This window comes from Simochromis diagramma, unplaced genomic scaffold (assembly GCF_900408965.1).
Source record: "Simochromis diagramma unplaced genomic scaffold, fSimDia1.1 OVJJ01000685.1, whole genome shotgun sequence".
In the NCBI taxonomy this organism is placed as follows: Eukaryota; Metazoa; Chordata; class Actinopteri; order Cichliformes; family Cichlidae; genus Simochromis; species Simochromis diagramma.
Window position 1 is genome coordinate 3478833 of NW_024387477.1, and position 117333 is coordinate 3596165.

Here is a 117333-nt window from a genome sequence, read left to right on the forward strand (position 1 = left end):
AGTGTATTAGTCTGAATCCATGTGAAAATGTAACCGACGCCTGCTGTTGTGTCACGTTGTGGCTTCACTGAAAGCTTCAGGTCATCTGCGCTGCCCTCCAGCGCCATCTCTTCAATCAGTTTAATTTCCCTCCATTTAACAGGGCTGTACTTCCCAAAGTAACACACATTCATAAGGATATTTTCACTTTATCGTCAGATAAAACCTTACATCAGCTATTCTCATGTAAACTCACGTATTCATGATCACAATTAATTAAGCTTTGCACAACAGGGCTCTCAATAATGTACGTAGCAAATAATAATAATAATACACATGTGTAATATATTCCATCCATCCATTCGCTTCCGCTTATCCTTTTCAGGGTCGCGGGGGGCGCTGGAGCCTATCCCAGCTGTCATAGGGCGAGAGGCAGGGTACACCCTGGACAGGTCGCCAGTCTGTCGCAGGGCCAACACACAAGGACAGACAACCATTCACACTCACATTCATTCGCACATTCACACCTAGTGGCAATTTGTATTATCCAATTAACCTATCCCCACAAGCTGCATGTCTTTGGACGGTGGGAGGAAGCCGGAGTATCTGGAGAGAACCCACGCAAACACGGGGAGAACATGCAAACTCCACACAGAAAGACCCCGGCCTGATGGTGGAATTGAACTCAGGACCTTCTTGCTGTGAGGCAACAGTGCTAACCACCGTGCCACCGTGTAATATATTAATTAGTAAAATAAATACTTTTGAAAACTGGTCAAAAAGTGAGCCATAATGATCTGGATTGATTGACTTGATTGATTTTGGTCCGTGTACCCAAACACTGTGAGGCACACGAGGGGAGAGTCCATAGAATGAGCACAAGACCTGTAAGTGCTTCTTGTTCTATTATTTATTCTATTATAGTTATATTTATAATTATGATTCATTTGTGGCACACATTAAGTGTAGGTTGAAGTCCTTTCTGAAGAAATTTGAATACATTTTCTGTGCTTTGGTACATTTTACACGCATCAATTTGCAACGTTTGTAAAGTTCAACACATAAATTAGGGGATAACCAGCTTATACTGGAATATAATACAGCGAAGCTCCCAGTGATTCTGTGGTGCTTTCAAATAATTATCTTCATTGTTTATCATACTGTGTTATCTTTGCTGAGTCTTTTGCACTGTCCTTTTTTCTGTTTGCTAACTTCCTCTTCTTATCTTACATTACTCTATGAGTGCAGGCTGTATTATAGAGCATCCTGACTGGGTATGCCGTTGGGATGCAGGATGTTACTGTGCGGAGTTTTGGCGTGCTCTCTCTCAGTCTTCACTCCGAAGATTAAGAAGCTTTAGACCTGCAAAGGTTTGTGGTGTCATGCCCTAGCCCTAACCATGCAACATCAACTTTTGAAAAGACATGGCTGCACAACTTTGCACGTGCCTTCGGGGTTGCCCTTTTTGAATGAAGGAGAAAAAATGTCACAATAACAGCCTGCATCTCAAAGGCACACTGTGTCAGGGTACTCTAAAACAGCCTGCTCCTCTATACTAATGTTTCTTTCAATGTAAGAAGGGGAGCGTTAGGATTCTCTACAACACAGTCTGAAGGGGAAAAATATACGTACTCCCTTCTAAATAAGAGGCCATGTTAACGCTGTAGCCTACACAACTGGAGCATGTGTTGATATGAAATGAGAAAAGGAGGTTAGAATACAGCTCGCACCCAGGAATGAGTAAATGTAAGGGCAAACACTACATACTATTACATATTAATACTAATATTTATAATCTAATGTGTGCCTAGTCCCTTTTAAAATACTCAGAAGGTGCTCTTTACTTACATTTTTATGGGATATTTGTTTCTGTTTCCCTTTGAACCTCCAGTTCTTTGCTTTTTAAAAAATCATAAATCACTGTGCAAAATATGGCACACGCTATAGTGTGCAGTCTGCCTGTACAAAGCATTCTGCGGTAGGACTGCGAGAATATTTTGCAGGTGGAGATGCAGTAGAAGCAGCTGGATTGTGCAGACCTCCGCCTCCACTGTCAAGCAATGATTAAACACAAAGGTAGGACGGAGAGAGAGGGACAGAAGAGCGAACAAACAAACAAGAACGCAGAGAGCAGGATGAGTGTGTGAGGAAGGAGCTGAATCACATCACTCACTCCATCTGAACAAAAAATAAAACAGACCAGAGAGGTACAACTGACCTCACAGTCTTGTGTAGACTGGACCTATATTTGTAGTCGGCGCGCGCGCACGAGTCCGTCTGAACTTGCTGAACCCATTTTCTGCGCGCGCTGAAAAATGTGCCAGGCTTGCAGCATCCCGCGGACGTCATGGCAACCTGTGGGGAAGCAGGCGAGCGCGGACTCGTAGTGAATGTGTGCTTGAGCTCGTGCACAGGTGTGCGTGAGCCGTCTGATGTGTTGTTGTAGTCTGTACTAGTAGTCGAGCAGGACGATCAGAGGGGAGAGCGGTGCAAGCAGCACCACCACCACCACCAGCAGCGGAGGAGGAGGAGGAAGCAGGGCGGGAGGCTGGTTTAGGATGTTGCGTCTGAGCTGTCGATTAGGCTGATCAGAGCCGGAGCTACGATGCAGTGACAGTCTACGGGAAGACACGCACACACACGCAGCGGGGGAGAAGAGGGGAGAGCACCACGCGAATGCGCACGGGAAATGATCCGCTCCTAGACTATGGCACCGTCGGGCTCGCGTAGTATCAAGCGGGGCTGTCAGAGAGTTTTGTACTGGATCCCGGTCCTGTTCATCGCTCTGATAGTGGCGTGGTCATACTACGCGTATGTTTTGCAGCTTTGCATAGGTAAGAATGAGCTGTCTCGGTAGTAAGGGGGGGTGATGTGTGTGTGTAAGAGAGAGAGTGTGTGTGAGGAAAGGGGAAATGCCCCTAATTGGGTGTGTGTGGATTTTTTGAGATTGGGTGGAAACACATTTCTCTTTCAGCAGTTTGTGAATCAGGCTTGTTATTTATTTATTTTATTTTGGCATTCACAAGAATGTCTTTATTGTTTACGCAATGTGTGTGTGTGTGTGTGTGTGTGTGTGTGTGTGTGTGTGTGTGTGGACAGTCACATGACAACAACACTTCAGCCAGTTGTCAGCATATTGTTGCAGGCAAGTGAGAAATGTGTATTTTCACAGTGCAACTGGAGGACTGTGCAGCCTGCTTTTATTATGAAGTATGTAGCACAGGGTGTGAGATTGGGATTGGACCATCTGTCTCAGATTATCTGATTCTAACACCTCTATCAGCACCATCTTAAAGTCTTACTGTAATAGCTTCAGGTTCAGTTTGCAGTAGCTTCATCGTGTGACAAACACTGCAGGCATTATCCTATAGCAATAAAAGTCTCTTATGGCTTTAGTCAGGCATCCTTCCTTCACTTCCCCTCCTGCAGCTGATCATTGGGTGGCGCGGTTACAGACGGCGAGCCTCCTCGGTGAACAGTGAGCACAAAGTTGACCTGGATAGTGAGTAATGGTTTCTAGGATGTCTCAGAGGAGTCTCGGCAGCCTACTCTTGTGCTCCATTTGGCACATTGTCAGACCACAAGGAAAGAAAATCTGCTCTGTCACAAAAAAGGGAGAGAAAAAAAGAAGGGGGGGGCACAATAATGGAGAACATCTAATGAGACCAAACAGAAGCAGTTTGATGTTCTGGCCGATTGATCCTTTATCTGATCTTCTCCAAATTTAGACAGACACCAGAGCTTAGAGTGTGCAGGAGTCATAGTGTCATGACACAGCAGCTAGATCCTGTCCCACGATGAACCTCTTCTAGAATTACAGGTCACCACGTGTCTGCCGCCACCCACAAGACTTCTTTCATTACTTCAGGGGAATAGAAAAATAGCCTTTTCTTTATAAAACTGCACTGTTTTGCTGAACAACGGGGAAACAACAGCGATGCTCTCGGGTCACATGGAATGGGCTGATGAAAACAGCAGCAGCAGGCCAGGAAAGTGGCCGCTCGGGGCCAGCGTGCTCTCCGCAACCATACACAGAGTCAGTTGTGTGAAAGCATCATCAGCTGATACAGCTCGCTCATCAGCTCATGTTAATCCCATTGTCTGGCTTACATAATTCACCCCCAAGCAATCTCAGGTTGACCCACTTTCCCGCAACCCCCCCCCCCACACACACACACACACACACTCACCCACACACACACACACTCACCCACAACATCAGCCTTTTGAACAATCGATCTTTTAAAGATTGTTAAAGAAGTGAAGTCAGATGATGTTTAGCTTCTTGTCCATTTTTGGAGACACTTTTTTTATCAGGAATGCAAACACGATTAGGGAGCGCTGATCCATGCACATGTCCTTAATCAAACACACACACCGTCAGACTCTGGAGTTTTTATGCTGGCATGGCAACACGCACACAGTTTTTGACTGTGTGCCACGATTCAGCTCCTTGGCTCACCTATTCTGAGTGTCTGTGTGTGTGTGCACGCTGCGTTACTGCCTGATTGCCAAAGATAGATGATTCCGTATGCTTAACTAATCATTGCTTTGAGGTAAATGTAAAAAACACCAACAGGAAATTTCCCAACAGGTCTTAACCTCTGCCTTTTTAATGTTTGAGTCCAGCGCTGAAGGTGTGTGTGTGTCCGTGTGTGTGTGTGCAGGTCTTTTTGGGATGCTCATCAAGGTGCTCCTGTCAGCCTCCAGCTTCACCTGGTCCCTTCTGTGGGAATTCACACACTCAGACACAGACACACTCGCTGTGCAGGATGCTCCTTTCTTTTTCACTACCTGTACTCAATGCTCAGCTATGGAGGAACAATGAGTCAAACTGTTTGACAGGGAGCGTGTTGCATATTGATTTTGTGACTGGTGTGGGACCCGACGTTGGGACGGAGGCTCTACAGAGTCAGCGTTTCTCCGTTTTGCTGATTTCAATTCAGGCGCTGACTGATGGCCGAGCATATTGACAGTCACAATGAGAACCACCCCACACGTGGGTCATCCCCAAGTTAAGGAAGAAATGTATATGTGAAAAATCTGTTTCTGGTAGTCTGACTGTGTCTTTTCACTGTTTCCCTTTCCATTCTTCAGAGTCCATTGAAGACACAGGAGAAAAGGGTAAGTGCTTTATAATGGCGTTTATCATCCTGAGCTCCATGAGGCAGCTGTTCTCTGTTAGGTGTTGAGCTGAGTGGCCTTTTAGTCTTTGCAAAGGTAAGCCCTCCAGCTGGAAATGTGCCATTGGGTTTTGTCATTAAACTGTATGTTTAAAGGTTTTTATTTAGTGTGCATTTCACAATATGGAGGTAAGTTCAAAGACACCAAATGAAGACAGGAGTGGTTTGTTTTCAGCAGTCTTTTTAAGGAGGGAAGTTGGATGGAGTTAAATATTCAGACTCTCCAAAGGATAAATCCTGATAACTAGTAGCATTTAATGTCACTGACAGGTTAGATTCCACCTATTTTTTAAAAAAGAAACATGGCTAAATAATGTTAAAATGCATGGGAATATAAATTAATTGCTTTGTCAGAAGACCTATTAAGCTGTTACGCTGTAAACTTCATTGTTATAGTTGGAAAATTCCAGTTACATGAAACTGATCTCAGTTCAGTTCAATTTTAATTATATTGCGTCTTTGTCTCTCTTCGGCCGCTCCCTTTAGGGGTCTCCATAGCAGATCATCTGCCTCCATCTTACCCCGCCTCCAGCGTCCTCCTCTGTCACACCAGCCCTCTGCATGTCCTCCTTCTCTACATCCTTCTTTGAGGTCTTCCTGTTTTCCTCCTGCCTGGCAGCTCCATCTTCAACCTCCTTTTTCCTGCTCTGCACACGTTCAAACCATCTCAGCCTTGCCTCTTTAGCTTTAGTCTCCAACCTGAGCTGTTTTTGTCCATTCTGGTCACTCCCAATGAAAAACTTTGCATCCTCAACTCTGACACCTCCAAGTCCGCCTCCTGTCTTATAGTTTATTACAATTTATAACCTCACTACCATCTTGTAAACCCTCCCTTTGTTTCTTGATGCTATCCTTCTGTCACAAACCCCCTGATGCTCATCTCCACCTGCTCCACCCTGCCCACACTCTCTTCTTCACCTCTCTTATGCATTGTCTGTTGCTTTGGATGACGCCAGGCATTTAAGCTCATCCACCTTCACTACCTCCTTGCATCTCCACTGTTATACCTCCCCTATTCACGCAGATGCATTCTGTCTTGCTTCTACTATAGATTTTCATTCTTCTTCTCTCCAGAGCATACCTCCACCTCCAGACTCTCTTTCACATGCTTCCTACCAAGTTTCATGAAATTCAGCTCAGTTGTTTTTGCTGACAAACAGCAATGGCACACTTCCACCCTGGCGCTCGCTTTAGCAGAGGAAATAATCAAAGAGACTCTCTGCAAATGGATTCTGTGCCTGCAATAAAATTCCCATCAGCACACACTTAAGGCATCTTAAAAGTAATTAAGCTGCATACTGAAGCCATGATTGGCTCAATGCTGAGTTTATACAACTTGTTCATTGAGCCTGATTTCTCCTTCACTTTGATTTACACCGTCCCAGTGTTTGGCACAACAACAAATAATAATTACCGCAGGCTGATTTTAATACTCTACCGATTTTCCAATGAAAAAGGTGAAACTGAATCACCAACATCGTTCTTGTTCAATGGAGTGTACGCGCACCGCTGAAAATTGACGATGGTATTCTTCTTTCTTGTTTTTGCTTGCAGTCGTATACTTGCTGGTGTACCATGTCGTTTTCATCATGTTTGTGTGGGCGTACTGGCAAACCATCTTCACCAAGCCCATGAACCCCCTGAAGGAGGTGAGTGTGTCCGACCGTGACGCAGCGTGCATGTCGCAGTGTGAAGGGAAGCTGTAGGTTAGCGCTTCCCCGTGTGATTGAATGCTGCATTTAGACTAATAATACTCTCCAGTGGAAGTGCCTGGATCTGCACTCTTAATGGCTCTGATCCTGGCCACAGCACTTAAGCCCCGCGGGGTGAACGCATGCATACATCTTAAGAGAAAAGCCACGGTTGCAATTTCCACAGAGGCGAACCGCAGACACGCAGGCAGCAATCATTGGAATAAAAGTCCAGACTCACATGTGCTGTGCTGTTTGTTATGGTTATTTGTTTCCAGTGTTCGGTTATAAATTGTCCCGGTGGCTGTGAGGGCTGGAGAAAGCCCCTCCCTCCAAAAAAAAAAAAAAAAAAAAAAACACCAAAAGAAAACCCAGAAACAAATGGAAGAAACTGCCCTGCTAAGTTGGCTTTCACAGTAGTAGAAATTCCCGCATTACTGATTCTCACACAGCATGGGGCTTGTCTGGCAGAATAATTCAATCGGTTTTAACAAATGCAAAGGGGCGGTGAGCAGCAGTGATGGGAGATTGGTCTGCTGATAAATCACAGGTGTTGTTTGCCTTTCCCTCCGTGCTCTGCCCTCCATAGTTTCACCTGTCCCACTCTGACAAGGAGCTGCTGGAGCGTGAAGATCGGGGAGAGTCTCAGCAGGAAATCCTGAGGAGGATAGCCAAGGATCTGCCCATCTACACCCGCACCAACTCCGGAGGTACAGTAACGGCACGCGGTGCCGCTGATGCAGAACAGCTGGAACAGTCTAGACTGACGCGCAGCTCTCAGAGCTCATTTCAGCGCCTGTCACCTTGCTAGTCTGTGGTCAGGAGTTAGGAGAGGCTGCTGCTACTGCTGCTGACGGCTGTGTGATTGAATTGGCTGTGTCTCCTCAGCAATCCGTTTCTGTGACCGCTGCCAGCTGCTGAAGCCTGATCGATGTCACCATTGTTCAGTCTGTGATAAGTACGGCTCCTCGCTCATGCACCTTTAGAGAACAGACCGCACTATTCGCCGCACGCAGGTGCACAGAGAGTTACTCACAGTTTCACTGACGTCTCACCCTGCTGTGTTACAGATGCATCCTGAAGATGGATCACCACTGCCCCTGGTATGGAGTGACTGTCTTTTATTTAACACACAGTATTGGATTATTGACACTGCATTAGTGCACCGCTGTACTCACGTGCACTTATGCTCTTTAGCGATATAAATTCCCTTTCAGTAAAGCCCCACAGCAATAGAGTTTCACTGCAATCCATCATACTGAGATTGCACCACATTGCCAGAGCATTCAAGATAACTAGCAAACAGGCCTCGTTTAGACCACACAGCCCAGCCCACTCTGTCCTTAACAGTTTCATAATGGAAGTGTTGCATATCAGGCTAGTGGAAAAAAAATATAGACTAATTTTTTGGTGGAATTTTCATTTCTGCTTCCAATAATTTCATCATCACCTCTGAGCAAATTTCGATTCGGTGTTCCAGCTTTCATTTTTATCTAAGTCAGTAAAGCCTTCTGGAAAAACAGAAAAAGTTTCCCACCCCTGACGTAGATGCACAAACAGCTTGATTTGATACTCTAAGCTACCAGCTGGTTCTGGCAGCAGAGGGAGACAAGACAAATCCGATCCTAGTGTGTCTAATTTTTGGTAAACACGATCAGCTTGTTGGCTCTCTTGTGAATAATGCACCATATCTGGTGTTCAGGGGAAAAACAGGAGAATCAGTAGGAACTGTGTATATAGTTTATACTGGGACACGAAGCAATAAAATCTGAGATTTCTAGTTATTTATTTAATTAGCTGGTTTTATTTGGGAGTGAAACCACACACACCTGTGCTGACCTCTGATTGGTTAAAAGGACTAATTGCTGGTTGATGATTTTTCCAGCTAAAAAACCCAAACAAATTCACAAACACCTGATAGAAACACTACATTTCTGTCACTTTGCTGCCTGGCAGACTGTATCTTCCCCTTTTGTTGACTGAGCTATGCGTTTTTATTATAAAAATCCCTTAAAAAAGCTGAAATAATAGACACAAATGTAACAGCTGCTTTCTGTCGGCTTAGTTTCATTATCTAACATTAAAAAAGGTCCCTCCCCCTAGCCCATCCCTGCTGCTCTGCACAGCGATGTAAAGGGTGTCCGAATTGTCTCAGGAATATTGAAGTGTGCATACAATCGTTTCCATCAGCAGCCTGCGTCCTTTCATCCATTCGTTATTTTGCAGGGTGAACAACTGTGTGGGATTCGCCAACTACAAGTTTTTCATGCTGTTTTTGTTGTACTCGCTACTCTACTGCCTTTTTATAACTGCTACGGATCTTCAGTACTTCATCAAGTTTTGGACTGTAAGTACGAAGCGATCATGGTGTAATATGTCCGTGTGTGAATGTGTTGTTGTTGTTTTTAAACAACTTGTTTAATCACAGATGAATATTTATGTTTTACCCTTTTTCACAAGGCTGGAGGTAGAGCACATTTCCGCCTAAAAGAATACCTGGTATGAACCAACCAGCTACTAAATTAGAGACTGCTTCCCTTAAAACAACTAGTTGAAGTCTCTCCAGTTAGAGAACACCCGCTGATGAGATTTAGTTTATTCTTGTGTCAGCTTTGTGCCGGTGTAGCTCTGTTAAAGTGTGTGTGTGTGTGTGTGTGTGTGTGTGTGTGTGTGTGTGTGTGTGTGTGTGTGTGTGTGTGTTTTTCCCTTCTCAGAACGGCCTCCCAGACACTCAGGCAAAGTTCCACATCCTCTTCCTCTTCTTCTCGGCCTCCATGTTTTCCGTGAGCCTGGCTTCGCTTTTCATCTATCACTGCTGGCTCGTCTGCAAGAACAGATCCACTCTCGGTAGGTGGCGTCCTCCGCGCCCGCATGCATGCCTCTGTGTGTTTTGAGTTTTGACGCAGTGTTTGCAAAGCCTCAGCTGGACACCAGCGCTCTGTTTTCTAGGAATCTGCCTCCTCTGTTTGCACAGCATCGTCTTTGCACTAATGATGAAGGATGCTGTATGCCTTTTTTCCCCCCTACTCCATCTGTCACCATTCTCATCAGCACGCTGCCTTGATGAGCCTCTTTGGGCTGCTGTCAGACAGAGGAGTTTCCCATTATGCGTGCACAGTGGCACACTTTGTCCCTGTGCGTGGAGGAGAGTGGATTATCCAGAGGAGTATGTTACAGTGTAATGCAAAGACACAAGGCTGGGAGCAGTAAGCAGCTTAGTAAGAGACACTGATACGGTGTTCAGAGGGAGAAGTCACACCTGGCGAAACAGCCTGAGATCTAGTTTTTCCTGCACAACAAAGACACTTTGATTCCGAGTTGTTTTCTCGATGCCACAGTTCAGCCTGAGCGGCTCCCGCGATGATCCGCTGTTTGATCGAGCTCCAGTTTAAAATTAGCAGATTGTGCAGAGGCTGAGGAGGGAGTGCTGTGTTTCTAATTCTTCTTCTTCTTCTCCTCATCTGCTGTTACAGAGGCGGTGCGTTCTCCTGTGTTTCGTCACGGCACGGATAAGAACGGCTTCAGTCTGGGCTTCAGCAAGAACTTCCGCCAGGTGTTTGGCGATGAAGTCAAATACTGGCCAATCCCCGTCTTCTCCAGGTGAGCTCATCGAAAGCAGCTTGAAAACCACTTCTCAAATACCAGACAAAGCATTTGAACCAGTCATAAATGATTAACACCAGCCTACAGAGGGTTATTTTACAGTTTATAAACCCCGATGACCACTAAAATTTCAATCTAGCCTGAAGAGCAATCAGGTCAGAGACTCGAGGAGCTGCTTCAGGATACAATAATGTGATCAGTAGAATTATAATCATCCCACACCTGCTGAGAGGCTAATATGTGACTGAAAAATGTCCAAGCATGATATCAGAACATTCTTTTATGTTTTTTTCCCCCTGGTATCTCAAGTAAAGTCATACAAACAGCCTATTCAGAATGTTATATTATTAGATCACAACCAGCTCTGAATAATGCCGGCATAAACATTTACACTTCGGTGAGTCATGTGGGGAATTCACATTTATCTTCTTCATAATTATGTCCTTCAGGCAATGTTGAAAAAAAACAGAAGCAGTTTAGTGAATTATTTTAGCATATTTAAACACAACGTTGTCAAAGCAGCCGTGAATGAATGAAGTCAGCAGTGAGCTCAGGGATTGCTGAGCATCGCCACTTAGTTTTAAACAAAATGGTTCAAAAGAGACAGAAAGTCCCAGAAGAGACAGCAGCAGAGCATTAGATCTCAGGAAACAGCAACATCACCGCTGTGAGTTGATGCTGATGCTCCAGTTTTGCAGCTTAAATACTATTTTGTGACTATACAGCAATTTGGCAGTGACAGCTATATGAACTGCAAAGTAACAAGAATCTGACCTGCGATAAAAATGGAACATGGACTTCCTGGATGTCACGTTACAATTAACTACACGCTAAGCTATGCTGTTATTTAAATGTAAATATCTGATGTTTTAAAGAGAAAAGCTGTAACCGTGCTTATTTGTGCTGTAAAGTTGGATTTTTTTTTAACACTGTAGTCGATGGGGTTTGACGGAATGTTGGTGGCGGGCTCAAGTGGCCACTAGAGGAACTGCAGCTTTTAGCATTTCACAGCGGTTGGTATGAATAGCAGTTTTTGGTGGCTAGTGTTACTTAACAACACTGCATTGCATAACTAACTTTGCAGAGTAGTTTTCCTGCCTTGATTATCCATACATGCTTTAATGTTTAGCTTTTTTTAATCCTATAATTTCAAGGGACTCATATTCAGTAAAAACATACACAGGTTTGCTTTAACAGAATCTGCTTAAACTTAAATATGCATCCATAACATAGAACACTTACAATCTGCAGTAACTGGATCATGACAACTGTGCTTCTTCTTGTCTGGTGGCCTTACAGTTTAGGCGATGGCTGTTCGTTCCCAACCTGCCTGGTGAATCTGGATCCGGAGCAGCCCTCCTCACCAACTGGCTCCAACCCAGCCAACAAGAGGTGAGTAAAAAATAACACCATCCAATTAATATGTGAACTCGAGTACTTTACAGAAACAGAGTCTGCACAGCTGCATATTAGCCTATAGGGGTTTTATCAATTGTGCAGATTTAATTATGCAAGAAAATAGATCACCTGTTAGCAGCTCCATTATCAGTGATGGGTCTCCAGGTTTAGATTACAGGAACATTTTGCATTGATTTTCACCCCCGGTTCTGTTTGTGGAATCTTAGTGCAGCAGAGGGCCGTCAGTTCCCCTCCAAACCACTCAGAGAAAGCCAGAGTCGTCTGCTCACCAGCACCCCCTCCTGGTCAGAGAATGAAACTGCAACGGACAAGGACAGAAAGGGTAAGATGATGCTCCTTCTGTAGGGTTCTCCGCAGCTGCTTGATGATAAAACAGCAGCACTGTACCAAGGTCTTGAGCCACTCATTTTCAGAGGAATGGTTTTTTTTTAGTAGCTATTGATCAAAGGCTGAGGTATGCCAAATCACACGAACCAGACTGAAAATCAGGCCTCATGGGGTGATGAATGCAAATTTGAAAATTTTGGCTCAAAACATTGTTAGTATGTGCGAAGGAGGTCAGGAGTACGGTGGTCCTGAGAGGCCAAACACACTGCAACTTAAGAAAACACCAGCAATAAGAAACACGTTGCAAAGCACACAAAACAAAGGGGGAAAACGAAAACAGAAATAGGAAAAAACAGATTTCCAAAAGCAAGGGAAGTGTTTTTGGGGAGACAATAACTCGACGGACCAGTTACAGGAACCAAAATATGCTAAGAATTGCTCTGGGAGACACTTAAAAGAAGTGGAGGATCTATCGGTTTTATGAGGAAAGAAAAGATGAGAGGTAAGTGTGTTAGCCTAACTATTAGCCTAAAAATTCGTCATCAGTATTATATGAATCATCAGATTAACACACACCTAGCATATTTTGGTTCCTGCAACTGGTCCGTCGAGTTATTGTCTCCCCAAAAACACTTCCCTTGCTTTTGGAAATCTGTTTTTTCCTATTTGTTTTCGTTTTTTCTATTTCTTTTTTCCTATTTCCGTTGTGTTTTGTGTGCTTTTGCAGCGTTTTTCTTATTGCTGGTGTTTTCTTAAGTTGCAGTCTGTTTTTGTCCACTCAGGGCCACCGTACAGGAGAGACGGTTGTGTCGACAGCCATCAGTAAAACACGATGGAGGCTCTGTAATGGTTTGGGCTGCATTCCCCTCGGTCGTGTTTGGGATGTTGTCATAATTTATGGAATTATTATTCTTTTTTGCATGGCAAAAATCCCAAACACGCAGTGCAGTGAAATATATGTGTGTGTGTGTCGAGCACCATCAGTCATGGATTGCTGCACCTATTTCCCATTTTCCAGTTAAAATGTAAAAAAGTGAGTGCGAGCTCAGGAGTTTTGCACCGTACTGCACTCCAAGATGTTGAGTAATGTTCCACCTGTGTGTTTGATTCAGGTGCCAGTAACCCAGGGATGACCATAGAGAACGAGGCGTAACCACGTTTGACACTACAAACCAGAAAAGTATGTTTACGCTCACGCACACCTTACCTGCAGAATGAGATTCAGGATTATATTTTTAAAATTCACGTTTCCTTGTTTTGTCTCGCAGGTCTATGCTGCCCCCTCCTCTGTGTCCGTGCCTATCAGAACGTGACGTGGTGGTGACATCATATTTGTCGTTTTCCATTAGTGCACCATGCTTATGAGAGACTGACTTCGCTAACAAACCGGAGGAAAACATAATAATCGTCATTTACTTCTCTTATTGTTCTGCTGCTGCCTGAAAGTTGGAACAAGTCGACCGTATTTGAAACTGCATTCCAATTATCCCGTTTTCTTTTTTCTATACAGACAAGCACAGAGCAGCAACAGAAGAGCGGACTTTTTGCACTTTGAACTATAAGTGAGCTGCTTTTGTACGTCCCAGTTCAAAAGTCTGCAAGTCTGTTCGTTTTCAGTCGTTCTCACAGCGTAGCGCTCGAGTAGATGCAGTTTGCCAAATGTTTGCTCTGAGTATAGATTAGTAGTGATGTTAATGTGCTATATAACTGACATTCCTTCAGACATTTTTCTTTTTCTGTTTCTTTTCTTGTCGTTTGAGGGGCTTGGGGCAGGTTTCTCCACCCGCTGTGTTGAGTATTGTGCAAGTTGATGAAATGATGCATGCTCTCATCTCAGGATGTCAACGCAAACACACCTTGTGAAGTGAACGTGTCCCCCGCCCACCACAGAAAAGAGTAGTTAGTAGTAATTAAATTCCAATAAGGGCTCTGCTAGATCTTTATAGCATATATGAGGATGTTGCCGTCACACCTAAAAGCTGGTGGTGCTCTGTGCGTATGACAGCGCCCCTCCCCCAATCCCCCCCTCCTGCCAAATATGTCCTACAGTCTGACGTCAAACTGCTGGCCAAAAAGCTTCCCGACTGTTCTGTCTATGAAGGGCCCGCCAGCAAAAACAAGCCTTTGTGCGATGCTGCTGCAGATTCTGTTGAGTGTTTTAATATCTCACATGTTGTGGATGTACTGCAGAGCAAATAAAAGAAAAAAAATCTGCTCCGGTCGCTTCGTGTGGTCCACTTTGACCTTCTGAGGCTGGAAACGATTAAAAGCATCACTGAAAATTAAAGAATGTACGCTCTTCTCAAAACAAAAAGCTTCATAGTGACAGTCAATGTTCGATCTCTATTTTTCTATTCTTCTGTGTATGACTTAAAGACTATATGGATGTGAGAGGCAATGTACTGTACAGTTGTGATGCCTTACAAGAATAAAATGAGCTCATCTTCGGTCTCACTCGATTCTTTAATGGAAGAACGCGAAGCCACTGAAAGATACGATGGTAGAAAAATTTCAAGCCTTTATTTACAAAATCATCTAAAAACATTCCTCTTTTTTATTGCATATTCTTCTTCGACTCGGTTACAGTGAGAGAAAGACGTACTGCAGAAAGAGGGAAGTGCTTCAGCTGTCGAGTTTCTGTCACCGAGGGAGGTTAATAAGCCGCGAGCCTACGCTTTAACACGCACCTATGCAAGTTCAGGATACTATTCAACAACAGCGTTTATTCTTCTTATTGTTTTTGTTTCTTTTGTACATGCGGCAGTTTTATGCGGCATGAATGAACTGGAAAAGCAACACTTGAAGGGAACCAAAAAGCACAAAAAGTCTAATTCAAAGGTCAGAACTACAAATGAACTCCCGCTTGTTAAAAAAGCACCTTCACTTCGAGTAAAACTTTCCTCTTCTTTTATTTCAACACTAAAACTATAAATTAAAACAAAAACTGACTCTCTGGTGGTTACTCAGTGGTTACCTCAGCACTTCCTACAGCTTTCATTCTGTTTTTCTTCCCAACACATTTTTGTTGGTTGGCTGAGGTGATGTGTATCCATGATGTTTACACGCACATCAGTGTGCATCCATTCTGACCAACTGATAATAAAGAAATGGCATCCACTTGCTTTATGGTCTGCACCGCTTTAAAAGGCTTATTACAGTGGACTTAGCTCTTACTCGGGTCGTTATAAACTTAACATTAACGGGACCGATTAGAAAAATCCTCAAGATTCAAGCGCATGTAAACACACCCCAACTATCAGAGAGGAAATCTGTGTGGACTTAGTGTTGAAATGGGGGCAACTAGTCCATGCCAATAAATTAAAAAGTTAAAAGATAAGAATGCAGTTATTATTAAGGCTGAGCGTGGTGAGAGTTGTGATCGTACAGCTTTACATGTTCACAATGTGAAATGGGAACATAGAGAAGGCAACAAAGAGGCCAGAGAGACACACAAACACACCGGAAACATTTTCAGCTTTCCTTATAAAATCAGGTTAGAGCTTTAAAGTGCAAAACATTTCTACAGAACACTTTAGGAAAACTAAAATCCCACCTTTTTAAGCATGTTAAATTGAACTGAACCGACCACACGCCGTCTACGCTGCCTCTTAGGAATAAAAGACTAAACTCAAACATGCAGTTGTTTGCATGTGTGAGGACAGCGGTGATTCTTTTTTTTTTTGGACCATCATATTCATTGGTCTAAAGTGAGCAGAGCCTATGAGAAACTTGAGAAACAGCTTGCTAAACGATGCACGTGTAGGTTATTTTCTTCTTCCATTATTATTGTCACTCTGGAGCTTGGCGTCAGAGCCGCACTGATTTTGGGTGTGAAGTGCAGGATGGGAAGAGTTTCGGAGCGATGTCACGACTGCTGCTTGTTAGCCTCTTCTTCATAGGCGTTTCCGGTTCCGTTCTGGACATAGGCGGAGCCTGAGCCGAGCCCGTACAAGTGACCACAGTACTTTGCATCGTCGATATGATCCTCAAAGAACATCTATGGGAAGGATTACAAAAAAACCCCACACAATAATACAATCGATTAGTGGTTAGGATAACACACAGTCAAAGTGTGAAAAAAAGATCACATCAAAGTGTACCAAGTAAATAAAGGGCCAAAATTACCGATATCAGTTATTGGTATTGGTGATATTGATATCATAGTGGTATAACTTTCCAGAATAATTATTTAAGACAATAAAACAAACCTTCCAACACACATTACTGTTTGTAATGCTTTCATTCAAGGTCAACACTATGCTTTCTCAAGCATTCAAGTCACATGACTTCAGAACAACTAAACACAGCAGAGCAGGGAGGAGGGGGCGGAGCCTGTGTGAAAGAAGCGCTGTTTGCACTGCCATGTCTACTTTCTGATGATTGGGAGTAACGCACTGAACCTAGAGAAGAAAAACAAAGTGAAGTATCAATTCTTTCATGCTGGTATCGATCCAATACAAGTACCAGCGTTAGTATCGATACTTGCGATATTTGAATCGATCTGCCCACCTCTATCAAAGTGCAAAAAACCTGTATTATTAGGTTTGGCCAGCACGGTGGGGACTTTTCTGGTTGCTATGGGAAAACCAGCCTACTGCTTACTTCAATCCAGAATTACATTCAAAGTCCGGCTGCTCACATACAACGGCTTAAATAATCAGGCCCCATCTTATCTTAATGACCTTGTAGTACCATATCACCCTATTAGAGCACTTCGCTCTCGCACTGCAGGCCTACTTGTTGTTCCTAGAGTATTTAAAAGTAGAATGGGAGGGAGAGCCTTCAGTTTTCAGGCCCCTCTTCTGTGGAACCAGATTCCAGGTTGGATTCGGGAAACAGACACTATCTCTACTTTTAAGATTAGGCTTCAAACTTTCCTTTTTGCTAAAACATATAGTTCAGGCTGGACCAGGTGACCCTGAATCCTCCCTTAGTGATGCTGTAATAGGCGGAGGGATTCCCATGATGCATTCAGTATTTCTTCTTCAGTCACCTTTCTCACTCACTATGTGTTAATAGACCTCTCTGCACTGAATCATATCTGTTATTAATCTCTGGCTCTCGTCCACAGCATGTCTTTATCCTGTTTTCCTTCACTTACTCCAACCAATCACAGCAGATGGCCCCGCCCCTCCCTGAGCCTGCTTCTGCCAGAGGTTTCTTCCTGTTAAAAGGGAGTTTTTCCTTCCCATGGTCACCAAGGTGCTTGTTCATAGGGGGTCATATGATTGTTGGGTTTTTCTCTGTATGTATTATTGAGGTGACAGTGGTTGTGATTTGGTACTGTATTAATTGAATTGACTTGAATATTATTTATGACATTAAACACTTTACTGTTGAGTTTATGGTCAGATCAGTCGTCAAACAATCAGGATGTGAGTGAAGTGCAGACTTTAAATCACAGAGTTTTACAAAAGTACTCCATTAACAGTTTAGGACTTGAAGCCATTTTTACAGTGTCCCCAACTCTATGTTCATGTTGACCCTACTCTCAGCCTTTCTCAGAGACTGAAGTTTTTAAACGGATTACATGTATTAAACACGTCTGAGTTTTGGGTTGACAACGTGTTAACCTGTATTATAAACTGGGTCCTCATTCTGATCCTCTCCACTCTCGAACACGGGGTACGTACCTCTCTCATCTTGAAGAAAGCCATGCCTGTGAGCAAAGAGTCCGAGCCAGCCTGATGTTGTGGTCCAATCCTCTCCAGCTCTAGTTGCTCAGCTACTTCCTGAAGCCCACCCTGAAAGCAACACACTTGAGATCAGTGCATGCAGTCAAAGTAAAACCTGAGGGATTGCATCAGAAATCAAGGTGATTAAATTAATAAAGCAGGAGATGCTGCGTGCATGCTGCTGGAATATTTATAGAAGCACCTTCAGGTTTTTACAGCTCTTCATGAGGTACTTGACATCGTAAATGACTGGGAAGTACAGGCGAAGAATCTCAAAGAAGTCCACCTCCTCCTCAGGAAGGTTAGCGTTGGACAGAATCTTAATCAGGTATCCAAAGTCATAGCCACTGTAAAACACACACAGCACACACTTTAACAAAGTTGCTTAGGAGCACAGCAGCTGGTGTCAAATACTATATCACTTTCAGTCTCCAAGGAAACAAAGATAACTAAGAGTTTCATATCAAAGAAACATTGAAATAAAAATACACTGTAGTTATAAATTCCATTGTGGCAACTGAGAAAACTAGACGAAAATAAAAGTGACATCAGTGACCTTCAAACCCAATCTTTGTTTTTTTTTGTCCCATTTTTTTTCTCTTTGGTATTTTTTCATACATAAAAATGAGAACAAATGATGTGTTTTTGTGAAAATCTGCTAGTAACAAAGTAGTTAAGTTAGTAGTTAAAACCAGTTCTTTGCAAAGTAGTGTGTTACATGTGGCTACAACACTGGTTCATCTCTTGAGTTAGGTGCATTTAATGCTAGGACGATTCAGAGGTCAGTGTTAAATGGCTTCACAAACAAACAGAAAAGAAAAAACATTCCTCTGAATATTTTCAGGTACAAACACTTGAAAAAAATCAGTGAAAAAGTCGTCAGTGTTCAGAGAAAAAGTTTGAAGGAGCTTTAGAAAGCCTGACAGCAAGTCTGGCTGCTTGGAAGCAACATGCAAAGAAAAGACGGCAGTCTTTTCTTTGCACACAGTGCTGTGTTTTTGGTGTTAACACGTTTGTGGCTAAATAATCTTGGTGCTCTGTAACATTTCTTATTAAAAAGACGAGACAAGACAAAACTGTTTTACAGGTTAACAAATATAATTTCAAATTGAAACTAAACAGCATGTCTGAACAGCTCAGCAGACATGTAATTTGGTTCAAACACTCATATATCAAGAGCTTTTACAAAGGTAATATATAATATTCAAACTCGGTGATAGTGTACCAAAGGTAAAACGCTGTGTTTCTAATAAGTGCTTTGTTATTAAAGAGTAAAAAATTGTGGAAATCTGCCTTTGCTGCCATGTGTGTATAAAATAGCTATAAGCCAGTTTCTGGATGTGAAGCAGCAGGTAAACACAAGTGTTACTAATGACACTGCAAAGTTTAAGTCAGAGCAGAATACCTGTGAAAAGACAGCCACTTGACTCCGTCGCAGAGCACCACACCTGATGTCATCAGCAACTCTGCAAAGTAAAGCGTCTCAATGCCTTCGTCCTCGTGCTTCTTGAACTGAATCCCTGAAGTGGTCAGGAGCTCAATGGAGTCCTGTGCATACATATCTTCTCTAAAGGGGAAGAAAGTCACAAACAACAAAAGGACAGTCAACTAGGTAACAGGTCAGTAATCAGTTTAAGTTTAGGGATTATAATGTTGCTCTTGAATGACAAATAAACTGGCCGTACGAAATTTTACAACATTAGACAATCAACTCATGTTTAATTTGGACAGCTTTTTTCTGGGGGACAAAAAAAAAAAAGTGTAATAAATTAAAATGCCAAGTCTCAGGATTCATTTGAGTAGGTTTAGATGAATATTACAAAAATGTAAGGGAGATCAAACCCTTTAACACACTGTACCTAAACTGCAAACAGTGAAGAAAAAGAAAGCCACAAAACTAAACAGAAATGTACTAGAAGAATATCCTCCGTTCAAATAAAAACTAAAACTAAAAGAAAACGTTGATTGCCAAAATCAGCTGGTTGGGTCTTTTGTGGATCCGCAGAAAAAATATATAGATGGTAGCAACAAACTATGAATGCACTTCAGGATGCAGCGTACATGTTTTTCCTTCAAGAAACGACTCCCTGTCCATGACTTCAGAGGTCTCACCACTGACAGGCTGCAGTTTGCAAAAAATGTACAAAAAGAAATAAAGTAGTGTTTTGGAACCATGTTCTGTTTGATCAAACCAAAATTTACCTCTATTAAAATGATTAAACGTCTCTAGGAAGGGAAAAGCTTGGAACATAAAATGCCACATCATCTAACATCGAAGGGCTTCTGTTAGGATTCGTGCACGTAACCCTGCCAAACACCCTGGCTCACTGGTGTTGATGATTTCACTGCTGGCAGAAGCCGTACGTTGAATGCAGAGTTGTGCTTACATTCAGCCAATTGCATCAGAACCGGTTGGATGTTTCATTATTCAGCAGGACAACAATCCTCTACATAAAACCAAAAGGCTTACAAGAGTAAAAAGAAGGAAAATTCTCGACTGGCCGAGTCAGCCCTCTGATTGAGCGCCATTCCAAAAGGTGGCGGTAGCTGCCACAAGCAGCAAAGAGCTGAAAACGTGAGCAGTTGAGGACTGGGAGATCATCAGCAGGGAGGTTACAAAGCATCTGCAACTGTCTTTAAGTCAAAAACTCAAAGCAGTTGCTTACAAAACTGCAAACACAATGATTTTGTGTGTACCTGAATAACTTTTGAGCACCAAAACTCTGGGCCCCTGTCTCACACACTTCTCTCTATAGTTTTAATGCAATACTCAAAATTAAAGCTGAGACTTGGCAGTGTAGTGTAGTATTAATTGTTTTATTTCAAACTTAGTGTCATATTGAAACAGTGCGTAGACCAAAAGCTGTCCAAATATTTACAGTCGGGCCTGCATGTAGAAATGATTCATGTCCCGTTAAAGCTGGAGTGGAGACTTTTACACAGAAAGAAACAAACTTATTTTACATCCAAGTCCTTCGTCAAATGCATTCACACAAAGCGGATCAAGCCCATCAGATAAATCTCTCAACACTTTGTATTGACAGATGGATACAGTGCCACACTACAGTAGTGAGTAAAGGCATGGCACGGTTTTCTTACTGTCAGAAGGGGCAGACAGCAACAGCATGTCCACACTGCAGAGTTAACTGCAAATCTGGACACATCTAAATTGAATATGAGAAAAATAAAGTCTGATCAGTAGAAGGATTTTGGGGGGACTTTGTATTGCTGGTTTCTAGGGAGTCAAAACCCCAGTAGTGTGTGCAGTTACAGTATTTCACAAGCAAGACAGCATCTCTGTCTTTCCAGCAGCAGTGAACGCTGTCTGTTTATTATACTTAAGAACGAGCCAGGAGTACTGTAAACAATGGAGCATCTTCGTATGTATAACATGTAGTTTAAAAAAAAAGTCAAGAAAGGATTTACTATTTGCACGCACTGATGGGCCGTTATCAGCTGATCACTCCATCTATGGGGCTCCAGCAGGAATACAACAGACAGACAGACCGGATTGCAATCTTACGTGAGGTTAAACTTAAAATTGAACTGCCACGTTGACGTCCCGGGTGGGTAGTCCCCCTGCTCGTTCATAAATGTGAGGCCCAGCTGTATTATCTTGAGCAAATCCACATTGCAGCGCAGCAATTGGTACTGATAGTCAGCGTTGCTTCTGAACTCTCCGATCGGTCTGGCTACAACACCTGGAAACTCCGTGTCCTGCAAGCAGACGAGTCACGATGAACAACGGAAATGTGGGCACGGAGAGGCTCGGCGACTGTGGCACCACTCACCATAGCAATGTAGTTGTACTTTCGAATGACATGTCGTATCCTCTTCAGCTCCTCCTCCAGGTTGTTGGCCCAAACCTCACATATTCTTTGGCTGTGATCCACAGTAGCTGCGGGCATAGTGCCACTTCACCATGCAAGGAGACAAAGAATTGTACTTGAATATAAACACAACATCTGCAACGTGATGCATAAGTGTACTGTCATAGGTCAGCATATTACATTAAAGGGGGCTGAACAAGTGCACTTTAACACCTAAACCAAAGGCACAGAAGGATTCCTGACACAGCACTTGACTGAAAACAAATGAGGCTTCTATATTGGGCACAGGAAATAACTTTAGCCTGCTTGTGGTACACTGGGGAAGCTAACTTTACTCGCAGTTAGTGTTTCTATTCTAGTATAATGTATGCTAACTGTTGTTACATAAAGGGAACCAGTGGGAGGAGCAGCTATCTCCTCATGATGAGCAGGACGGGCTTAGCCGACTGCTCTTCGCATTAGCTCGGGTTTTCGGCAGCACTTCGGCTAGCTAGGTTACCTGCAACAGTTAGCAGGCTGCAGAGCTAGCATTAGTTAACACGGGCAGGAGGAATAGGAGCTCTGTAATGAGACAAAGCAGCTCCTGCAAGTGGACAGCTAGCTCACAGATAACTGAGACTGTGTGCAGAACATGAAAGAGACTGGTGCAAGCACACACACACAGACACACACTCGGCGCCACTTTGATACAGCAAAGGTGAACGTAGCTTCGTTAACTTACCGTTCCCCAAACCGGGCGGGTGTGTGTTTTAAGCGTGTACTATCAGAAAACTGTTAGTTTGTTCCACGTTATAGTGTCGGGGGAGTTTCCGCTAACTTTTAAATACTTTATATTCAGTATCGTATTGATGTCAACCTACGGCTGCCATCATAGCTGAGCCTACAACTGGACGTCATCACGTAACACAGCAACGTCATACGCGTATATACGTGTGTAAGTATAGCTTAAGCACAGAGCCCTTGAAAACTGTACTAATTTTTTTTTTACTATATTAGATATGCACTAGTGCTCCAGTCAGTATAATGAAAATGAATACATGAATAAAAGTCATTTCAGTAAATAAAAACACAACAACAACAACAATAATAATGTTGTTGTTATTATTATTATTATTTACTTTTGTCAACAAAGTATGAACACCAAAATAAGACCAACCCAGCAGCAACGTTTATTCTAGAAAACGATTAGAAGAAAGTTCGGTTTCTACCACAAAAGAAAGTTAAAGAATCACAATCAAAACTAATTTGGTTATGATTGTGACAAATATATTGCAGCATTTTATTCTCCACATTCATACATTTAAGAATACTTTAACCTTAACCTTAACCAACTAAGTTCTAGTCTTGTGGAATACTCCCAAGTTTTTTTATTGATCCGAAACCAAGTAAATACAGGCTCCGTATTACATTAATTTGAATCTATACCAGCAGCTTATGGACGGTAGAGCAGTGTGTCATGATTTAGAAAATGAATTATCATCAGTTTGCAAATTTTGAACACATTTTAATGGTCACTAAATCGTCACAAAACAAAAAACACCATTCAGCTTTTGTTGTATTTGAAACTGCATTTTATTGTTGACCTGGAAGGTAAATATGTCTGTCTTTGAAGCACTGTAGGTCAGCTTCTGTTGTTTAAATGTGATGTAGGTGATAAATAAAACAGACATGACAGTCAACACAAAAACATTCAGGCATCTTTCATAGTGCATGTTTGATATATATATATATAAACATGTTTTTTAAATAATTGCATATATAGTATTTATATATTGCATAATATATATGCAATTCAGTGGGCTACATACTGAACTTAGGGGATAGAAACAAAGCCTCGATCCTATCATGCTAGTATTAATCTGATACCAGCACCAGCGCTGATATAGATACTATCAGTATTTGGATTGATCCGCCCACCTCTACTATTCCCTTTCCTTTTATAAACCATGTAAACAAATATGCATTACTATTCCTATTATAATTTCTTAAAACTTTCTTTGCGCAACATCTCTAAAATTAGAAATATCCTGTCTCAGAGTGACGCTGAAAAACTAGTTCATGCATTTATTACTTCCAGGCTGGACTACTGCAATTCATTATTATCAGGATGTCCAAAAAACTCACTGAAAAGCCTTCAGTTAATCCAAAATGCTGCAGCAAGAGTCCTGACAGGGACTAGAAAGAGAGAGCATATTTCTCCTGTATTGGCTTCCCTTCATTGGCTTCCTGTTAAATCCAGAATTGAATTCAAAATCCTGCTCCTCACATACAAGATCTTAAATAATCAGGCCCCATCTTATCTTAATGACCTTGTAGTACCATATCACCCTATTAGAGCACTTCGCTCTCACACTGCAGGCTTACTTGTTGTTCCTAGAGTATTTAAAAGTAGAATGGGAGGGAGAGCCTTCAGTTTTCAGGCCCCTCTTCTGTGGAACCAGCTTCCAGTTTGGATTCGGGAGACAGACACTATCTCTACTTTTAAGATTAGGCTTAAAACTTTCCTTTTTGCTAAAGCATATAGTTAGGGCTGGACCAGGTGACCCTGAATCCTCCCTTAGTGATGCTGTAATAGACGTAGGCTGCCGGGGATTCCCATGATGCATTGAGTTTTTCCTTTCCAGTCACCTTTCTCACTCACTATGTATTAGACCTCTCTGCATTGAATCATATCTGTTATTAATCTCTGTCTCTCTTCCACAGCATGTCTTTTATCCTGTCTTCCTTCTCTCACCCCAACCGGTCGCAGCAGATGGCCCCGCCCCTCCCTGAGCCTGGTTCTGCCGGGGGTTTCTTCCTGTTAAAAGTGAGTTTTTCCTTCCCACTGTCGCCAAAGTGCTTGCTCATAGGGGGTCATATGATTGTTGGGTTTTTCTCTGTATCTATGAAGCGCCTTGAGGCGACTTTTGTTGTGATTTGGCGCTATATAAATAAAATTGAAATGAATTGAATTGAATTTGTTTTGCTTTGTTTAAACATAAAAAGATAATGATAATTAGGAAAACGCCAAAACAAAACTGGAAGCTATCTAAGACTAAAAAATAGATACATAAACATATAAACAGTCCTAAGCCTGCAGTGTGAACCAAATCTGTCTCTTTTAGTAATTAAAATTACTTATGTCCTTCCTTCACTTTATATGTCAACCATTTGTCCCAGTCTTTTAAAACGTGTTCTTTTCATGTTCAGTCTGTAGTTTGAGTTTTTCCAGCAGCAGGATCTCCTCAACAACAGTCAACTGCAGTCTTTACCTCCTGTCTTCAGGAGTTGTTGTTGTTTTAAAAAAAAACAACAACTAAAAACTCATGTTTTTGGAATTGTGTTTGGTTAACTTTTTGTCTGTTTTTTTAAATGCCCCGGTATTTTTTGTGAAGCACTTTGTGATCTTTGTCTTGAAAGGTGCTATATAAATAAAATTTGACTTACTTTACTTACTTAGCCAACTGTCTGTTCAGTTTTTAGTAGAGGTTTGGTTTAATCTGTACATTTTGTAAAGACTACAATGACAAACCAAAAACTCACACCCATAATAAATAAAAACAGCTGAATTAGCCATGGAGCAGGACTGCTGGTGGTGGCAGCGCTTCGGGGTCTGGCTCCCCGCCAGCACAGCTGTGCAGATGTTCAGCAACAACAAGGACATTGAAGTCTTCATCATTCATCCCTAAAATGAGGGGCAGTCTTTGCTGCCATTTACTTTACCTGCCTGATGATGTAATGCAAATCTGTTTTATGGTGATTAAGTCCAAATATCAAATAAATTGTTGTTTTCAGATGAAGGATTTGAGCCTTACTGCTTTGTGTAAATAATGTCAGACTGTGCATTTATGAGGCAGCTGCTCGAATATCTGACTAGAGAAGCAAAATTAGATCAGGAGAACGGGTGACCTGAATACGCAAATGGCACAATAACAGCACACTTTAGCAAAGACTCTCATTTTGTGCAGTGGCTGAGTTTACTTACACTGTTCTCCATTTATGAATGTGATATTGTAATCTGACTCTATTCCCACTTAAATAAAACAAGAAAAAAGTAAGTATATGGCAGAAAACTGGCTTAAATTTACATAAGATTGCCTTTCGAGCACTTTTGCAAACTTATCGTGATCCAACTGAACAAATGAGGGCAGCATCAGAACGCTTTAAGGCTTTTTTCTGGTATTTTTTTTAATACAAGGACAGAATTTGGTATGACTCAGACATTTTAGACACTGAAAAAACAACAACAAAACAAACATTTAAAGCGAGGTCAGAGGAGACAAAAATAGGTTATAGTACAAAAATATTTTCACATGCTTTGCCCGGTAATCTTTGCACTGTTCTTTAGCAGGAGTTCACCAAAACAATAATGGGTACTGCACTACTATAGCAAGCAGCTTTACTGCCAGTTGGACAGCTGAGATAACACAAACACTAAAGGAGTCTCTGTTGGTCATCTGCTGCCCTAAGCAGCACCATGTTTGTGTGTTCACATGCTCCGGTAGTTCAGTCATGCACTGATGTCGAAACACGCTGCACAGACGTTTATTAAATCACTTTGTCTTTTCAAAAGCTTCCTTTTACGTCCCTTGGCAGTAAAACCCCGTGAAATCCTATAATATGCTGAAATATTCAGGAGTGGACCGCAAGGTGCTGAAAACAAACCACTGACCGCTGGTTATTAGAGTGTAATGACTCCCAGCCCCAGCTGAGGTCACTGTGGCCTGCAGAGTGAGTTCACCTCAGTCATAAATATAGTCCTTTGGGGTTGAAGTGCTGCTACATTTGGGCATATCAGAATCACTGCCACTCTTTCAGCATTAAATATTAACTAATACCATGTATTACTGGCCTATGTTCAGAGCACACGTCATGTCATTTTACACTGTTAAGGTGTTTACATTTTAAAGCCAAATATCTACTGAATAGAAGCACTTAAATGGCTTATCATTAGAAATACAGTAAACTGCAGAGAGTCAGTCTTGCTCCTACTTTCTGTTGAATATGGATTAAAATGTCCAAAAATGTAAGCTTTCTTTGGACTCTTTAACTGAGACAAGGTTAAATGCAGTCAGCTACAGGAAACAACTATGAACACGAAGGAATGCAGGAACATGGAAAGTCCACCATGCATGCAAACAAAAGTGTAAGCAAATCGTGCAACCCCAATAAAACCCGCACTGAAATTGGCCAATAGTCGGGTCACACGATCAACGTAATGGTAGTGTTTGTTCAGTGTCGCTCAGGTGACGTCTGGCTAGCATTGCGCCTCCCAGCCAATGCTACACGTCCTCAGGCAGCCGAGTAGGCTGCCTCATCGGAGTCCGGATCCCTGGTGCTGTCCTCGCTGAGAGGTGAACGGCAGCTCAGGTCCGCGATCCCAGACTCCTGGTCGCTGCCGTTGGAGAAGCTGGCGTCAGATATTTGGTTTGTGCTCTTTGGCAGGAGGATGCTGTCTGGTCCTTTAGGCTGACAGGGGCTGCCGGTGATGAAGCCGCCGGTGTAGTCCTGAGGAGTGTTGGCTAGACCGAGGTTGTTACCAGGAGCCCAAACCGTGGGGCTCTTATCAAAGGCGGCTGCTTTGCAGGAATCACTGCACTCCTGCTCCTGCTCCAGCTGAGAAATCTTCTATTGATAATGTAAGAAATGAAGACAACAGTCATTTTCTATAATCACAAAAACATCCAGGTGGAATTTTCTTTTTTTCCTTTGACTTGTAGTATGAATGCACGGTGATCAGCCACAATATTAAAATCACCTCCCTAATATAGTGCAGCCCCTCCTCCCGTGCTGTCAAAACAGTTGCGACCCATCCAGAGACAGGCTCCAGAACCTTTGGCATCACATTAGCATGGAATAATATTTATGTCAGAAGTTATAAAAAGGCTCCAAAACTTTTCCTAGAATATCCGATTTGAAAGATTTCTTCAGCTTTAAAGTAATCCTGTGCCAGTTTTTAGTATATCCACTGCTACACAGCAAACGATATCCTTTGAGAGTTAATTCGGCAAACTTCATTTTCCAAATTTTAAACAAAAAACTTTTAAAACAGCGCTAATTTTGCTGTAACTCAATTTAACACAGTTGTCTGCTGCAGTGCTCGCAAAGCAGACACGGTCGCACGCGTGATGGCTTCTTTGTGCACAGGTTGTTAAATTTACTCACAAGGAATTAGGTTTTTTTCAGCATGCTGCACATACTGGAGAATTTGGGAAGGTCTGGGGAATTTGCTGAGCTGCATTATCCTGCTGGAAGAGGGAATATAACTGCCCTGTTGGGGTGAATGTGACATGCAGCGAAGTTTAGGTCACTGTTTGCCAAAGTAACCAGTGACCTTTGAGCATCACACCACCTCAGCTAGTTTGTCTTCCTCCCACGGGTCACGCTGATGTTATCTCCTTCTCAGGTAAACAAAACATATGTCAGTGTAAAAGAAAAAATGTGATCAGACAAGTCCTCCTTCTTTCGTTACTTTGCACATGCATACCACAGTTTGTAGGACCACAGGAATCAACATGGGAATTCTGACTACTCTGCTGCTACATAGCAAGCTCCAAAACATTGTTTTATTATAGCCAGCATCAGGTTTTCAGCAATTTCTGTTACACCTATGGCCTTTTTTAAATGGCTTTAAGCTTGTGGCAGATCAGCATAGCCCTGTCCTACCTGTGTGTGTGAAGAAAGCTGCTCCTCCAGCTGCTGTGTCTCCTCCTGGATGGCCCGTAGATAATCCTCTACGGACTGCCGAGGATGCATCCCATGGTCAAAACGGTTGTACAGCCCTTTCCAAAATCTCCATAAAAAAAGAGAAATGCATCAGCAGAATAAAATTTCAATGAATGTCTTTACCTTTCACATAATGATTATCTTCCTGATTACAGTGCACATAGCAGGGTTCAAGTGATGCTGTGTGAGCTGGTGCGGTTGGAGAGAACTTACTTAAAACTGTAGGGGGAAGTTGATGCACGGAGGAGCCCTTGAGTCTGGCTGTGGTTTGGCCTATACAGGGGGTTGGTGTAGTCTGTACGGTTCGCCCATAGATAACTCCACAAAGAATGAGTCCTCTCATGAACTCTATGTGAAGTCCAAATGGAAGACAGGGAAATAAATATGAGAATAAGGTCAGGGGAAAGACAAAAAGACAATCTTCTCCCAACATGGTGTCTGCAGGTTTAAATGTCACCTCAGCTCTATCCTCTCCCTCTGGTTGTTTCCAATGAAGTTGCCAAACTGGCAGGAGTAGATGTGATTGTGTATAGTGATTAGAAACCTCTCGTTAAACTCAAAGGCACAGGGGAACTGCTCCATCAGCTGCCACACGCACTCCAGCAACTGATCGATGATGGGAGACACCTCTTTGGGGTCTCCAACCACGTGTTTGCATCTGGAAAAGAGATGCATGGAATGAAATCAGAAGATTTAAACCACATCCAGCAGATGCCATGAAAGTCACGTTTCAGAGGCAGACCTGTGGGAGAACTTGTGTCCAAATGAGACCCAGTCTTTTTCTATGAGAACCTAAATGCAGAAAGAAAAGTGTTAAAACACAAGCAAGATGACTTTGAGTCATGGGAAGAACGACTGAACCTCCACACCCACTTTGTGGGGTAATTTCCCCCCCGACTCCAGGGGGATTTCTCAAAAGTAGGCTTCTGTGTTTTATTTATTTTTCTGGTGTATTTCACGTTAGCCAGTAAAGATAGCTTTGGATTAAACAAACAAGCAGCGTGAGCCTAGTATGACCCCCTTTGATGTAAAGCCAGAATGCATTTGGATATATTAACATGATACCACTGAGCTGTAACCCTGCTCTGTATCTTAAATTAAAAAAGCTCCAGTATGTACCATGAATCCTCTGAGGGTCCTGTAGTAGGGGTCCAGCAGCACACAGGCCACTGAACACACCTGAGAAGTACGGTCCCACCCATCTGAACAGTGAACAAGGACGCTGACCCCCTCCTCTGCAACAGCCTACACACACACACACACACACACAGAAAGACAAATAAAACGTCCAAAATTAGATGTGATGATTTTCCACTTGTGCACTATACGTACCTCTGCTTTGCACACAGACGCTATTTTACAGCAGCTGTGAGAAGAAAACCAGCCAGTCATCAGATAAGTTTTAATCACAGGAACCCCGTACCCCATACTGACCTTTTACTAATTTTAGCTGTATTACCTCAAACCTGAGAGACGTGTTATTAAAAAAGTACAATCATGATGTTTTAATTAGAAGACCCACACAATTTCTTTAATGACACTCCTTTCTCCCTTGGATAATTTGGAACATTATTAAAAAGCCACAGCAGCGCAGACGGCATCAGTTTCGCTGTGTGTGTCTTTCTGTGTACATTCGTGATGGTATCATAACAAAATGTGGTCGAGGAGTAATCTGCTGCAGCTAAAAACACCACAAAGGTGGTTTTGAGGTGCAGACAGTATAAAACATGGAGGAAGTTGTGGATCTGAAGTGTGAAGCCAACACTGAAATGTCTTAAACCTGCATTCTTTATAATGGCCAGCAGGGGGCAACAATGTTGGCTTTCCAAAACACTCGTGGTTGTATAGGAGTCTATGGGAAAACGGTCCTCGGCTCGCTGTCTCGTTGACCCCAGTGAACATCTTCCTGTTAAATTTATAGGTTCAGTAATAAGTTTCAGGTAATATTGAATAAGACATAAAGTTAATTTTATTGACACTGATCATTCGATGGATATGCTTGGTGCCAATCACACGCTGTTAGCCAATGAGCATACAGTTTTGCTGTCGGGCCCATCTCTTAGTTAAAACATGCAAAACAAACCCACTCTGCTCTGAAGTGCTGTACTGTATGTTTGTAAGTTTTCTCCCATACAAACACAACAATGTCGATGAAACGTTTTGCACCATCAAAGACACCTGCAGTAGCACCCAGAAGGCAGAGAAAGATGCTAACCATCGCACAAAATGTTGGACTTCTGGACATGCTAAAGGAAGGTAGATGCTACGGATTATAAGGCGCATTAAGTGAAACAAAACAGTCAGATAAGTCAAACTTTCCTCAACTCATTCTTCTTGCTTCCTCCACTTCTGTACCATTGATTGAATTCTCTCACAGCTGCTCTATTCCCGTGTTCTGGACCTGAAAACAGGGTTTGATCTTTGGTTTCATTCTATGATACTGGACTTATTTTTCTACAAAGGTTTGAACTTTGAGAGTGTTTAAACTAGAGAGAAAAGTGTATAAATTGTGTAGTGAGGGGTTTTACAGCCTTAAAACATCTATAATAATTGTAAAGAATAAAGTTGGCTACTTTGTGGATTTCACCTATCGCCGGTTATTTTTAAAGTGTAACTCCCATGATAAAAGAGGGACCGCTGTACATTGTAATGAGATGATAAATATGATAACCACTTCATCTGTCAGTGGTTGTGGCTCATTCGTGTAAATCTGGGGGAAAGCCTCAAGGGCTTCTCGTATCGTCCCTGCAAAGATGGATGATGTTGGTTTCACACAGACACACAGAAGATACAAAACACAAACAAACCCACACCTAAACCAATATTGAGGGCAACAGTGAGGCAGACAGTGAGGATTAGCCTCCAGACTGACCTTGGCGATGAAGATGCCTGCATCCAAAACAGCTTTGATGTGCTTCAGCCAGCCTGAGCTCTCCAGACCCTCCAGGAAGTCAGACATGGAGGGGGAACGCAGCTCACACACTGTAACCACAACACAGCTGTCTCACTGTCAGGAAACACGGAGCATACCTGATCGCAGGACTTTATTAAAACCTCACAGAACACTGACAGCAGCAGAGACAAGTTTACAGGGAATCTGTGCACGCTGAGACAACATATGGGTCACCCGAGCATATTTTGCTTTTTTAAAGCAGATTCTGTTTATCTTCTCATGTTATTTGTTCCCACTGGCGATGGCTTTGTTCACACCAGCGACAGCCACTTGGGGATGAGCAATATAAAACCACTTCAGTTCACTTATACAACTGCCATCAATTTGCCCAGACAGTAATGGTTCCCCAGAGGATGAATCCTTTTCATTTTAATGATGCACTAACTTTTCCCTCTAGTGCCAACGGCTGCAGGCTCACTGTGTCGTTGCATTGTAAAATGTATTTAAATTATTTTCCAAACATTTTCCATCGTCAGGTTCACTCACAGGCAGCGTGACACGAACTCAATCGAACTCAGCTGATGAGACTATATTACACTAATGGTCATAAATCACCTTTAGAAAACTGTAACCCTCAGATTACTCACTGAGGTGTGGACAAAGTGGGTTTTATGTTGATACTACATCAGTTTGCTGACCTGTAAGAGCTGATAACAGAGAAGCAGGTGAACGGGTTCATTTTAGCCTCTAAGGTTTTGTAACACTTCGCACAGTGGACTTGCACTAAGAAGAGATGTTTGAGGCTTTGCTGTCAGGCGGGAGGGGGGTCTTCTTAATCTTATTGAAGTGTGCAACCGGGCAGAGAGAGGAAGGCAGAGGGCAGACGTGAAAGGGCAAGGCACTGTCTCCAGCATTTAAAGACTTCCCTTGTGCTGCTAGTGGGCAAAGAGTTATCACAACTGAGAGCAGCTATAACTTTTCAGGCTTGAAATCGCATCATTCTCACGCCCTCTGTCTCTCTTTGGGGGATAATGTTCGGGGTTTTGTCCGCTCCGGGAAACCAAAATAGCTCTGAAATAAAACCCAGATGGATTCAAAGTCTTCCTAGGAGCACCCCTGCACAATACCCAGAAATTCTCCTGTGGGCTCATTTGAGGCTTGATTCCAGCACAGTTCACTCTGCGTGACTGCATATGAAAAAACCCCACGGGGGACCCGCTCTGCTTTAGTAATGTGACGACGCGGCCAATTTAAACAGACAATGCCAGAACATTTGTGTAAAATATGATGTGGTGAAACATTTTTGACAGCCTTGACAGCAAATAAAAAACCAGCTCAAGCTGTCATTATAGCTAAATGATAATTACATAGTAAATACCTTCCAGCATTTTCTGCTGGCTGTTCCTCATGACATGGATGTTCTCGATCCCAACGAACTGGAATTTGATGTTGGAGTAGTTGTCTTCGTTTTCATACCCTTTTCCTGCAGCTCGGTTTGCGATCGCATTCAGCTAGAAAAAAAAATTCTGTCAGTTTTTTTATCCAGCTGTCATTCAAGAATCCCGACAATCTGTAATCTCAGAAAGAGGCTGGTTTTACAACTTATAGTAGCAATACTGGACTATAGTAACATAGTGTATCTAAAACTTATTTCCCTCCTCCCATTATACTATAAAGGAAGAATCAGACTATAGGATCAAGTTGATTAAACTTCTGGGATATTGATCCTGTCAGTTGGGTAGCAGAAGGTACTGTTATTCAATGAATTGACAACAGGTACACTAGAGGGGCAACAATGAGAAACCCCCCCACATCAGGAATGATTTTACAGATGGGAGCCACAGACATTTTCATTCATTATTTTTTCACAATTTATGCATTTAGTTAGATGCACTGCATCTAACACGAGGAGTCCAACTCTTCCACGATGGCACATCAATCAGATGATTTGCTGTGTCTCGCAGCCAAGTCTGAAGAGCATGGAGGAGATTCCAGAGCTGGACAGGGCCATAGAAGGTCCTTAACCCATCAGCAGGACGAGACATCAGATATCACGAGGAAGGCCAGAGGGCCCGACATCCTTTAGCGGGCTCTGTGCTCACTGTCCAGACCATGGAGCTCAATTGGCATTTGCCATAGAATACCAGAATTGGTAGATATACCACTCACGATAAGAGGATGCTGCAGGTATTAAAGGTGCTGTGCTGTAGTAGTTTGAAACACATCTATCTAATAGACTTTAATTTGTTAATTTAAATGAAGAGTCCTCCTCACACACTAAGGTCAGTTTTGGAGTTCCACAGGGTTCTGTGCTGAGACCAATTCTGTTTCCATTATACATGCTTCCCTTAGGCAGTATCATTAGAGGGCGTAGCATACATTTGCACTGCTATGCAGATGACACAGAACTTTATTTATCTATGAAGCCAGATAACACACACTAATTAGTTACCTGAAGGAATGTCTTCAAGACATAGAGACTTTGATGACCTCTAATTTTCTGCTTCTTTATTTAAGATAAAACTGAGGTTATTGTACTCGGCCCTAAAAATCTTAGAAATATGGTATCAACCAGATGCTTACTCTGAATGGCATTACCTTAGCCTCCAGTAACAATGTGAGGAACCTTGGGAGTCGTTTTTCACCACGATATGTCGCTCAAAATGCATATTAAACAAATAGAGGGCAAATGGAGAGACAATAATAGATCGAGACAAATGTAGGACTGATCCTGTAGATGCAATGTGCAGGTGAGGCTGTGCTTTTGTACATATAATCACAGTCACATTTTAAAATCCTCTGTGTTGGCATAAAGAATAAAGAGTCAATGAAAATATATTTCTTGGGGTAATAACAGATGAGAGACTTAATCGGAGAGCACACGTAAGATATTTTCATTCCAAAGTATCAAGAAGCATTGCAATACTAAACAAGGCAAAGCAGGCATTAGACTGTACATCTCCCCATATTACCATACCGTTCGCTGGTTTCCCTTTACTTAAGCTGTTGTGCAGAAGTCTGGAATCAGAGAATTATACAAACTCACTATTCTTACAGTTTGAAATACTGAAATTTGCAGATCTAATGGAATTCCAAATAGCACAATTTCTGTTCAAAGCATAAAGTAATGAACTACCAGGTGGTTTTGTGAATGTGTGTACTACCAGGAAAAGTTTTTGTGTTTCTGTGCGTGGAGTGAAACTGTGGAATGGTCTGAGTACGGAGTTGAAGCAGTGTCCAAACATAAAGCAGTTCATACTCTTCCACTTATCCTTGTCAAGGGTTGGAGCCTATCCCAGCTAACATAGGGCGAGAAGCAGGGTACACCCTGGACAGGGCGCCAGGGATAACACAGAGAGACAGTACGTGGAGAGAATCCACGCAAACATGGGGGCAAACATGCAAACTCCACACAGAAAGAGCCCGGCCAGGTGGTGGAATCAAATTCAGGACCTTCTTTTTGTGAGGCAACTGTGCTAATCACTGCGTCACTGTGCTGCCCATGGTTCAAAAAGAGTTATAGAGACGTGATCTTCATAAGATATAAAGAAAGGGAAAATGATGAATTTCAGTGGATGTCTCTGTTTAGGGAGTTGTTATTTCATGCTCATTGGCTTTGCTGTGTAGAGGCAAAGTTATGGTGATCTAGAAGCACAGCAAACTACTGAGTTCAAACACTTTCAGAGGCCAAATTACATAAAACGCATATGTTGCAGAAACATTGCCATCAATACTGATCATATAACACCTAGCAGAGATCTGGGATGTTTTCAAAGCGTTTGCTGTGAGATCTTCAGCCGGCAGCGCACAGTCTGGAAAAATAAATCCCACCTGAATATACAGTTGATGCTTTAAACACTTGCAGGCCTTTCCTTTAGATACAAAGGGCTCACCTTAGGCCTGGTATCCACCACATACATGAAGTCACTGCAGGGATTGGACCTCAAGATGGCCTCAAGCATCTGTTCATCCTCCAGGCAGCGAGCGCTGAAACCTGACAGGGGCTGGCTGCTGCGGCAGATGGCAGCCTGCGAGGAAGCAAGAGGAGCTAGGCTTCATACAGGGACTCATCCTCATCAGTTCACAACATTCAGTGCACACGCACAATAACCAGTCTAATATATGAGAATTAGGACGAGTTGAAATTCACAGTACTTTTCCTTCCCCTGCATGTTCAATTTAAATTATTCAACCACACAGTTTCTCATATCTCCACATTTAATAGCAACATGGGAAATAGCCAGAGATCACTGTGTGGCTCTCCCCTTGGGCACATGAACTAAAGTGGAGCTTTTTGTATGCGCTGAACTCCACAAGCAGGACCCTGAACCCTGGGAAGCTGACCTCACACACATAAAGCACTCCTAAACGTCGAATTATGGATTAATAAGATAAATTATGAGCACTTTGGCTTTTTCTTGTGTCAGATATACAACTTTCACAAATATGAAGCCAAGATCAGGGAGACAGTAATGATTCATGTTGTTATTTAATGACCAAATGGACGTCTGTCTTGCTTTCTTTTTTACAGCCTTGTAACACAAGGCTGTAAAAAAGAAGTTGAAGAAGAGGAACAGTATTTAGCAGGGTCATATCTTACCCCTGCTAAAAAACATTTATTAAGAATGTATTTATTAAGAAGGCAAAATACATTATCAACCATCTTGACCACATTTTGTCAGGAAGTTGCTCTCAGGTCGCCACTATTGCTTTTTTGGGATTAATTAAGATATTTGAATCTGAATACATGACCTCAGACAAATACAGAATCTGGTGCTGTTTCTTTACCGGCCAATCATCATGAAGATGCTGCTTTCACGTGGAAATGGGAAAAGATTTCCTGACAGCAGAGACTCATGTTCATCTTAAGAACAGACCAACTTTTCTCACTTTTGTGGCAAAAACGGTCCAAGTGAAGCATTCAAAACTTATTTTATATACCTGTAAATAATCTCTTACCTCAGCTCCTGCAAAATTTTTCGTTGTGCAGGACTGGAGATTTTAGCTCTGTTAGCATCACTTCATATCCCTTGTACTACTATGGGGCAGATTGGAAGTGTATGGGAAATAAAAAGAGAAATACTCTGTAATAAACTTACATGATTGTCTTTGCAGTAGTATGACAGGGCAGGAAATCTGCCCCTGCTTCTGAATTTGGAGCTCCCCACTATGACCGGTGGTGTGGCACTCTCGGGTACAAACAGGTCAGCAGGGTAAGTGTCACTCACCTTTAGAAAAAAAGACCAAACAAACCTTTAGGCATAGCTGTCCATATTAGGATGAATGTGCATCTAAGGCCAGCTCAGTGACCTTGTAGTGTTGGTTAACTGGGGAGAGTTTCCACAGAGAGCTTGGGAGTCCCATTCTGCTGTAATCAGCCTTGAGGTCCAAGAAGTCCCATTCCTGTCGTCTCTCCTTCTCATCAACATTTGGCTTATAGGAGAAGCAGTACAGCTCGTCATAACTCTCTGAAAGACAAAACAGGGACTGACAGCTAAAGGCTGATGAGCACAACCTTCAACTTGTTTCAGTCCAAAAGGCCAAAGTGTTGCAAAAGCAGAGGAGATGAAAACTAGACCAAATGAGCAGATATTTACAGGATATTTAGGATATTTACAGTGATACAGAAATGCTGGCATAAAGAAAAAAGAAGATAATCAAAGAGGAATCCAGTCCAAGCCTTTGCTGACATAATGACAGAGCTCACCTGGCTGGGAGAGCCGCTGCAGGGACAGATGAATATCGTGGCATTCCTGCTCTTTAGAAATGATAAAATGAAGAACCTGGAAGTTCTTGCAGTGAATAAGCAGAGGGCATCCTGAAGGAGTTGCAGCCAGTTTGTCCACACTGCACACCAAACTGTGAAGTACCTGAGCAAAGGTTAAAAAAAAACAAATTTACTGAAGTGTGCTTTGGAGGATTGCAAAATGTTAGTCTTGCAGCCTGCTGGTGACGCACGCTTAACATTTTTTTCTCTTCAAACAGACTGCTTATCACGGGCTGTGATCCCTACCCATGTTTCATTGCGCACTCCGGCCTCGCTCTCCACAAAGATGGTGTGTGTGGCAGTCAGGTACAGGGTGCCCACCCGCCTCCTTCTGTGGGAGATTCTGTCAAGCAGCTTGACATTCTCCACCTGGAAGGGGGAGGAGGAAGGACAGCATCAAAACAGCCTCATCCTCTGCACATCTCACGCGTGTTTGACACAGCTGCACATATGTGTGAGATGACAGAGAAACACATCCTCAAAGCAGTGACTTTACTGCCAACGTGGCGAACACAGCAGCACGCGTCCTTTGGATTGAGACAGATGTTTGTCTTATTTATTTGACTTTAGATTTGATCTTAGAGTGCGCATGACGCTTTGCTGCTGGAGCGCCAGTGGCGGTACAGTGCGGAAATGTAGCAAATCACTGCAGCCAGACCCGCGGTTACCTTTGGCAGTCGGATGTGCTCCATCGGCAGCTAAGCTTCCAGCCACGGCTAAACTACCAGCACTAGAACATGTGCACAACAGTGTTATAAAAGGCGTTAAATTGGCTCATAAGGTTGGAGCTGTCCGTCAGTAGCTCTCAGGTTAAGCAGCCATAATATTGCTATTGCCTGAGCTGACTTCAGCGCATGGTCCTAAAGCCCGCTCTGTGTCGTGCTGTTACCGTCACGGTTGTGAACATAGACAGTAGATAAAAGATGGAAACAGCTTTGTGTCTGAAAAGTGAACCCAACACAGACGAGCCCTGAACATCATTCATTTTAGAGGCCAACAGAGGGCGACAACCTCAGTGAATGCTGACCTGATGACTTTAAAAACTCAGGCGCTGGTTTCAGGACATACTGAATAGTCTAAGGAGCTTGGAAAGAAAAGCGTCTGGACTTCCTTAACTTGCTTGAAGCTTCTCATCCAAGAAGCTTCTTGGATGAGAGGTGAAACATCTTCAAGCAAGAAGAAGCAGAAGTCCAGAACATTTTCTTTCCAAGCTCTTTGCAAAGCTTGGACTGGATGACTGAGAACCTTCACAGACATAAGTCGTACTGAATAGTACAAATACATAGTTTGTGGAAAAGGCTCCAAACCCTATAAAATAAGTTCTGCTAAACTCGCCCCAAGACCACAATTTAGAATTTTTAGAATAAAAATTCTCCTAAATGGCCAACAGGGGGAACAAAAATGCAGCCAACACAGAAGTGTCACAAACTGCAGTTCCTCTAATGACCACTTGGTGTGTAGTTCAAAATGAAAGTCAATTCCCACAAACCCATGTTATAATGCCCAATTTTCATCCATTAAAAACATGCTCACATGGCCACTCTGATTGGCAGGTCTCTGCGCAGAGTCAGTTGTAGCCAGTAGCTGACTGATAGGCCTCATCTCCACTAATCAGAGTCACTAAACTCCACACCAGTTTGTGCCGTTAGGCCCTTTTGGAGCATTTTTACTGGAATTATCTGACAGATATGTATTTATGTGTGGTGAAAACCACCATTTATCACTAACTACAAAGTATACATGTCTGTGAGGTACACTGGTGCAGTTTATAGATGCTGCTTGCTAACCAAGCTTGCTAGCCTAACACGTGAATTATACATCTACGTAATCTTAACTTACGCCGTAACTGGAAATGATTTTAACTCAATGCCGCAACCTTTATGTAACATGATGTGTACCTGTCAGGAATTTAACTACACTTTGGGTCAATACATACTTTACGACTTGAATGTTGTGGAAGTTTGCGGCGTAGGGATAAACAGAGTTCATGGTTACTACATAAATTAGGACACAGATTTCCTGCAAAAGCCTAAATCAAGCTTTTGCATTTCACCTTCTGGCTTCAAAAATGCAACATGGCTGCACCCAGAATGTTAATGTTGAGGCTTCAAAGAACACAGTTCAAAACAAATAGATGATATCGCTGTAAGTGTGTCCATCTTTTATGTACAGTTCATGAAGACTCCCTAAACATCCCCTCACATGTGAAAAACTCATTTTTCTTAATGTTTCCTGAAGGTGACAGTTCTTGTAACACTTGTTAGAACTATATAGCAATTTTCTCTGAAGGATATTTAACTTTTAGAGAACCTTTAAGCAACATTCTCAGGAAATGTTTAGGAAATGTTCCCTGCAGGAACAAAAAAAAGATTTTGCAAAAATACTCCTCAGAAAATGATACTGTCATGAACTGGCTGTGTGGAGGCAGAAGAGGACCCAAACGCAAAACTCACGGAGACAAAAAGCTGAACTCAAAATCACTGCTTTATTGCAGGCTTCACAAAGAAAGAGAACTAAACTGGGAATGCTAACAGAAGACCGAGGGAACACAGAAAGACACACAGGTTCAGGGAGGAGACACTGACGACGCAACACTGAACTGAGGGAGACATGCACATAAATACACAGAGGGTTAACGAGGGAAGTGGGAGCACACGGGGAACACAGCTGACACAGATAATCATAACGAGACAGGGCAGGAGTGACCACAACATGACGCATACTGACGAGAGACTGTCAAAGTAAAACAGGAAGTACACAGAGATTCAGACAGGAGGAGAGAGAGCACAGACATAACGGGCTGGGGAAAACATTAAATGAAACACGAGGGGAAACGAGGGCTCACAGATACACAGGGGGTAATCAAATAAGGAACATTTTTAACAGAACCTAGGAACCACGGCATACGGAACAAAATACAAAAATACAAGAAAACTAAGAATGCTGGGCCAACATGGCCCAGGACCATGACAGATCCTGCATTTTTAAAGGTTTGTAACTGTCATTTTCTGGGAACTTTAAGGGAACAATAACTAAAGGTCAAGGAAATGACATTTACCAGTTTCAGTTTATTTAAAAGGAAAATGTGCACATTTTGATCGGATTGATCGTTTATGTTGTAAATTGGTCGTCATGAATTTAAGAGAGGATTTACACTCGGCCTGTCCAGTTGATCCAGTCAGTTTGCTGGTGTGGACAGACCACGCACTGCTTAAACTGGTTTGAATTTCTCTTGTTTGTCGAGTGTTTTAAGTGATTCTGGTGGATTAGACCTACTGAAGTATATGTGAAGCTCTGTTGCCACAGACACTTTGGCATGTCAAGACTGCATTCCACTGATGTGAACCAGTTCCAGTGAGCCAGCTGGTATTGTGTGTGAAATCTTTGCACGAGGTTGGAAAAATAAATGACAAAGTATTGCGATAACAAAAAGGACCAGGGCAGAGAGGAACTGAGGAGAACATGTCTAATCAGGCACAGTTGCATCCTGGGGCTTTGATATTTGTAGGTTTATTAGATACTCTAATCATTATGACTAGTCATCAATAGCTCTGATATGCAAGTTTCTTTTTTACCTTTGTTCTACATTATGAAGATGTTTTAATTACTACACAGAGACAATAGATACTTGATTTGGAAATATTGTGCACTAAATTCTGTCCTCTCTCTTTGTTCAAACATCACTGTAATTTGCTTGACACCGGCCTGAAATCAAAACAAAAGCTGATGTAATTTGTGCAAAATAAGGATGATTAGAAGACAGGATATGTTGAATATGCACAGATTGCTAGTTAATGTTAAAGCTATTATGAGTACAAATACAGATGGGCCCCACATGATTTGAAACTGGACGCTATATGAGCCTCCACTCCCATTTCACTTTATCAAGCTCTGCAGACATCTTTATAGTTTTGGCAACTCAAACCAAAACTCAAGCATTTCTGTATTTTTATCATCTGCAGCCCTGCGTACACCAGTGAGAAGCAGCGCCCATCTGTTGCCGGGCAATAACCAGAAAAGAAAATAGAATAAAAGCAGTAAAACTAACTAGGAGGGATTTGTGACTTAGTGACTCCTGATGCATTCATGCATGAGAAATTCTCCCTGAAAACAAAACAAAACAAAACTTTATTGTGAAATTAGTATAAAGAAAACAGTTCATTTTTAATGTCACACTTCAGCAGAGACGAGCCAGCACATATAATGAAAAGAATCCAACAAGTTATGTGTTTTATTATCGATGTGTGTCCAGTGGTAGTAATTGCCAAACACCCAATATGTATTTAATGTTGCGAAATTCCCTATGAAGACCATCCAGCTTTGTGGGTACACTTTTTTGGAAGTCATTTTCACTCGAGGGTCTCAAACATGATACTTGAAAAGTGCTGATCACGCTTAAAAGAATCTGCTGCGATTGCCAAATATGCTGCAAGAAATATCTGATGGCTTGAGTCCTTGTATCATGACCCACATTCAACACTTAATGCGTGGACGTTTGTGATTTTTGACATTTTCTGCAGGAGTGTGACTCACTAAAACAACCGTCTACACTGCACAGTGACCCAGATACAGACAGGAAATCACTTTCAGTAGAGCTCCGAGTGACTTTTCCTTCAGCAGTGGTCTTTGTAGCTCATAAAAACAGCATTATGTCAAACTAAGAACAGGTAATGTCTTTGGGCTCGAGTCCCCAGACTGTTCTTGAAAAGCAATATAAAGAGGCTTTACGCCATTCCATGAAATTCGGCATCTAAACCACTCTGGCCTTCTAAGCAAATGCCTAACCTGAGTTTCTCCTTTGACTTTACAGTGAGCTACACGATGATGCTGGTTCAGCTCAGTATGTCTGATCTACAGCAGCAGCAGCATTTTAACACACTGGTTTGCCACCCTGAACTTTTCTTTGCTCATTTTGCTGTTTTCTTATTTGACATAAAAAATGATGTCTTGTTTTTCATTACTTGAAGTTATCAGTGGTATCCTCCAACCCTGTAACTTTGGCATTTTCACATAAATGTGTCCTCCTGTTCCAGACATTTATGTTTAAATCTGGGCATCTCTGTCATTGCAGCCTGGCTTATCAATAATTGTTCACTCTAACATTTCCTGGTGACAGTAGTGTTAACTGGACCGTGTTAACGAGTCCTGCTATCTGCAAGACAAACACCACTCAATCTGTTGACCATATTCACGTTTTTGGAGCTGGTTCACTCAGCCATCAGGGCATCCAATTGGCTTCACACAATTAGCACATGTCAACAATGAAATACAGCGAGCTCGGTGGGTCCTTTCCATCCTTTCCATGGTTACAGTGTAAACGGTATGTGAGGAAAGCTCGTCCATTCCTAAAAGCACCAAACAGCACAGTTTAAAAAAGAAAAAAGAAAAATTGCTTTAACCCTCATTTCAGTCCATATGAATGTGAAGAGCATGAGCATTAAATGCTGTGTCTCCTGTTAGCGCACTACTAAGGAAAACTTTGCTTTCCCATCAGCATGCCGGTCAGCTAATCCGCTCCTGCAGCCAGGCTCGGTGGGCAATCGCCCATGATATTTGGCTGCTTGGCTGGATGGCCAAACTGAGAGAGAGTTTGTTGTTGTCATGCTGTCGAATCTCTGGTCTGTGGATTGGACGTGTTTCTAGGGCCCAGCTGCCACCTTCCCACTGAGGTTTTAAGCTGGTTTGAGCTGGTCCTGGCAGAAAAAATAAAACGCAGTCTCCGCTGCAAACTCGACCTTTAGTTGTAATTTGCAGGTCGTGTTTGATGGAAAAATGGGACTTTGTTTTTCCCTCCAGGAGCTGGAGCTCATAAGTGAAGCTCCTGTGGAGATGCCAGGCGTTTCTGGAGGCGTACCATGGCGAGCTGTTATTGATTTTGTAGTCATGGGTCATGGCTCAGGGTACATTGAGCAATATCTGTCTTCCATTAGGAGGATTTGCACTACTTCTACACCCTTCATTGACCAATCAGGGCTTTTAGCAGCGCTTCTGTGGGCTGCACTGGGTAAACAGTACTTGTGTTTATCAGAGAAAGTTGCCCAATCATGTTGCCCAGTGGTCAGTAAGCGCGTGGACAGCTGGGAATTTTTAGCCTGAGTATGTATTAGAAATGACAAAAATATAAAAAATCCTTTCCCCATTACTGTAAAACCTCATTTTTTCTGTGTTATCTTGTGAAGGGAGCTTATTGTGCAGTTCCTCCACAGAATCTTACTCCCACAAACCAAAAGCATGGAAGTGCCCCCCTCTCTTCCACCCATTCCCCAACCCCACTTTAATTCCCTTGGGTCCCCTCCTTTTGCGTCCCTCCTCTAGGGACGTCAGTTTAGGGGTAAGGCAGGGGCAAATCCTATGAAGAAACACTGAGCCACTGAGGGGAGGAGTGAAAACTGCTGCTCTGTATAGTTTATGTGACAGCACAGTGAATGAGCGCTCAGCACACTGGAGAGATTTGAGGCTCCAGCGCAGATCTGTAGGTGTAGTCTCACTTTTACCTGAGCTTCACTGTGCAGCTGATCTCTCAAGGTTCTCGGCAGAAGCAAGGCAGAAGAAAATAACTGAGACTTCTAGCAGCTAATTTTGGTTCTGTGTCTCAGCGTGAACCCCTCAGTTTCCTACTCATCTGTTCTAAGGTAGGTCCGCATGTCTAATGAAGTAGAAACGTGTTCAAACATTTGAACGTTTTTTGTTTTTGCAAACTAACAGTTTCGCTGTGAGGACTCTGGTGAGCCTCACTTTAAGATCCGTACCACATGTTGCATGCAGTCATGGCACAATCTAAAAACACACACGACGTCTTTCCCAGCAAACTACAACTTCTACTTCACTATACTTTAAGCAAAGCTGGACTTTTACTTGCCAAAATCTTATTTTGCTCTCTGCTATCTTCACTTTCCATCCACTGTATTTATGGAGATTCTGTGATGCAGCCCTCATTTTAATATTAATGAGCCATCACATTGAAAATTAATATCTCCTGATATTAAATAGAAACAAATACAAATCTGCATTGCAAAAGACATCAATGTAGATTTGGACGGTTGTCATTGCTATTTTATGGTCACGATGATCAAAGTTTAAGTTTGAAGAAAGAGTTCTAACGCCAAAGAGAATGAGCAGGAATTCATGATGGAGCGGGAGTATTCATGCCTATTTAACATATTGTATTCATGCAAATATTTTTAGACAGCTTCCCCATCGATCTCATAAATGGAACAAGAGACATTTGAATGAACACAAAGGAGGCTGTACAGTCTTTTAATGTTCTTTATATGCAATTAGTACAGAAGGCTGCAGGAATGTCTTTCATGAATGCAGCTCTTTGAGTAGTTAGAGCTGCACGATAATCCTGAACAATGCATTCTGATAGGAGTCTTTACTGTATGGACCTTTTGCCAGCAACAGCATTTGGCAGCATTCCTAGAATTCATAGTTTGCAGGGTTAACGTTTCTTTTGACCCCCCACCTTTTGGTTAATCTCACAGGTTGTGCAACCTGTGATTTGTCAGCAGAGAACAAGCTGTAAGTTCAAACTGCAGAGCAGGTGCAGCTAACTCAGACTGCACTTGCACACTGCCCTTTTGGTTTCGCAGTTCTGGAGCCCTGTAGGGAATTTTTAAGACGTGATTTTCTTTCTCTTGGTTGCACTGTGATTTTGACAGGTTGGTCTCAAGTATTAATATTAAAACTATTAAATCATCAACTCATGCCCCACAACATGTGAGCAGACTGGTTTATTCAACATTTTTCTTCGCTCTCTGATTTCAGGTGTCAACATGCTGAAGCAGGTTCTGTCATTCAGCCGCTCCTTGGTGCGAAGGAAAGTGGTCGACCTAAACAGCCTGGAAGACTCCAAGCTCTGCCGCTGCTTGGGAACCCTTGACCTTATTGCTCTGGGAGTGGGCAGCACTCTGGGGGCTGGTGTGTACGTACTGGCTGGAGAGGTGGCCAAGGGAGACTCCGGTCCCAGCATCGTCATCTCCTTCCTAATCGCCGCCATGGCCTCTGTCATGGCCGGCCTGTGCTATGCCGAGTTTGGCGCCCGAGTCCCTAAGACCGGCTCCGCTTACCTTTACAGCTATGTCACTGTAGGCGAGATTTGGGCCTTCATCACTGGTTGGAATCTAATCCTTTCTTATGTGATCGGTGAGTTAGGGGCAATGCTCAAATTTGTTTTTATGTAAAGAAGACACCGGCTCTCCAATGGCGTATTTTCTTTGTTTCCTCACAGGCACCTCCTCAGTTGCCAGAGCATGGAGCGGCACATTCGATGAAATGATAGGAGGACACATAGAGATATTCTGTAAAACCCACTTCAGCATGAATTCTCCCGGTTTGGCCCAGTACCCTGACTTCTTTGCGGTCTGCCTGATTCTGCTGCTCTCTGGTAAGGCAGCAAAACAAAAGCTGAAAATCACAAGTTTCAAGTCAAACCGTTGACACACAGGCTGCAGCGAATAAATGAAATTTAGAATTGGCTGCATCTTGAGCAAAAACAAGCTTATGAGCCACGGCTGACATAATATAACATAATCTAAAACAGGAAAGCAGGGGACTCTTGTGTTAAAGAGGGCGAGGGATCCCAGAGGGCTGTGTGAGTCTGTTAGGTGCACACATGCACCCTATTTTTGCAGCTCCTACAGATTTTGATCACTTAAGTCAAAGCACAAGTTGTGTCTTGCTCACATACAGTGATTTGGAGAATTTTGCACAGTTGCACTAGTTTTTGTTACGTTCAACCCTTTAACCCTCAAACAATTTAATCATGGTTTTTGCTCTCGGCCTGCCAATACGATGATTACATTAAGTCAGTGGGACTCAGTAACAGTCCACCAGTGTTTGGTTGTTTTTGTGAGGATGGCAGATACACTAGCTGTGCAAATATAAGATAATCCATAACAAAATCTGAGTCGGGTCGTGTCCTAAAACACAGCAAATAATTTTCTGCCTTCATTCTCTGCATTTGTTGCACGCACTGCTGTTAGTTTCATTTGAGGATTTGTACAGATATCCATGTAGTCCTGAGGAAAAGCTGTGATAAGTTTGATAATCCTCCTTCACGACAGAAACCAGTACAGACATAACCTTTTACCCAGGATGCTAATATAGCATGCTAAACAAAGCAGGTGACTTTTTTTTATAATCAGTTGGCTCAATTGTGACAATTTGCAATCAGTGACAGCTAGACTTGGATCCTTGCAGGGTTAGATTGAGAGACAGAGATAAGAGTTGTGCAGGCATTTTAAATATTCTACAGCAAGCATCTGAGCTCCCTGTTTTCTATCTACACATTCAGGACTTCTGTCCTTTGGAGTGAAGGAGTCAGCCTGGGTCAATAAAGTCTTCACATCGATCAATGTGCTCGTGCTCTTGTTCGTTATCATCTCTGGCTTTGTCAAAGGAGACGCATACAACTGGAAGATAACCGAAGACTCCCTTATAAATGTCACCATAGCTACAAGGTAATTGATTTATTTGCAAAGGCAATCCTAGACGGGGCAAAGACGCCTACCCTTTAATACATCAGTTAATATGAAACAACGTGCAGAGCATTGTAAGCAGCATTGCTTCCAGTCACGAGTGTACATGTTACAGGAACCTGTCCGTGACAGCCAATGTGAGCAGCGATTATGGCGTTGGAGGATTCATGCCCTATGGTTTCAGTGGGACCTTAGCAGGAGCTGCCACCTGCTTTTATGCTTTTGTTGGCTTTGACTGCATTGCAACAACAGGTGAGTCACGGTCGGGTTGAGTTTTAATGTGAGTTTTACGAAAGCAGAGCTTCATGTTTTCATGCGTCTGTGTCTGATAGGTGAGGAGGTCAAAAACCCTCAGAGGGCCATTCCCACTGGCATCGTGGTGTCACTGACCGTGTGCTTCTTGGCATACTTTGGCGTGTCAGCTGCCCTCACGCTGATGATGCCCTACTACCTACTGGACGAAAAAAGTCCCCTGCCTATGGCATTTGAATATGTGGGTTGGGGCCCTGCGAAGTATGTGGTGGCTGTGGGTTCACTATGCGCCCTATCCACAAGGTAACCGCTGGATTTGTTTTAACAAATCAAGCTGCATGCATTAGAAAACGAACACGTGTTGCTACAGAAAACCTTTAGATGTAATGCTACATTTGTGATCGCTGTGGACGGATAAATGGGGCTGAGATTTGGTTGAAAGTTTTGACCACATATCTCCAGGTGTGTCTTGTTAATGGATTGATTCTTCCTTCTAATCTGGGGTGTGGCGGGTGCAATATGTAATTGTGTCTGTTTTGAGACACCTGCATGACTCTGTGATGTCATTTTGACATTTAAAGCCTCTTCATTTAATGAGAAAGTTGGAGAGTGTCTCCAAACTATCTAATGGTGCAGTTTCTATTCTGTCTTTCTTCCCGGAGGGTCTATAAATCGGTTTACAATCAAGAAACCTTGTCAATCCATCTCATGGTCACATTCAGGTGAAGATTATCTGATTGGACTCAAAGCAATTACATTTTGTATTTTTGCCAGTGCCTGTAATTTATATATGCTGTTATTGTACTGACTGGCATTTTTATCCTTATGCAAGAAAAGTGCAATCCCTTTTAAAACATAATGGGATTGCACACCGCTGCTAAACTTGAAAAAATTATGATATTACCTTCAGGAAAGAAAGACGTTCAGTGTGTGTTTCAGCCCTATGTGTGTGTGATTTACTGTCCTGGTTTGGGGCTTTTGACTAATGTGTTGGTCTTGCATGTCTCTGCTATCTCATGCAGTCTGCTGGGCTCCATTTTCCCTATGCCTCGTGTAATCTATGCTATGGCAGAGGATGGGGTGCTTTTCAAAGCCTTAGCCCGAATCAATCCTAAGACGAAGACCCCACTTATTGCCACTATGAGCTCCGGTGTAGTTGCAGGTGAGAGCCAGGGAGAATCCAAGTGGGATCACTCTAAGCTAATCTTTCTCCTCACCGATCAACTGTGAAAGACACAGCGCAGTCAATGTTGGTTCTGAATCAAATTGGGCCATTACGCTTTCTGATATTAATTATCTAGCGTGTAAGGACCTTGTCATACGTCTGTATACACCTGTTGTTCTTTCACAGTTGTGCAGGTGTCATGTTTTCTTTCCCAGAAAGCCCTCAACTTAACCATCAACCCTCTTCTCCCTAGCCTATTGGGCTCCATGTTCCCTCTACCACGCATTCTCTTTGCCATGGCACGAGATGGTATTCTATTCAAATTTATGTCCAAAGTGAGTAAGCGCCAGTCGCCTGTGGCTGCCACCATGGCGGCAGGTACCACTGCGGGTAAGCTGCCAGATCTATCATGGGGTTGTGTCGTGGTGTTTTTCTTTTTCTTTTAAAACAATCTCTCTACAGATAATTGTTTGGTGACGGTGACTGCATGATAAACTGGGTGATGGTGTTTCCACAAGCATGTGACAAAACCAACAACCCAGTTCAGAGAGTTTCCATCTCCAAGGATATTGTCTGATTTTAAAAATGTTCACCACATGTCCACAAATCCAGCTGGCTACTTTTTGAAAAAGAAGCTAGAAAGTAACTAAATACAAGTGCTGGCAATAATAATAATAATAATAATAATAATAATAATAATAATAATAATGGAAGAGTTTTAAACAGGCATGGTTAGGAAGATACACAGAGACACAGATATCTGCTAAGTAAATAACACAAGTACTGGCAGTTGATGGTATTTGTTAAATAATTCAATTAAAATGCTCCAAAAGGGAACAACACCACAACCATGATGGAGAGCTCCAGTTAGTGCAGAGGGAAGGTAGCAGGAATAAAATATTTTCTTTGCTCCAGGCTGTACACGTTTCCTCATGCTGGTTATCCATTTGGACATGGAAGTAAACTGGAAGCAGCTTCAAGTGGCCATTTGGGCAACTGCAGCTGGCTTATTCAGCTCTGGAGGTGTTGCATTAGCTTCAGCTGTACTTTGTGTTTGGGCACAAACAGCAAAGACAAGTGTTCAGCATGCTAAACTATTTTGGTGGACATGCTAAACAGAATCAGTCAAGTTGTCATGTACGCTAATATTAGCCCAAAGCACAGCAGCTGCTCCTGGCATCAGACTTTTAGCAGAGCAGAGAAGAGCTGAGGTGAGGTTTTCAACACAGCCGCGTAAACCTAGGCATAGGACTCACACACACACACACACACACACACACACACACACACACACACACACACACACACACACACACACACACACGCTTATCTACTTTACTGATAGTGGAGCATCACTGTGCATTCCTTCTGAAAAAAGTAAAAAAGTATTTCTTTTATAATCTAAGTATTTGAAAAAAGTTTGAATAAAATAGGATGTATTAGTTTCAAGTAGTCTGGCCTTTGTGTGTCAATGTGGTGCACATACCAGTGTTAATTTTGGATTCAGATTCAGTTTAATCGTAGTCTCTTGACTAAAACATAATTCAGTTTTAGTCATAATTAAGTCATCCAAATTATTTAAATGTAGTCTTAGTTGGATAAATGTCTAAACTAAACAGCTGAATTTAAAGTTGATTCAGTTGACTCAAATTAGATTATTTCTTGACAAAAGCGTTGATACATTTCATCATAGTTTTTGTCCTTGTGTATTTGTTTTTATTTAGTTAGCGTCTTGTTGTTGTTAGAAAACAAAGGATCGTAGGCAAAACCTATGATGAAAATGACTGTGAGACAGAATTAACACTGGCTCTCGCAGTATTTTAAAGCTCTCCTGCTGTGGATCGCACTCATCCAGCTTAGACTTGCAGTTTTGTGAAGTGGCTGGCAGATGTGAACCCTGGGAGAGACCCAGCACACCTGCACCACCACCACAGGCTATGTACTGAGCACCTGACGGTACCAAGCAGGGGAGCTTTCTTTGATATTTTTGCTTTAATATAATGTTGTGAGAAGCAGCGGACATACCACTGCTCTGTGTCTGAACCATGCTGCTGAGAAAACTTCCATACTGAGTCTGGTGCTGAGATACAAGACAAGCAACACCGCAGTATATCTCACATCAAATGACTCAATATGGAGATGAATACAGCTGTTGTGCTCTAGTGAAAACACATCTGCATGAAATTTGATTTGCATCTGGTGACTGTCACGTTCAATTAGAAGGAAATGTCTTTTCCATGTTACTGTATGTGTGTGTAAAGGGTCGTGTTCTGTGACTGTGAAAGGAATCAGTAATGATCCTACCTGTTGAAATTAAGTGTTAAGGGTGAAAGTGTTTGTGTTCATTTCTCTCCTTCTTCTTTTATTGCTTACTTTAGCCATCATGGCTTTCCTGTTTGACCTCAAAGCCCTGGTGGACATGATGTCCATTGGAACTCTGCTGGCCTATTCGCTGGTTGCTGTGTGTGTACTGCTTCTCAGGTTGGTACATTTTTAAATAACTCAAAAGTTTAACTGGAGCAGAATCATCTTTGTGTAATATCCTGCAGGGGTGTCTGTAATAGCTTTTCCAGATACCCACAGGAATGATTGCCTTGCTTGTTATTGCATCACACTGGTGATGTAAGGGCTGTGAATGGTCTGACTGTACACTGCTCAGTGGCTGCTTGAGTAAATAAAGATGTTTACTTGCTAAACTGAACTTGCTGCACACCTCTGTTGCCTGCACCACAAATATCAGTAAACACGGACACACTTTGCTTGTTCAGTCAAACTGAATCATTTAAATTAAAAAAGTCTAGCGCTTTTGTGAAAGACATACAGTAGTTGATAGATGTGCAGAAGACTGAGACTGCATCAGAACATAACACCGCCTTACAGCAGAGCAATCTGGAGTTTAAACCTCAGTAAAAACCAACATTTCTCTTTCTTCCAGGTATCAGCCAGATGGAGCTCTGGAGCGGCAGGCAAGTAAAGGTGAGAGGGATTGCCTCGCGTCTGAAGAGGGCGAGTCAGACTTGACAGAGTCAGAGTCCCACCTCAACATGCTAAAGGGAGGCAGCTCCACACTGCAGACTATTCTACACCCTCCCGAGACACCTTCCGAGCGTTCGTCCAGTGTTGTCAACATGTCCACTGGCGTTCTAGGTAAGTTCACAGTTTACGTTCTCAGTGAGGATTTTTTCTCCTGATTGACTTCAGTCTGTTTTTAAGGTTTCTGTGTCACAATTAATTGTGTGAATGTCATCAATCCACAGTGTTGGTGGTGTGTGTGATCAGCTATCTCACCACATACCACATCAACTCCGTTTTGGGTTTGGAAGTGTGGATCCTGGCCTCGCTGTCCGTGTGTCTGCTCGTCTTCAGCAGCTGCATCTTTATGGTCATCAGGCAGCCTCAGACTAAGAAGAAGGTCTCCTTCATGGTACGCACCAGCTCTGTAACTCTGGTTTTAACACTAGGTCTTTTGTTATGAGATAACAGCATCTAAAACTGATTATTTTGGTGTGATTTTTCCTTTCTAGGTACCTCTTCTGCCTTTTCTGCCAATCTTAAGCATATTTGTCAACATTTACCTGATGGTTCAGCTGAGTGGAGACACCTGGATACGTTTCTCTGTGTGGATGGCTGCTGGTGAGTGCCTTTAGCCATGAGCCAATACAAATTTTTAAGGAAGTATATTTGGGTCATATTAATAATAATAATAATAATAATAATAATAATAATGGATTGCATTTATATAGCGCTTTTCGGGGCCCTCAAAGCGCTTTACAATACCACTATTCATTCACTCTCACATTCACACACTGGTGGAGGCAGCTACAGTTGTAGCAGACTGACAGAAGCGAGGCTGCCATATCGCGCCATCGGCCCCTCTGGCCAACACCAGTGGGCGGTAGGTGAAGTGTCTTGCCCAAGGACACAACAACCGAGACCGTCCGAGCCGGGGCTCGAACCGGCCAACTCTTCAGCCACAATCACCCTGATCGTGGCTCAAGTGAAATAAATATTTAATCTGCTTTGCAAATTTCAGTCATATTATGTTAAAAGGAGGGTTACCTAATTACTTGTCAATCACATGTTGTTGACCAATGAGCAAATGGTTTCGCAGTCATACTCATCCCTCCTTGTCATATCTGTTTATTTGATCAAAGTTTCAAAATGAGATTTCAGAAACCAACGCTAAATAACCTTGATTAGTGTCTATGCTAACAATCAATAAACTTTTCTTTGTCTTTTTAAACATCAGCATGTAAAGTTGTTTACTTCTGCTGTGGATTTATACATTTTACCATGAGAGGATATGCAGGGAATAACTCTTCAAAACAGCCTCAAATGGCAATTTGAGGGGCTGCAGTTCAATTTTAGTTTATTTTTTGAAGCTTCCCTTAAGGTTTCCCTTTGGAAATTAATCTGTAAGGGTAAAGTGAGTAAGCAATGAAGATATAATAGAGCTTTAGATATGCTGGTAGATTACTTTGGTTACCTTTGAACAGAGTCAAGCTGTTCCCTGTAAGCTCTTTTCCACATCTCCCCCTGTCTCATCACCACTTTTCTCAGGCTTCCTGATCTACTTTGGGTATGGCGTGTGGCACAGTGTAGAGCGTCAGCGTCAGCTCCAGCTTCAAAGTGGCACGGCACAGGAAAACACCAGGAGCAACCAGGAGAAGCGTGACAATGTGGATGCAGAAGGAAAGGAACAGGAGTCTTTCATCTGCTCAGAAAAGACCAGCCAGTGTTAAAGGCTGCCGGCTCCTTCACAGACTGTGTGAGGGAACAGATGCATAAAAGCACACAGCAGCTATTCCTGGATGTGCCTGTATATACAGCTTCACCGTGTGTGCTTCACAAGCACATTCAGTCTGCAAAGGCAGCATCAGTATTACGTATCAGTGGCACATGATGAGGAATCGCTCTATGACTGGGATGGGACCACATCCCATGAGTCACATTTGTGAACAAGCATGGAGGGAGAATGGACAGGTAACACACTGGAGAGTGATTTTCATTTATTTTAGCGTTGAAACAGTCAGTGCAAGGCTGCAGAGAAGCTTTTCCATACACTGACAGGTTTGTACAGGTAAGGTATCAATGTAAAGTTCAATGTAGAGTTTGATACACCAGTAGCTTGGTGCAGCATTTGGTTGTTAGCCCTTTCGGATGATCATTACACATATAATTCTACTAGCTGTGTATAAATCATAATCACAAGACTTTCAGAGAAATGTACAATGTGTGAAATAGTTTTGTAGACACATAACATGTCCTGACGTGACTCACCTGAAAGCACGCCAATTGTTTGTGGTAGTTTTCAGCCATGTGTAGGTATTATGTAACAACCCATAGAAACCTCTGTTATAAGTAGTGAGATCTCTGTAACTGTTGCTGTGGTCTTATTTAACAGGTTCCCCCTGGAGTTTGTTGAACTTGTTACTAGATAAATAAAAAGATAGTTATTTGATGCAGAGCTCTCACTCTATCACATATATTTTCCTGTTTGTCTGATATTTTGCGATATTTTGATGTAGACATGCTGTTAATATAAGCTTCATGAAAATGTCCTCTGTCATCGCTGCCTAACAAAGTATTCCTGTATATAAAGTAAGCTCCTCATTCCTCATGTATATATGTATTTTTTAAACGGTTTGTAACTGGTTGCAAGAGATTTTGTGTGGTTGTATTCATTCCTCTTGGCTTTTAAGGACTGCTGGTGTTTTCCTTGGAGTGCATTTTTCCATAGAGCATTGAAGCTGTGGTTCATCGATGTGCTCCGTGGTCTAAAAACTGTGAAACAAATTCAGCAGGTGTTAGTAAGGTGTTCTGCTACAAAGAAGCTCTACACTGACGTGCAGGGGACTGCAATGAGGGTACAGGATGAAGAACGTACTGCAGAAGATGCTGTAATGGATTGTCACACCAACTGCACAAATACAATAAAATAAAATGTATTTTCCGGTAATACAGTGTCAGATGTGTCTTATCGCTTGTAATTTCCACAGGAAGACGAACTTTTTAGTTTGTATTTTTTCCTCAGAAACTTCTCAAAAACAGGAGTGTCCATAAACACACACTCTCCACTTGGGGGCGCTGCTCAAAAATTGTTCAAGAACGAAAACTCATTATTAAAAGTTAGCTCACTTTCACATCTAAACTCTATGCAAAGAGAAATACTTACATTTGTAGTTGTAATCTATGCTTTTTAATCTCATTTCAAAGAAAGTAATCCTCTTCAGGATTTGTCTCTGCAAAAACACAAGAATCAGAGAAAGAAGCAATGTGACGGCTGCAGATGTGCTTCAGTCTCATGAAAACATTGACAATGACATCAATGAAGTTCCCACTAAAAGTCTAAAGTCCTTGTTCTATGACACAAAAATAAAAAGGTATAATTAGAAAACTAAGTCAAAAAAGACCCTCCAGCTCTCTCTGGATTCCCAATGAGCTGCTCACATTTTTTCAGGTTACATGCTGGTACATATATCTAGCTATTCATAATGAGGCACTATTAATATTTCACTTTCCTTCGATATACGTATGGGCATGTGCCTTGACTTTTCTTGTCTAAAAGAAGGCCAGTTCATACTGAGGGCCAGCAGAGGGCTTCCAACTACAAGTTTCTGCTCTTCAGATCAGAGAAATGGGAGTAAACAGAGGAGCTCTGAAGTTATTTTCCCTCTTCCGTTCAGTCTGTGAGGAGGATGGAGCTGGAAATCTAAATAGGGCAACTGGAGCCTGCAAATTTCCAGCCAAGCTCCAAGCCGGACTTTCTTTACCCGCCTCACCCCTTCATAAAACCCCCCGATCTCTCTCCAGTACTTGCAGATTCCTCGACCCTCTGACCATGAACCTCTGGGCTGTGCTTTGCTTGACTCTGCTCGTGGTAGAGCTCCAAAATGGTAAGTCTCCATTTCCACATCTGTCATGTCAATTTGTTAGTGAAGAAAGATGGCTGTTAACGTAATCACGACAGCTTTGGCTGTAACAATGCAGAAGAGGGAGAATGAGACAATCTGAGGATGCATCAGGACTGGCTGGGGGCATCGGCCTATGTGGTGGGCGTAGAATGGGAGGTGCAATCACGCAGTAGATCTCACTCACAAACTGCAAAGTTTAAATTCTGTTTACACTCCCTCTGAGGTCTGCAGCCACTGACTTTAAAAAAAATCTTTGCATTTTATGTATGCAAAGTGTAAAAGCATGCAAAGGATTTGAGTTTTTGAAAGGTTTTCCCAAAGTGCTCCTGCAGAGCGACTCAAACCAGCTGGATCTAAGGTATGCAGCAGGCGTTTTTAATTATCTGGCCTGTACTACTGACCTCTCTCTGAGTTTCCATTAATGCAGCTCTGAGGAATAAAACAACAAATTCTGAAAGTCTACACTTCAGGCTGATTTTTCTTGTATTTAACAGTTTGTGTGTTTCACAGAGAACAAGAGAGCAAAAGGAGAGGAACAGCTATGGTCATACTGTGCCAGTAACTTGGACTTTTTACACACCCTGTTTTAATGTTACCACAGCTGGAGAAAGAGCAGCTAACCTAAATGGACAGAGCTGCAGTGTTATTGTGACATTGTCATTGTAACCCTAACAATCATTTTAGATCATTTTAGGGTTTTTATTTTTTATTTATATCATGGTATAAATGAGTTTATTTTTTGGTCATTTTAAAATGAAAGTCTTTGGGGACTAACTTGAGCCACCCCCAAGTGGCCATCGTAGGAACTGCAGTTTTTCTTTTGCACTTTCCCTGTTGGCTTCTTTATCAGACTTGGAAGTTATAGATATATAAGTTATATCTATCATATCTATCTATTGATCTATTTATTATTAGTTTCTCCCCTCTGCCCTCTATGGCTCTGTGTTTGCAGGTGCCTGCCAGCAGGTCAAGCGAAGAAAAGACATCGGAGAGAACCGCATCCGGCCAGGTGGGAAACGGGTAAAGGTGTGGCCTACGCTGAAAGACGGACGAGGCAGAAGCCATTCACTCCTAACGCAGGTGTTGGATAAAGGCCGCTTCCTCCGCCTGGGCCAGAGCACCATTTTGACTCCTGGGAAAAACATGGAGCTGCGCTGCAAAGGCAGCAAAATCGGATGGTCTTACCCGACTTACCTGGATACTTTCAATAACTCACGCCTCAGGTGCTGGAAGGAAACACGAGCTACTTCATGCAGTGAATCATTAAATCCGAGCATCTTATATTTTGGTTCTCGCCTGCAGCATCAAGCAAAGCGACAAGTACAGTCAGCTGATCCTGACGTCGCCCTCTGCTGCCGACACGGGGGCTTACAGCTGCTGGGTGATAGTATGTGATGGCACAGAGTGTGAGAAGGACCACGATCGCGCCTACGTCTCATACATCTATTTCAAAGGTAATTTTAAAAATTCTTTATATTTTTCTTCCAAGGAGCCAGACTTTCTTCTAACCTTTTAAAGTGGTCTTGAGCAATAATTTTCCAGGCTTTCTGAAGGTCTTCTCAAAGTTTTTCTTTGGATCTTGACTGCTTTTTAACTTGTGGTATTTTCCGCACTATAAGGCACATTTAAAATCAATTAATTTTCTTGAAAATCGACAGTGCGCCTTATGTATAAATTCTGGTTGTGCTTACTGACCTCGAACGGATTTTATGTGGTACACGGTGCTCAAAAACTTTGTCAAAAAATGTTTTAGTACAACTTTGGTAAGCTACGAAGAATCGTAGCATAAGGGAATCACTCAGGACTCACTCACCCCCTCCCTTCCTGTGCTGAATCGTAGCGTAAACGAATCACTCACTTACTCACCCCCTCCCTCCTGGCTCACAGCTTCTTCTTCTTCTTGGCTGGCAACCAATGTTAAGGAGCATTACTGCCCCCTGGCACACAGCTCAGTGGACATTTAGATGAGAATATATATATTTGACACATTTGAGGAAAATACTAATAAAATAAAATAAAAATAAATAAAATTAATGTTCCCTTTAGAAATCTTTTTTTGCTCTTTTTTGCTCTATAAAAATGGTTGTTTTTTTTTCAATCACTCATCTTAGCAGTAGGATTTACATGAAAAGAGAAACAAATTAAGTTTGAGTGAAAATGTACATTTTTTTGCACTCTCTGGTCAACTGACTCAGTGACTCAAGTGACTCAAAAAACTCGACTTGACTTTGATGAGTTACTCATTCAAACTCAAGGACACAACGACAGAGACTGTCCAATAAATTGGCCATAGGTGTTAATGTAACAACATCTGTATCTCTGTGTTAGCTCTGGATCAGATTGGCGATCTGACCAGAGTATAGCTAGCCTCTCGCCCTATGGTAGCTGGGATGGGCAAGTTCTTAACAAAAATATCAATAACTTTTTCTCCAAACAGACAAAGACAACCTCTTCGTTCCATCCACCATGCACTTTGAGATTGTGTATCTACGCCCAGACCAGCCTGCCGTGGTTCCCTGCCGTGTGACCGAGCCACAGGCTAAGACATCCCTGCACAGAGAGGTCCCCCCGGTGGAAATCACAGCAAATATGACCCAGATGGCATATGATCCCACCAAGGGCTTCATCCTGCAAAACCCTAGGCCAGAGCACCAGGGAGTCTTCTACTGCAAGGCTGAGACCATGGACACCCCTCAGATCTCCACAAAGTACCAGCTGCTTTATGTGGAGGGTGAGCACAAATCAATCACATGACACCTCATGAATAAATACAGTAATGGAAGATATAAACATGCTGCATGTAGAAACACTAACTATTGTTCTGTGGAACTAACTGCTACGCATAACCATTTATCTTACTGACTCTAAGTGGCGACAATCAACTTTTTGCAATGTTATGAATCAAGCGCTGGTTACTTCTACGACGTCTACTTTTTAAATCGGCTTCCAGGAAAGGGTTGTATTTCAAAAATGTCAAGAGCCTCTTTAATCCTCACTGCTGTGCTTGGTTAATGTGGACGCCTGCCAACTAAAGTGGAAACAGTCTGGATTTTGCAAAAGGGGGACAGATTTATGCAATGGAACTATTGTGCGGTTTAGATACAGTTAAGCTGCTGTGGCACGGTCGACTGGCAGGTGGAGAAAAATCCAGATTCAAGTATGGTTCAACAGTTTGAATACCATCAAATATTTATATATATTTATGTTGTTTTTTTTTAAATGACTTTAATACTTTAAGGAGATGGAACTTATCTTTCTCTCGATGACAGTTCCCAGTGGACCACCGTTTGTGAGCCTTGAAGCCTCTCCAGACTCTGTGAGAGGAGGCGACAACGTCAATGTAACCTGCACAGTGCTGGGAGAGCCAGATGTGGACGTGAGCTTCACTTGGACTTATCCTGGTCAGGTAAGAGAAATCCTGGACTAAAAGTCAGACCCGATTACAGGTATTAAAAATGAAAAAGATCATCGTAGTCCTTAAATGGGTAAAGTTAGCTTTTAAGAATGAATCAACCTGTTTTTAAAATGCCCTTAAAATGTACTTTTTATAATAATTATAATAATAATAATAATAATAATAATAATAATTCTGTCTAACTTTTTACTATTTAGAAAAACAACAAAGGAGTCTACAGGACAGAGCTGAGGTTGAAATTTAGACTTCATATATTTAGTTTTTTTTTTTAGTTTAATAATGCAGCATGGTGGTTAGCACTGTTGCTGCACAGCAAGAAGGTCCTGAGTTCAATTCCACCATTAGGTGGAGTTTGCATGTTCTCCCCGTGTTTGCGTGGGTTCCCTCCGGGTACTCTGGCTTCCTCCCACAGTCCAAAGACATGCAGCTTGTGGGGATAGGTTCTTTGGATAATCCAAATTGCCACTAGGTGTGAATGTGCGAGTGAATGTGAGTGCGAATGGTTGTCCGTCCATGTGTGTTGGCCCTGCGACAGACTGGCGACCTGTCCAGGGTGTACCCCGCCTCTCGCCCTATGACAGCTGGGATAGGTTCCAGCGCCCCTGCGACCCTGAAAAGGATAAGTGGAAGCGAATGGATGGATAGTTTAATAATGGTTTTAAAAGAGAAGGTATTATTTAGTTGCGTGTTTTTATGATTCATTAGCCTTGTTGTCATAAAAGTTACTCACTGCATTTGAGTATTTTCGCAGATGCCCTAAAAAACAAAAACAAAACCAATTGTGGTATACGTGATGTTCTACTTAAAAGCTGAAGGTTAGGAGTAAAAGATTCTGTTGCCACCTTTAAAAATGGATTTTTCTATTTTCTTTTGATAAAAGTAAAATGAGTTTGTTACAATTATGCTCTTTATTGTTGCTGATAACTGTCACAGTGGGAGGAAATCATGTGTTCATGTTGTGTAGGGCTCCCGACCCGTTCACATCCAGACTTCCTGGAGGCTGGTTAACAGAGGTATGGGCTACACCACGCGCGTCACCCAGAGCATCCTGATGGTAGAGGACATGGAAACCATCGACTTTGGAGAATACATGTGTAAAGCCAAGAGCCAGCATGGCGAGACAATCGTGGGGACCACCATCTCCAAATAGCCCCAAACAACCTGACCTGCTGGCTCCATCTGATATTCAAGAGTTTTTGACACATTGGTGTGTCTTTTTTTTTTTTTTAAATCTATGAAATACATGAAATCAGCATGTATATAAATAAAAATACATGTTTGCCAAGTTGAAGAGTTCATGTCATTAAAAGCAAGCTATGGACGACAGTCATTCACATACATCTATTAAAACAAATATTTAGAGGTTTCATTTTGCAGCACAACAGGGAGTCTAAGCATGCAAACACCTGAAGTCCAAAGAACAGTAAAGAGCCAATCAGCACACTCCAAACTACTCAAGATCTCAGGAACATCAGATAAAAGAAAAGTTGTTTCATAACATGCATCATGTGATCCCAGAAGTCACCAAAACTGGAAAACACAATTTTCTTAACTGTAGAATAACATAAATGAAGGTAATAGCACAAGCTCTGGGGGGAGGAGTCCTAATCATTTGGGGCTGTCATGACGACACCACATGGCTGCTGTCACTTCTGGCAGAGGGCTGTGTTGGACACCAAATCAAACATCCCTGACTAATCAGAGTTGGGCTTCATTTAAACAGAGTAATGAAGCTGTAAGAAAAAACAGAAAGGAGAGTGGCAGGAGTCAGAGTCCCGCTCTGTCTGAAGAGGAGCTGTGTGCCAGGCGGGCGTCTTAATGTGCTCCGTATGTGGAATGTGATCTGAGGCCTGCAGCTTATTTTGATCCAGTGCAACACTTGCTGATATTTCCACTTTGCTGAAAAGTTACTGGTGGTTAGGATTTTGAAATATACTTTGGATTAGGATTATGAATGAATGCTTGTGGTTTATAAAAGCATTAACAGGTTGGACCCAGTATATACACTGTATAGCATTTCAGTCAACTAGAGTGAGGGAAATTTGGCATTTAAACTTCAATATCTCCTTAGAAAAGCTCACGAGTAGAGCTTCATCATAAAATGTGGGTACCACTTTTACCAGTTTTGACTGACAATCCATTTCACAGCTTCAGTTTAATACAAGACTTTATTAATAGATTATTTCAAACAGGATCAGCACATCTATTATATAAATTCCAAACAAAAATACTCAGACATTTCCAAGATACAGTCTCTGACACAGATGAGCAAAGCTGCTTCTGGTCAGCTCTTTGCACAGACGCTGACTTTAAAGCTGTGTTAGGAGGCTTCGGTACGGGCTACACATGCAAAGAGACTTGGACTGGTCCCTCGGTCAAATAAACATTGAAACAAAACCGTACAAGGCCACAAATGATCCAGAACCCAACTATTACCAAAAAAAAAAAAAAAAAAAAAGAGCCTTTAAAAATAACATAACCAAGGAAATTCTGAACATACTTATTAGTTTTATAGAAAGAAAATAATAGTAATTAAAAAAAAAGAAAAAGAAAAAAAAAAAATCGGCATAAGAAGTTTAATGTTTTTTTTCGTCTTTTTCCTGCAAATGTACACATGCATGTATTTTACTGCATGTACTGTGTGTGTATGCCGAGCTTCAGCAAAGATAAGCCTCTACAAATAACAAAGTGTTTCATTACATAGAAGTCCTGAGATTTCCTCTTTCCTCCATCCAAAGAATCAAATTCTAAAGGCAAACATCGTGGCCTTCTTTATTAAGTGCTTCTGTGCAGTGTCAGAGTTCATCTCATTCTGAATGAGCCAAGGTCAGGCTGATGTTTTGCTAAATGCAAAGGAAACAAAGATGGCTCTTAAGTCCAGAGGGATAACTCAAATGCAGTGTTCTGCTTCCTGGAAGCAGGAGCCGTTGTTATCTGGGTGACAGGGGAGGGCTGGAGAAGCAGCCAGAGCTGCGAGGTGATTGGAAGTTGAAGGAGTGGGAGGGAGAGGTGGAGGTGGGAGACACCTTGCGTGGGCTACTCAAGTCTCCATTATGGAGCTTCCACAGCAGCTCCTCGTTCTCCATAGACAGACGCTTGTTCACCTTGGACTCCTTATGAAGCGACTCCTGCAGCATGGCCTGCTCTGTCGACAGCTGCCTGCGGTGCATCAACACAGAGTCAGAGACGAGCCGAGGCCTGAACAAAGCATTTCATCGTATACAGTTTTTTTTAAACTGGGGTGTACTGTGACAGTCACTTATGCTGCAAGGCTAACCTGCTCCAGATATGCAGGTACCACGTATGAAAACAACACCTACTGGCCAATCAGTTCTCTGGAAATGGGGTCAGCATTCCGGACAGATTCCCTTGACCTCCGTATGCTGAGAGGAGGAGGATCTAAAATTCTTCAGCAGTGTCTCGTGTCTTTGTGTTTCTCTGACAAGTTTCATTAATATACACATTCTTACACTTGATTCCTTCCAATTTTACAGTTTTAGGTTAATATATTAATGTTTCTAAGACATCCTCGGACATCTGCGCTGCACTTTATATCACAACTGACTTTATGTCAAATTTGGACACAGACTAAAGGCCTTTACACACCAGAAGCACAAAATCTGTATAAATATTTTATGTTTCAATAATATTATTTTGGACACCTATTATTATTTTTTCCAAACCAAGCTTGATTTTTCAGATTTTCTGGATCCAAATCAACAGATGTGACCAATCAGATCACTGTACTTGGCAGCAAAGTGCATTCACAACTCAAATATGCAACGATAGGAAAATAGTAGATGCACAGATAGATGCTGTCTGGGTCAGTCGACTCTATAAAATAAAGTCTCTGCTTACTCGGATGTGCCCCCAGCTCTGAAAACAAGAGCTCAAACTGACATCCTGAAATATGTACGCGAGCAGGCGTGATGCAGCTTCATCTCCTGGATGAAACCATGAAATTATCACTGCTGCCTTCTTCTGAGAATTACTTTATTAATTTAGCAGGCCTCTTCCAGTGTTAATGACCGAAGTGCACACTTTAATTTAACACACACACACACACACACACACACACACACACACACACACACACACACACTTCAGGTGTGTGTGTTTTCTATATTTGGATGAGTTTGAATCTCAGTAACTTCCACCTGAAGGCATAAAGGTCAGTTTTGCAGCCCTATTTGACAAAACGTTGGGACGCTGTGGAGGCCCTGTGAGTTGCGTTCACAGACAGTCATTTCTAGACATGCTCGTGAGCCAATGCAGCGATTTCCATCACAGAATCAGGCCTGTTTTTAATGCTGTGCTCACCGACGGCCTCAGCCATACAATATTCCTTTTTGGCATTTTCCTTTGCGCGGCAACAAAGATAAGACAAAGCATCCCAAATTTTATTTGGAATTAGGGTCGTAAAAGCAATTCCAAAAAAAAAACAGTTCTACAACCGCACTGACCTCCTCAGATGGAAAAGGGAATATGAGTCACTTTTCAATACATATTTGGAATCTTTGTGAGTAGCTGCGGCACCAGGATGGTGGCGTGATCGATAGTTTTTGGAATAAAGTGGAGGTGCATTAGAGGTTAGGAATTATATTGGCACACAGAAAAAAGCTTGGTGTTCATTACACTTAATGAATGCAGTCATTTAAAATGAGTCTGAGCTGAGGCAGCTGTTCAGGTGCTTCACTCTGTGGAATTAATCACTATGAACCCATATGGTGGACTCTTACCTTGAAAGAGCAGCGTGTTTTTCCATGCGGGCTTTGAGGTCTTCGTTCTCTTGCTGGACTTTTTTAAGGCTCTCGTCTAACTTTACATTTTTCTCTGTCTGGAAAAAAAAAAATGAATGAAAAGAGCGAGTTTAAAAGGGAAAGTCTCAGCAGCAGTGCTGAACTTTAAGTTTCTTTATCGTCTGACCAGTTTGTCTATCTCCATGAGCTTCTTCTCCTGTTGGTGGACCTGTGTGTTTTTGATATCCAGCACCACTTTGAGACTTTGTAGCTCCTGCTCCAGATACAGAGTGTGAGGGTCCTTCTGTGAGTGAAAAAAAGTAGAGGGAAATTGCTTAGGATCCTTTATGAAGATAAATAAATAAATAAATAAATAATAGACCATATATGGGTGGGGCGGTGGTTAATGAAGCACTCCATTACTGATCATGTGTCGTTTTATTAAACTGCTGCTCGTGCCATTTTTTTCTGAATAAGTGTATTAATAACAAATATGGAGTGACAGGTAATGTGAGGTAGTTAGCCTAAATAACTATGCTGGGGGACAATACAGAGTACAGTTCGAGCCACTTTACATTAATGAGGAGTGGCGGCCTTACTGTACAACAGCACTGCAGGAAAATTAACTCTGGGCGGGGGAATCTAGTGCATATGTAGCAGAAATTAACTCATTTCAATTCATACCTATTCATACAGTAGAGAAGAGTTAATGAGGGTTAATTACTGAACAAACAAATCATTGCAGACTCGAGAATGAAATCCTCTAAGAAAATATGAAGACATTTTTGCATCTGTTCCCATTTTATCTTAAATCTATGCTGCACCTTTCATGCTCAGGGGGAAACGACACTAGAGTCACAAGATGCTTCTGTATCAGATCTGAGCTATAATAAGCACAGAGTACCTGACTGTTTTCAGCCAGCTCTTTCCTCTTCCTCTCCTCAGCAGTTAGCCTCTCATTTAGAGCACTATTCTCCAAGGTCAGCTCCTCAATTTGACTCTGTGGATGTACAGCACAACAAAGTCTGAGCAAACCATTACCAAGTAAGCTACAGTCCTGTTGTAAGATGACTTAAAAAAAGCAGAAGAGGAAGCTCACAGAGAGAGAGGCTTCAGCATCTTTTAAGGTTTTGTCCAAAGCCTCCAGCTCCTGGTTGTGGACTTTCCTGAGCTCTGAAAGGTTTGCAGATTCCAGTATCACAAAATGAAATGAACCCAATGAAAATGCATGGAATAAAAACAAAGATAAATGTTCCAATATTTAATGCCTGCATTATGCAGGTGATGAATATATTTGGATTGTTCTCTCACCTTCCAGTGACATCTCATACTGCTGTTTAACACACTGCAGCTGTTCTTCATGGCTTTTCTCAAGGTCCAACTTCATGGCTTCATGATTTGCTTTAAGCTCTTCAATCTTTAAACAGAACATAAAAGTCAGTTAATTTTCCCCACAGGATTAAATAAAATTGACTACTAGACTAGGCTGTAAATCATCTTAAAATTTCCCAAAATAAGAATCAGAAGGTGCTGTAGAGACAAACCTGCTGCTGCATGACAGTTTTGGACTTGTCTGCCTCTTTCTGGTAGGCACAGTGAACTTTGTCCCTCTCAGCCTGGTAGTAGGCCTGCAGCCTCTGCTCCAGCTCAACCAGGTCATTACGGTGCTGTTCCTGCAGTTTGTGCAGTGCATCCTCCAGAGCAACATGCAACTCTTCATTCTCCTTCTCTAGACGCTCAGATGAATGAACAGAGGAAACTGGAAGGATAAAGTTTTATCTTGGTGAAAGCTGACAGCTTGCATTGTATTCAGCTACTCTGTTTATTAAATATCAGTCTGTACAGCTGCAAAGTCAGAGGAAAATTTTCATTAGTAACTGTAAGAAATCTGATGTGTCCTCTAATAAAAGCCTTTTTAGCAAAGTCCTCGTTGATGCGAACATGTGTCACCAAATGCTCTCCAAAAAGGAATGGAAAAACTGACTTTCAAGGGGAGGTGCCTGCACACTTGAGTGCTGATGCCAGCTACACTGCATGTCATTTCCAGACACAAGAAATAGAAATGAGTCCAAATTCTTTCACAACATCTCAAGGCAGATTTTTTTAAACCATTTCCAAGATGATCATTGGCCATTTTATCCTTTATTTGCCATTGATGGCTTTTGTTTTCCATCTCCAAATCAGCCTGACAAGTTCCAAACTGTTTCCACTGACAAGTGTTTATATCTGGGCTGAAGTGGGTGAGAGAAGCAAACTCCATAAACTGTCTGCAGCTCAAGTGTCTGTGCACAAACAGTGCAAATATCTGTCAGCTGGCAGGTCAGTCAGTGCACTACAGAGAGACTGTGATAGTGTTAAGACAGTTATGAAGAACAAAAACTTCTTCCATGTCAAACAGGCTGTGCTCCTCTAAAATCAGAATACTTTAATAGTTCCTAAGGAAATTATGTGGGTTACAGTTGATCCAAAACAAGAGTAACAGACTGAACCAAATAATACAATAATGTATTATTTATTGTACAATTAACACTAATAAGAATGACAAAAAAAACCCCTCAAACATTCAGGACTTGCAACTATGTGCACCTGCAGCAGTGGCTGTCAAATGCTGAATCCAGATGTTGCTCTGTAGTGACACATGTGTGGCAGGTACAATTTGATGTTCTCAGGGTGTCACTGCACAGTGAATGTTTGTAGATCATTTCCAAACAAAAGGTAATCTCCCAAACCAAATGAAAAAAATAAATAGAAAAATAGAAAAAGGAAAGTCAAGGAATTACATTTCATTGCCTGAGAATGAGGAGCCGCCTTATTCAGAGTGGAATAATGGCAGCAGATCCAGGAACAGATGACAAGCAAACGAAGGGACAATCTATCAGGCTTTGGCACGTATAGTTCAACAAAGAGGAGCAAAGCATTTTGCAGTCATGTGACCTTAATGTCCAAACCCCTCCACATAAAACACCTTGTGGCTCAGAGTTTGGGTGAGATGGGGTTTGGAAGCAATGCAAAAATACCATCAACAAATTGCTCCTTGGATAAGTAGAGAATCTGTAAAGTACACATACAAGGAAATTAACTAAAAGAGAGACGATATTCCTAAAATAATTCCAACGACTTCACACATCCAAACAAGTTTACAAAAAGTCTGCCTGAGGTGAATGTAGCTTCCCAGAGATGAAGAATGTGTTTCAGTGCAAATACAACAGCGCTCAGCATATAAGAGCAGTCATGTGGAAGTCCCGCGGCTGTGAGGGAGGGGCCACAGTACTACTGCTGGTAAAAGAGATAAAAGGCTGGTGTGTGAGCTATGTTTGAGTGTGCTCGGGCCTGTTTGACAGCACTTAAGCTGGACATAAAACATGGATCACTCTCTCCAAGAATTCACAAGGCCTCATGTGGTGTGGCATTCCACCAGCCCCTCCTGTGTGGGTTCAGAGGTCAGACTGCCACGCTGTGGGAAATGGAAATCACTAACAAAAAAAACTAAACGTAACCAACTACTTGCCTTGGCAACTGATTTTCAGTGGACAAAACAGTTAAGTAAAGAAAGTGCTGCATGGACAGTCTGTGTGGTCAAAGCTTTATCTGCATCTGGAAATGATCATCTTTAGTCATGAAACACATATAAAAGTTAACCCGTGACCGCAAACAGGGCATGGCATTAAAGATAAAGTCAAATCACCCTTAAAGATTTCCTTAATTTCTACCAACCTGAACAAAAATCTAAACCTAAGGGATTAAAAATAAAAATCCAGACAAAGTAACTAGATGCAAACCCTGCACCAGCAGAGTTTCTTTACACAGCTAAACACTGCAAACACTTAACATGAAGCCAAGGTGACCCAACTTACCCAGCTCTTCTCTAAGATTGACCAGCTCCTGGGACAGCTCCCTGCACTGCTGCGTGGCTTCATCACGCTGCAGGCAAGAAAAAGGTAAACAGTCACACACACACACACACACACATACTCGTGCATTTATTTCTGCAGCTTTATTCCAGCACAGTAACAAGACTAAATTGTGACAGTCAAGATTACAAAAGGGGAAATGCAAGTAATGCAATCATCCAATTACTGCAGTTTTCCTACTAAAATACTGCATTTGAAATACACACAAAAACCACCAAGAGCAGCAGCAGCCACAACAACAACCACCACCACCAGCAAACGCAGCTAACAAGAAAAAGCCAGAACAAGTGATACTGAGAGGAACTGAAAAAAGAAAAAGAAAAGAGAGAAGAAACTCCCTTACTTCTCTCTTTCTGAGTCAGTTTTGCAGTGGAAAGGCTGTGCTGTAGCTGCAGTGCTCCTGCTAGACTTCAAACTGACGCATAGATGATCCAAAAACTGTTTATCTCCCGTCTATTACGTTTCACTTACTGTCCCGATTCACATCAACAACCTGACACTGTGCACAGCACACCGAATACCTGGCATTATTTAATTATGGATATGAGAAAAATCAGGCAAGTAAGACAAGCCAAACATCACCTCACTGATCAGTTTACATTAGCAAATATGTGTTCACCCTGTCCTGCATCTATTCCTCACTGCAGAGTGGAACAATGTAGAAGCTAGTTACCCTCTCTGCAGCGCAGGGAGCACTAAGGCATGCTTTGCTGCCAGAACAGCCCATTGTCCAGCCTCAGCCAGAGGCTTGGGTGCTGGAGTCCCCCCCCCTGCGTACTCCAGGACAGACAGTGGTCCAGGTGGGCGCGCCACCTCCTCCCAGACTGCTCTGACTACATCTGAGGCAGGACTGAAAAAGCCGCTTCCCCTGGCTGTGGTGAGTGACTGCAGAGTGCATTACCGTATTCCATCTAAAATAACAGAAGGGGCAGGCTACAGTGTGCATGAGAACAGCCTCCTCAGTGAGGTGAGGTCACTTTAAGACAGCAGTAAAGGCAGCCAGAGTGGAGCAAACAGATAAATTCTTCAGAGCTGTCTGACATCAGGCTGCTGGAGCAGGACTTGTGCTGTGCAGTGACCTACCCATGGGATACACGGAGAGGCTTCATTACCACCATCCCCCACTACTCATCCAAACAGATTAAATCACCCCTCTGCACAATTATATTACATCCTGCTGTAGAGCTACAGGCTGCACAGGCACTGTCTTCCTATAAGGTGATGATACAATGCTGTGACAGAGGAAATTTCCAGCTTCTGTGTGAGCAACACGATTTATGTTCACTGACTGTAAATCGTGTTGCTCACCAGCATTCAAATATTATTTGTTCACTAGCTGGCAGTATAGAAAATGTCTACAGTTCAACTTGTTTTCCTCTTTGAATTCAGTTCACATCAACTACAATGCAGCAGTGCCCTTTTATTCTTCTTTATTCACATGATTTTCACCCAGAAATTGAACAACAAAAACCCCCAACTTGCTACCATGCAGCCCTACAGTGTAAGCAAAAAATCTCCTTCATTATCCAAAATACAGATTGTTTTGTTAGGCAGTGGATGCTTTCGCTAATTTAATTTGATATCATTACTCAGCACAAGCCTCTGCACTGCACAACTCTTATAGCCTAATCCAGAGAGGAGAAATGTCCCTCGTGTATACAACTATGATCCATGTCAGGTGTAGGATGACATGAAGCTCAACTGAGACCATGACTGATGTAGATCACGTTCCCGTCTCCTGGAAATATTGAGACTTAACAAGCAAACATATAAATAGCTAAATAAATAAAGATCGTATTTTTGATTTTTTTTGTAATGTGCTTCCATTTCTGTGCTAAGAGGAAACCAGTCTTATAGCATTTCTTTTTCACCCTGTCAAAACAACAGTCTGGTGGGGAAAGTGTTAAGAGAAGGCATGGCAAACACCCCATCCAAACAGATGATAAGAAACAGTCCTCGCTTAGCATTTGGCTGCTGTTCATAACCATATCAAGTCAACAGCTGGGGCATTCTCACAGTGTCAGGGCCAGGGCCAGCTAGCTATTCTTGGTATGATCAGTAACCACCAGATTTCAAAGCGTAACACATCTGAACATTAATACACCCAACATCCAAAAATCACTTGATCTGTATCTCACAACCTCAGTGACTTCAGATTACATATAAAAGGCAAGTCCCTGCGTCTGATATACAGCAAGCATTAGCATTAAATAGTATCATCCTATAGGGGTCGCAAAAAGAAGCAGGACATGCAATAGTTAAAACTGACTCAGTGGGAGGAGACTTTTGTATTCTAGAGGAACGAGCGTGTTTTTAATACTTGTTGATGCATTCAGTTTCACAACCCAGCCGTCCAAACAGAGGGGAATGAGGCAAAGATCAGTGACACAACATCACACACTGTGCCTCATACCAGCTGTCACATTACATCACATGACACGAGCAGCGACTTAAACGTATTCTGCTCCAAATGTCTTCCTCATGACTGCACTGAGACCACATGGAAAAAAAAATCTGTTATGTTTTCATGTAAACAAAAAAACTAAGTTTTGATTTAAAAAATATTCACAAGCTACTAAAATAAATAAATATAAATCATTTTGAAGCCAATTTCTAGTGCTCATCACCAGGTGGACCACATCCATTGTCAGGGTTAAAATTCTGGCTAGACTGAGGCTGTCCAATGAATCAGCTTCTCAGATACAAACTAATAATAAATAAATAATGATCACTTAAATTTAATCTTTATAACTTATCTGTGCTACTGGACACCGGCCTTTCAAACTAAGTGAACCGAAAGAGTTTTAGCCATTTTGTGGGAGCATGGGGTAAGTAGGGAGAAAGAAATGGTGAGAGTTGGACACCTGCACCAAACTGACTCCACCCCGAATAAGGAAAGGCATGACTCCATACTTCAGGAACATGCTCCACCTTCTGGCTTTTATTTCTGTGGGGAAGAATTCATACTGCAGATCAGTAAGAACTAGAAGATGTTTCCACAAACTAGCAGATAAACTTCAGACATTATCCAAAGTAATGAAAAATTAATTCAGGGGGAAATAATGTGCAGTAAACCACACAAGCTTTTAAAGAAGTTATTGCTGTTTTTTTGATTGGTTAGAATGATGAATCATGTTAAATGGAGACAAAAATGTTCCCTAGACTCGAGTCCTCTGAGGTTTCTCTTGGCCAAATATGAACTCTGTCGTAACTACAGTAATGATAAATTAGTCTGGTGTCAAAATCTGGAGTAAGGCAGAAGTAAAAGCAGTTGCTGACATTAAGGCCAAAGGAGAAAAAACTTCAAAGGTGACTGCATGCATTACAGCTGAGAGAAGCAGTGGCTTCGTTTTCTGAAAATACTGTTAGCTGCAGAGCGCCCTAACTACACCACAACAAACTGAGCTTACAGCACCGGGATGCTAAATGAAGATTTACAGACACGAACATATCAGCGTCTGACCACTGCAAAACACAAAGTGACCAGGAGAGAACAATCCTACCACACCAGACTTTTTGCCACTGATGCATAACATATGATGTAATCAAACAAGGGCATTACTGAATCAACCCAGAGAGCTGAAACACTGTGTCCTGCACATGGATTCAAACAAAGAAACAATTTCACTCACATTATCTACATAGTTTTGCTCTGACAACTAAATAAGGCAGTTTGATGGTTGGGTGGAGTACGACTATTAGGATAGATGCGCAAAACAGTAATGCCATTAAGTTTCCCCTCTGTCAGAACGCACGATGTGATGTTACAACACTTGTAGTTATGATTCAAGCACAATGGACTCGTGTATGTGTAGAAAAATTATTAGCTTAATATAAAGAGCAATATTTTTTATGTGTTTTACTGGAACGTCAAACTCACTGCTCGACAACATTAGTTTCTACTCTAAACAGATGATCATAAGAAACTACTGTGAGCTGAACTCACTGAACTTGGTTAATGATTGCCATGTCTCAAAACTAACCAAATGTGAGTCATAAAATATACTTTAAACTGCAAATGAAAGTGTTTCTATGAAATAAATCAATTCTTACCCCAGTCAATGTTTGCTGCAAGACTATGGAGAGTGCTTCAAATCTACAGTTACTGGCTCTCAGGAGTCCTTTGAGCTGCTGGACGTTCTGGTTTATTCTGTCAACTTCTGTAAGACTCGCTGGCACTGCATCCTGAGGCCTGTTGCTCTGCTTCTGTTGTGATGCTTGCTGTTGAGGGCGTTGTTGGTGGGAGCCAGCTTTGGATTTGTTCTTGTCCACTGTGGGAAAAAAATACAATAAAATAAGGACTTTAGTGTCGTGACAACCCCGATCATCAACAAACTCCCCTCCATAACCACTGCAGGTGAACTGACAATACAGTACAAATCACGACACTCATGTCAGGCGCACATTTGCAACAAGGCCCGAGTCAAAGCACTTATGCATGCATCTGTCCAATCAGGCAGTCTGATGAATCCCAGCGCTGCTCCTCTGATGGCCCCGAAGGGAAAAATGGAAAAAAGAAAAAATAGATTCACTGAATACAATTAGATTTTAGTCTAGTGCTCTGCAGGCACTGGTCTCCAAGGACAGCTTATTTTAGCAAGGCCAGCGTTGATTTACATCAGCCTTATACATACATCACTGATATGCAACAGCTACCATCAGTTCACATCGTTTACTCTACTATAACAGAGGATCACCTGACTGAAAATTTCACTACACATGCTGTTTTGGGGGAGGAAAAAAAAAAAAAAAGAAAGAATAGTTCCAACATCAATTACAATGATACTAATGGACATGTTTATATATCATGCTAGCTCTTAAGAGACAGTTTCATAACATAGTACTGAAAATAGCCTGGGACATATCAGGAATCCCAGCTTTAATGACTGGAATATACTGCTACTACATGCAGCTGCCTGTGGGACTCATTACTCTGGGACTAATTATCACCTTTCAGGGGTAAGCCTCCCTCAGGTTGATGTTTAGACATTGAACAATAATCATGAAAGTCAGTAAAGTTGACCTTTTGGATATACATTTTTGAATTAAGTCACATTGATCTTGAACTTGTATGTAAGAGTGTCATTTTTGAGTCAAATTAAACATTGTGATAGCAACTCATTCATTAATCAAATTTTGGAGGGATGAAATCGATGCAATCTTGCTTTGAGAAACTAGAGTTATATAAAAACAGATTCATCATTCTGCAGCCATAAAATATTGGCATCATACAGACAGACTTGAGTTTTCAAAGCTCTGTATCCGGATGTGCAGCTTACTTTACGGCTGCCAGAGTAAACTGTTCAGCACGAGCGTTGGGCACAGCCTTTAAGACAAACAAAACGCCTGTCTTGTTCTGCAACAACTACATGTGTTACAACTGTTAAGACATACTGCACCATGGGCGCTGATTTAGCTCAGTGCGTTAAGCGGGCGACCACATGCCATACGGCTGAGAGCGGTCGGCCCGGGTTTGAGTCCGACCTGCGGCCTTTTGCTGCATGTCTTTGCCTCTCTCTCTCTCTCTGCCCCCGCTTTCCTGTCCTTTCTTCACTGAGGCTATCAAATAGCCAAAAAAAGGACATACTGCATCATTCACGGAAAGATTCTAAATATTTAGATGTTTGGTTAGTAATTGTCACCATGGTGTAGCTGGAACCACAAGACTTGTGATCCTGACTAAGTTATGTTTATAAAAGACTGATGTTTGGGACTCAGATGATTCAAGACCATTCAAACATTTTTCCTGAAATAATAGAAATATGTAGTCAAAAAACCCCAACACGTTTTTAAATTTCCAAGCTTTTGTTTTCAGTTTTAACGTCTTACAAACATTCTGGCCATTTGAATTACATGTAACAGACTTCAATGTCTACACTCTCTTTTTTGTAAACAAAGCTAAAACATGAAACACTTTTTGGCCAAGTATTTCAATATGGATTTTGTTCATAGTTCTGATATTTTTTTTAATGTTGTACTAAATTGAATTGGAACTCTAAAAGTGTTTTGCATGTTTTGAACAAACCTAGCAGAGGTTTGTTTGAATTACATCGCCCTCTGCTGGCTGGAAACTAGAACAAATAGAGAACATCTCAACTTCACCAACATGTTATATAAACGTGCTTGTATAGAAGGGAAAGAAAAAAGATTATCTACTGTATCATATGCTTCATACATTTACACATTTCAGGCTGTAAAACTATGTTTCAGTGAAGCATTCACTTTTCTCCTGTGATGACGACCCAGTGTAACACTAATACAAACTCAAAACATTAATGAAATATTCAAATATTAACAAACGTATTGTCAGGGAGTCACTATTAAACCTTTCTATAATGCTTTAAAAGCATCGTGTCACTTTTGCTTCACATAAACACACAAATCTGCACCCACATGACATTTAATTTCCTTTACATAAGCACATAATCGCCTTCTTTGTCTACTGCTCCATAGCAACACAGAAGACTTACAGCTATTCTCATCCAAGTGTCTAAATACAAAATAATGACAAGCTTCTCATTTCACTTCAGACTCAAAGAAGAATAACTGTACCACTCTAACTTCTATACTTAAACAGAGAGATTTAATGACTCCACAGCATTGTGCTCTGCTGGTGTGAGGAGATATCACATCATAGCACAAAGCATGATGGATGATGAGACCCCTCACAATCAGGGGCTTGTTACAGTTCTTGGCTGATACAGTAAGGGGCACAACTCTAATCGTATGATAATGAATGAAAATAAGAAAAATGCACAAGTTTTAATACTTGTGAATCAGTGATACAGTAGCAGATTAGAACTTAAAAAAAAAAAAATGATACTATTTAATTACTAGAAGGATACAAAATGCTTCCGAAATTGCTTCATAAAACAAATTTACCACATTTGAGAAAAACAAACAAACAAACAAAAAATGTACAAAAGCTTTAAGCAAACATGCAGTTCTACAATTACAACAAGACTGCCATGGAGTCACTTAGACATAAAGAACCAAAATAACCCCGGCACATTTGACTGAAACAAGAGTCATAGAAATCCCAGGAAGCATGGAAGGGAAGTGGGACATTTGGATACATCATCAATGCTTGAAGATAATATAAACAAACACTGAATGTCAAAGACTATTACAGTTTTTGGTTAAATTATTCTTCAATTTTTCCACTCCTAGCATACTTCAGCCCAGGGTCACATGCTTTGGAGCCATCTGTATTGCCAATTAGTATATAGCTAAAAATGGATTTCATAAACTGACACCACAGATCTACTTGAAAGGCAAACTGATTGGCTTAAATACAACAGCACAGAAACTGCTCAAAATGTCATAATAACACTGACAACAATATTTAACACCAAAACAACTGACAGACCTGCTTGGAAAACCACAGTGTTCTTCCTGCATCCTGAGAGCAGCTGAATATTTCGGAGTAAACCTTTGGCTGTCAGACGCACGTGGATGTTGGACAAGGAGAGCTTCGGCGACCATAACATCTCAAAAACAATGCAAAAGAACCAAAGTCTTCAGCTAACAGTTTGATTTAAAAATCAAAAACCCAGTTTCACGATTCAGATGGTTGGTGCTAGCTAAGGACCATGAGCTGTGGTGCCTCTCAGTGCATCATGCCTCAGGTAACAGCAGCACTGATGAGGTCTGATGGAAAATTACTAAATAAATCAATAAAAAGCAGTAGTAACAGCTACTCCACTGAGATGGCCTTGAAAAAAGTGAGGGCACCCAGTTCGGCATGGCAAAAGTCCCAACTCAAAATCTAATTCCCAGCTGTGAACAGTACAGGGTCAAAGCCTGGCCATTGGTCGTGGCACAGTCTGAAAGACGTGATAAAGGCAGAATGGGGGGGGAAGCAAAAATCTCTTAATCCTCTGTAAAGTCAGCCGTCAGCTTTTCACAAAAATGCACAAATCTCCCAAAGTAAAGCAGCATCTCCAAGCTGGATGATGGCGGTGCTGTAGCACTGCCAGGATGCCAGGGGAGAGAGTAGAGGGGGTGGGGCTAGGGAGCAGAAAAACGGGTGGGAGGAGCAAGCATGAGAACATCAGCCAATGGGAATTTGAAGTTGCTAAGGCATTACTCCATTTCCCTGTGTCCCTGGCAGTGGGATAGTAATAGATAACAGGAAGCTCATGGCAAGGTCAGTATGATGACAAATCAGGTTTAATTTAATGTGTGTTCCAGTTTAGCTTCTGCTCAAAGACACAATCCACTGACACCATAAAAGACAGCAAGAGATGAGAAGCCCTGAAATTTCAAGCACTGCGTATGAATCACAGCGAGCAACTCTCAAGTTCAAAGCTGGGTTGACTAATATGTCACACGTTCCTCGCAGCAGTGGAAATATGAAATTGTTAGTCATTAGTAGACAGCACACTAGCTTGTCTGCACAATCTGTTTGCCTGGTCTACGTTGTATTTATACTTACATATAGATTTCTTTAAATAGCAGCTAGATCAGTCGATAAGGCATGAGTGAGGACTGCTGTCCTAGGGGTGAGGAGGTCAATTATTAGAGAGGGGCTCAGAGTGGAGCTGCTACTGTTTCATATTGTAAGGAGCCAGCTGAGGTGGCTCAGCTATCTGACAAGGACGCCTCTGGGGCATCATGTTCGGGGCATGTACTACTGGGAAAAGGCCCCGGAGTAGAACCAGGGTACCCTGGACAGATATCTCTCTGCTGCCCTGGGAACACTTTGGTGTTTCTCCAAATAAGCTGGACGAGGTGGCTGGGAGTGAGGGAGGCGTGCTCCCCCTACGACTCAAACAGAAGCAATTGGATGGATTGATAGTTTAATAGGTCTATACATTTAGAAAATGAAAACTTCATCTGTTGCTGTTATACTTTAATAGTATATAATGCACTGTGTTAGTTTTGGTCCGCCACACTATCAAATGGAACAAAACCTACACCATGCTGATGTTTAGTTTAAACTTAGAAAATACAAACAAGGACTTTAAAAATTCTGTAAAATACAGAGAGAATAAAATGAGTCTTACCAGATCCAACCAGCGTTGATCGAGCAAGTTTTGCAGAAGCTGTCTTTAACAGAGGACCAATTATAGAATTTGATGCTCCTTTTCCAGTGGAAGCAGCAGGCTTGTTTACCGTAGACAAAGCTGTTACAAGCAAAAGATCCAGGAGAGAAAAGAGGCTGGAGTTAATCTGACCCATAATGAAGGTGACACACTGCCTGCTGAGTGAATGACAACTGTGAAACAGAAAACTAGTTTGAGGAGGAGACAATTTAATTTAATCAAGACTAAACAGTGCTTATCAAGCATCGTTACCATACTATACAAACTTTAACAGATTAGGTCACATTTATGAAGGTCATTAAAAGATAGATTTAAAAAAAAGAAAAAAAAAAAAAAAAGAATGTCCTGTTCAAAAAGTGATCAATTGTTATTCAAAGAAGGCTTAAATGTAATCACATTTTACAATGAAAGACTGCGATATGTGTGGCGTGTGGTAGTGTGATCCTACTTGGTCCAGTGTTTTTCCCAGAGGTCGAGATGAGCCTTGCTTTCAGTACCACAGATTTGAATGGGGTTGCTTTGTGTGCAACTCCTCCAGAAACTGTTGGAGGCATTAGAGACATACTGGTTAAATACCACAATGTATGTCATGATGTTCTGGAAATTCACTGGGAATTAGTATAACAACCTTTGGCATCACTGGTAGTTTGTCAGAAAGTCATTTGAAGCCATTTAGAGACAAAGAATATTTTAGTTCTAGCATGTGCAATGTAGAATGTAACAATGTAAATTAAGTATTGGAAGAGTGTATTATAAGACAAATGACAGATGACAAAATGACCAAAACAATAGCAAAAAGAACTGAAGCTACAATTTTTAGCACGCCAAACAAACGGTTAGGTCATCCAAATTGATAAGATCCCAAACAGTAAATAATTCACCATGGCAACCCCACTAATGAGTCAGCTGCCAGCTCAACTTACTTCTCCACAGATTTCTCTCTTTTCCATTAAATGCAGCTAACAAAGGGATGATGCAAAAGCGATAGGATCCAATGAGCAGGCAGGTCAAGAGAGTGAGGTCACAGCTGGATGCTGCACTGCCTTGTGTAAGTAAAGAAGAACTGTTGAAAACATGAGCTGGAAATTCCGTCCAGGTGCAGCTTCGAAGCCCAGTGTAGCCAGCCATTGGTTTTCAATCAAAAAACAGAAGAAACGCTCCTTTGAATCCACCTCAGACGGCATCAGTTGTAGTGTATGTCTGCTCTTTCTCCTCCAGGCAACACTGCGTGTGAACTAGAGTGGAATAGGAGCCGTTGCCATGACAACCAACAAGGGGGTCCCCGACTTAGACAAATATATTCTCTCAGCCAATCAGAGAGCTCTATGCTGTTGAGGATTCGGGAAGCTCACATCAAAACATTGCTCCATCTATTCATGACACATCAGTACATTCTGATTGGCTGTTCAGAACTCCAAAGCAGATAACCCTTACAATGAAGATCATTTTCCCAGTTTCCTGGAGTTCCGTTCATTCATTCAGCTTTATGTTTAACATGTTTCTACATCCTTTCAGAAGAAATCAGAAAAATCTATGTTTAAGATGTCAAGCACCTATAATCATAGCAGAGGTGGAGGATTGCAATCAGAGAAAGACTGCCCAAGGGGAGATTCCAATCCTAGCCAGGGCAAAGTAGGTCATCATCCTAGCCACATGTGTCCTTAAAAACCCTCCAATAAACATCATGGCTAATCCCAGAAACCAGTTCATAACTGTTTTTATACCTTTATATAACAGCATACTGGCACTATTTATAGAAAGAATATCCTATTTCTAAAAGCGACAGAAAATTCTTATTAATCTCACCTTGTGTATTCCCAGAGCTTTGGGATAGCGCATGCTGAACACTGGTTTGAGTAAGGCTCCTAAAAGTCCTGTGTGGTAGTTTACTAACAGGGGTGGACCGAGGACCTATAACAGAGGGCTGAGTGGGAGTCTGAGGAGGTTGTAGTTCATTGACCTGGGGCTCAATGTTGGCTGCTGAGGCAGATCCCAGGGATGGCTCTCCTATTGCCTGTGCTCTCTGACAGCCTGGGGAAGGAAATGAGGTCAGCAGCATGAACCTCTTTATTAAGGATAAGCTCACTAATACATATAAAGAGTCATGTTCTAGGTATTGTTGATGTGTCAGATCCAGATAAAAATAAGGATATTTTTAAAAGTTAAAGCTAAAACCACATTCAATTGCACAGAAACTAGAATGCGAAAGTGTGACTACTTTCAGTTTTAACAGTCACTGAAACATAAGTTTGGGAACTTTGCAATCTTACCAACTCTAAATATTTAAAAATCAAACAATCCTAACAACAATCCATAAACAAAAATGCTGTAGCTCAATTTAAATTTAAAGCTGTGTGTACAGCTGAAAAATGACAATGTCATTGGTCATGACATTTTACTGTGCTAAAGGTCCAACTGGTTTAAATATTGTCCTCCTTTCAAACCATTGCTAACCTCAAAAACTCCCTTTCCTTCCCCTACTTTCCAGTTTGCAGACCGCTTCCCATCAGATGAACAGTCTCTCTCCTTTCCTCAGGATTCATCTAACAATAGCGCCGAGTAAGCTGTCCATTTTTGGCAAACACCTGAATAATTTGTGACAGACTTTGCTCAATGTCACCCTCTAGTGGAAAGGAAATGTCATGACAACCTAATTCTAGTATGAAAGCACATTGAAAAGTAATGAATTTGCAGTCGTTTCTTCTTGAAGTATTGGGTGAATATTATAAATATTTATAGTCCTGCTTTATCAGTTGGACTACATGCCCAACTTCCTGGAAAAAAAGAAAAGAAATTGTGGTGCTTTGAGCCAAAAGGTTAAAAAGGCCTGTTACACAATTCTGTTTACATAACATCGAAAAATCCAGTTAAGAAATCCCTAGGTTCTACTTTTACAAGGCATTGACTGTGGCCTCCTGTCTAGTATTTTAATGCATTTATAGGTGAACTTTGGCTTCCTCAAGACAATAAAGAATAACTTTTAACATTTCTGAACTGTTGCCACAGACCAAGTTCAACATAACAGGTTTAATCAAGCAAACATGACCCATACCTGTAATGCTCGTCTGCTTGGATTGAGGTTTCCCTACAGCTTTAGGGGTCCTGATTTCATTCATCCCCAGGGATCCCTGTCTCTGCCTGGCTGACAAAGTGGTTGGTCTAGGACTGGCAGGTGGAGGTTGTGAAAGTGGTGTTCTCCTAGCAAGTCTAGGGGATGGTCGCCAAGGTACACATCTAGTCTTACCATCATCCAAATGAGCTCTTGCTGACTCTGCCTGAAAAGAGAACAATTCTTCACTTAGTCTGCAGGTCTTGTGCATTTGGCCCAGATGGACTACAACACACAAGAAAAAGCCCCCTGTAGCCCCCCCACCTCTGACACTCATACATATTCACCTTCAAAATCAATGCTCCATCTACTCACCACGAGGCTTATTTTCTTGACCTCTCTGGAGGAGTTTTGAGTAGGGTCCTCAGAGTGTATAGCCTGTTTATTCTGGGAAGAGCAGCTCAGGTTCTTTGCTTTGGTTTGTCTCTGGTGCGTCTCGGCTTTAGTAATGTTAAAACTAGCTGAGAACTTTAGAGTTGTTTGCTTCTCCTTAGGTGTCCTGGACGCTGATGATGAACTGTCAGATGAGCAGCGAGGCCATGTCTTGAAGACAGAAGACTTGTCCTGACCCAAAGATGAGCCTGATCTGGCCACAGCTTTGTTTGACACACCCTTCTTTGGAGTTGGTTTGGGGCCACTTTTACCCGGGGATTTTTCTAGGGATGAGAAGCTGCTCTGGCTGCAAGCTTGCTGTGCTGAGGTTTCGGATACTTGGCTGGAAGAGGGCCCCTCTGTTTGAGAGCTGGGTTTACTGCACTGGCCTGCTGGGGTTTCTCTGCTCTTGCCCTGGCCATCCACAGCAGTATGCTCACATGACTGTGTCACAGTTAATCCCAAATTAGCAGCTCCAGCATCCACTTCTAACTGTCCATCATTAAATATTTTACTGGTGGCAGAATCAGATGTAGTGCTACTTCTTCTCTTGGCAGGAAACATACCATTTGGGGTTCTTCTCAGGGATTCAGTACGTTTATTCCCCAAATTAACTTCTGATTGTTTATGTTGTGGCACAGTACCTGGCACTGAGGTTTGCTGTGGATCTCTTGTTACGACTTTGGATTTTACATGACTGAAGTCAGGTTTGGGAAACCTTTTAATTTCTATTTTCTTAGCTTTTCTTGCTGTAGGTGGCAGTCCTGGGTCTAAACATTGTTTATCAGTGACAGATATTTGCTGCTGTTTAACAGGGTGACGTCCTGGGCTGCTCACATTTCTAATGCATGGAGACGAGGGGAGGCCGTTTATCTTGTTCTCAATGTTTTGCACTGGAGTGGAAGTACAAACACCCTCATCAATTTCCTGCGTATTTGACAGAGTGGACACAAAGGTCTTGCCTTGTTCTGGTGTAAATGCCGCTGAAAAAGGGGGCAAAGGTTCTGCTTCAGCACTGGTACAGTTTGCCTCTTTTCCACAGTCTGGAGAGGTTTCACAGATGAACGTTGTGAAAAGCCCCCGTTCATTCTCATTTGGCAAAGCTACAAAACAATTCGATGTTGCCATTTCATTTTCCTCATCGAGGAGCTCCTTGTTGTCTGCCTGAATGAAAGTCACACCAAGACAAGGATGGCCTGTGTTCTCCTCTGAGACTCTCTCTGCGGGTTTATTGCAGACGCCCAGAATAGTGGTCGACAGCAGGTTCGATACAGCAGGTGATTCTGGTCGACGTACAGCTGGAGAGATGGATGATTCCTCCAGGGAAGAGACTAATAAGAGTGACTGGTCCTCCAGACAGAAACTATTGCTCCTCATTACCATTTCCCCAGAGCTCAGAGAGCAGCAGTCATTCTCATTGGATCCCCTCCAGGATGCCCCACATGAACTCTGAGACATTACAGTATTGTTACTTTCATCCCCTCTGTGCCTAATAAAATCCTCCACGTCTTCATTGCTCATGAGACTCAAGTTTTGTTTCCAGAAATTAATGCCATCATTCACAGGTGTGGCAATGAAGGTTTGATTCAAGTTTGAAGTCACGCCACAGAAGACATCCCCATGTGTTAAGGTGGTATTGTAAAGGTTATCCACAGGGGAGCCCTGACTAAGGCGATGTTCCAGTACGTTAATGTCAGCAGAGCTGCTGGCTCCTCTGACATTCATGTACAAAATACTACTGCTGGAGTCAGGTGACACAGGTGTGGATGGGTGAGTCTCAGATGAAAGGATCAGCTTTATGTCACTGTGAGGTGGAGGCACCATGCTCTCAGGTTGGTCACTGGCCATGTTTAAGAATTCTGATGAGATTTTATTTCTTGTGTATCCTAAGTGCTGAACAGCTTCAGTTATGGGTTCAGCTGGCAGCACTTTAGCCCATTAAAATCTGATGACCAGGGAAGGATTTCTGTAAAAGAGGAGAAAAAGAAACCATTTTGGTGAAGGCAGCACCATAGCCTGTCAATACATTTGTATGTTCAAAGAACAGCATAAAAGCACCAACATACACTGACCAGCCACTTCATTATGTACACCTGTTTAACTCCTCCATAAAGCAAATATCTAATAAACCAAGAAATTTGACAAATATTCTGAATTTCAACCTCAGCATCAGAGTGGGGATGAAAGGCGATGCAAGTGACTTTTAACGGGACATGATTGTTGATGCCAACTGTGGCAACAGTAACCCAAATAACTCATTACAACCAAGATAAGCAGAAGAGCAACTCTGAATACACAACTTATTGAACCTTGAAATAGAAAACAACACACGATGCCACTAATGTCAGCTAAGAGCAGGAAACTGAATCTACAGCTCAGCAAAACTGGTGAGCCTGTGTGAACAACCAACCCAAACAATTTGTAATATTTTCAGCATGATGCATTTTATATTTAAACTGAGAACTGCATGAAAATATCACAGTCAGTGTTGATGTCTCTGTAGAATCATGATTTCAAAAGTGGCTTCAATGCAAGGATGGACCAACTTTTAGGAGGGATGTTTTTACTCTGCCGTGGCTCATGTGAGAGTAAAAACATGAATGAACTGTCTCCACAGCTTTGTTATGCACTGTTGTGTTTATCCAAGCAGGCTGGACAGCAGAGCTCGCCAGCCACAACTACAAAATCCACTGGGGTACAGATGACAGGAAAAGCAGACATTGGGTCACCAACAACTTGAAAATGCACACACAAACAGCTTTTAGCATTGCTACTGCTTTTAAGAACAATTAACACTTGGATGTACACAAAGATAAAGTCATACAGTCTACTAGCTACTTTTAAAAAACATCCTTACTGACTTTTTTTTTTACATTTTGTTTCCATCATTTTCATCCTTTTAATGGGAAAACATTGTTAACTTAAGTGCTCGCCACCCATTGTTGGGAAACAGCCTATAAGCCTTTGGCTTATTTGCATATTTTAGTGCCAAGATATTTTGCAGCATTATGAAAACAATCCAGAAAAATGACCCTTTTCTTTCCCTGTGCAAAGACCTGGCTCTTCTTGAAGTATGACACAACTTGGCAGTCGCGCAGACACCTGCAAATTATACAGATTTTTCTTTTTTTAAATAAAAATATCTCAATCACCTTAAAAAAGGTTCAATGTAGTTACATTTATTATTATTAAATAAAGCACTCTTTGAAATGGGAAATCCTATGATGACACAGGATTGAACCCTCAAGAAGTCAAATCACAGCCTATTTCTTTGAAGAAACATGGTGTTATATCCATATCCTGCCTCACCTTTAATATCACAGTTAAACAAAAACAGTTTCAGTGAATCTTATCAGCACGATCAGTGGTCAAAAACTCGATGAATGTGTTTGTTTAACAGGCAGAGAGAACACACCTTACTGTACATTGCAATCTCTACAATGAAGTATAATATATAGCCATGACAAGCTGAAGTGCACATTGAACTGTGGAAGTGCACCTTCAAGGCCAATGCTGTAAACTCAATAATGACAAAGAGCAGTTGTTTTGGTTGTTACAAATAAGCCTGGGCATGGCGTATTATGTAAGGTGCTGACAATCTGACGATGTTTATGGGTAAATAAAACCAAGAGATTCAAGTTACAAGACACTGAGACAGCGAACAGAAATAAGGAACAGTCAAAGAAGGAAGCACAACTGTGTACAAAGATTTAAGGAGAGGTACTCGGCTACAGTATAAACTAACTTTCAATACCTCCATTTGCATCCTCTGCATCCAGAGATTTACAGTAAGAAAGAAAATATCTTTAGTCAGCTTTTAAGCTTACTGTATTGCACTGGAAAGCACTTTTTGTAGCTCCATTCGCCTCGTTTTAGCCCTTCACAGACAATCCAATTACTACTTTCCTTGCAAAGTCCAAAATCCAGCCAGCTAAGCAGGCAATTGGGTGAGAGTCTATCGCCATCCCGCCGCTCCTCTGTCCTCGTGTTCAGAATCAGCCGTGCATCAGTAACATCACAGTCTGAGTGAGAGTGCCCCCCCATGCAGTTGTTAGCTTCACTTCTTTCACTCCCTGAGGTAACGTGATTTTGTCCTGTAGGCCTGCTGCAGAAGTGGATCATCAATCCATCTAACCAGCTCCTGTCTCAGACAAACTCAGTAACTTAGCTGCACACTGCTCCGCCTGTGCAAGCATGCAAAGGTCCAGCTAGAGGCAGTGCTCACTGCAGAGGTTCATTCCCCAAGTTCACAAAAGGATCAAGTGAGGCAGAGAGCAACACGTTACCTTATCCATGCCGAGGGGAGTGGCCATGGGCTGCCAGACAGACTTGGCATTCACTGTTGCTAAGCAGCCAAAGTCCCTCTTTTATGAGGGAATGGATCAGGCGGCTTTTTTAGCAACGGATAAATGAAAAGTAGAGCAGAATGATGTGAGGCCTAGCAAGAGGAGAAAGTTGCGCTATGAACGTTTTTAACCGTACATCAGTATTGGAATTTGCATTCAAACTCACACAATGATGGCAAAACACAGTTTTCAGTCTGACAACATCATTCTTTGATGGCACAGCCAGCTTGACACCTGATCCTGAAATGACAACAGTGATGTGACACCAGAGACTGAGACCACCAAGACCCAAGCTATTTCTGCTTAATCTATACAAGGCCTGTGACCCGAGACACGGCAGTCCAATCTTGACTTGAGATGTAAATCATGGTATGGAGCACAGTTATTAACCCCGCTCTTGGATTTAAGAGTCCTACAACTTTTAAATCCTGTTGATCTTGACATAAACATGATTGGAGCTTTTTAAAAACAACAAAAAACACTGGTCTTACACAACAATGCAAAAAGTCAAAAGCAGCTTTAAAACACAAACAACGCAATGTGTTTGATTAAGGGATCCATTTAAGTGTCTCTGTTCTCCTTCAGAGCAATGTAGTGCAAGTTACTGCCTGCAAATTAAATTATACATTTAAAAGTTGGAGTGAGAGCAACAGAACAATGCTTTTCTGTTCACGAAGCCCCTCAGGCACGGCATACAATGCCCCAAATGGCCTTTTCCTGGTTGAATGGATCATATCAGTATCACACAGAGAGTGGTTATGAGTAGCAGGACCAGCCATCAAAAGCCCAGTCACTGGACTGTCCAACACTAAAACAGCAAGCTCTGTTCAGGGAAAAAGGCTGGTCAGACAGCCCAGGGGAACAAAGTTAAACCAATGAGCCTGTGCAGTCTGCTCTCTTCAAAGCAATGAGCAAACACCAACTACACAGAGACATGTCCATACTCACAGAAAGCTACGTGTGGCTGAAATTTTAACAACATTAAGTCCTACATTGTGCCAACTGAAAGTTTGTCATAAATTAACTTATTCAGGGGTTATCAGAAATAGAATGAATCCTGCTAGGTGGCGTTTAGAGAAGCACTATAATTCCCTGGCCCTTTCACATGGATGGTCATTAGTACAGCAACTTCTGATCAAAACATCTTCGACCCCTGAACCCGACGGATATCCATTCGTGTGTGAGGCCTCCTCCAGCAGTCACCCAGGTCTAAACATAGGATGTTGCTACAAATAGCAAAGAAAAAGCTCATTGAAGTCGTTTTGGGGTCTGCGATCTGTTAGCAGTTCCCCTCTGACTGTAGTTACAAAATGGTTCAGTATATACAAGGATTAACTTCAACGGCTGGCCAAAATGACCAAATAAAGAACGGTTGACAAACAAGCCGAGGCGTTTAGCGTTAACATTATTTTCTGTTGAAAACAGGTGTAATTTTCGATACCTTTAATTTTCTAATTACATATTTACAAAGAAGAAAAACAAAAACTTTTTTACATTCTCTCCACCTTTTAAATCATACTGTAGGCAAGTGAGTTCATAAAAAGTACTTTCACAGAAATGTCAAAACTCGCTAGCTACCTGTCACAGGGGCGAGCAGCAGCGACGGGAGCGAGCGCTCGAGGTGTCGGTGGGCAATCGGTTCCACGTGCTCGTTTCTCCCCTTTTCACTGTATTTTTGTCGTGGAAAACTTCACGGTGTCACGTGTTTCACCGTGCCAGAGTTCAACTATCAACAGGGAGGAGTGATTGAAGAAGAGTTGTTTACATGAACTTTGACCTCTGGGAGACACCGACGGTGAGTTGGTCATATTTCTCACATAATTAGTTGTAAAATAAAAATAAACGTATTCCGTGCATGTGCTATTTACCTAGGATCAATACACACCGATACATTCAGTTAGCCTTTTTAAAATGAATACATGTCACAACACCCTTTTGTCCTTTCCTGGTTTAGAGGCAAATCACTCAGTTCCATCAGAATGTATTTATTTTAAATGAGGATGTACAATTATTACATAATGATCATCAGCCATATGATGTCAGGAAGCAAATCTATGTACAACATAATATAAAAAAAGTGCAATTTGTTAACAGAAAGAAAACTTGGGCACACTGAACCTCAAAGAGGGAGGTAAAAGGTGAAGGGAAGCCTCAACTCCACAGGCAGAAATCACACTTGCTTTAAAACAACCATTCTTCATCAATCAAATGTACAATATTTATTTTTATGATCATACAGGGTATTTCACAACATTAACCTTAGAAGATACAACTGTGCTAAGTGATAAAACTTATCAGAAAGTCTGTATACTGCATCAGTTTAGTCAACAATGTGTTTAAAGTTCTTCAACAGAGGCCCATACACTACACCCTCGTGATACATTTAAAACATGTTACCCACATACTCTGTTGGCATCCAAGATTAAACAGGACACTCACAAATCAAACTTTGCTACCTTTGTAGTTAAATCTATATGGATTAATTACACAGGCAGGTGCAGGACAGTATAGTAACTGATACATCAGCCAACCGAGTGCATGAGACAAGATGAATGCACCAGACTAACATAAGACAAGACCATTGTTCCACATCAGTTTTAGGCCACGTGGCTGCTGTCCATTAGTGTGGGTATGAGGTGGGACTCCAGGTCCAGAAGGCATATAAATGTGCACTGTCAAAGTCAGGGTGAGAAAGAAGGTGGGAGGAGGAGGAGCAAATAGTTTTCCAGCTCTTCTGAAGCCAAAGGAGTAAAAAGCAAGGGACGTGGTATTTTCTACTGTGTCCACTGGCAAGCAGAGTTAAACAGGCACTTCTCCCCTTTGTCCCTTTTCCTTCATCTCCCTCTCTTCTGTCCCCGCTCTCTTCTCATTGTTTGACACACGTGGGCCAGTTGAGACCTCCACAGGCAGCAGAGACAATAATGTAAATCACCACCTGAAAAAGAGCACAGACAGAGTTCACTTCCTTCACAACTGCTGCACTAAATAAGGCACAGAGAAGCCAAGCTCAATGCACTACTTGTTTTCATCATCTCGGTGTCTGTACTCACAAGGGCAACCAGCACAATGACTAGAGTCAGCTTGAGGTTCTTCATGCACATGGCTCGTGTAAGGTTACGGCTCGTGGTCTTAAATGTGACTGACTGAAGGAGGAGGAGGGAAAAACATGTAATCAGTAACAATATCTGTTGTTTAATAGACTGCAGTTGCAGTATATACTTAATGACAAATGTTATGCATCAGAAAATAAGTAGAAGCAACAGAGCCTAATCAGTTGTAGTTAAACTCACTGCATCAACCAGGTTTTCTGTCTTGTCAATCAGCAGCTCCAGCTTTTCTCCTCTCTGAGCTACCAAGTCTGTAAAAACATGAATGCAAACAGTGAATTTAGTGTGAATACACATAATACAATACATATGAGTAATTCACTAAACACAGCACATCATGCATCGTAAGTGAGGTGGTCGCTCATGATATAACACTTCACTCATTTAAAGTCACACCACACACCAGTCAAACATTACAGGTTTTATCTAACTTGGTTTATTAGAGTTTTAGTCAATGTTTTTCCATCTCAGAGCCTTGTTTATTTATTTATTTATGAATAAATACAAAATGAGGAAATTAAAGAGATGCTCACCTATGTTGCGGACCATGATGCCCTTCAGGTCGTCCACTTGCATCTGAGTCTCAGTGACACGATCGGGTCCACGTGGATCTGAGTGGTGTTTCTGCAAAGAAAAGGAACACGTCACACTTCTTCACGTCTTCTTCCGTTTCTTTTTTTTTTTTTCCTTTTCTTTTAAACCACAGAAATATTAGGACATCACAGTGCAGTAACAGGAAACATTGCTTGGTACATTCAGGCTTTCATCATACACACCATTTGAGCTGCCAGTGTAGAGGAGAACTCGCTGTTCATGGCATAAGGTAGGGCTGTTTGTGCTCGTGAGCCATATGTTGTCTGGAAACGCTTCTTCACTTCACTGAGGAAGGTGAATGCACGTGACCTCTCAAAGTCCTTTAGAAGATGAGAGTCAAATAGGTTCATAAGAAGTTGCATACAATAAATTGTGGCTGCCTCAAAACCCTATCTCATCTTTAGCAACAGCAGTAATGCTAGGTTTTCTACAATAACACAGGACATGTGTCCATTTCTTACAGTGGCTGGGTGGTTTATATTTATTTTTATACTAATTCAGGTTTTTAAAATACATTCATAACATCTACAAATGGTCTACTGCAAATCCAAACCCCGACAAAAATATATGACTGTCAAATATATACTTACGTCGTCCGTGATGCACAGGTATATGATTCTGTCATGGCAGATGTAATGAAACAGATAGCTAAAAATAAAGCAGAAGGGTTAATCGTTAGATGAGAGGTGTTTTATACAGTAGGGCTGTTTTTCCTACAGTTTTTACAAGGAATGAACTCTGTGGTACTTTATCACATGACACCGCCGTAGGCACTGTCACTAACAGGATGTAAACTGCCAACTGGGGATGACACAGGCCGCACACGCCCTTACCTGCCATGGCTGTATGTCAGTTTGTTGTTCTCTGAGGGAATTTTAGCTAAAATCTGCTCAGTAACTTCCAGGAAGTTACCCCCACACCATGCATGCTTGGCAAGAATAGTGGTTCCTCGAGCCACCACAGCAAACAGGATTGCCATGGCAACAGCTGGGTTTTCACCTTTATTACCACCCTGGAGGTAGAAGGACAAGGAAGGCGAGTTGTTACTGCTGAGCTGGGGGAAAAAAAAAAAAACACCCAAACGATAATGATTAGGGAAGAATAATTCTTGTGAAACAGCCAAAAATAGTTACAGATAACAGGAAGAAGGAAATAAAATGACATGTGAACAGGTGTAACTAAGAAATGCAAATACTGCGATTAGAACGCCGTAGGAAAATTCCCAATCATGAACAGGTTGTCATGCTAGAGTAAAATGTCAGCTAAAACTAGATGAACCAAAATTTGCGAAACAACAAGCTAGCTAACACTGTTGTTGACCATTAAACCTATATTAGCGTCAGAAAGGTAGTTAGCCACTTGACGCCATGTCGGTTGTTTTTAGCTACTGAGCTAACGTACGTAATAGTCACATAACATCATATTCAGTACCTGGATGTCTCAACGACGATTAAAGTGGCTCATTTAGCGCAAAATTCCCACATTTAAAGACGTTTCAGTTGCTAGTTGGCTAATCCTTTTCGAGTGACTTCTGCCTGCTTCGCAAATCGTCCAGACAGGAAACACATTCAAGCGCGTACTGGGGAGTGTAGTTCCTACCGCATTTCAGGCTCTATGTGCTTAACGTCGTTGTTTCCCTTTTGGAACTACATTTTTTTTTTTACCCCCAGTTACATATTACGTAGTTCCGTCGTCACGTCTTCGTATAAACAACTTGTTATAGAGGGGGCGCGAATTTCGCCCCTGTTACAGTCTTCCAGGCGACTTGAACGCTAGATAACGCTTTCCCCTGCAGCTAGAGATGTGACAAAACTTACCATTGTTAATTGCTGAACAGGTTAGCTTTTATTAAAATAAATATTTATTAGGTAAGTATTAAAAATAACTATTTGTTTAAGTAAACATGTTATGTTATTAAGCATCCAGGCACAACAATAATATAAAATTTAAGCCATAATCACGCTGCAGAGTAGCCAAACAACGCGTTTGACAAATATTCTACCAACCACAGAGCTGCGTCACTTTAAATGAAAATTATCTGATAATTTGATCATTTATGGCTACAATCATACATATGTTACCAAAACATTGAGGTAAATTCCAGTCGTATTGAACTTTCCTTTGCCTGTCAAACTAGATTCAGGGCTAAAGACCACAGTACTAAACCTTACTCTGTTGACGGATGCAGTGGGAAAGTGAAGCATGGCCGGGGAAGGAGAAAAGAAAGCAGTACTAGAAATGGTAAAAAGCGAAAATCGTGTGTGGTTTGATGGTGTGCGCGGTTGGATGGGTTCGTCTTTATTTTCTCCAGGTCGGATCGATTAACTAAAGAAGCAAATGACAGCGATTTGACCGCCTGTGTGCTCCTCACGTGGGTAGCTACAGTGACTAGCAGTAAATAAACTTAAACGGCGTTAATCTAACCTAAGTATACGCTAAAATCTGTCTTTTTGAAGCATTACCAGCACCGGTTGACAAACAGTAATTTGGAACATGAGGGTACTACCTACTTGTTTAATTTAGATGCGGATTTGTCTCACTCCACGGGTACCTAACAGTATCTCCACTAGGGGGCAGTAGTTAAACAGTGTTCATGTCCTATGAAGATAAACGTCATAAATATTTGGAAAGTGATGCATTTTTCTTAATTTTCCTACCTCAGATGATGTGAAATAAAGATGCCAATTAAAAATGAAATATGAAGCTTCAGGTTTAATTCAAGTGGGGGTTAAAAGTATTGCTTTAACTACCTTGGAAGGGGATAATATGATAAGAGGGGAAGTACCTCATCATCTTTGGTGAAGACAGTGTTGTTGCATGGGCATGTGTGGATGCCGGTATAACTGGATCATTGGTTTTTATTGATGATGTGAGTGCTGATAGAAGGAGCAGGATGTACTGTGAAGCGTACAGGGAGTACTCTGCTCAGATTCAGCCAAAGTGCTTTAGAACTGATAAGACGGTGCTTTCAGTGCACCGTCTTATCCGCAGACGGAAAGGAATCCAAGAGTTTCCTAAAGCAAAGACATGAAATATTCCTGAATGGTCAAATCAGAGCTCAGCCCAGCAGAGCATGGTTTTCAGTTACTGATGAAGACAAAACTGAAAGCAGAGAGAGTCACAAACAAACGGCAGCTAAAGACGGCCGCAGTGAAGGCCTGCATGCCTTCGCTGCTGTAAAAATGTGGGTTGTCGTGTAAAAATGGCTGCAATTCTTTGATGGTTTTCCATAAAGAAAGAAAAAACTTGAAAATAATAAAGTTAGTGTTTGTACACTTAAAAAAAAGACTCTTAAGAGCTAAAAAGTTCCGGCTTACTCTAAACAGCAAACTATTGTTTCTCCTGTTGAGAGTGGATATCCCTAACATGGTCAAGTCAGGCACTTTAAATATGCTCTAGCTGCTCCAGTGCAGATCTTCACTTTGTGAATGGTGGCCAATCAGATGAAGGCTGGCCTAAAAGAAGGAGGAATGGGGTAACATTGTGTGTTTTAGATGTTTGATAAAGTTTATGAGGCCTGAGTTTAAAAATAAGAACATTTACTGTGACCCAAACAAAGAGTCCAATGAGCAAAATGTGGAGCTGGAAATGTGCACAGTAGGTCCACTTTTGTTGTTAAAACACTTGAATTAAAGCTCCAAGTCCTCCAAGTCACATCTTGTTTTTTCTTTTTCTCTTAGATTTCACATCCACTGTGCTGGCGTACAGAGGCAAAAAAATCAAATAAAATCATGTCCTTTCTCAAATACTCTTGGACCCAACTGTGCATGCAATCAGTGTCTGCTTCTATTTGCATCTGTAACTCTGTATGTTTTGAATATTTTGGAAGTGCATAATGAGTGTGAGCGGCTCGCCCACTCACTAATCTCAGAGGAGGAAGCTGGTGTAATGTTTCTCTTCCATGTTGGCTGTGCGATGTTTTAAGAATGGACTTTTTTTGCGTTCTAGGTCCAGGCCGACGGGGCAGATGAGGGCTGTGTGACTTTTGTGCTGCACGACGAGGACCATACGTTAGGGAACTCCCTCAGATACATGATCATGAAGAAGTGAGCGTTTTTGTGTTGGTTTTTTCCCCCTTTGAACTCAGCATGGTCACCGTCATGTTTTCTTTTTTTCTTTTTATATTTCACATCGCTTCCCACACATGTGGCTTATTTGACATTCAAACTGAAGCTTGATGGCTGTTATCTGTAGTAAGACTCCAGCTAGAAGGGACTTTCCTCGCTTTCCAGCTCATAGACAATAATAAGATAATCATTTTATTTTATGACAGTGTTATCAAAAGGAAGCATGTGATTTCTCCCTCTTCCCTGTTTTTGGGGCTCTCTTGTCATCCTGCCAGGAGAGGGTCTGCTAATCTAAAAAAATGTAGTCATTACCAGTCTTTTTTTTTTTTTTAAGCAGAACTCTGAGAATGCTTGCAAACCTCAGCTTCATTTTCCCACTTTTCTCTTTTGCCAGCGCGGATGTGGAGTTTTGCGGCTACACCATCACCCACCCGTCAGAGAGCAAGATCAACTTTCGCATTCAGACACGAGGTGAGAGACGTCTCTGTTAATACACACGGCTCCGTATGGCTGTGTTTATTGGGAATAAAGGTTTTCAGGCAGCGTTGCAAGGTAAAAAAGCTGATCACGATATACTGCAAATAATAACACACGCACCCTAATTTTGAGAGCAATAACCATTTGCAGCGTTGCCAAAAAAAAAAAATCTGTCATCTGCTTTCACAAAAGATAGGAGCAGCCCTGTCACATGAAAGGACTCGGCGAGACTGAGAAAACAGCTTGTTTTTGTTGTTGAACCAAGTTTCTGGTTGCCTGGAGGTTTCTTTTTTTTCTTCACGGCTTCAATACAGCTAGACCCGATTACCTTCGAGGCACAAGGAGAAATAAAAAAAATACTCCCCCTCTTTTTCACTGCGCTTTCGGGCATCAGATCGCCCTTTGAAATGATCTGTATTTATTTTGGTTGTTAAATTTCTCCACCAAGACCGCAATCACAACGCTGGATTGAGGTCATCCATGTCAGTTGAGGGGGCCAGGAGGGCCGCAGCATTCTTTTCGTTTGTTTTTTAATGCCACATCTTTTTTTGGTTAATCACTTAGATTATCAAAACACAATAGTCAAGCGCAGCGACATAAAGAATTGACAGCTTGGTTTCAACAGCAGCCAACAAAAGCATATTCAGTTAACGATCAATGACACAACCCTGAATTGTTTCCTTTTTTTTGTGCACTTGCACAGTCGCTCATGACGAACATTCATTTCCTATATCCCGCTTTTGTGTCGCTGTATATTTAGTTTAGCATAAGAAAAAGGGAAATATTCTTTTAACCAGGCCTCAGTTCAGTTTTTCCTTTGACTTTTTCAATCGGGCGTTCTATTCATGTTTTAATGTGATTTTATGTAAAGCTGTCCACGTATTAGTTCCCACTTTTACTATTTCTATTCCAGATTTTGGCACACGTATACAGGGGGGGGAGTAATTATTAGGTCTCCAGCTGAATATACAAACTTTTTAACAAACAAATAAACTGTCTCTAATTTTATGGCAGCTTTATTTAAATGGAAAGAGACAGAATATCAACCAAACATCCAGAAAAGAATGCATTACATGAAAGTTGTGGGTTGATTTGCTGGTGTTCTGGCTGAGGGAAGGAGGTTCTAGGCCAGAATTTTATGGTACATAGCTTCGCCCACTGGCCACTCATTGCAGTGAAGTCGTCCTGTACCATCCATCCATCAATCTTCATCCGCTGTATCCGAGGCCGGGTCGCGGGGGCAGCAGCCTAAGCAAAGAGGCCCAGACCTCCCTCTCCCCAGCCACCTCCTCCAGCTTATCCGGGGGAACACCAAGGCGTTCCCAGGCCAGCCGAGAGATATAATCTCTCCAGCGTGTCCTGGGTCTGCCCCGGGGCCTCCTCCCGGTGGGACATGCCTGGAACACCTCACCCAGGAGGTGCCCAGGGGGCATCCTTGTCAGATGCCCGAACCACCTCAGCTGGCTCCTTTCGATGTGGAGCAGCAGCGGCTCTACTCTGAGCCCCTCCCGGATGGCCGAACTTCTCTCCCTATCTCTAAGGGAGAGGCCAGCCACCCTTCGGAGGAAGCTCATTTCTGCCGCTTGTATCCGCGATCTCGTTCTTTCGGTCACTACCCACAGCTCGTGGCCATAGGTGAGGGTAGGGACGTAGATCGACCGGTAAATTGAGAGCTTCGCTTTTACACTCATCTCCCTCTTCACCACGACGGACCGGTGCAGCGTCCGCATTACTGCAGCTGCAGCCCCAATCCGTCTGTCGATCTCCGGCTGTGTCGTCCTGTACCTTTACCAGAAAAACAGCCCCAAATCATAGTTTTTCCACCTCCATGCTTGACTGTGCGGATGGTGTTCTTTGGGTCAAACTCAGCATTTCTCTTCTTTTAAAACACATCAGGTAGAGTTGGTGAAGCCAGAGAGTTAGATGTTTGTTTCATCTGAACGCAGGCGTTTCTCCCAAACCTTCTCTGAATCATTTAAATGTTCACTGGCAAACTTAAGACAGGCCTTCTTGAGCAGGGAGAGCTTGTGGGTGCTGCAAGATTTCAATCCGTGACTACATAGTGTGTTACCAGTGGTGTACTTGGGGTTTGTGATCCCAGCTGCCATAAGGTCATTGAGAAGCTTTAGTTTGGGGCTTATCCACCGTCTTTTTTTCCCTCACCCATGAGGTAAGATCTTGCACGGAGATTCAAACTGAGGGCGATTGATGGTCATTTTATATTCTCCATTTGTGAATAACTGCACCTTCTCACCAAGCTTGTTCTTGAGGAGGTTGCAATGGAAAAAATTGAAAATATATGTGTTTTATACATGTATTAAGATCAAGACGTCTGTAATTGATTGCAGCCAGAATTATGGCTGGGTTATACCGAGTCAAATTAGGACTGCAGCTAATGATTATTTTAGTAGCCGAGTATTCCTTTGATTAATCCATTTATTAATCAAAGGAATCAGATAAAAATAAATAAACATTTTTAAATGTTTTCTTTTGTATCTTTGAAGTCACATCCTACACATGTGGCTTATTTGACGTACAAAGGGTATGAGTGAAGCTTGACGGCTGTTATCTGTAGTAAGACTCTAACTGGAAGGGACTTTCCTCGCTTTCCAGCTCATAGATAATAATATGATAAACATTTTATTTTATGACAGTGTCATCAAAAGGAAGCATGTGATTTGTCTCTCTTTAAAACACAGGTGTTTTAATGGTAAATGGCCTGTATTTGTATAGCGCTTTACTAGTCCCTAAGGACCCCAAAGCACTTTACACATCCATTCACACACACATTCACACAGTGGTGATGGCAAGCTACATTGTAGCCACAGCCACCCTGGGGCGCACTGACAGAGGCGAGGCTGCCGAACACTGGCGCCACCGGGCCCTCTGACCACCACCAGTAGGCAACGGGTGAAGTGTCTTGCCCAAGGACACAACGACTGAGACTGTCCGAGCCGGGGCTTGAACCGGCAACCTTCCGATTACAAGGCGAACTCCCAACTCTTGAGCCACGAACTGCTCATTGCTTTTAGTAGTTTAAGTACATGCTATATCTGTCAAAAATTACACACTGGCTCTCGTAGATTAGCAGGAAGAGTTCTGACAGTATTGTATCACCTGGATGAGCTAGATTTAGTTTGTGTGTGTGTGTCTGCATGTTTAAGTGTGCTGGTGAACAAGTGAGTACGTGTGACTGGAATGAGGACACGCGAGCATGTCAGCAGTCTCTGTGACAGCGTTTTAGGGCTTCAACAATTCATCGAGTAACTAGATTCTAAAAAAAAAAAATCCTGTTTTGTTTACTTCAATGCTTCGTTTAATGTGCAATTCTGTAACGATCACATGTCACAGTGTAAACACGAGCGTTTCACCGACTAAAAACAGATGAGCAGTGATAAGAGCGCACATATCAATAAAAACTGTTGCACAAAGTTGTCCCTGTTTATTGTGGCGCCGCAGAAGAACACGGTGAAGAACGAAGAGGCAGAGCTGTTACCTCAGGCGAAGTGAAAGTTGGCTCCTTTTAACGTATAAAACAGAAACGTTTGTTTCCGTGAAGAAAAGGGAACTTTGTAGCTGCTCCCATCCATGTTTTAAACATCAAACATCTACATTAAAGCCACAGAACTTACATTAAAATATGCAGATGAACTGTTAACTTGGTCTGATATGATGTTTAAATCGGGCAGGTTGCTGAAGGCAAGTATAATATACTTTTAGATTAATCTAATTCTACAAAATAATGTTACTAAAGCCCTGAAATAAATATGGTGTAGACTTTAGACTCAATCCTGCTTGTTGCAGGTATTGCTGCCATATAAAATAGGATCGCTGTTGTGTTATCAATCTGTTTGTTGAAAAACTGCTATTTTCTTCACACAGGTGCTCCTATCTCCTACGTTTCTATTTAAGGTCTTTTTTTAATCATAGATGTGGGCGAAACACTCAGAACACCCTAGATCAAAGACTTATTACACAAATCCATTTATAACTTGGCTGTAATGTGTGTCTTCAGTATCTTCATTAAAATGAAACTACGATAAAATTAGAGACTGTTTATTTCTTTGGAAGTGAACAAACGTAATAATCTCAGCAGGTCATCAAATGATTATTTTCTCAACTGTGTGCAACTCTGAAACAAGCCTTTTTTCTTTTTTTTTTAGCTCTTCTTCCTTTAAGGCACACCTACCTTTAGCTTTCTTCTGATTGGCCGGCCATTGCAAACAAAATAATTAAACGAGGAGAGTTTTTTAAGCTCATAGCAAGAGCTGTGCACCTGAGAAAACCTGTCAAAGACTCAAGAGCACAAAACAACTTTTGGCTTACAGCGATTGCTGGTACATACACGGACCTCATTATTTACAACAGGAGTATCCACCACTGTAAAAGTATATATAACAGAAAATAAGGAACAGCACAGTCAGTCCCCCATATGGTAAATATCCTACAAGGATCAGGTCATGTGACTGTGGGGGAAATGTCCAGGATTCCTTGGTTTTCTTTGTCCCTCGAGTAGTTCTCGCAAAGCTTCGAGGCGTGTTTGGGCTCGTTATTTCTGCAGCAGAATGAATCTTTCCCCATCGAGATGCCGACCAGAGCGCGTAGCGTGCCTACAAGCCATCATCGGTGAGGGTGCAGTCAGTTCGTTGGCAGAGTTTCTCTGTAGCGCTCACAATGCATCGCTTGCAGGTGTGGCGTTTGTTTCGACACTTGAAATATCAAATTGGGCAAGACAAAACGATCCCACGTTGCAAATGTGGTTGATGCGTGCTTCTCATCTCTTAACAGCGCTGGTGACCCTTGTCAATAATAAATTTGTGTAGAGCGTCCGCTTTTGTGCTCATCATGGGCGCACGATGACTCACAGCGCTAAATGAAACCCAGAGACGAGTGGCTAACAGAGTGCCTACATCTTCTGCGGTTGCTTTTGTTCTGTTTGTGCTGTCGGTGGTGGTTTTCGTCAGAAGTATCTGCTATCTGCTTCAGGGGGACTTCCAGCTGCAGAGCCGCTGCGGAGAGGCCTGAACGAGCTCAGCGATGTTTGTCAACATGTTCTCAACACATTTCAGGTAAGCATGTGTGACTGTTCTGTACACAACATGTGTCTTACATAGAAAAATGACCCGGGGTGCGTTCCAGAAAACAAGTTTGATAAACTCTGAGAATCACCTTGAACTCTTTACTCTCAGACAGGAAAGTCTGAGTTTGTGGTTTCAGCACAGCTGGTCAGAATTGGTTTAATCAGCTCTAATTTAAGCGTGTGCGTGGGGAATGGGGGGGAAAGCCATCATCAGAGGAGGGCATATAACTTGTTTTCCCTATTGTGATGGCGCAAGTATAAATGCACGGTCCCTTTGGACCACAGCGATTATCTCGTAAAACACAAATGGAGATGTCATTCGACATGATCCAGTCAATCATCATTTACGCATCCTAAATTTCCCTTAATTGATGACAGAGCTGGAATCTTGCAGAAATCCCAGCCTACGGTCATGTCTGCATGTTATCCCCTGATTAACTAAATCAGCCACAGTGCCATGAGAGCAATCTCCTCGCTAACTTTATTAGTCTAGTTTCATTATAAACAGGCATGCACCTGCCTATACTCATATGATTTCTGAAAATAGAACTTCTATCGACTTGTGATTCGAGCACATAAATGACTGAGGAATAAGTGCTTGAGGCCTCGTGTCATGAGCAGTAAATTCCACAGTTATGGAATCATTTCTTTTTTTCCATTTTAATGAGAGAGGAGGCTTCATGTCCAGCTCGGTCTGGGTGGAGCTGCTCCTGCTACTATACACTGAAGCTGTCGCTGAATGTGCCTGCCAGTGATTGGTCAGAACACAGAGACCTAAATTATCCTCCTAGGACCTGGTGTCCACATATGTGGGCATCACATTTTGGGTTATTTAGACCAAAATACTCAATTTTGCTCAACAAGGGCCTGATATCCACTTATGAGGACATTATACTGCTACTGTTCTATCGAAATTTTAAACGAATATCCTCATATATCTCATTTTTTTAGAAACAAAAATCAGGTAAAAAAAAAAAATCTGGCAATTCTTTGTTTTTACATTCATCTGGCCCCAATCAGCCCAAATATCAAAGAGAAATCAAAAATGCATGCCGTGGAAGAGTTCGGGTCTTAGGAGGTTAAACCATTAAAGGTAATTAGAGTGGACAGTACTGGACTGATAGGGCAGCGGTGCAGTGATTAGCGCTGTCCCCTCACAGCAGCGAGGTCCTGGATCTGACCCCGCTGATAGTGAAGCAGCTTTTCTTTGTGGAGTTTGCATGGGTTCCTCCAGAGTCCAAAAACATGCATATTAGGCCACTTAGGGATTCTAAATTTGTCACTGTCAATGTCACTGTAAATTGTTCTTTATGTCTTCGTATTGGCTCTATAATAGCCTGCTAACCTGCCAGAGTCTACCCTACATTTCAGGGTATAGCTGGGATAGGCTCCACTCCCTCCACAACCCTGCATTGGACAAAAGGTTGTGAAAATTGATGGATGGAAGCTGGTTATTGGTTGTTGAGCTGTGGAAGTTTCAGCTTGACCCTTTTGGCTACCTGTTGAAACAAATGCAGCAACACTGTCAACTTCATGCATGCTGAACACCAACTTGTCTGGTTTCCATGAGACTGGACAAGTTGAAGTTCTGAAAACTTGGTTGTTTTTTTTTCTTTCCATTTGTTTTCATATGTTCTTTGTTCCTCCACACAACATAAAAGATTTACTAACACCCACGCAAATTGGTTTTGGCATTAAAAAATGCACTGTGGTATTTACAAAGAGAGCACAGAGGTGGGACCTCAAAGACTTTTATGAATGATCTCTGGGAGTTCCTTTATCACAGTGCAAAATATAGAGAGGAGAATATTCAAACCAAGCGTTAGCAGCTGCCAACAATTTCTTCCTACCGCAGGGTCTCTTCCCATCACAGGAGTCCTGCGGAGAAGCTGACCTGGTGCTCTCATTTCTAAACTGGGGAAAGCAACAAGAAACCAACCTGAATTTCCATGCACGTAACAGGACAGAGAAAGAAACCCTGGGCGTTCTAGCAAACAGTAATTTTAAGTGAAAGGACAGTCAGCTGACTTTAATTAAATGTGACACTCCCACATGCTGCCTGAAATCCACCTCTGACTTGGACGTTCTTTAAATTTGTTCCAGGCAAGAGTTAATGAGTTCAAAGAAAGACTGGAGCAACCCATGGAATGAACGGCGTTTGGCACGAGGGACAGCGAGGGAGTCAGAGACACCAGTTCTGCATCCACACCATGAAAATGAGTTACCTGGACATTTCTACTTTTTTTTTTGTATTATTTAAATATACATACTAGGGAGCAGGAGGAATGGCAAGTTCTCCAATTCCTGAACACAGTCTGTATCGGTTTCAAACATCTGTGCAGCTTTTGTATTTGTAGTATTTTCAAATTGATTAATGATGATAAATGTGAATATGTTTTGTGTTTATCATTCCCTGAATGCTGGAATGATGAGTGAAACAAATATAAAACATTAAACTCTTAAAGACTTTGAGTTTTCCTTTTTTAAGCCATGGATTTCACATTATTATTATTATTTTTTCCTTCATAGGGAGACGGTTTTCACGGATGTCCAGATCTAAATGTTGTTTTTCCCTAGATTGCTCTCATCTGTCCTTTGAAGCTGTGTTTGACGCATGTCCTTATTAGAAGAAGAATGTGGTGTGAAGGACTGCGCCCAGTGCCAAGAATACAGAGGGAAAATATGAGGGGAGTGAAGTGTGAATAACAAGGTTAAAGTTATTTGAGGTTAATCGCATCTCTTCATCAGTCACATGTTCAAGCAAGGCGCGCTCTTCGAGTATGGAAAAGAGTTTGAGGAAAAACAACAACCAGCTGAGAAACAAAGTGTGGAGTAACCCTGTTTCAGGACTGCAGGCATCGTGAGAATGAATTACAATTGTTAGATAATTGCTGTAAATGTCAAAATTTGTCACAAATTTGCCAACATAACCAAAGTACCACAAGTCACCAGAAAAGCATTTGTGAATTTTTGCTAATAAAATCAACTTATGAGAATGTTTTGTGCCATCTTTCTAGAAGTTGCATGACTGCATGAGCCACATTAAGTACCATTGATGTGACCACCAGAGACCACAGTGTCACTGACATTCAGGGGTTTTGAGTATTAATGGGCCAAATCATCACTGGAAAACAAAGTGAGCAGGATCTGAATGAAACTTTTTCCATCTTCAAAGCAGCAATCAAAGTATTTACCAAAGAGTGACAAGGATACCACTGATTGACAGATGAGCAGTTGGTAAGCATGTTAGACCAACGATATCAAACTTATTATACACTGTATGCGTCATACAGCTCAGTTAGAGCTTAAGTGGGACGAGCAAATATAACTTAAAGTTTACGTGCATCTTAAATCCCTGAGATATATAAATATTTAAAAAAGTATTGTAACAGTTGGTCTCAGTTTTTCCTACATGAACAAGAAATGCGGCTGTAATAAAAAAAGAAATAAATGTACAAAATTATAGAAAACTTTAAGTTTTGTACATTTAAAGAGAATGAACCACTGTAAGAAAACAAAACAGAAACGGTGAAAAAGCTTTTCTTTTAATTGTTTACCAATTAATTACTTTAGTGCAGTATGACTGGCAATGAGGGTGGTCTTTCTAAAGTAGGAAAAGGTGAAAAATAAATGAAAATACAATTTAAAGTTGAAACTTTATAGCGTCCTTGACATTTTCCAAAGTTGTTTGGTGGCCCAGCGGCTTTGCTAGGCCGATTCTGGTCCCCAGCCTTATCTTTGGCAACCCTAATTTAAAGGGTTACTTTGGCAGGTAAAACAAGTGAATTTTGTGTGTGGACTTTTCTTTAAAGCTCAAAATTAAGTTGAATCATCCTAGATCAGATGCACCAAAAAAATTTATTTCAGTCTCACCTGCTCACAAAATATTGTTAAAGCAGTATTGTGATTCGTCCATGTGATCTTGAGCAAACTGCGTACGTTCTTCTGGAGAGCAGCGCTCTGTCCTTGAAGCCGTTCCATGCACACGATTGCCGTTCGCCGTTCTCCTGATGGTGGAGTCATCAACACAAACATTAGCCAAGAAAGAGAGAGAGAGGCCTGCGACTGTTCCTTTGTGACCTTGATGACTGTAACATGGTTTGCTGTGAGAATGATCTTTGATTGTCAACCTCTCCTTCATAGTTGAACACCATCTGTCTGACTGATTGGACTTGTGGAGTCCGAATTCTTCTGGGATGGTTTTGTAACCTCTTCCAGCTGCATGAGCATCAACACCAACTACGATCCACTCCCTCAAATGTGTTTTGTAAAGATCAGCCTTTGATAGATCCCTGTTGTTCCAGTCATGTTGTTGTTGTTGTTCACTTAAAAACATCAAAAACCCACCATCCACGCCCGATTTTCATTCAATGGATTGATAACATGTGTCTCCTAATTTTACCTTTAAATTATCCACTAAATCAAGAAATTCTGAAACTTTTGCCCCATCCCATATAGGTGTAATTTTGATTTTTTTCCCCTGAATTTCATGAAAATCTTTTAATCTTCAAGGTCATTTTTATGCAGAAATGTAGAAAGACAAGTGCTCAATAACCACTGTAACGTGGGATGACTAATAGAGAAATAATGCATTGATACCACTGCTGTGGTTTTCAAAATGATTTAATTCGAAATCCCAGTTTAATGTGCCAGTCATGCACAAATGCAAAATACACGAAACTCATATAATGACAGAGAACCACATGAAACATGGTCACAAACTTTAAATACTGTTTACTTGGACATGTGGTTGTTGACAGCAGCACTGGGACACTGAAGCATTGCTAAGAATATATAATTCTCTTAAACAATAATTTTGAGTGTTGATGTGGTTTTGTCAGCGTCACGAAGTTTAGAATTGAATAGAAGCAGGATGAAGTTCCAGCCCATACCACGTTTATGTAAAACATATTGGAACTCTCCAAAGTGTCTGGCGTAGGAGCTCAGAAAGTCCTATAAAGTGAATATTATTTTTCTAATCTTTAAATATTTGCCTTGAAGTCCTTGTAAACGTGCCAATAGAGGATTTTATGCTTAAATTCTTTAATTCAGTTGTTCCAGGAATCCAGTGCAGCGCCGTCTCCGTTTGACCTCAGGACTCAGCTATGTTGTTTTGTGACAACAGCCAGTTTTGTGAGATTAAAGAGATCTGTAATGTGAACAGTTGTTAAAGATCTTTTTCTCACATTCGGTCTACAGTAAATCACCACAAGACCCGCTTCTTGGAATCAGCTTCTCTATTTGTCAGCAGTAAAGTCAAGACGTTTCACAAGTTGCCATTTTATGATCTGTGATATCAAATGCAAACCAAATGCAGCTTCTTCTAAGAAAAAGAAAGCATTATGTTTATAAAATCACATTTAAGCTTCTACAAGCTGTTATTGACAGAGAAGACGGGTTGTTTTGTTCACCGTTTTCTACTTTATGTAACATGTTGTAATGTGTCAATTTTTGATGGCATCTCTACTGACCTGTAATGACTCAAACAAAAACCCTCAAACAACACAAGTGCTATAAAATGATATTTATTACTGCATACTAATATAAATGTGATTTCAGACATAAGGGGATATAAACATTTAACTTGATCGTCCAGGTCAAATTACCGACGTGTCTCAGCTTGTTGGTCCCACTTACAAAGGAAACTTACAAAGTTGTACAATCACTTAGACACAGCTAAAAGCAGGCTCAAAATGGCAAGAAATAGATTTTAATGAGTCACATACTGCATGATCAGCTGACTTGATTGATGTTGTGTCCAGGCGTTAAAATGATAAACATATTTCAGTGTGCTCTATTTCAGTCTTCCAAATGATGGCAAACACGTTGTCTGGATTCTCAGAATACGCACATTTCACGATTACTGAGAACAGTGAAAGCGTTTCTAACCACATCTTAGAAACACTGTACTGAAATTAGCACGCTACATAAAATGGGTTCATCCTGGGCTTGTCTTTATCACTGGACTGAGTGTTATTAATATTGGCACTGTCCCATTTTCTTAAAATGAACTGTAACATGCAATTTTTTCTCCCCAAGTGACAATGTTGTGAATACAGAATAAATGTGTTCCTTCTGATGGGGAGTTTTTATATTAGATTTATATGTGATTATTAAGTGCTTGTATTCACTTTACTTTCAGCTACCTTTATCCTTCTCATTGTGAGATGACGTTAGATTAGATTAGATTTTTCTTCAAAAAGCGTTTTGTTTGTTTCTGTTGGCTGGCATATAAAACAGAGACACAGCCACGGGGTAATTAACATGTAATGCACTTGCACATACACAAATGCTGGCAATGACATTGGTCAGTTACACAGGTGACTTTGCAGGCTCTACAAAGACTCACCACAGAAGTCTAGACAGACAAATTCATGCAGCACGGCCCCTCCCCCCACTAGCAGCTGAACGCATCAACAGACTTGGCAAAGCATCTTAACTTAACTTATATCCTGTCTTTCTGAGGAAGTTTGAGAGGTCAGTAAAACTCCTGTTTCAAACACATTAAGTATTACTTAGTTAACACAAACATTAATCTGACTGGCATAAATGTTAGCATTAGCCATTTAACTGTTAGCAGCTAACCCACGTTAGTTGTCTGTTATCATTAAGCTAGCAGCTATGGCTAATAATGAAATATTAACGGTAATTTTGGAGCTAGGCAGCAGGTTTTATCAGTCCTGCCTGTCTGTAAAGTTAATGGACTGTTAATTTAACATGAAGGCACAGTTGTTTGTGTAAAAAAACTGTTTCATTTCTCACTGGCAGCCTACCTCTTCAACTCTGTTCAGCAACAAAAAAGTGGGACTAAGTCAACAGAAGCACAGAAAATGAACAGGGCTGTGGTTCAATCCTTTGCATGAACCAGCATTGTTCTAATATTTTAAAAGAAGTATGCCTATTTTGTCATTTTTTCATCTGCGGTGTTAGAAATAGCATCAGGTATTGAGTATTTTCCTGAGTGTCGGAATTCTAGTATCGCGAAAACCCTACTCAGGACATTACAGCCCAGCCCTGCTTCGACTGTCTGACCCAGGGAGACTAATTTACTGTTTAAAAAATAGATAATAATGATAATAAGAAGAATATGTGTGCTCCTGGTCACACTCCTCGTTCAAAGCTGCAAGCTCTTCCACTGCAATTTCCCGTTTGGTCTCTGGGTCTGAGCACCCAGCTGTCATTCCTAGTAACGATCCTCAACATAAAAGCTGAGTCTGTTTGAAACAAAAGTCGATGGTTGCTCTCTGCACAAGTTACAGGTCCATGATGCCTCATTTAAGTCATGTTTGACCTCAGCTTTTTATGGGCTGTGTTGTGGAACTTTTTAACCTTCCCTTGTTATGTGAGTTTTAAAATCATTCACTTACATACAGCTTATCCAGCAAATTTCTTTTTCCTTCCAAAAAGCTTTTACATGGCTCAGAAATGTATTACCTAAACAGCTCTCACAAAGCATTTTCAGACTAATTTCCAGCCACAGAAACATTCCTGCTCTCTGATAGAGGTGAAATATTTGGCAATAATAACATGTGGACACCTCACGTCTTTAGGCAACACAAGCTCTTCGTGTGCTTTGTGTTGTTTTCTTAGAAAAATAGAAGCTACATTGTAAAATTACTAAGGGTCACAGTTTCCCTCTAGCTTTCCCCGTGAGGTAATAAAGCTTCAACAGGTAGTGTTTTTCAGTGCTTATTCATAGCTACACAAAGTACTAAGGCTAAATATGATGGTAAGTTTGCACTCTATATGTAAATAATACTGTACATACATTTACATAGTGGTTTGAATAAACATTCTGTATAAATGCATTTTTAGTGTCACCGAGTTGTCCTCTAGAGAGGCCTCAGCGTAGGAATATGAACGTGTTTATGTAGCATCGGTTTCATCAAAGCTTTTGCATTTACTATTACAGCCTGAGGAGGCACACTTCCATTATTTCATCAGCATTTTGGGGTTGATCTTTGAGTCTTTCAGTCTGTGGCGAGTCCTGTAGAAGTGACTCCAGGTTCCCCTTCTGACTCTGATCTGAAGGCCAGTTTGTCGGCACTGAGACTGCTGTTTGTCCCTGATGGGAGCACTGGTGTGTACAGGAGGAGGTGTACAATTAGTGTGTCTGTGTGTTTGCATTTATGAAGAGCTTGTGTATTTCTGACTGGAACGGGAGCTGGAGCGGTCTAGTCCGTTACCGTGGCATGAGCCCTTCCAGCTTCCTCGGTCATCCATATGAGATGTTCTGTAACACCAGCAACACAGGCAAGACTACGAAACAGCAAAAAAAAATATAAGGTTTAGACTTTTGACAAATAGGTTTTCTTGTAAAACCACATTTGTAATTTTATTGCATACCTGGAAACAGTTTTTAAACTTTTGGCTGACAAAGTAGAGGGCAATCGGGTTAATGCAGGAGTTTATGGAGGCCATGTTGATTCCAATGTAATCCATCACTAACAGGAAACTGACAGATAAAAAAGCCAAGGTTTACATGCAAGACTACAGGAAGGTTCAGAATGGAGAACAATGGCACTGGCTATCTACGTGCCTACCTGAGTAGCTCACAGCGGTCGGGGTCATCCTCCTCATAGACTGTTTTCTTCAGAATACGGCTGAGATGAAGGGGCAGCCAGCAGAAAGCAAAAATCAACACCAAGCAGAACACTGTCTTTGCTACTTCCCTCCTCTGCAGCACACACACACACAAAGAAATCAGAGGAACAGTAAGGTGACCATACCCAGCTCTTGATCTAATCACAATTCACAGGTTACTGTAATGTGTGGTGTACAGAAAGAAAGTTTTTGCTGTCATTGGTTAGCTGTATTTCACAAACTAATATAAAGATCCACTGTGCCAGTGAATTTAGTCATTAGTTTGAGTGACTAGTACTCTCTGAGAAGAAGTGATTCTTGTAAATTATAGCAGACATCGCCATTGCATAAGCTAATCAGTGTAATGGTTCCCAGCATGGCTGTCATCTGCATCTCTACCTGCTTCATGTGGTCATTGAGTGCGATGCGCATGCCTTTTTTGCGGCTGAGCATCTCACAGGACATGAGAGTGTAGAAGATTCCCGTGCAGACCAGAGGGAAACAGAAATAGAAGCCAAACAGCCACCAGTCCTTCGCTTCCTTGTAGAACTGGGAAAAAAACAAAACAAGGGTACTGGAAAAAATACATATCTATTTTTCAAGATAATGTCATGTTAAACCTGTAAGAGGCAGGTACAGTGCAACTTTGGTCTAAGTACATAAATACATTTGTATCTCATTTGATCCACAAGTTTCCCAGAACTCTGCGTCATCAACATAATCACTGTTTTCCTGGCCTGTTGTACGTCTTTGGTGGATTAGCTGCGTCTTTGCTAATCTTTGCTTATATGGATAATGTTGATATTGTTGCTGATATTTCAGCTTGAATATTTACTTTGTTAAACCAACAGAAAATTGTGTGTATTATATTTTACAGTACTGTGCAAAAGTCTTGAGCCACCCCTCTTTTTTTTTTTTTTATATTTTCCTAGGAAAAGTGGAAATAGGTGAAAACATACATGGAAATACAGCATACAAGGAAAAATACGAGTTTGTAAAATTGCAACAACCTTGAAAGCCAAAACATGACAGAGCCTCCACGGTGTTTTACAGATGCTGCAGACACTGAACTTTTACATACATGCTGATGATGACTTTCTTATTTCTTAAGGACATAATTTTCAGATACGATTCCTCTGACATAGATAATTGGATACATCTTTTTTTTTAGGCCTGCCACTTCTTTTGCACCAAAACATGTTTTTGGGAAACACCTTGATGGTGCAGAATATTATTTTAATGCAAACATTATTTGGCTTCAAAAACTTTGCTGTGTTTTTCTGTTTTTTTCTTTTTTAATTCAGCTCAAGAAATGAGAACAAATAATGTGGTTTTTATGACAGGCTGCATTTAAAAAAGTGCCTAACGATACAATTTAAACAGTTTTTTTGCCAAGTTGACTGTTATGTGTAGACAACATTTACTCATCCCTCATAGATCAATGTTAAGCAGTTTAACAAATGAAAAAACAAAGGGAAAAAAAGATCCTCTAAAAATGTTTAGGCACAAGGACCGGACTAAAAATGTGTGATGATGCAGGCGATGTCCAAACTAAATAAAATCTTTGAAAGACCTTCAGAAAGCCTGGAGGACTTAAAAAAAAAAAAACAGAAACTCTGGTTTCCTGGAGATTGTAAAGAAATGAGGAGTGGCTTATGACTAATAAACAGTACCTTGATTCATAGCAATAATCAGCTTAAATCTGACTATTGATCAAAGCTGACATTGTAGGTTTATAAGATAATTCAAATCCTGTCACCGATGACGACACATTAAAAGCCAGCTTCCTGCTTTGTTTCCACTGAACTCTGTGGTTCCTTCCTTCAGATTTAAAAGAATCAAAATATCTTTGTGATTTTGATCCTGCTGCGTGGCTTTATCAATGAACTGTGAAAAAGTAATTTGACATGTTTTGCCTGCAGTGTGTTGTATTGCATTTCTTTGCTGTCACTAATAACTTACTGGCAGAGTGATAAAAGGAGCCTGATTAAAGAAACACTCTAATTGTATCATTGCTGTCCAGGCGCTTTACTTTGAAGAGAACCATTCTGTTGACATTTGCACTCGAAAGTAACATCAGGTGCAAGCTGAATAGAATCCAAGGGGTTTATTTCCCCTCAGCCCAATCCTAACAGATCCAAATCAACATGCTGGATAACTTTGACCATGTGTTTGTGGGAAAGTTTAATAATCCCTATCAAACATTTTGAATTGATACATAACTCCTCTCTGCCAAACTGAAGTTGTTTATATCATATATCTCAGAAAGCTGTAAGTATCCAGCTGTTTGGAGTTTTTCCATGTTGCTGGTTTTCATATTTTCTCAGCTAAGGCGGAGGTTCAGACGGCAGACAAATTAAAGGAAAAATCTGAACCTTTGACCCGGCAGCATCAAACATTTTAGTCCTGATGGGAGAGGTCACTTCCTCTCTGATCAGCTGCAGCAGTTTCACCTATCTGCAGAGGGGTCGTCGTGTGATTTGATGAGTTTAAAATTATGTGAATCACCAATGACGAGGCACACTGAAACTGTTCTAGAAGCACATGGTGGCCCATCGCCTAACTTAGATATTGTGTGTTGTTCTTCTTCTTTAAACTGCCACCCTGTCTGTAATTGTTGGCAGGATTATTCAAAGACTAACAAACTCGATTTTATGAAATTCGGTGCAAAAGGACAAAGGACATGGCGGAAAGAAGAAGCTATCTTAGTTTAGCGCAGATCCCGATCGCTTTCTTTAAAAAATTACAAAACAGGACAGTGGATTTTTTTCCACTTTTGGTGTAGACCACTGATGTAAGTGGGAATAATGTGCAGCTGCAAGTTAATGTAGCCCACGGGAGGCTTTAATAAGCAAACAGGAGTTCTGTGAGGTACATCCACAACGTTTCAAGAAGGTACCTACATCATTTTAAGCTCTTTCTGCTATAAATTAGGTTCAGCCTGGAATCTAACTCTTACCACATTCTTGCCAACAAACATTACACACGACTTCCCTGGGCAAACTGATGTTCTGTGATCAACACATGGAGCTGTGCTGATGCATTTCTTCGATTTACAACAGTTTAGTTTTTCCGTACTGAAGGCAAAATGCCTGAGACATGTTGTTGTTTCTACACTTCGTATTTCTCAGGCTGTTTATCATCTGTTTTGCGAACTGATGGTATAAATTATAATGTTATGACACCCTTAGTTTAGCATATCTCAAATTTATTCTATTTATAGCAAAACACTAATCACCTTTAATTTAATTCAGTTTTATTTATATAGCACCAAATCGCAACAATAGTTGTCTCAAGGCTCCTTATATTGTAAGATAAAGATCCTACAATAATACAGAGAAAACTATCCAACAATCACATGACCTCCTATGAGCAAAGCACTTGGTGACAGTGGGGTGAAAAAACTCCCGTTAACAGGAAGAAACCTCCAGCAGAACCAGGCTCAGGGAGCCATCTGCAGTTACTGGCTGGGGGTGAGGGGAGGAAGAGCTTGTATGTTATTTATTGTGTTAAGTGTCCTGCATTTTAATGAGAATGTCATCATTGCCAGTTGTTAGCCCAGTGTTTAAGTGATTTTTAGAGAATGCTATCAAGCTAACAGCCCAAATTAACATGGTGGACAACGTGATCATGTTGGAGAAATAAGAGTATAGGCCAAAATGTAGTTCTGTATTTACTGTAGAAGAGTTTAACAATATCTTGTTAATTTCTGTGCACAGTGATGGAAATTGGGAAACCGAAGGTAGCAAAGGACACCTTTTTGCAACAACTAACATCTTATGACCTAAATACATTTATATAAAAAGTACTTGTGCAGTTTTTCCCAGAGGTGGGACCAAGTCATTGTTTTGCAAGTCTCAAGTAAGTCTCAAGTCTTTATCCTCAAGTCTCAAGTCAAGTCTCAAGTAATGTCAGGCAAGTCAGAGTCGAGTCTCAAGTCACTGGTGTAAAAGTCCGAGTAAAGTCACAAGTCTGAAATTTTGAATTTCAAGTCCTTTCGAGTCTTTAAAAAAAAAAACGAAAAAAAGCATGTTGCAGTTATATGCTAAATGTAAATATTAGACCATGTAATTTTTAAATCTGTGTTTTTCTCAACACATGACAAAATAGTGAACTTAGAAAATATACACAAATTGTGAAATTGCACCTCTTTAAAATGCAGCTCAATTAAACCTAGCTCCAAGAATAATTTTCACCGACAGTTCTGAGATAAGCTGCATGTTATTCTTGGATGCGGTTGTAGGACCGGTTTTAAAATCGCATGACAAAAACATCATACACATTAAAAAAAAACTGCATCACCAACGTAGCCTGGAAAACATTTGCTAGTTAGATGAAGTCAGCCATCTCATCGTAGCATATTTATATGCATATTTATAATTATACGGTTCTTGGAGTGAGTGCATACACTCGTGAAGTTTAGTAACTTCCGGTCACTGCAACAAGCCCAGGTACAGTTTACCGACGGATGGGTACAGGACCTTGAAATGCACTGTGTAGAAAGTAAAGACCATCGTACATATCATAAGTTTACCAGTCTCACAAATCGTCGTCATAAATACACATTCTTTAACCGTTTATTAATAGGACCTTTGAGCTCAATGGTAATTAATTAGCAGTGGAAATAATTTCTGGTAGCATTACAGAAATGTAGCAGTGACAATAATATTGTATGCTGTAATCGCACTGGGCAATTAGTGATACAAAACAACTGTTTTACCCTGTGAATAAAAGTATATGTTTTTGTCAATGTACCATAATAACAGAAGCGAAACGCAATATTGTGTCAGGACAATTCACTATTTATGCACAATAAACAAAGGAGCATAGCGCGACAATTTCTGTTCAGCGCCAGACTTGCTTGTAACCTATATCACCAGTTATGTTAAGAAAAATGACGCATTAACTACAACAGCAGACTGACCTGTGTGGAAATGCTTGGAGCAGACTAACCTGTGAGCTGGAGTGTTCTGGGACGTTATAATTGGTCTTTGAATGGCTGCAATCCAGTCGCCTCTTTGTTACTTCGGAAACATGGCTGAACAATTTCTCTTCAACGACGTAATCCGATAACAACCGATCTCTTTACCCGTCGGCTTCCCCTGGCTGTCATGCGACCGGCTATTGCAGTTAATAATACAACAGCTTCTTGACATTTTTGTGTTTCTTTTTATCGCTGTGTGACTGATTTCAATTGAAAGCCTGCGTGCGCTAGTACCGCTTGCCACGAGTTCCCAGAATCCTTTGCGGTTCTACCCGTGAATGACGTCACATTTTCAATCTCTATATAATATGCATGTTAAATTTTATATTTGGGGTAAAATATCAAGTCTTTTCAAGTAAACCGGTTCAAGTCCAATTCAAGTCCCAAGTCATTGGTGTAAAAGTCCAAGTCAAGTCACAAGTCTTAGAACATTTTTTCAAGTCAAGTCTAAAGTCATAAAATTAATGACTCGAGTCTGACTCGAGTCCAAGTCATGTGACTCGAGTCCACACCTCTGGTTTTTCCACCTCATACTGGTGACCTCTACATTGTGATGCTGTAAATTTTGACTTGACTGTGACAATCTGGTGGTTACCTTCATAAAGCTTGTAGTCTGTTCTGGATGCAACAGGCAAACCCTCAGCTTGGTGCCTCTGTATGGTATCTCCAACATGTCGAATGCGAGCGCCTCGGGAACTGCCAGCACCACAGCAAGCAGCCAGATCAGTGTCACCTCCACAGCTTTCCACAGTGGGATTCCCATCCCTTTCACCCTGCTCCATGATGTCACTGCATGGTAGCTATAAACAGAGACATCCATTAGCTGCTTTTAATACTAACACTTGTCAGTGTCTATGTATGTGTGTGGAGTAGTGGTGTACTCACCGGTCAATACTGAGTGCGCACAAGCTGAGGACGGTGATTCCCACCGACGCTTTCTGGATGAACGGCATCAGCTTACAGACGTACACGCCAAATGGCCAGTCCTCGGCTAACAGCTGCAGGAAAAAGAGACGGAGAGGAGAGAGTTTTGTAAATGTAAGAAGTTCACCTGTGTAAACATGCGGGCAGACCTCTTTGAGGTCCATTTAGGGGTCCTTCTTTCCTCGTGTCTTCTTTCATTAATACAGCTTCTAATGCCAAAAGCAACAACAGCATGTTCCTCGTGACTGCCAAGTCCATCTCCCAGGGGCAATAAGTTCTGCTCAGGGTCAGGACAGCATGTGTAACAACAAATTATGGCCACACATCTGAATATCAGAAGGGACTTTATATTTTTCAGCTGCTCACAGCAATCTGTACTGTTCGCTAATCTATCAGAGGTTGTAAAGCCTTCGCACTCTAAATGTTTCTTCATTAAATCATGCTGTTGAAATGCATCTTAATACTCCCACAAAAAAGTTTCGAATATTGTTTTTTGGTTTAATAAGCTCTTGCAGGCTGGGATTGTCTGGCTGCACTAAAATCTCTGACCATTGGATAGTGCAAGTGAATAAAGACATTTCTATGAAAATCCTAGCATAACACTTTACATCTGCCTTTTTATGGGTTTGACAATCCCTTGAAGTTTTAGGTAGACAAGTCTGCAACATCAAATCTTACAAAGCAATAAATAAACCTAATTTATTTATCAGGTTTACATTTTAGGCAATGTAAACTGCTTTAGCTTGAAGTAATACTAAATGAGATGCATCCTCAGCTTTGGTAATAAACTGAATCAATATTAAGTTTTCACATATTGTGTAAGTCGGCTAAATTGTTTAATGAAGACTTTGTCATGCGAAACTTTCACTTGTATTAACAGTGAATTGAATTTTATTCAAAGATATAACTGTGTGATTTTAACAGAGCAAACAGTTTCTGAATTAGAGACCTGAGAGACAGAGATCACATTAAAGTGACAAACTCCAAAATGAAGCCACAAAAAACAACAGACAAACAGACTCATAGCTGGCAGAGGGGTAATCCAGCAACCAGTGGGTAATGTAGCTATGTCCATCTTTTATGTACAGTCGATGTTAAACTATGAAAAGAATCATAAAGACACATAGTATAAATCTGGTTACCTTGTACACATTGATGGGGATGGCGATGACAATATATAACAGGTCTCCCAGTGCCAAGCTGCCAATGAGTACATTGGGTCCATTCCTCATACATTTGTTCTTATATATGATCCTGAGCAGTGTTGAGTTGCCAATGATTCCCACGACAAAGATCAGGCAGGATATGATGGTGTTCACATATTTGAAGGCTTGCTTGATCTCCGTGGGTTTTATGCACATGGGGGGGTGCGAGCTCCGTGGTCGGCCCGGCTGCGAGGGTGGAAGAACAACTGATGCGTTGTTGTTGGCGGGTTCTAAAGCTTCAAGCCCACTTTGGGAGTCACGGACGAACCTGGAGGCTGCAGCCTCCGCAACCATCAGAAGACACAGCAGTGTGATGGCCCTCATCTTCACAGAAGCCTCACCCAAAGGTGCACAGAAGTAAGAAAACAAACACTTAAGGCACACACACGCATCCACCCACTGGGCCTTGCTCCACAGCTGGCAACGTCTGAGTCCAAGTTGTCCTGCAGAGAAAATAGTTCAACCATCAAAGCAGAAAACTTGCTGCATGTGTGAAATGAAGACAAACCTTCCAGAATGCATGCTGAGGTGAAAACCAGCAACGATGGTGAGTTCACCGCTTTGGCCTAAAGTATTTCTAACAAATGTTAGATTCTCAGGGCGCATAAAAAGATATTTATGATTTGAAGAGGATGACTTTTGATTCATCTAGAACGCCAAAAGCACGTCTGTGTTTTTGTTTACCCTATAAAATATGTACTTGTTGCTGATCCTGTGATTTTTCCAACTTGGGGTTCACATTTACAGTTCTGTACAAAATAATTATAAAAATAACTACTGAATGGATTATTAAAAAGTTTATTACAGGTAATAATGCCCCTCTGAGCATGACCAACATCACCAGGTGCAAATTTAAATTTCTCCTGTGCTTTGGTTTATGGTGAAAATTCTTTTTTTGAAGAAATTTAAAAAAAGAAACCTGTTTAACAATCTCAGCGACCCCTGCAGTATGTTCATGGATCAACTAAGAGCAAAATCATCCCCACACCAATGAGCCAGCCTATTGTCGCTCGATCCAGTAATTATAAAACAAAGCAAACATTTCAAGCACAATCCTGAGTAAACAATTTGCTCTTGAATTAACAGGCGTCACAATATATTTAACTGAGTACATGTGCACGTATATTAAACACATCATCAAAGCAGCGTTTTTGTGCGATGAAAAAGAAGCTGTAAAATAAAGGCTGGTGAACAAAGGGAGCAGGAGGGATGAAACATTGATGAAAACAGTGTTTGTGTGTCTCGTGCGCTCTAACATTGATTCTTTCTTTCACTCATAGAGGACTCTAACTTGGCTATGAGCCCTCTCAAGAATCATGCCCCCCCACCACACACACACACCCTCAGAATGGCCTGGAGCATGGAGGGATAAATGGGCTGATTGACGAATACAACCGCGTCTATAGAGACATGCTATCGGGGTGAAGACGTACACACACGCTCACACACCACACAGACACACTCACACACACATGGGTACAATCTTCATCTTGGCGCAGATGAGCAAACCTCTTTGACATGATGGTTTGGAAAGGCAACAATTTGCGGCACACAGGGTTACTTTTAAATAATCATGTCAGAATACACTTGCATTTGCAAAATTTAATGCAGTTGCACTAAAAGAAGCAACATACGCTTGAGCGCATGCACACACACACACACTCGCTCAAAGACAACTGCTATTCATAAATGCATTTGACTGAAAAACACTAGTTGGTTCTGTTCTCACCCACAAAGACAGAAAATCACATGGGTCACACACATATCACAAGAAATCAGTTTTGAAAAATGTGGCCATCGTCCAAACGTATGTCTCGGTCATGTGAATGATGCCTTTGTGTTGTGTAACATGGCAGCTCATTAGGCTATGTTAGAGCAGAATTGTCTGATTTAATTGGAAACCTGAGTTTTAACTGGCCCGATCCTCTTAATCTAATAGATTTGGCTTTAGAGACCATCTCCAACCTTTAGCTCTGCTGGCTCCACATCTGAAGAGGTTGAGAGAGAGGGAGGGGGAACGTTGGCAACCAGCTGAGCAGCAGTGGAAGGGATATTGCGGTGGTCAGATAGTGTATGCCTGTGCGTGGGGGCTGAAGGTGGGAGTGCAGAGAAGTGTTGAAAACTGTGTTTTTAAAAACAATGAAATGCAGGAAGACACAAGAGGCCAGGACAGGAGAAAACTGACAACTTGATCTACCGTACAATTTGGAAGGACAATAAAATAGGGAGGAATGCACAGGAAAGGGAGAGCCAGAATGAAGGAGGGGGATATCTGAGCTACAATGAAGGAGAGGGCAGAAGTCATGAGAGTGACCTCAAAGTAAGAGATGGCAGGAAGATTTTAGGAAGCATTTATCCTCAGCATAAATTTCCAGGATGTCCATGATGTGAGGAAATGACATCAAACTGTCTTCATTTTCTTGGATCTTCACATTCTGAATTATCCGAGCAGCACACAATAAATGTGACTGTTGAAAGCAACATGTGGTTTTCATCCCAAGCTGTGGAAAGGAGGTGGCTTCATTTTATCATTAATTTTATAGCGCTGGCTAGATAATTAGTTGGCAATAAAAGTGCAACAATCAGATAAAGCTTCGCATGCCTTTATGACTGAAATGATTCCCTGCGGCAGAATACAGCCGCTGAAAGTTATGCATTTTTTTAAAAGTGAGAACACAGTGCGCATAAACCTGAAAACTGTATTTTTAGACAAAAAGCTTAGGAGCTTGTATATCCGAGCAAACAAATCCCGCATAAGTAAAGTTTATGGGAATATTTGTTGAACATCGTCACGTTGTCACTGCTGTTTAGAAGCGCAATGTCTAAAATTATGTGCACATCATCACAGTGCCGTTTTACATGGCTGTGAGGGGATAAAAACCAATGCTTCCAAATGTTTCCAAATCCACCGAACCTGAATTTAGGTAATAGTTAAACAGCCTCCTTTTAAAAAAAAATCACTATTAAAGTGTTAAATGTTTCTCCGACAGTGCCCTGCAGGATCTCCAGGGTGAAAAGATCCGATAAATCCTGTCTAGCAAGAAGGAAAAGCTCTTCAAAGCTTTACTCTTTTGATGGTGTTGTGATGCATTCATGCCACACATTTTAAAGACAAAGCCTGCGCGCTTGCAGGTTCTGGAAGCGACAAAGGTCGCAGCCTGAGATCAGTTGGTGATGCGGCGCACAAGCCGCTCGTTTTCAGCTCTGCAGCTGTCCGAAAACTACACGATCATGCAGGAGCATCAGAGGACAAGCTGGAAGTAGGTTAAAGCATTCACCAAGTCCGGCACAAAGGACCGAATGGGGTTCAAAGCAGTAAATATAAAACTCTATGACATGGCAACAAAACATATTTGGCATGCAAAGTGCAAACTTCAAAAAGCCCGGAGAATGCAGTAGCAGACGCACAAGAGCAGTTAATAAATACACAAAACTGCAGATAGATAGATAGATAGATAGATAGATAGATAGATAGATAGATAGATAGATAGATAGATAGATAGATAGATTGGAGTCTAGTATAACATAACTTACATTTGTTGTTGCCTCTCCATATTTAAATTGAATCAAATGTTAATTATTAAATTAATACCAGCTTCACTCGACTTACCGGACCGCGCTGTTATGATGTGCTCAAACTTAACGTTTTAGATCAATATTCCTCTGATTGGCCCGATGCTGTTTGTGTGAGTTCCTGGCGTTCAGAGTTCACACCGTGCTTAGCTGTGCGTAAAACCTCCCCTCCCTGCTCCTCCTGCGCTCTGAGCAGCCTCCCGACAAGTCGAGGGGGTTAAATACCCAAGCCGGGAGGTTGCGAAAGCAGCCAATCAGACACAGCCATCCTTTCCATTGTGTTGTCAGGATGAATGCAGGAAGACTTTTGAAATACATCTTTTCAATACTGCAGATGAAAAGCGTATCGGATTGTTCCCGCTGATAACGCACAAATAATAAATGTGTAATATATGACCTTTCCTTTGCTGTTTGCTTGTTTTATGGGAATCTTTTTTGCCTTCAGCCGTTCTCCACTGATGAGCCTCTTCAGAATAATCGACTCCATCTCCAGGGGAAAACTGAGGTGGGTTGCACCAAATATATCTCAGTTATTAAAACACTGATTCACCTGGACCACCTATGGGAAGCCTCATTCATCCATTCACAAACACACTGATACTTTTTTTTAAAGATAACATTCATCCACACACTCACACTCCAATGGTTGTATCAGGGGAAACTTGCCTTTCTTCCACATGCAGGCTAGAGGAACCAGGGACTTAACCACCAACCTTTCGCCACAGCTGCCCCCGTGAAATCTTTTATCATTACTTTAACTGCTGTAATATGATCATTTCCCCCAAAATGGGTCAAATAAAGAACGTATTATTTATCTTACTGCCCACATGACTGAAAGATGATTACACACGAAATGAAAATATTCACATGATTTATTCAAATGGAGGAAGTTAGCGTTGTAACTGAACTCGGCTATTG

General features: G+C 41.6%; 9 protein-coding genes across 15 annotated transcripts; 4 read left to right on the forward strand and 5 right to left on the reverse strand.

The window, feature by feature from the left end:
- Positions 1-2345: 2345 nt before the first annotated feature.
- zdhhc2 (zinc finger DHHC-type palmitoyltransferase 2) lies at positions 2346-14650 on the forward strand. 2 transcript variants are annotated; one of them, XM_040015998.1, is made up of 14 exons: positions 2716-2813; positions 4647-4978; positions 5077-5103; positions 6717-6811; positions 7443-7563; positions 7742-7811; positions 7924-7956; positions 9080-9200; positions 9568-9700; positions 10327-10453; positions 11756-11848; positions 12082-12197; positions 13315-13382; positions 13471-14650. In XM_040015998.1, exons 2-13 carry the CDS (start codon positions 4936-4938, stop codon positions 13353-13355), a joined length of 1020 nt encoding a protein of 339 aa, XP_039871932.1. In that variant the 5' UTR covers positions 2716-2813; positions 4647-4935; the 3' UTR covers positions 13356-13382; positions 13471-14650. The 2 variants fall into 2 exon arrangements, with proteins under 2 accessions (XP_039871931.1, XP_039871932.1); XM_040015997.1 differs by lacking the exon at positions 4647-4978 and having other exon boundaries at positions 2346-2813.
- A 57-nt stretch (positions 14651-14707) lies between these two features.
- cnot7 (CCR4-NOT transcription complex, subunit 7) lies at positions 14708-22607 on the reverse strand. Its single transcript, XM_040015999.1, has 7 exons — positions 22429-22607; positions 21669-21792; positions 21401-21594; positions 19283-19444; positions 18080-18224; positions 17836-17946; positions 14708-16199 (listed from the first exon to the last, which is right to left on the reverse strand). Exons 2-7 carry the CDS (start codon positions 21783-21785, stop codon positions 16068-16070), a joined length of 861 nt encoding a protein of 286 aa, XP_039871933.1. The 5' UTR covers positions 21786-21792; positions 22429-22607; the 3' UTR covers positions 14708-16067.
- Positions 22608-25848: 3241 nt separating this feature from the next.
- On the reverse strand, positions 25849-37915 carry mtmr7a (myotubularin related protein 7a). The gene is made up of 14 exons (XM_040016054.1): positions 37741-37915; positions 37319-37441; positions 37013-37175; positions 36616-36773; positions 36405-36533; positions 35199-35333; positions 32684-32816; positions 31285-31394; positions 29532-29657; positions 29155-29204; positions 28870-29070; positions 28626-28760; positions 28353-28479; positions 25849-27314 (listed from the first exon to the last, which is right to left on the reverse strand). Exons 1-14 carry the CDS (start codon positions 37762-37764, stop codon positions 26979-26981), a joined length of 1950 nt encoding a protein of 649 aa, XP_039871988.1. The 5' UTR covers positions 37765-37915; the 3' UTR covers positions 25849-26978.
- Positions 37916-43427: 5512 nt separating this feature from the next.
- slc7a2 (solute carrier family 7 member 2) lies at positions 43428-53927 on the forward strand. Of its 2 annotated transcripts, none has more exons than XM_040015160.1 (12): positions 43428-43704; positions 44840-45217; positions 45303-45458; positions 46368-46533; positions 46667-46803; positions 46884-47106; positions 48222-48358; positions 50347-50449; positions 50904-51115; positions 51226-51392; positions 51493-51601; positions 52529-53927. In XM_040015160.1, exons 2-12 carry the CDS (start codon positions 44848-44850, stop codon positions 52708-52710), a joined length of 1962 nt encoding a protein of 653 aa, XP_039871094.1. In that variant the 5' UTR covers positions 43428-43704; positions 44840-44847; the 3' UTR covers positions 52711-53927. The 2 variants fall into 2 exon arrangements, with proteins under 2 accessions (XP_039871094.1, XP_039871092.1); XM_040015158.1 differs by lacking the exon at positions 48222-48358 and adding an exon at positions 47826-47965 and having other exon boundaries at positions 43429-43704.
- Positions 53928-54619: 692 nt separating this feature from the next.
- pdgfrl (platelet-derived growth factor receptor-like) lies at positions 54620-59588 on the forward strand. Its single transcript, XM_040015161.1, has 6 exons — positions 54620-54864; positions 55835-56105; positions 56185-56336; positions 57320-57613; positions 58152-58288; positions 59262-59588. Exons 1-6 carry the CDS (start codon positions 54810-54812, stop codon positions 59445-59447), a joined length of 1095 nt encoding a protein of 364 aa, XP_039871095.1. The 5' UTR covers positions 54620-54809; the 3' UTR covers positions 59448-59588.
- Positions 59589-60446: 858 nt separating this feature from the next.
- mtus1a (microtubule associated tumor suppressor 1a) lies at positions 60447-85666 on the reverse strand. 4 transcript variants are annotated; one of them, XM_040015154.1, is made up of 15 exons: positions 85400-85666; positions 79419-81441; positions 79047-79269; positions 77801-78025; positions 76443-76535; positions 75956-76075; positions 71001-71218; positions 66891-66957; positions 64581-64795; positions 64348-64453; positions 64136-64209; positions 63941-64036; positions 63224-63340; positions 63037-63134; positions 60447-61456 (listed from the first exon to the last, which is right to left on the reverse strand). In XM_040015154.1, exons 2-15 carry the CDS (start codon positions 81321-81323, stop codon positions 61228-61230), a joined length of 3786 nt encoding a protein of 1261 aa, XP_039871088.1. In that variant the 5' UTR covers positions 81324-81441; positions 85400-85666; the 3' UTR covers positions 60447-61227. The 4 variants fall into 4 exon arrangements, with proteins under 4 accessions (XP_039871088.1, XP_039871089.1, XP_039871090.1 ...); XM_040015155.1 differs by lacking the exon at positions 85400-85666 and adding an exon at positions 83303-83717; XM_040015156.1 differs by lacking the exons at positions 77801-78025; positions 79047-79269; positions 79419-81441; positions 85400-85666 and adding an exon at positions 76918-77743.
- Positions 85667-85790: 124 nt separating this feature from the next.
- sybl1 (synaptobrevin-like 1) lies at positions 85791-89138 on the reverse strand. 2 transcript variants are annotated; one of them, XM_040015164.1, is made up of 8 exons: positions 88954-89138; positions 88356-88534; positions 88113-88170; positions 87705-87842; positions 87462-87552; positions 87112-87179; positions 86872-86964; positions 85791-86756 (listed from the first exon to the last, which is right to left on the reverse strand). In XM_040015164.1, the coding sequence occupies exons 2-8, from the start codon at positions 88499-88501 to the stop codon at positions 86688-86690; spliced, it is 663 nt and encodes a 220-aa protein (XP_039871098.1). In that variant the 5' UTR covers positions 88502-88534; positions 88954-89138; the 3' UTR covers positions 85791-86687. The 2 variants fall into 2 exon arrangements, with proteins under 2 accessions (XP_039871098.1, XP_039871097.1); XM_040015163.1 differs by having other exon boundaries at positions 88356-88576; positions 88954-89137.
- Positions 89139-89642: 504 nt separating this feature from the next.
- On the forward strand, positions 89643-100142 carry polr1d (RNA polymerase I and III subunit D). The gene is made up of 5 exons (XM_040015165.1): positions 89643-89763; positions 91471-91568; positions 91984-92060; positions 97053-97135; positions 99250-100142. The coding sequence occupies exons 1-5, from the start codon at positions 89725-89727 to the stop codon at positions 99295-99297; spliced, it is 345 nt and encodes a 114-aa protein (XP_039871099.1). The 5' UTR covers positions 89643-89724; the 3' UTR covers positions 99298-100142.
- Positions 100143-102655: 2513 nt separating this feature from the next.
- LOC120723610 (endothelin receptor type B-like) lies at positions 102656-116595 on the reverse strand. The gene is made up of 9 exons (XM_040015162.1): positions 116453-116595; positions 112780-113285; positions 111599-111711; positions 111309-111513; positions 106129-106278; positions 105690-105823; positions 105493-105601; positions 105333-105405; positions 102656-105223 (listed from the first exon to the last, which is right to left on the reverse strand). The coding sequence occupies exons 2-9, from the start codon at positions 113164-113166 to the stop codon at positions 105117-105119; spliced, it is 1278 nt and encodes a 425-aa protein (XP_039871096.1). The 5' UTR covers positions 113167-113285; positions 116453-116595; the 3' UTR covers positions 102656-105116.
- Positions 116596-117333: the final 738 nt, after the last annotated feature.

Bases quoted from the DNA above. Each gene is read 5' to 3' on its own strand.
- pdgfrl (XM_040015161.1), top strand. From the start codon at position 54,810: ATGAACCTCTGGGCTGTGCTTTGCTTGACTCTGCTCGTGGTAGAGCTC. The intron at 54,865-55,834 runs GTAAGTCTCCAT...CTGTGTTTGCAG, and splicing joins CGTGGTAGAGCTCCAAAATG to GTGCCTGCCAGCAGGTCAAG. The intron at 58,289-59,261 runs GTAAGAGAAATC...CATGTTGTGTAG, and splicing joins CTTGGACTTATCCTGGTCAG to GGCTCCCGACCCGTTCACAT.
- polr1d (XM_040015165.1), top strand. From the start codon at position 89,725: ATGGCCGGGGAAGGAGAAAAGAAAGCAGTACTAGAAATG. The intron at 92,061-97,052 runs GTGAGAGACGTC...TATCTGCTTCAG, and splicing joins CTTTCGCATTCAGACACGAG to GGGGACTTCCAGCTGCAGAG. The intron at 97,136-99,249 runs GTAAGCATGTGT...AATTTGTTCCAG, and splicing joins ATGTTCTCAACACATTTCAG to GCAAGAGTTAATGAGTTCAA.
- mtus1a (XM_040015154.1), bottom strand. From the start codon at position 81,323: ATGGCCAGTGACCAACCTGAGAGCATGGTGCCTCCACCTCACAGTGAC. The intron at 71,219-75,955 runs GTAAGACTCATT...TTTTTCCCACAG, and splicing joins ATCAACGCTGGTTGGATCTG to TGGACAAGAACAAATCCAAA. The intron at 64,210-64,347 runs GTGAGAGAACAA...CAAACCTTTCAG, and splicing joins GTATGAGATGTCACTGGAAG to AGCTCAGGAAAGTCCACAAC.
- cnot7 (XM_040015999.1), bottom strand. From the start codon at position 21,785: ATGCCCGCAGCTACTGTGGATCACAGCCAAAGAATATGTGAGGTTTGG. The intron at 21,595-21,668 runs GTGAGTGGTGCC...GTCTGCTTGCAG, and splicing joins AGTACAACTACATTGCTATG to GACACGGAGTTTCCAGGTGT. The intron at 16,200-17,835 runs GTACGTACCCCG...TCCTTCCCATAG, and splicing joins CTTTCTTCAAGATGAGAGAG to ATGTTCTTTGAGGATCATAT.
- LOC120723610 (XM_040015162.1), bottom strand. From the start codon at position 113,166: ATGAGGGCCATCACACTGCTGTGTCTTCTGATGGTTGCGGAGGCTGCA. The intron at 106,279-111,308 runs GTAACCACCAGA...TTTTTTTCCCAG, and splicing joins AGACTACAAGCTTTATGAAG to TTCTACAAGGAAGCGAAGGA. The intron at 105,824-106,128 runs GTAGAGATGCAG...TGTGTGCTGCAG, and splicing joins TCAATGACCACATGAAGCAG to AGGAGGGAAGTAGCAAAGAC.
- mtmr7a (XM_040016054.1), bottom strand. From the start codon at position 37,764: ATGGAGCACATCCGACTGCCAAAG. The intron at 36,534-36,615 runs GTCACTGAGCTG...TTTTTTCTAAAG, and splicing joins CAGTTAACCAACACTACAAG to GTGAGTGACACTTACCCTGC. The intron at 35,334-36,404 runs GTAAGTTTATTA...GCTTCCTCGCAG, and splicing joins ACTACTGCAAAGACAATCAT to GCTGCCATCTGCCGCAGCAG.
- sybl1 (XM_040015164.1), bottom strand. From the start codon at position 88,501: ATGGCAATCCTGTTTGCTGTGGTGGCTCGAGGAACCACTATTCTTGCC. The intron at 87,180-87,461 runs GTGAGCATCTCT...ATGTTTTTACAG, and splicing joins CATCATGGTCCGCAACATAG to ACTTGGTAGCTCAGAGAGGA. The intron at 86,757-86,871 runs GTGAGTACAGAC...GCTCTTTTTCAG, and splicing joins TCATTGTGCTGGTTGCCCTT to GTGGTGATTTACATTATTGT.
- slc7a2 (XM_040015158.1), top strand. From the start codon at position 44,848: ATGCTGAAGCAGGTTCTGTCATTCAGCCGCTCCTTGGTGCGAAGGAAA. The intron at 46,534-46,666 runs GTAATTGATTTA...TACATGTTACAG, and splicing joins AATGTCACCATAGCTACAAG to GAACCTGTCCGTGACAGCCA. The intron at 51,116-51,225 runs GTAAGTTCACAG...ATCAATCCACAG, and splicing joins CATGTCCACTGGCGTTCTAG to TGTTGGTGGTGTGTGTGATC.
- zdhhc2 (XM_040015997.1), top strand. From the start codon at position 2,687: ATGGCACCGTCGGGCTCGCGTAGTATCAAGCGGGGCTGTCAGAGAGTT. The intron at 6,812-7,442 runs GTGAGTGTGTCC...TGCCCTCCATAG, and splicing joins CCATGAACCCCCTGAAGGAG to TTTCACCTGTCCCACTCTGA. The intron at 9,201-9,567 runs GTAAGTACGAAG...TTCCCTTCTCAG, and splicing joins ACTTCATCAAGTTTTGGACT to AACGGCCTCCCAGACACTCA.